General features: G+C 38.7%; 8 protein-coding genes, 2 long non-coding RNA genes and 5 other non-coding genes across 26 annotated transcripts in view; 11 read left to right on the top strand and 4 right to left on the bottom strand.

The window, feature by feature from the left end:
• Positions 1-2254: 2254 nt before the first annotated feature.
• On the bottom strand, positions 2255-5457 carry loxl5b (lysyl oxidase-like 5b). Its single transcript, XM_060892382.1, has 7 exons — positions 4365-5457; positions 4167-4275; positions 3763-3900; positions 3477-3633; positions 3287-3382; positions 3081-3196; positions 2255-2884 (listed from the first exon to the last, which is right to left on the bottom strand). The coding sequence occupies exons 1-7, from the start codon at positions 5248-5250 to the stop codon at positions 2878-2880; spliced, it is 1509 nt and encodes a 502-aa protein (XP_060748365.1). The 5' UTR covers positions 5251-5457; the 3' UTR covers positions 2255-2877.
• A 2272-nt stretch (positions 5458-7729) lies between these two features.
• Positions 7730-13505, top strand: LOC132845323 (uncharacterized). The gene is made up of 3 exons (XR_009648413.1): positions 7730-7834; positions 8164-8367; positions 13340-13505. It is a non-coding gene; the product is annotated as an uncharacterized LOC132845323 (long non-coding RNA).
• nmrk2 (nicotinamide riboside kinase 2) lies at positions 12814-15301 on the bottom strand. Of its 2 annotated transcripts, XM_060869255.1 has the most exons (8): positions 15125-15301; positions 14948-15038; positions 14165-14213; positions 13704-13878; positions 13551-13622; positions 13357-13463; positions 13175-13260; positions 12814-13083 (listed from the first exon to the last, which is right to left on the bottom strand). In XM_060869255.1, the coding sequence occupies exons 1-7, from the start codon at positions 15148-15150 to the stop codon at positions 13175-13177; spliced, it is 606 nt and encodes a 201-aa protein (XP_060725238.1). In that variant the 5' UTR covers positions 15151-15301; the 3' UTR covers positions 12814-13083. The 2 variants fall into 2 exon arrangements, with proteins under 2 accessions (XP_060725238.1, XP_060725246.1); XM_060869263.1 differs by lacking the exon at positions 14165-14213 and having other exon boundaries at positions 15125-15173.
• A 3364-nt stretch (positions 15302-18665) lies between these two features.
• On the bottom strand, positions 18666-29495 carry atcayb (ATCAY kinesin light chain interacting caytaxin b). 3 transcript variants are annotated; one of them, XM_060869228.1, is made up of 13 exons: positions 28788-29495; positions 27191-27297; positions 25774-25823; positions 25186-25419; positions 24812-24982; positions 24045-24147; positions 23727-23858; positions 23549-23635; positions 23356-23478; positions 21765-21800; positions 21234-21278; positions 21041-21080; positions 18666-20119 (listed from the first exon to the last, which is right to left on the bottom strand). In XM_060869228.1, exons 2-12 carry the CDS (start codon positions 27265-27267, stop codon positions 21047-21049), a joined length of 1092 nt encoding a protein of 363 aa, XP_060725211.1. In that variant the 5' UTR covers positions 27268-27297; positions 28788-29495; the 3' UTR covers positions 18666-20119; positions 21041-21046. The 3 variants fall into 3 exon arrangements, with proteins under 3 accessions (XP_060725211.1, XP_060725219.1, XP_060725227.1); XM_060869236.1 differs by having other exon boundaries at positions 23356-23454; XM_060869244.1 differs by lacking the exons at positions 18666-20119; positions 21041-21080; positions 21234-21278 and having other exon boundaries at positions 21558-21800; positions 23356-23454.
• Positions 29496-32276: 2781 nt separating this feature from the next.
• On the top strand, positions 32277-36461 carry cplx4c (complexin 4c). Its single transcript, XM_060892286.1, has 3 exons — positions 32277-32596; positions 35484-35571; positions 35654-36461. Exons 1-3 carry the CDS (start codon positions 32424-32426, stop codon positions 35876-35878), a joined length of 486 nt encoding a protein of 161 aa, XP_060748269.1. The 5' UTR covers positions 32277-32423; the 3' UTR covers positions 35879-36461.
• A 14458-nt stretch (positions 36462-50919) lies between these two features.
• rx2 (retinal homeobox gene 2) lies at positions 50920-54134 on the top strand. Its single transcript, XM_060892161.1, has 3 exons — positions 50920-51211; positions 53202-53458; positions 53691-54134. Exons 1-3 carry the CDS (start codon positions 50920-50922, stop codon positions 54132-54134), a joined length of 993 nt encoding a protein of 330 aa, XP_060748144.1.
• A 7488-nt stretch (positions 54135-61622) lies between these two features.
• On the top strand, positions 61623-61693 carry trnag-gcc (transfer RNA glycine (anticodon GCC)). The gene has a single exon. It is a non-coding gene; the product is annotated as a tRNA-Gly (tRNA).
• A 655-nt stretch (positions 61694-62348) lies between these two features.
• On the top strand, positions 62349-62419 carry trnag-gcc (transfer RNA glycine (anticodon GCC)). Its single transcript has one exon. It is a non-coding gene; the product is annotated as a tRNA-Gly (tRNA).
• Positions 62420-63338: 919 nt separating this feature from the next.
• trnag-gcc (transfer RNA glycine (anticodon GCC)) lies at positions 63339-63409 on the top strand. The gene has a single exon. It is a non-coding gene; the product is annotated as a tRNA-Gly (tRNA).
• Positions 63410-65732: 2323 nt separating this feature from the next.
• Positions 65733-65803, top strand: trnag-gcc (transfer RNA glycine (anticodon GCC)). The gene has a single exon. It is a non-coding gene; the product is annotated as a tRNA-Gly (tRNA).
• Positions 65804-68193: 2390 nt separating this feature from the next.
• On the top strand, positions 68194-68264 carry trnag-gcc (transfer RNA glycine (anticodon GCC)). The gene has a single exon. It is a non-coding gene; the product is annotated as a tRNA-Gly (tRNA).
• A 2371-nt stretch (positions 68265-70635) lies between these two features.
• Positions 70636-75236, top strand: calr3b (calreticulin 3b). Its single transcript, XM_060869215.1, has 9 exons — positions 70636-70839; positions 71877-71978; positions 72135-72338; positions 72427-72521; positions 72618-72827; positions 73008-73121; positions 73677-73820; positions 73962-74054; positions 74156-75236. Exons 1-9 carry the CDS (start codon positions 70737-70739, stop codon positions 74360-74362), a joined length of 1272 nt encoding a protein of 423 aa, XP_060725198.1. The 5' UTR covers positions 70636-70736; the 3' UTR covers positions 74363-75236.
• Positions 75237-77484: 2248 nt separating this feature from the next.
• eps15l1b (epidermal growth factor receptor pathway substrate 15-like 1b) lies at positions 77485-100712 on the top strand. 7 transcript variants are annotated; one of them, XM_060869172.1, is made up of 25 exons: positions 77494-77556; positions 79178-79219; positions 79391-79480; positions 79936-79983; positions 80216-80317; positions 80444-80506; positions 80850-80975; positions 81334-81393; positions 81638-81910; positions 82958-83118; positions 83606-83762; positions 84436-84501; positions 84679-84764; positions 85208-85280; positions 85636-85797; positions 86218-86415; positions 86561-86713; positions 87465-87579; positions 88373-88470; positions 89104-89167; positions 91281-91348; positions 91660-91753; positions 95222-95376; positions 96925-96941; positions 98653-98781. In XM_060869172.1, exons 1-24 carry the CDS (start codon positions 77530-77532, stop codon positions 96937-96939), a joined length of 2496 nt encoding a protein of 831 aa, XP_060725155.1. In that variant the 5' UTR covers positions 77494-77529; the 3' UTR covers positions 96940-96941; positions 98653-98781. The 7 variants fall into 7 exon arrangements, with proteins under 7 accessions (XP_060725139.1, XP_060725155.1, XP_060725162.1 ...); XM_060869156.1 differs by lacking the exon at positions 96925-96941 and having other exon boundaries at positions 77485-77556; positions 98653-100712; XM_060869179.1 differs by lacking the exon at positions 95222-95376 and having other exon boundaries at positions 98653-100712.
• Positions 100713-104364: 3652 nt separating this feature from the next.
• Positions 104365-106860, bottom strand: klf2b (Kruppel like factor 2b). The gene is made up of 3 exons (XM_060869146.1): positions 106454-106860; positions 105405-106323; positions 104365-105222 (listed from the first exon to the last, which is right to left on the bottom strand). The coding sequence occupies exons 1-3, from the start codon at positions 106523-106525 to the stop codon at positions 105047-105049; spliced, it is 1167 nt and encodes a 388-aa protein (XP_060725129.1). The 5' UTR covers positions 106526-106860; the 3' UTR covers positions 104365-105046.
• Positions 106861-140041: 33181 nt separating this feature from the next.
• Positions 140042-143485, top strand: part of LOC132845202 (uncharacterized) — a 65314-nt gene continuing 61870 nt past the window's right edge. For 2 of the 3 annotated variants that reach the window (XR_009648402.1, XR_009648401.1), the window contains exon 1: positions 140042-140138. This is a non-coding gene — a long non-coding RNA (uncharacterized LOC132845202). Of the gene's footprint in view, positions 140139-140218; positions 140249-143485 lie in introns of all 3 variants that reach the window. The other variant, XR_009648403.1, reaches the window with a different exon arrangement.

The raw sequence follows: 143485 nt of genomic DNA, 5'->3' as shown, positions 1-143485 counted from the left end.
GGATGTGGATGAAATTAGGAAGAAGGTTTTAGAAAACTGCACTCTATGGCATTGGTGTGAGATCGGTTTTAGCTAGAGACAGAATAAAGTTATTCAGGAATTTATAGCTTGTCGGGATATCAATACACTTTAGGTGATGAACAGCATCATACACAACACAACACATCTCAGGTACAAAACATCCAGAGGGATAAAAGTGCTTCATAGTAAGTGTATAGTACGTTTATCGTTGCGCTTTACAGAAGAGGACAGGCTCGGACTTCCAGCAGATTCTTCCTTCTAAGGTGGCTATGGGCAGCTGGACAAACAGCAACCTCCTTCTTCTCCCCTGCGTGACATATTTGCGAGAAGCTCACCATGGGCAGCTCCTGACGCACACAGAATAACACACTCAACAGCTCCTTGTCTTCCAGTGCAAAAGCTTACTGTGCAACATGCCTTGTGGCGAGTTCCCCATTACTACAAAAGACCCTTTGCAGGACTCTCTATTGACATCAAGGAAAGAGTGAATTTTTATGCGCAACGTGAGCCATATTTATCGTAAATAGCGGCAGGAGAGAACGGGGCCTCATCCGCCAGTCAGACCGGGCGTCCATATGAGTCAATATTAGGCAGGAATACAGAGCTGGGGAAGAATGGAAGAAGGAGAAGAAAACAGGGGGGATTTTCCAGACATCTTTAAAAACAGAAAAGGAGGGTATTCTGGACAAGCTTCAGCTTCTAGCTGGCCAGGACAAACCGTGCTCTATTTAAGTGCTGCTCTCATTAGTCTTAGATTTGGCTTTTGCCCTCCCTTCATATTACTGGGTTTCTATTAAACTGATGAGGTGCATAATGGCGTAATTATGAGCTGCTTAATGATTTCAACTAGCGCATGGTTGCATGAATGTTATTTTACAGAGCGTGAGCCATATGCACTTGAATACCGGGTCATCAGACACTAGTTATACCCTAAATTATGACGTAAATCCTGTTCAGCATGTGAGAAAGTGTGTGTGTTTATGTGTGTGTGTGTGTGTGATTCATTCTGTCATGGAGGACACAAAGCAAGGCACTTTAATACTGTCCCAGCTCAGTCTTCACGAGTCATTGTGAACAAACACACTGATCCACATACAGTCCTGTCTGCAGACAGTCAGACAGCCTGCAACTGCATTTTACATCACTAACCTTTACAACCAGCATGAACAGAAATCCAGGTTCTTCTCACCAACATAATGAAATCATTATGTTACATTCAATACAATCAAACCCAGAGTTATACTGTAATAAATAAGCAGAGAAATTGAGACATATAACAGACATAGAGTTCTGGTATGTGTGTTTAGGAGAGTTACATTTTATTTAGAAAGCTATATGGTGATATATTTATATATATATATATATATATATATATATATATATATATATATATATATATATATATATATACTACAAGACTCTTCTCTGTACTGGCACCAAGGTGGTGGAATGAACTTCCCCTAGAGGTCCGGACAGCTGAGTCACTGGATATTTTCAAGCGGCGGTTGAAGACATACTTATTCAGGAAACACTTCAACTAGCACTTCTTTCCTTATCTTTCGCATTTTAAAAAAAAAAAAAAAAAAAAAAAAAAACAGGTATTCTTTGCAAAAACAAACACGGTTGCTGATTAAAATGAAGTCTGACCAAGGACTTAATTGGTTGCGACAGTAGACCTTGTTCATTGTGATTTTTGTTACACGGTGTGTATTTCTATTGCTGGTACATGTTAATGATTCCCTTTTTTCATTTCCAATAAGTGATTGAAATATTTTTTACATAAGTACATAAGTGCGTCGCTCTGGATAAGGGCGCCTGCCAAATGCTGTAAATGTAAATGTAAATATTTATTTGGCCTTCATCGGTGAAGAGCCTCTGAAGAGTTGAACTTTTATTCAGAATGAGAGGAAAGTGTATTAGTGTATTACTATAGTGAATACAAAAAAAAAAATATTTCAATCACTTATTGGAAATGAAAAAAGGGAATCATTAACATGTACCAGCAATAGAAATACACACCGTGTAACAAAAATCACAATGAACAAGGTCTACTGTCGCAACCAATTAAGTCCTTGGTCAGACTTCATTTTAATCAGCAACCGTGTTTGTTTTTGCAAAGAATACCTGTCCAATATGCCTGTTATTTCAGCCCTGATAGTTCATACAAACAGACAAAACAGGCTTCAGTGAGGTTATAATTCAATACCAAAAGAAACATAACTCAGTTTCAGTATTAGAGTCTGTAATGTTTATTGTGTATCAGGGAAACGGCCTCAGCCATGGAATGTCTCTAGTAATAATGAAAGCATTGGGAAATTACACGCAGTCAGACTACATGGTTGTTGTTGGGTTTTTTTTTCTTTTTTGGATGCTGCCTCACATTCTTACACAGCATGAATGAAATACTTCATGTAGTTACCCTTTCTAGTGGTCTACACTGGAGTCACCGAAATTAAACACAAGTAGAAAAAAAATACTCAGGTCTTAAAATGAAATAAAATAAAATGGAAGAACACCAAACCTTTACAGATTCATGTGTAATAAATACAAAGAATTTAAAAGCAATTGTCTATACACATCAAATAACACAAAGTACATATTCATAACAACAGGATATAAATAAAAGGTAATAGAAAAATGCCATTTTTTTAAATTCTAATACTGCAATCAATAGTCTATTAAACTACAAATGAAAAAAAAAATTGAAAGCAAATAACAAACATACAGTACAACTAGTATAACATGTTATTCCAGCAATATTTCAAGTTTTTGTTGAATGCTCTAATGAAAGGAATGACTTAGATGTCCAGCTTACAAAATAAGGAGAAATATGAAGGAAAATATTTGTCCAAGATTTTAGTTCCTGTGAGGAAAAATTATGAATCAGTCGCTAATTCTTTAAAGTATGAAAATACTGTAATTATAATCCAGCAGCAGAATTAAATATTTAGGTTGAATCAAATATCACCCAAGTGAAGCAAAAAGGAATTAAAAACTAGCGAGGGATTAATAACGATCAACGTAAGAGTTATTATCCAATGAGAAAACATTAATCTCACCTGGTTATCCTGCAGTGTCGAGTCTGGACTTGATGACCGCTGTAGAAAACCTCACAGCGCACCACATTGTTAGAGAAATCAGACTCAGGAACCAGATAGTTTGGGTTAACTGTGATCTACAAACATAAAAAAATTGCAATACTGTAAATCTTTTGTGTCACTGGTTATATTTGAGTGTCAAATTCAATAAGCAGCACATTTCTCACCTTAAGGATGTAGTTACCCGGAGGAACATCCGTGATGTCGATCCACTGGCAATCAATGTTAGCAGCGTAGGTGTCGTGGCACCCAGGGCTCAAACCCTACAAGGCAAGTTATCAGTGTATTCTATGAATATATTTCCTTGTTCATGTGCGTTTGTGTTTGGTTGTGTTTATGTGCTATTTGTATGTTTACCTGCGTGTGTGCAGTGCAAGCGTAGCGACGACGGAAGCCTGGGTTACAGCCAGTGTCCTCCAGACAGAAGCTGGCTTTGTGTCCCTCTGCCACCTTACGGCCAGTGTTTATGTCCAACAGATCATAAAGACTGAACGCATCCATGCTGTGGTAATGCCTGTGGAATGTTCACAAAGGAGGACGTATTTATTACATTTAAACCTACAGGCAGTCCCCTGTCTTACAATGAATTTGGCTCCTGATGAACACTTCTTCAGGACAAATGTAATTGTATAATAGTGCTTACTGATGACAGCTGTGCCATTCCCATTGGTGTCTGGGTTTTACAGGAAGAAAGTCTGCTGTGCCGAGGTTTTGGACCTTCTGAGGGAAACGTAGCAGAACCCTGTAGTCAAGGTCCCTAACTGTTGGTCTATAAGCTGACCTTAGAAACAACATATAACACCATTAACAGGTGGATGAGGGAATGGGGACATAAAGTCTTCTGGGTGTGGTCTACAATGATTAATTATCTTTAATACGCAGTTGATTAGTTTTGTTGGTTACAAGATAAAAAGCAATATTTGATTTACGCATGTCTTGGATAATGATTTACATTACTTCAGAATTGTTTTTAGACTACTTCTAATAACACACGGGTGAATACATGCATTCATTTTAGTAGGACACAATTCATTAGGGAAGACTTACCGCGCGAGACAGTTCTCTTCAGCTGCGCACCGGAGCGCATACATCTGCATGCGCTGTATATAGGTGCCAGACTGAATGGAGTACGGATCTGGCACGAGATCTGGGAGACCTGCACACACAAAGAGGTGAACTGTTATATGTTATATTCATCATTTCTGTAGGAAAATGTTCTTAAAGTCGTTCCGACACACAGCTCACCGTTGTGGAAATATCTCGTGCCGTAACCGGTTCCAGGCGGGGGACGGCGCGTGCGCGCAGTTCCAGCCCGTCTGCCGGATGGATACACGTTATAGAAAACGGTATTCCTGTGGTTTTTCAGTGGGTTTCGTGGGTCGTCACCGACCATGTTGTCGGGTGTCGCTTCTTCCTCGCTGGTTCCGAGTGGACCAGGTGCTGTAGCGGCAACATCACCCACGCTCTCCTCCCCAGTGATTGTAGGATATGGATAGGATTGGTGCGCGTTCACGCTCTCCATACGCGTGCTCTCCAAGTTTGTGCGCACTGCGCTTTCAGGGTGCAGCTCTTGAATGTCTGTACTAAGCGGCCCGGCCACCCGGTTGGCGCTATGATCAACATCCGTGGTCGAGGTTGGTCTTCTGGGGACGCCGCTACCCGAGAATTCTGTTAAGAACGGTATATTTGTATTGTTTGTGGTCGCGGTGGCGTATCGTCTTGCGCCTGGTGCCCCTGCAGGTCCTTGACGTAACGGTGCGACCAGATGCGCGAGCCTAGCACCCGTGGCACGTCCGCTCGCCAGGATGTAGTGTCTGCCGTCCGGTCCCATGACCGTGGACGCCGATCCGCTGGAACCTGAGTGCGACGTCGTTACGCGGTAGTGAGCGAAAGCTTCTCCAGGAGGAACGGGACTGGCCGCCTGGCTTCGGCTGCTCAGGTACACCCGGGAATCCCTCCTAGAGTGTAAGGGTGAGTGGTACTCAGTTCCCGTGCTCAGTAAGCTGTAAACATGCCCGTTATTCTCCCACTGGATCCTCTGCGTCCACGGGACGACTCGGTCCCGCGCGTGCTGCCCAAACACCAAACTGACGAGCATGCAGCATAAAAGCAAAACAACCAGTTTTGCCATCTTGACCACAAAAGATAAATCTGATGCGTTTCCCTCAGGAGATTTAAACTGAAGGGTAACACCACTTCACCACCAAGTGGTTTCAGCAATGCTGCCCCGCACTGTGGAGGAAACTCCTCCAGGAACCTAGAAGAGGGAGCGCCGGCCGGTCTTTTGTCAAAAACGATGAAGTTTACACACGCATGCACAGACTTAACTGACTTAACTCTTTCTCACCCGAGTCCACGTACACCTCATGCTATCATTCCGGCCCGTAATTGTATTGACCCGAAGCAAACTTTGCGCACAGGCGCCAGTTTTACGTCACGTGTCTGTCAACATGGGGAACGTTGTCTGCGTGCTGGCATCTGCACAGGCCACGAACTGGCCTGTTATCCAACGTTGAACATAATACTCCTTCTATGAAACTTTTGGGCAATGTCCCAAACCGCATACTACAGTGTTAAATACCATGTAAAAACTGGTCCTAACTGACAAGTTACTGTGCTGCACAGGGGTGTAGGATACTATAGCCTTATTCTAGCATTTATTTCAGGATGACTGATTTTTTTTTAAAGAAGGGTCCTAAATTGTGCAATTAGGGATGATTGCAATGAAATTGACAGACATTTTTTAAAAAAAAATAGTCTGTATATATAGACAAGTGTATATAGTTAGTATACACTTAGTGACCTATAGTGAATCTGTATCCATGTATTAATTGATAGAGATTTCAAAGCACTTCTGTAAGTTGCTCTGGATAAGGGAGTCAAATGCCACAAAAGTATGCTGTGTCCTATAAAGAACCATTTTAGACTGGTGGTGAAAGTGGCACAGAAAAGGGGCAATTTAGGAACAATAAAAATTTCTTGCTACCTCTTTTACAAGACTACAAAGATTTTCCAAGGATTTGAGATTAATCCTTATTCCGAGTTTCCACTAAAATTCTGAATTCTCATGATATGGATTGTGAATGTAGAAGAATAAATGAATCTTCTGTCAATATCCAGAATGATAAACGATCAGGATATTTGGCTCTTAGTGACAGGTAGAAGGAACATAAACAGAAAACTGTGTGTTTATTACCACAGGTTCCATTATCGCATGAATGAATGGTCAAGAAGGGACACATATACACAGGCTTCATAGTTTTATAGTATACTAGGAATAAAGTGATGATATAAATTTGGAATTCGAGAAACTGACCTTTTTTTTATCTTTTAAACATCCTATGATCCATCTGTGTCACCCACATGGAAAAACTCCTCAAGTCATACATCAGACTATCTGACTATTTACATTTCCAAACACTAGTCCTGAAATTAAGTAGATTTATTAATCCCCTACTGATTCAGCTAGTTGGTTAGGTGGCATCCAATTCTGATTGATTTCGTGTAGGGAATACACTATATGTGCAGGACATGAGGACCTTCAGGACGAGGGATAAAGGACCCTGCAAGGTAAAAAACATCTAACCGGATTCTCACCAGACTCCCACAAGGTGGCGCTATATGTTCAGTTATTGAAGAATAACAATTATAACATGTAGCCCATACAATTTCATATCAATCTGAAAAAATATTGGCTTGAACATGGAAAATTGCAGATAATGTTTTAGGAATGAGAGTCTCTTTAAATCTGCAATAGCCTATTTCTAAAACAGATAGAAATAGAAAGCTGGAAATCTGTATATCTCAATCCAACACGATTTCCCTGAAAGTTTTGACTCTTTCCTATGTGATCTCAGTATTTTCACCTTTGTGTGATTCACCTCTGTGTGAATTTGTTGAAAAAAGGTCACAAGCCTTCGAACTGCACGTGTGAACTCAAGTAGACACGTGACACCACGTGAACAGTGTGTGACCATTTAAACAGGAAGAAAGGAGACAAAATCACTGTTGAATGTCTGAAGTCGCATGGAAAGCTACCACATGGCAATAAATAACGCCTGAGAAATCACAGGAGAAAATACAGACTCATCCGCACGTCAAGTAGCTTAAAAAAGCGTGCGAGTCGTGTGATTATTCTGTAATAACCCTGTAATAAATTGCTGTCATGCCTAAACGGCCAAAATATTGAACTTTCCATGATATGGGGCAAGCGAAATCCTGAACAGAGTTTCTATAAATAATTCTAAATAAATAATAATTAGATATAGAGAAGTGCGTAAATGCGCACCGGTATCATCTGTTCCTGGAACGGTCTCAAGTAGCCTGATATATGTGCCATTAAAATTCCGAAGAAAGACATTAGAGAGTAACTGGATAGATGTTTTTAAAAACAAAAGAAAACTAGGCAATAAAATATCATGTTTGTATTGCATATTCTTGTAGCTCATATTTATTCTACACTATATTATACCGAGTAATTCCACCTGTCCTGGGTGGCCTACTGCTGCAAGCCAAATAGGGCAAAAGCACACCAAGCATCTGAAGTCTATTATTAACCTGCAAACTGATCTGTTTTTTTTTTTTCCTTCCAAAATTACCATTGGAACCGCCTCTTCTGTCCAGGTTTACAGTGTATAAGAAGTACGGATCCAGAAGAACTGTTTGGCTCAAGACACTTCCCTCCAGCAGGACACTAAGATACAATGTAGACTACAGTAAGTATAAAATATTACATTGAGTATTTAATTGTGTATCTAAAAGTGGACCAAGAAAAAAATATGAGTAAAATCCAATCACAAGCAAACGTTTGGAGGCTGTCAGTTGTAGTAAATAAACAATTGCAAGTTACTGGAAATAAAATATATTCAAATATTGGAAATAAAATGTATCGAAATGTCTTGAAACTCCTGGTCAATAACATTGTGTTGTGAAATAAAACGTATGAATACAATATATATATATATGTTGAAAAAAAATCCCCTTATGCTCCCGACATCAAACTAATATGTTTCTACACTGAAATAATTTCGTTTCATGAACCTAGGTTATCCAGAGCGACACATCTTTGCCTCATGTGAGATTAAAATGAAGATGGTCTTAAGATATCCCCCCAAAAGGAATATTCTTGCTTTATTTTTCTATACGCCCGAAGCCACGTAAAGAAACAAGGAGTTACCAGCTAAATGATAGCGACCTGTGGGCTGAAAGTCACCTTTACTTTCCTTCTGAACATATGGAGTTACGGCAGGTGAGAAAATGTGCAAATGAAGCTTCGAGTTATTCTGCGAGTTCATCTTGGGATACCGAAACATTCTAAACACTCACTCAGAGGATTATTAATAATTTTGTCCATATGATCCAGTGTTGCCAACTCTTAAAGGGAAAAGCATATAACGTATGCTCAAAAAAGTCTCTTAAATACACCAAATGACATCATATGATAAGCTGTCATGATCATTTGCATAACAAAATGTGTTACATGAAAGAAGGAAGACTTTCTGAAGAGACTTGGGTCAGAATTTAAGTTTGACCAAATTGTGATAGAATAGATTTTAACACACTTATTGTACAAAGAAGTATAATAGTCATGGCACCATAAATATACTATCATTTATATCCAAAAAAATAGACACAAAGATAATGGTTATGAATGGCATAACATACTTATATAAAATATTGCTGAGAAAACAAGACCAAATCAATGCATGGGTGGGACAAATAATGGTGTTGACCGATTGGTTGTTTGGAACAATGGTGATCAGTGACTGGTCATTAGGAGCACCGGTGACAGGCTTTTGGGAACAAGGGCTCCAACAAAAGCAACTAAGTCAAGCTTTAAACAATGGTGAACCTGCTCTCTCAACTCAGCTGTCAACATCTGCTCCAAAAGTCATTTGATTTGTCTCAAAACTCACACTGTCACACTGATTTGATTCAATGTTTATCCTGGCTTTTAAAGAAATAATATATTATAGTACATACATGCATGCATATTCACATGTATTCATTTGGGATATGTTTTTATCTGAAGACATTTGCAATTGTGCAGAGATGATGAACATTAATAACCCAAAGTTGGCCTTTTAGAGGTGCTATGATTTGATTTTAAAACCATTTGAGCCATCACTTCCCCTCATGCACTTAACATATCTATCCTTACAACTGATTAACAAGTTATACACTGTAAAGCAATTCGCTCATAAGCGACTTTCAAAAATAACCAGCAGCAGAATATCATATGACAGAAGACGAATTTGATATTCTGTCTTGGCACAGCTGTCACAAGATTGAGAAATGTTAGCACACGCCTCACATATCACAGATTGTAAGATTTTTACTATGGCCAGGCTATGAGATATGGACACGTGCTGCATCAGCATTGTCGTAAATATAACATGAAGGATGCATCCTAAATAAAATGTTTAATAAATCCGAAACGAACGCTTAGTTTGCCTCTTAGGACAAGAAAATAAGCAGCAAGCTACAAGAACTCCAAATACTGCTGATCATGTGCAAATACTTTGTAATCTCTGCACAAATCACACAGAAAATGTCATTTCAAAATCAAAATATGCTTTGAACAGATCGTGGTGTCATTTTAGATTTCTAAATCATTTTGGAAAGCTTGATCTACATAAACAAAGAGACCTACACTTTGTTAATCTGTGAATGAAAAGAAAAGATACAGTGATAACACTTCATATTTAGATATGAAGGCTTACTTAACTAATATTTACAGTCTTTAAAAAGTGGTCTTCAATGACACTTTTTATAATTTTTAAGAGGAAAAACAGATTTAGTAGCATGGGTTTCAGTATAGGTTTTCGCCAGAGGAACAACTGAAGGACCCTTAAGAGTGTACAGCATTAATTAACACTACCAAACCCTAAACTTCAACATTAATGAACCATATGTAAAAGTAAATCATTAACTGGTCAAATAAGCGTAATAATGAACAATAAAATTAACAAACAACCAAAAACCTAATAAATAATTATTATAGAAATAAATCCATAAAGACCAAGATTGTGGTTATTTATAGAGTTCATCAGCGAATCGGAATGCTTTTCCACCGTTTACCCCCTGAGTCCCGCATTGTTTGACAATTAATATTTGCTTAAATATCCTTTCATTTTGTTCACTGATAATTGATATGTGCTTGTGGTCGGTTTGGTGAAGGTTAGTTTTAGTACATTTCAACAAAAGTGCATTAAAAGTGCATTACATACATTTGTAATATTTGTTAAAATTCCAATTTATTAGCATTAATGTTTAGAGTTTATCTAAGTTATGTTACAAGTTAGTTCATTGTAAAGAATTCCTGAAGAACTTCAGAAAAGAGTATAAGCCACTGGTTCTTACTGATGTTTATTTTGGACACTAAACCTTCTTAAAATGACCTCTGATACTTCTGTGTTAAGCTAACAGAATAGTTTGAAGAACATTGGGACTACATGTGACTGGCAGTCATGTGACAAATGTGTGAAATGTTCACTGAGACACATATATACACAGCTGCTGCTGTTATCCTGCTATTCCAATTATGAAGGTCTGGGATTAACCTTCAGCTTCTATCTGAAATTCCTTTCGCAGCAGGTCTTGAGGAGGTGAATCGGAGCCTGGTTGGTTACCAGACACAATAAATTAATACACTACGTATTATATTATCTGGATAAAGCACTAACAAATGTGTAGGCTTGTAATTGATCCCTTAAGCTCCCTGAACACATTAGTAGGCCCAGACTACAGTATCTAGTTCAGTGTAGTTATTGTTGAATATTATTATATTGAAAACTGAATATTATTAGACTGAATAATAATTTTGAATAACATATCAACAGCCTGTCAGGCAGCTGTTAGACTTTATCCTACTGAAGGGATTCTGGGAGAAGTGCAGCTGGGAGATCAGTGGTGATTATTTCTTTTGACAGTGAACGTTTCTGGTCTAATGTTTGGAAAGCTGCAGGTTTATTAAACCCCAGGACACTAAAAAAGAGACACTGTTTGGGTCCATAATCAAGCCCTTAAGCTCAAGCATTTCCGTTCTGTTCTTGCTTTGGACAAATGTGCCAAATATACTAATTAAATATGTTACACAGGCTTTGAGGTTAGCACAGTTGTCTCACACCTCCAGGGTTGGGTGTTTGATTCCAACTTCTTCCTGTGTGTGTGGACTTTACATGTTCCCCTTATGCTTTGAGGGTTTCCTTCCTCAGTCCAGTCCATCAAGACATGCATTATAGGCTAACTGCCATCTTTAAATTGTCTGTAGTGTGTCTGTAGGTTATTGTGCCCTGCGATGGGTGGATACCGTTTCCAGTGAGTCACCTGCCTTGTGCTCCCTGGGATAGATTCCAGGTCCCATTTGACCCTGTGTAGAATAAGCGCTATAGAAAATGCATGTATATAAATTTCTGTGAATAAATCTTGGCTCATGATTTCATAAATATTCCAGGAGCCTACTTTCCTAAGTATAAAGATCAGTTACTTTAATGACACCCAAAGGTCATGACTTACAGCCATGTAGCTATCTTCGGCGTCCCACCAGACTACCTCTATCTGCCAAATAAGAAAATAAACTATATGCCATAAATGTCTCTTGTAGATCATAGGCAAATACTTTTACATTGGAAATCACCTAATCCCCCCAGCCGAGCATGGTTGGCTCGCAGACGTAAAGTAATGTATGAATTTAGAAATGACTATGAATCACTTTGATGAGAATCTTCCTATATTTATATCATAAATAAATGTATCAAACAGGATGTATTGTCTTGTCACATCTTTAACCCTTAGTTGTCAAATATACTGTGATTCTTTTTTTTTTTTTTTTTTTAATGTAATTAATAGCTATTGTTAATGTTTGGGGTTGGGGGTGGTGTAACACTGATACTTGTATATTTCTGTGTCACATGTCCAATAAATCTATATTTGATTTAAACTATACAGGTGCCTAAGACTTTTCCGTAGTATTGCATGTTGAAAGAAAAAAAAAAAGAAATAGGAATAATGAATGAATTGACTCTGTATTGTGGATAAACCTATGACATGCCTCTTCATTGATTTTCATGGTATAATTCAGCATTAAAAGGCTTATGATGATTAAAACCTGCCCTTCTCCACCCACCCAAATCTTTTCAGACCAAAATTGGGCAGAACTTGATCTTAAGTTGAACTTCTAGGGAACCGTTTTTCCCCTCTTGGTGTCTGTGGTGCCAGAGAGAATGCCAGTCTGCTTCTCACCTTTCACCCAAGCAGATCTCGTGAGTGCAGGATGACACCTCAATCAGGGAAAGTAGGGCAATGGTGGTGGTGTATGTGTGTATCTCTGCGAGCGAGGGCAGAAATATTTCAAGAACCCGTTCCTAAATATAACCTGACTTTCTGCCACCCTTCCCCTCCCATATGCCCTGAAGTAGGCACTACAGCTTTAATTACCATGCACAAGATAAGACTCGTCCTCTTATCAGCTGACGGTGGCTTTTCACATCTGAGCAGGTGTCACTGAAAAAGCCACCGTGTGTAACATAGGGAAGGGATTTTCTTTTAAAATGAATGAGATTTGATTCATAACTCACAATTTTTAAGATGTGGTTTAAAAGTGATTCATTATACGTATGTACTCTGTGTGTATACACAATCTGTTTTGTCAGGATTCAAACATATAAAATAAAATAAAAACACAACCAAAGGGTCATTTTTTCATTGTGAAGGTTCACAATTCATTTTAAAATTCAACAGCCAGTCATGCTATACAGCAATTCATTTATATTTCAGCAGCCATAGATGCTTTTTATATAAAAGAAAAGCTACATACAACAGAGCAATACAAAATTGTAATTGATGCATCTAAAATAAGTCCATTACAATATTTACACAAGTTCATATTCCATGGTAGAACTGATTCTCTTAATTTACTATTTACAGTTCTGTACACAAGCGACTCCAGGTGGTTTTGGCTGTGCTGGAAACAGAAAAGGAAACGGTGGTTAAGAATGGAGTGGAATTAAAAAAAAGTGAATTGAATAATAAAAAAGAAGGAAGAAAGGATTTACTTATAACTTATTCAGCAGGGTGTTCTGGAGGTCCTCGTAAACCTGGTTGTAGAGCTCATCCTTCGATTTCGTGCCATCCAGATATTCTGTAGGAGGAAAAAATAATAAAAAAAGATGAAGAATGTTGAAGAACTACATGCTAATGATGTCTCTTTATATCCACAGATTGATGAATCACTTACGAATTTGCATGCAGTTGCTCTCCATCTCTTTCCTGTGTTTCAAGTACATGGGCCACACGTGACCGTCAAACAGACCGGGAGGGTCAGGAACTGTGTAGGTTCTTGTGCTATGTTTGGAAATTACCAACAATAAACAAGCAAATTCTTAATCTAAACTCTCCATTCATCTGATTACCAGTTGTTGCAATTCATACCTTCTTCTCCTCTTGCACTCCTCGTACGGAATGGTCACATAATAGCACTTGTCATAGATCTCAATCAGAGGTCTGCAAAGCAAAATTAAAAGCTATAGCATATAATAAACCAAGTTGAAACTCTGTTGAAATGCCAAAGAAATACAAACCCACTTGTAATTATAGAGCAGAAATCCCTCCACAATGAGTATATGAAGCTCTCTCTCAGGATCAGACCCTCCGGTTAAGGGCGACAGGGTCACGCCATGAGAGCGAGCAAACTTCACTGGGTTCTCCATCCAGCCTTTTACAGTGTTCACCATGGCCTCCATGTCCAGGGCTGTGATCACTGCACAGGGGCGACAGACAAACAAACAGCGTTCTCACAAACCACGATAATGGCTCTGCGAATTATAACATTTGTGTCTTCTGTATACTTTTTTCTTTTTAGAGAAGTTAATGGTTAATATTAAGATGTTATAACATTTACAAACAGTCAAATAGTATCCATTAAGAAAGAAATTTTAGGTTTTAGGTTCATGTTATAGAATAAAAGGGTAAACAAATATGGTCATGGAAAGATGAGGAATACATTACTTTCGTTTATTTTTCCTACAGCCGAAAGCCACTCTTACCATCCCACTGTCTAAAGCCGTCCTCCCCGACCTCTATTTGATCTTGGGGCTGCAATAACAGTGACCAATAAAACATTGCTGCAGATCGCGCACGCAGTGCTGATCCCACCTGGACATATGACGCCAAGCCCTCCAGCTAAACATGGATGTCTTGTTCAGTTCAGTTCAATTTGCGTCAATCAATTTGGTTAACCGAACTCTAGGCAGTTAGGCCTTGTCTGGAAGTTCAGTGGAACTGATCGAATAATTAGGTTTACTGAACTGAATCTTCAATGGATGTTGAAAACTTGTTGATTTGTTTTTCTTTGAAAATCACTAAATTAGCTTCATTGATAATGCATTGTACAAACAAATATACAATTGTTGTGCTGCTGTAGACTGCGTTGTGTATGCAATGAATACAAAAAAAAACAAAACAAAATAGTGACATAAAAGCAAGTCCAAAACAAATGAATGTCTGCTACCTCTGCGTCTACATGTGTGTGGTGCCTCTAAGGTTAATCGAGAGGTAAAATCGAGACATTCATTTCAAGTGGGTTTGAGGGTGGCTGTCCAGGAGAACACCAGCATAAGGAGTGTAAGAACCACATGGCACGGACAACAAGAACACACCCACAAAAACAGTACACAGAAATACCTACTTTTTACCTGTGTATTCCCTACAGTCATCCTATACCAGCCCTTGTGATAACCTTACTGTAATGTTCCGAATTAAAAGAAGCTACATTCTTTTCTCTTTAGATTAGACATTAACAGGTGGAACAAAACGTGGACATTACATACCTTGAAAAAGTCATCTTGGTGTATAACACAACAGTTTGGCAAGATCTTCACAAGCCTTTTGGTCAGGGTGGTTTTCCCACCATTGGTCACACTGCAAAATGTTTACAGTTAATAATCGTATAATTCTAAATAAATTCTATACTTAACTAATAATATAAGCAATCCTTAAAGACTTACCCTCCGATTCCAATGATACACTTCATTTTAAATGGGATTTCTCTTGGTCTTTACAATGTCAAGGAGACACTAGGTGCAAATAAATGAAAGAAAGGGAAAAAAAAAGAAAGAAAGTCGTGGGAATGCTTTATTTTTTTTACAACCCTTTCCTCCTCCTTTCTACCACAATCCCCTCCTCTGTACTATTTCATTGACAGACTAAGCTTTCTTGTTAAATATATATAGCAGATTCTGCTTTGCGTCACTCAACCCATAGCCACTCCCCTTGTTTCCGCATAACCAATCATGGTCTGCGGAACATCTGCGCTGAATTTGCATACCGACTCTGCACCTGTCGTCTCTCGTCACACCACGTGGATGCAGACCAAGTGAGTCACTAGTTATCTATCTATCTATCTGTCTATCTACTGTATTTGTCTATCTATCTAAAACAAATGTTTCATGTCACATTGATGTATAAGCTAGTACACTATGGGTTGTTTGGCCATTAAGTCAGATCACATTGTAACTCTATTTTTATTACAAGCAAATCTCATTTTTAACTTTTTAACTTCTTAATAACATGAGATTTAGACATGACATGACATGACATGACATGACATGATATGACCTCCTAATTCCAACACCACCAAAAGAAAGTAAAGACAAATAAAGAAAAAAGACATCTGCTTAAAATAATTTGTTTAATTAAAGGTTATAGTAGGTTTCCCAGCAATGTAAGAAAGCCACATAAATACATTGGTTCAATACATTCGTTGGTCCTTAGTAATCCCTTTATCCTTGACTTGAGGTGCATAAGCATAGCCTTCCTATATGATTTCTTTACTTTGGGAGATTGGAGACCGGAGAACTGGTAGAAATTCCCATGCAAATATGGGGAGAACATGCACACAGTAAATTTCACAGAAACAATAATCTGAGCTCACAACTTACCATTAAAATCTTAGAAATGTTACCAGGATATTAAACAAATGAATGAATGAATGACTGAATGAATGAACTTTACTTTAACAGACCATAACATTTTAGTTGACACTGTATTTAGGCATCTAAGGTTAACATGACATAGCTACGTACCTAAGATTAGCCATTTAGATCTCTATCCACAGCTAATCAAATATAATTTAGATTACTATCATTTAATGTACTTTAAACATATGTCCATGTATTAATAATACAATGCATCTGGGTGGGTTTTACCACTGTGCCAAATAATAGTGCACAAAGTGTTTAATTTTAGACACATAAATTTGCACTCAGCAGGTGAAGTCAATTTTTCGGTCATGATTCGGTTAAAATTAGTGCCGCTATAGGACAATTATCAAAAATAAGGATGGTGTGATGAGGACCAAGAAGTCATAATAGCTTTGTGGGTTAATTATAGTTATAGTCATAATTACATTTCTATTTACCAAAATTTAAAACTGTGCAAATAAACAAAGGGTTAAACACGGCAGAGCTGGAAATAATCCTTTTTTCAGCTTATAGAACCCTGGTTTCTGCTTATAGAATGCACGGCTTTGTGTTGCTCTCTATTTTCAGCATTAGTACAGTAAACAGACTGAGATGTAATAAGGTGTTTGCTACACAGGGTTTTCTTGTCCTTAAAAAGAAAAGATGTTTTGCTGTTTTGGAAATACACACCACACAGGAACAGACCACAGTAACAGACCAGACCAGAAGAGGCTTAGAAACAAGAAATATATTACTAAGCCATTCGGTTATTTGCAAGAAATGTTAAAACAGTTACTGACTCCTGTAAAACCAGACTGAAAAAAAAACAAGACAAAAAACATAAACATGACAAAGCTAATTTGTACTTTGTGGGGGGAAAAAAAGGCTTGGTCTTGGCATGGGCCTTATGGCCTATCATACTTTATATTGTACCACTGGATTACTTTACTCTGACCTCTGCTTCTCTCATGTCTCCATTACACAAAAGATCATTTAATTACGTTATCCACAATTCAAAATGATGTCTTCATAATATCAAAGAAAAAAATCTATAATAATCTTTCTAAATGAATTCTAGTATATGTACATACACACTGATTAATTTGACTGTTTCTATTATTTTTCTTATTTCTATCTATCTATCTATCTATCTATCTATCTATCTATCTATCTATCTATCTATCTATCTATCTATCATAATAAAGGTACACATCTCATTAATTAATACTATTTTGAATTTCTTTTTCCTACATCTGCTATAAATGATTAAATTACACAGTGTATGTATGCGATTATCTTTCCCATTATATATCCCATGTTATTGGAAATGTTACAGCCGAGTTATGTTGATGCAGAGATGACAGGCAAGTAGGTGGAAGTGTTATTGCCAGAGAGGGAATTTTCCCTACCAAGACATTAAACGATCCATGTGGCTCTTAGTGAAGCAGGATCAGCTCTATATTTGTCACTCAGCCTCTGTGTATGTGTGGGCTGGTAAAAAAAAAGGTGCCACTGCGTCACAGATGCCGCTGATGCAACCAGCAGGAACACTCATGGACATGGGATATATTATTCTGGACTGGTCATGCAGTCGACCTTCAACCTGACAGTCATCTTTATCGGCATGTACGCCTGGATCTTTGTGTCTTCCACTTCTAATTAGATCAAAAAACATTCCCAGATTCCAAGAAGGGCAAATGAGATGAAAATGTTCACCCTTCTGACTGATAGAAGAGTCAATAGCACACGTACACGTGTCACTTCCTTTATGATAAAACTATTTCTATTTATGACACTCAGAGGGTTCATTAGTAGGGAAGGGCAACAACTTTGGAGCTCTGCTATCACATTAAAGTGCTTTCATGTGTGCCGGTGCTTATATTTGAAGTAGTTTTGAAACGGTAAAACAAACACGTCCTTATCAGTACAACACGGGTCATGGTCCAGCTATTGTGACAGATTATTATTATTATGATTAGAAAGATTATATTTCTTTTTAAATATACAGAAAGCAGTACAGATGAAGGGGCAATAATATTGTTCCCCTGTAGAGTCGGATCAACGGAGACGTGCCACAGGGTTCCAGTGGACGATGACAATAAGACCCGCACGGGGTTTTACTCACCTGCTGTAAATTTTTTATTGATGGAATGAGTGCATAGATAAATGCTGTGATACAACACATTACATTTACCTCAATCATTTAGTTGGCATCATGTAAATAGGTAACTCCAGTGAGGACTGTTCTACTTTGGGTTTAGGTGACTTTATGAAGGACAAAACAAAGCTTTAGCCAGGAATGAACCCTGATAGCTAAGATCATGGTTTATCACACGGCTTTGTATCCTGTCACGTCCCACTCGAACAGCCACCGTTCAGCTGCTTCTGTTATCGAAATAATCTCATAAACATCTAGTGACCCAGAATCAACTCAAACTACAGCATGTGACCGACTTGTTTACACCGTCATCATGGACTCCTTCAAACCCGACAGACGTTTTCCCTGACGATTCATAGGAATAGCTTTACTCTCAAGAATTTCATAAATTATGAACGCTTTAAAAATAAACACACAAAGAAATGCTGCTTCAATTCCGTTGTTTTTACTTTATTAAATCATGTCTGCTTCGATGACCGTTCACGTCATTCACACAAAACCTTATCTATGAAACAAACACGGTGTGATACAAATGTTTTACTTACAATACACTGTACAGAGTTATGTACAATAATCCGGCTACATATTTGAACTTTTTACATCCCTCCTGATTGAGTGGAACAAAATCGAATTTCTGTAGATACATCACTGAAAAATTCAGAAACGGCCCAGAAATTTTGTTAAGAAATCCTGTAGTTACATGATAGTAGGAAATGAATATTATTGAGAAATATGTGAGCGAACATTAACGGTCAAGGACTATAGCATTTATTTTATTATTATACCCCGGACCTGTTTTTTAGGACTGCGGTAATACACAAAGCATAAAATCCAAGAGTTATTAATGAAGTGTTATCTTTTGGGAAAAAACCCCAAAAGCATACATTATTTAACAGTTTACAGAAAGCTGGATTTCATTTACAGCATCTGGCAAAAGTCTGCTGGTGTGAATGATGTCTGGAATGATGAGGAAAAAATGACTGTGTGTATGTTAGTAAATACGACTGTTAAAGCAATTAGTGCAAGATAACTGTATCAGTGCAAGACAAAAAACATGGATGTCCATGTCGAGCTTCTCCACATGATTTATACACTACAATCCTACGACTCATGAATCCTACGTACGGTCCAGGATGAGAACGACTTGATATCTTTTTAGAAAAAGCTTACATGGTGCTTTGTTTAAAAAAAAAAAAAAAAAAAGCTGCTAGAGTACTTTTAATGTGATGGAGTGTCTCTATTTACATTCAAAGTCATGCATCAGGTTAAAGAGGAAATGCTTAGTGGCCATATTAATAGGAATACCTGTATCTGGTAAAAAAAAAAAATAAAAATGCAGTCAGATAATTACACATCAGAATGAGATAAAATGTGATCTCTTTGACTTTGGTGGTGATTTTGGTGCCAGACAGGATGGACAGACAGGTGGACAGGTGTAGGGGAAAAAAAACCCACCCAAAGTAGTGCAAAGTAGTTCTGCTACAGTGCAAAACACCTTACTGTTGGGACGAGAGATGACCAGACTGGTTTTAGACGGGTCTAAGAAAAGTCAGCCACTATGTAAAAAAAGTATATCAGAATTCTCAACACATTAAACAATGAGGTTATAACAGCAGAAGACATTGGCTTTCACTCCTGTCAGCCAAGAACAGGAACGAATGAGGTTACAGTCGCCTTTCCAGTCTTCTGCTGCTGCCACGCGTTCGGCTGAGTATCAGATCATAGCACAAACACACAAGCGCACAGTCGTTCCTATTAAACTGGCCACTGATAGCATATAAAGTCTCTCAACAGCTCCTTTTCAGCCAGATGGATGATGATTTGTAGAAAACATACAGGGATGTTGATGTTCCAGGAAGAAAGCTTGCCCTTTTTGTCCTTTGCTGTAAACAGGTTAATGACAAAATTATCACAAACATCTTCACAAAATTTATCTCTGTATGCAGAAGTATATTCATGCAGATTCTGTAGATGAGAGAGGAAAAAAATATATATATATATTTGGAACATATAAACAAAACACATTGAAGTGTTCTGGTTTAGGCCGCACACGTGTCCGTCTTGTGTGTGGACGTGGTCTGACGCCGCACCGAAGCTACACTGTATTTATTAGCTGCTAGATACAGACCCTTTTGCTAAAATCACAGACTGCACCTTTAATTCAATCACTGTTTGTCAAAGAATATCACGCTCTAATCATCTTAAAAACCACAGCCTGATTTAATTGTCACTAATTGATCAGAGCTAAGCGCTCGTAATCACTGATCCATTTCTGCCCGAGCTTTTCTGATACACTGCGTCCGTTTGTCAGAGAGGTGACCTGCCTTAATAACATGCCCTTCTACATTTCAGACAAGTCACAGGGACATTAGACAAAGTTACAATAGCAGCTTCTGTCTCCTGACAAAAGCGTGATTTATATAGCAGTGTGCTGATCAGGTGTGTGTGACACGAAGGGCATTTAAAAAGAAAAGATAAATCACCAAACAGAGCGTGGAAAGAAATAGAGACAGTGCACGTGTGTGTTTATGTTTGGGTGTGTGATCGCTGAAGCATTGGCAGTAACCCGTGTGCCAGTAAAAATAGCATTGATCAGACCGGGAGGACTAGGTGCGCTGAAGAGGGCAGCAGATGTACCTTATGTAACGTGCTTCACAGTCGCACTTTAAAAAAAATTCCACCAGCGCCCAGGGTAGCTCGGACGTTCAGGGTGGAGCTGTGAGCACCCAACATGGAATATTCACTGTCAGCCATTAACCCAGCTCATTTAGAGGGGCTCTAGTGTTACAGGTCAGTTTTCTTACCTACAGTCATGGACAAGTCTCCGCAGCCATCGACCTGGGCCTGCGAAATGACACTAACATGAACATACATGCTGCAGTCATCAATGTTTACACTTCATAATAATTACGTTTTTAATATATCATATGAAAATAACAAATTACTTAGCAAAACATTCTACTTGACATTGCTAAATCTCTTTAAGGTGTTAATCACCTGTCTGAATCTGATATGTCACTCTGTCTCTGGTCTTCAGGAGGCCTATGGAGGAAGAGGAGGAAAAAAATTATATCACTCTTTCTTCAAATGTAAAGTTATTATTAATGGCGCATTATATATATATATATATATATATATATATATATATATATATATATATATATATATATATATATATATATATATATATATTTATATGCTAGTAAAATCTTTTGCCTAAATCTACTGTACATGCTTCGTTTTTCAGATTAGATTTAGATTGCTATATATTTAATAAATAATCCATGAATTATTAAGTAAATAATTAAATGTTCAGTGGGAGATTCATTTCATGAAGTTATCCGAGTTGATTCAGGTGCTGTAATGAGCTATGCTTTAAACTCTAAACCTAACCTAGGAATGTGTGTGTGTGTGTGTGTGTGTGTGTGAGGGGTCAGATGGATGTGAGGAGCTCCTAGATTCTTGTAAAGGCCAGAGGACACTCGAGCAGTACCTGACTGAATGCCAACCCACAAGCCCCAGTTTTACCTTTCCGTCTGGGCCTTGAGACGCTCCTCATCATATCTAAGCAAAAGCAGGAGACACACTTCATTACTGCGCTGACACACATCGTTCACGATATTCTTTAACTCTTTAGAACCCTGGAAACTGCAAACAACACTAAAAATGTATTCGGTTAAACCTGGGTCAGTCTTTCAATTTCACAATGTTTCAAAATATTACTTCAGGACTTTCCAAATGCTTTTAGGGGAAAAATAAACATTTAAAATGAGATTTATAGTCATTTTTTTACTGAATGATTGTAGAGTCTCTAACTACTTTGGGATAAATTATTTTTATTTTGACACTTCTATTGTGTAAATTGTAATTTTGAAGCAAAGAAAGAACCACAAAATGCCAAACCAATAATAAATAAATAAATTCATTGTTATTATTAAAGATTGCTAGGATTAGGAAATTGTTTATCAATTTTGTTTTTTAAGTTACTCACAGACAGACAGAAGTACATCTCACTTTGTAGCTTTTATTACATCTTTATCATTTGAATTCAACCAGAATCCAAACACATCGCTGTCTTTCATTCGAATCAAACCCGAATTCTCATGAGGTCTGAATAATTGTGATAAATGAAGTAAAGTAGGACAAACTATTTAACTCAATCATTGTATTTCTTATATTCATGTTATCTAGATAAGTCTGGAAGATTATGTGAAATATTACAGTTAGCTTTTTTGTGTCCAAGCGCCGAAGCACTGTCTTTTTTTTTTTTTGGCCATTTTTGAGGTGCTCAGCTTTCGAAACTCATGGAACTTGAGACAAACATCGGAAATGTTGGTCATGTTCTGGCAAAGGTTTGGATCCAGTCATGGCCTTTTACACATTTTCTTATTTAGCTTTGAAGAACATGAAGCACATTCGGTAGGCGTAGGATTCTCCATTTCACCGCATCCATTAACTGTGCATAGTTAAATAGCAAGCTTTAATAATTTAAATTACATTAACCCAAATTTCCGAGGCAGATCTTTGATGCTAAATTAATTTTGGACTCCAAAAATGCCATGGGGAGGCAATTTACATGACAACTTAGCATGTAGCCTTGTGCGGACAGGAAGTATGGCACAATTCCACTGAACATCGTCCAAGCGACTCAACCGCGTCGAGTCATGATAAATGATTAATATTGATAAATGTATAGTGATGGACGGCTATTAACTAAATGGCAACAGGAAGTGAAGCATATAAGATTTTAATACTCTTCCTAGAGGAATCAATTGATTCAAAACAAATTTGCCAATCATAATGTAAAAAAAAAAAATCCATGTTATTTATCTTTTCAACTCAATTCCATTTTATTTCTAAAGCACTTTGAACAAAGGACATTGTTTCAAAGTAGCTTTACAGGACATAAAAGACGTTATGAGCAAGGAATCTTAAAGTAAAGTCTAATCTTAAGCTTGAAATTGCTTTGCTTGTATTAAAAATTTCTATGTACAAGAATGTCTGTGCTACTTGTCCACACCAAGTTCCTGAAGCTTCAGTTTTAGATTTCTGGCAGCCTTTTTTTAAACTTCTCTAAAGATTGTCTCTTAAGCGCCACCTTCTGACGGTCAGTACTCACTGCAGCACACACTCAGGGATCTGCACATGCTCCATAGGGACGATCTGAGCCAACTCCTCCAAACTCTGCACATAGCGAACCTTATCCAGGAACTTCACACTGGCAAGAGAGTGTAGTTTGATTCTAAACAAAGACATGGCTGAAGTATGATACAAAGCCAAATGATATTATTTGATCTAGGAAGTGCTCTTACCTAATGAAAGGGCGTGAGATGGCCAGAACTGTCCGAATAAACCAGGACGGGTGTGCAATTATCAGACACTTGAGATTCTTCCTTAACCTTTAAATGAGATGTGTGCTCAGTGACATCAAAATAATCTTGACTAACTGTATTAGAGACTTGGATATGTGTTCACTTTATATCTAAATACCTTCTATCGATCATCTGGTAGCACCTCTTGAGCCAACTGATGCCAGGCATCCTCCTGCGTGGAGTTGCTCCATTCAGGTATATGATCATATAGTCCTCAGCTACAAGTAACTCCAAACTGCTGATCACGTACCTACGCAGGAAGACAGATACATGGGAATATTCAAATTCACCCCAAACTACCACCAGATCTCTTCCTAATGTGATACAAATGAACATACATTTACTTGATTGAGATGAAATTAGGCTACACACCACAAACACTCATTTTCTCATGCTAGATGTATTTTTTCCTGGATGTGTTTGAGCACAGGCTTACAGGAAGAGGTTCTCCATGATGTAATGGTAATCGGCACAGCCGCTGTCCGGGAGGTAGCAGGCCGCAAACACAATGATGGCATTCAGACCCTCGCCATAATAACCTGCAGGAAGCAGAAGATTTGGGTCTGGGTTTCATAGGCAACATGATCATATATTTGAATACAAATTTGTGCAGAAAAAAAGAATTCGCTTGTAACTCGCTGTTTATGCAGCATGCAACATTGCCAGCTCACTGACCTGGATGAAGTGCTCACTGAATGAATGAAGTTTTAAGACAAGGTAACATTAATCTTCATTTCATTCCATACAGAACTGGTCTTAGAATACCTTAAACCTTATTTCCTGTCATAATAGATGTGTCCCACCATGAACAACATTATATAATCTGACTCCTTAGAGAGATTGTAAGAGAAAAAGTAAGATTTAAAAGGTATGGCTTCATGACTACACATTAACTTTAACATTCCTATTTGCTGTGGTTGTACCCTCAAGTGTACAGCTTTTGCCCGTGTGTGTATCTTTGACCTACATACATCATGTAGTGTAACTTTTACTCACAAAATTATTGTCCTTTTACTAGTTTACCTAGTGCTTCTCCAATTCGTAACAGGAAAAACATATTAAAACATATTAACGGTGCAGGAAAGCATTTTAACCTGAGTGTAGTTAACACTGCTAATACTGAATAGCTATTTATATATTATTTATTTTCTACAACGTTTAATTCTTTCATCTTAGTTGGTTTAAGATGAAGGTTGCCCTGACCTCCATGAGTGACCACGCGCAGGTATGGTCGGATGATCTGCATGTCTATGCGGTGCTCTTTGTCTCCAATGATCACAGTCCTCCATAGTCGAGCAGTCCCATCTCCCTCCTCACCCCCCTGACCCGATCCGTCACCTGGACCAACTTTAGCTTGTGCCACAAGGGCGTCATCTGTCAGAAAGGCGAGAAGCGTTGAATAAAACTGTAGTACTGGGTGTGAGAATTCAAGTTCACCAAATGCAAAAGAAATGAAAAGAAATTAATTATAGATACTTAGTCGCTATATCACCGTGTCCATACTTTAAAATGATCATAAGTTCTCAGTTTAAATCAGGAAGCAGCTGGAAAACAATACGCCTTGACCTCGTACACACCTTCCCACTCCAACTCATTTCCGCTGGTGATGAACTCTAAAGAGTCTGTTTCATCTGGTGTGTCCATGTCTTCTACATTAAGGTCCAGATCATCCGGAGTGTCCAGGATGTCATCGGACAGGAGGGACCCTTCGCTCCGGTCCAAGGACAGATTTATGTCTGGTGCAATGAGTGTTCTGCGTTTACTCTGAGCTGCTGAGCCTCCATGACCTCCATGCAAAGAGCCAGGGGGAGCTGAGGCATGAAGACGACACACACACACACACTTATTCATTCAGAAACAGTAAAGCCAAATGTCTTAAATACAAAACAGTCAGTGGGTCACAAACATGACAGCTTTAGTTCTGCTAATACTAGCCCACTTGCTTCTGTTTTGTACTTTCATACTAAGCTATTTTACAGATTTGAACCCTATCCTGCTTGAATATACTTTAATAAGTGATTCTTATTCTTATTAGCACACTAGCAACATTACGCGCTTCCATGCTAGCATGCTATCCTTTGTGCATATTGACATACTTGCATACTAAAGCTACTTTACTAGCATAAAATCATACCAGGATATTAGCAGATTGTAAAGCTACGTACACGTGCGATTGTCAGTAAGTCCATCAAGGTCTCCATCCTCCGGCAAAGGCCTGAACAGAGACAACACGAAGGAACAGGGCAAGATTATTATAGCCTTCTTTTTCACATCCACACAATGGTCTTGATGCACTAGACGTTTCCTAAAGACTTTACTCCCTGTAGAAGGTGACGTGTTAAGGTTTGTCAGCTTGCACAATAGAAGAGCAGACAGCTTAAGGCTCTCTGGAAGTCTTAATTGTAGCTGCTGTCTCTGGTGACATGCGTCCTGACTTTCACTGTGTAATTAGCGCTCTTTTAACCACTGTAATATCACACTGTTTAATGATAAGGGACCAGAATGGATTGTGGTAGAGGCCGAATAGTCAGACAATGTGTGTCATGAACAGAGTTTCTTTTTCAGAGTGGATGCAAGTGCAGGTCGCCTTAATCAAGACACTCTGTTGTAAATCTGTAATCTGTTTCTAATCTGTAAGCATTTTTGTTGAACTTTATTTATTTATGTTACTTAATCTTTTATTTTAACTTGTAAGTTTGTATGTATTTTACTTTTGTTTATTGAGTATGCCTCTGACTGATGATGTAATCCTTTAAAGCCAATAAAAAAATACTCTTGTTCACTGCTAGTCGTTCGTTCAATGTCCTAATAATATATGTAAGTATGTTAATGTGGCTATACAATGCCTTGACATTATTTATGGATCATATTATATTTATAAACTGGGCACTTTAACACCTGTACACCTGACTGTTCATGAAATCATCCAATCAACCGGTCATGTGGAAGCAGAGCATTGCATTCAATCATGCAGATACAGCTCAAGATGGTTTCAAGCTGGTATTTCAGAAACTCCTGGGATTTTCCCATTAACTCTTTTTTTCCCAGAAGCCAAAAAATGGATTTTTCTCCTGTATTTGTTGTGTTTATGTTCAGTATTGAATGTCTTTGTCATGTCTTTGTCACTCCACAGTGGTGTTTAATATGAAGGTCATATGAAAATAGGCACTCAGGGTTTTAAGAATTTGTAGTTTCATGTAATTATGTCTGTTTTTATCTATCCTACCATGGGCTATATTTTCATAGAAAAGTTCCCAAAAACCAAAAAGGTTTTCTCTGAGATGCCCCAAGCGCTTGCGTCGTCAACCACTAAAATACTGTGTAAGGTTATCCAACAGACATCTCACAGCGAAAGTCAACAGAGTCCTGACTCATTTTATATCTTATATAAATTATGTTTTATGTCTTTCAGAGACTGTGCCAAGATTGTGTTAAGAATTCTCTGAAATAATGTGCACTATGATTTAAAATTTTTACAAAATACAGAAATATTATAAAGTAATCATTATAAGATTTTGCAGTAAAGTTAATAAGTGCTCTACGGATTGTATGATGATTTGGAGACACAATGCACTTAGTTACCGTGGGAAATCTTCATCCTGCCACTCATCCTTCACCTCTAAGTTCTCCATGCGGAGAGTGGCTTCTGTCGTCCCCATCCTCCTGTCCCGAGGCGCAGACAGGTCACACTGCAACGCACATAAAACCAAATTAAATCACTGATTCACAAGATTTTTACATGAATCACAAAAGTAATAATATACACTTTATACACATTAACACTTTTATATGCACACTGTGGTTTTCCAAATTTGCAGATATTTGACAAAAATTTGCAGATACTAATTTGACAAGTCTACATACACACTATGACAGATCAGGATCTCATTCTCACTTAAGATGAATTAGACACTGAATTTGTCCCTAAAAGTCATTTGAAGTCTCACTCTATCCCTGTAAAAGCCTCCAACAGTTTCTTCTGTAATATCTCTGCTGTTGAAATGTGCTTGCTATAATGCTGGCTACAGATGGAACTGAGATATAAGAATAATATCAATTTAAAGGAGAGAGAGAGAGAGAGAGAGAGAGAGAGAGAGAGAGAGAGAGAGAGAGAGAGAGAGAATGAGTCACGCTCGACGTCCCAAACAGGAAAAAAGCAATAATGAACAAAAGCATAAGCTGAGATCACGATCACATTCACATTCTTGGATTGGATCATAACAAGACTTAGCAACAGATGACCTTGAAACAAGCAGCAATATGAACAGTGTGTTTGCATCAATACTATGAAGGCTTTGAGTTTAGTTTTAAAATAAGAAAAAAATGTATAGAGATTTTTTAAATGATTTTATCCTGGTTAGGGTGGGGATGGATCTAGGACGTATACTGAGAACATGGATTGTGAGAAGGTGGATGTATTCCCCGTGTTTGTGTGTGTGTGTGTGTGTGTGAGTCTGTGTAGCTCTGTAATGGATAGGCATCCCAGCCAAGGATTATACCTGCCTAAAGTCCAGACTTCTCGGAATAGGCTCTGGATCCACTGTGACCATGACCAGAACAAAGTGCTTATTGAAGATGAATGAATGAAACATGATCTTATTTTATTTCATGAAAACTGTTTGTTTGTAGTTTTGCAGCAGTTTTGTTTGTAGTTCAGCACTAAATCCATTAATTATCTCTTTTGACCTCTTTTTTTTTTTTTTTTTTTTTTTTAGGTTTATTTCAGTTTATCAGTTATAAGCCCTACACTGGGAATGTTCTCATGTGTGTGAAGATGACAGAAATGTCAGTGTAACGTGCTGCTCATCACCGAGCCGACAGGATGTTACTCAACAAGAGGAAATTTGTAAGTGTGGAGTGACATCAAGTCAACAGTGTTTTCAGCTATGATAATGAACTCATGCACATCTGCAGCAGTGCAGGGGTTAAAGTCACTCCTCCTTCTGTCACACTTCTATTAATAGGATACGACTTTGGGTTATGATTCTAAGGTGGTTCTGGAGCGCCAAATAGACCCGAGCTCTCAATTGGAGGATTCATCGAGGAATAAAAAATCTCTCAAGTGTCAATTCTCTCAAATGACACACACACATGCACAAATGACACACACATGCACAAATACACACTCACAAACTCAAGCTGCCCAATTTGCAGAAAAACACTTAAAATATACACATACCTGTACGAAGGACAGTCACACCAGAAATACTCCTCTCTCTGGGTGTTCTCTGTTGTTCTGTGTGTGTGTGTGTGTGTGTGTGTGTGTGTGTGTGTGTGTGTGTATTCCCTTGCTCAGGCCTGGACTTGTTTTTTTGCCATGCTTAAATCCATAGTGCTCCACTTGTGTAAGAAAAGGAAGTCACATGCGCTGTCTCTCTTCCTTTTTCCTTCAATCTCTCTCCTGCACTGGACAGACAGTCTGGTGTGGCTAGATTTTGTGTGTGTGTGTGTGTGTGTGTGTGTGTCTGTGTGCTGTGTCTATTCCGTCTGCTTCCCAATGCACTTCTCTATTCAGCATCTACACACTGCCGTTTTCATCCAGAAGAGTTGAATCCAGATGTTCTTTGCCTCCTGTGCCTCCTGCAGCATGGCTCTCTGTCTAAGCTCTTCATCGCCATTATGGTTAACATGTCAGGTTACAGTCACACCGGCAACCACCAAGCACTGATGTGACGATTACGTAATGTCACCTGTAATGTTCTCCCTCTCTACATAACCAGAAAATAAAAACCCCTCACTTTGTATTAACACAGGGTTTAATTTCCCAGGCTAACTGAACAGAACCCTGTCTCTGTTAATGCTCCTAAAGATGGACGGCTCATTTTCACTGTTCCCTAGCAACAGCATCACTCTCTCCCTTTTACTTCTTATTAGCGTCCTCCTCCTTCTACTACCCACCCGTTCCTCTCTGCACTCATGCTCTCCAGCTCCTCCCTCACACCCTTCTCTCTCTCTCTCTCTCTCTCTCTCTCTCTCTCTCTCTCTCTCTCTCTCTCTCTCTCTCCAGCTGTCTTATCTGTGTTGCCTTTGTGCCTCTAGAACCCTGCCATTGGATGAGCCGCATTCCCTCCTGCTCAGTTACTGGCTGAGATGCTCTGCCTGGAGCGTCTGTACCCAGCTCAGTGATGTCATCACTTTTGTTCCCATGGTGCATTTATTTTGTAGTTTGCCCCTTCACTGCAGTGTGTGAGTAAGAGTCTATTAATTCCTACAGGTCAATACAGTTCAATGTGCTTTCATGAGTAGCATGAGGACATAGTGTTGTATCTGTAGGAAGAGGTGCATGTAAATACCAGAACATTCATTTTCAATTTCTTTTTGGGTAAAAAAAAAGTATGCATAAAAGTATATATATATATATATATATATATATATATGAAATAATAATAATGATGATGATGATGATTATTATTATTATTATTATGTTAGAATTAGAATGACATAACAGCTATTAACAATTTTATATTCATTTTATTCTGCTAACAATCATTATTATTCAACAATATTTTAATACTATTACCATCAATAATGATGATAATGATGATAATAAAAAATAATTAAGTATGCATAAAAATGCTGCTGCTAAAATGTAAGTAACCAACCAACCAACCAACCAAACAAGAAATAATAAATAAAAACAATGTATTATTATTGTAATAAAAGTAATATAAGCAACACTTAAAATTATCCAGCATTCTTTATAGAATTATTCACATTTTTGATGATGTTAGCCAAGTAATCTCTACCCTCATTACTTTTAATATTAGCATTTACAGTAACATGCTGGAGTTAATGAATGAATGAATGAATGAATGAGTTAATGAATTAACCCTAGAACAGACGTCGACCACTTCACCACCATCATGTCTGTTAAGAAAATAAATGGAGGTAGTAGAAAAGGATGTATTCAGCTTTTTTTTCACTTTGGGTAAAATACAGTGCTTGAGGACAGATTCTGTCAGAACTAAAAGCTCTCAGTCCATTAGCAGAAGTCAGTCAGACGGTTATCAATCTGGGCTTCTAAATATAGATTTTAAACATTAGGTGCTTTTTATAAGGGTTAAAAATTGTCTCAGGGCTTGTTGGTATTGACCCGGCTGGGGCAATACCAACTGTGGGAATCTCGACTGCTAGTATTTCTAATAGTGGGTCACTGTGTTTGCGATCTTGGTCTCTTTTCTTTCGTTTTTTTTTTTTTTTTTTTTTTTGGGGGAGCATTGAAAACATATTTTCAAGCAAAACCTCTACACCATATATCAGCATATATCTTCCCAAAAGTTTCTTCAGAGTTTCTTAATATTTACCTGGATAATTAAAGATTCTTATATAAAGAACCATTGTTACTGCTTATAGGGAAGTCATTTAGGCTCTGGGTTGTTGATCGGGGTTCAAACCCAAGCACAGCCAAGCTGCCCCTGTCAGGGCCTTGAGCAAGACCCTTAACCCTCACTGCACCAGCAGTGCTGTATCATGTCTGACCCTGTGCTCTGACCCCAACCTCCTAAGTTGGGATACGTGAAGAAATAATTTCACTGTGCTGTAATGTATATGTGACAAAATAAAAACTTCTATTCAAGTGTATTATTTATCAGTGTTGACATTTTATATTATTTCTCTGTCAACAGAAATGAAGACCTATCATTGCACTGCAAACATAAAAGGTGCATTTATCTTAAAATAATTTCCCAAGTCTGAATGAATTAATGCACAAACACAGCTAGGATGGAATCATATGAGGTCTACAGAAGTGAATAAACATTCTGCTTGTGAAGACCACTAGATGGAGATGCAGGTCAGCTGAGGAACCAGAAGAAAGAAAGAAAAAGAAAGAAGACGAAGAAGAAGAGGAAGAAGAAGAAGAAGAAGAAGAAGAAGAAGAAGAAGAAGAAGTACATAATAAAATACTTTGTCCATTCTGACAGCTAAACACAACATTAAAAACATGACACTGAGGCTCCTTTTATCTACCCTTGCTAGGTAGAGACTAGCCTTTTTATTTTGGCTTGAGAAATGCCAAAAAGCACTTTTCCCCAAAAAGCCCGGAGACCAAATATAATGAACTTAAAACAAAGAATTAAAGTGCAGTCTATGAATTTTGGATGAGCATGATGTATGAAAACACACCAAAAAACTATTTTATATTAATTTGTTAATAATGCATATAGTAATGCATATAGTCTATAGTTATATATATCCTGTACTAGAACAAATTCCTCGTACTGTATGTGAAAACATACTTGGCAATAAAGACCTTTCTGATTCTGATTCTGATATATAAAGATATAGACTATATGCATTACTTTATGATGAATTAGACAAATGCGTATAGTGCGTAATAATGCGTATAGTAATGCATATAGTCTACAGTATATCTTTATATATTTATATACACTATAGTCTATAGTATATAGTATAGTATATTATAGTATATTATATATATATATACAGTATATATAGTATAGTGTGTATATACACTATATATATTAAACTATTGAGCCTCAGATAAGACAATAGGTGAGCCCTTGTGTCAAGGTGAACGTGGCCCAGCTGTCTGTGAGCTGTTTGTAATAAGCTAAGCCCCTGAGCCGTTTTACCCCTGACACTGACACCCAGGTCCTCTCACACCTCGGGTTCCCCGCAACCACTGGGAGCCAGTGGACCACATAGAGCCACTGCATCTTATTTCACTCCATCTGTCTCTCAGACTCACTTTAAGAGACACATACACCGATTTTGAGCCACCTTATATATTTGGGCTGTAATCATAACTGATCTTTCCAGATAACGTGGCCCCCAAACTCCCAAATCCTGGACCATGTCTTTCTTAATGCAGCAGATGCTCGGGGATAAGTTAAAGAACATGATGGGAGGAGGAGGAGGAGGCGAGGAGTCGGGGCCGGCGGCAGGAGACGGAAAAGAGACTGCAGAGTCTAAGGGAATGACCCGAGAGGAGTTTGAGGAATACCAGAAACAACTGGTGGAGGAGAAGTGAGTAGATTTGCCTTTAATTAGGGTTGATTTCTTAATTGCTTTGCAGTTTGTCCCACTCATATCACATATACAAATATGTATGTAAAGATAAAGGTAAAAGTAAAAGACATTTTAAAACAAGAATACTTCATGACCACCAAAATGCATGTTTCAAATAAATGTCTCTAATTAACCCCCAAATTAATAAAACCCAAATGTATTTTTTTTCTGTTACTGTGTGATTTAAAAAAAATAACAATCTTTTCCTCAAGTCGTCCATTAAATATATGGAACGTTCCACAATTCACATGTTCAACAGGAAGTCACACCGTCTGAATGATCCTAACGATCATGGGAAGAAGAAAAGCATATTATACCCTTATATAACCCTTATGTAAATTTATGTCGTTGACCGATAATATAAAATTTTGAACGTACATCAAATGTTGAATTTTTTGCATGTCCATGTCATTAGTTTGGATGCTAGATCACCACATTTTGTGCTAGTTAAATGCTAATGAAACCTCGACTTTTACTCAATACATGGATTCTTAGATTAAATAAAAAAGTGGGGAAGTCATTTTTCTAATCTAACTGTGGAACGATGTCAATAAAGCGCAATTATGTGACGAGGAACTCTATTCTAGTTAGAACATGAAGTGTATCTTGTTTAAGTTATCAGCTATTTTATCAATGATTCAGACTCGGATGGACTTAGATGGATGGATGGATGGATGGATCTCCTGTATCTCCAGCATGTCCATGTGAGGAGCCTCCAAGTGATGAGACGTAGGGTAGAGGGACTGATCAGGGAGGTCTGGAGTGCAGAAGGCGTCAGGATCATGGCAACTGAATTGTTTTCATATGAATAAGCCAAAATTGCATCGTCTTGGCTTTAAATCAGATTCACCAAAACTTCCTAAATTTCTAATGTCAGAAAATACCAAGGAAATGTTCGGTCTGATTTAGGGCAATAAAAATTCTTCTCTTTGTTTTTACAAGAGGTCAAAAAATGGAATTTTTAGGTTTTGTCATCTCCATTTTTATCCATCTTTATTATGTCACTCCACAGTGGTGGTTAATGGATCAAATAAAAGTAGCCACTCAGGGCTTGTAGGTTTTTATTAGTATTCTTTTTTCCCTAGCATATAAGGGGAAAAATCTTCATAAATTTTCAACAAATTCAACAAAAAGCAAAAATGGTTAGTTTTTGTTTCAAACAAATGTTTCTCTCTTGAAAGTAAATGTCGATGTCAAACCCATTTCTGCTCTCTAAGACGCCCCAAGTGCTTCTTCCTCGAGTGTTTATCTAGAACCACTAAAATTCTGTGCAAGGTGATCAACATAGGAAAAATCACACGCATCACTCTAAAAGTCCGGATTCATTTAATATCAGACTCACAGCCAGAAAATCATTCATTACTTTATACTGATTGAAAATGTCCAATAAGTCGATTTCCATTCAAAGAGTTCAGTGAATTATAGCTATTTGCTTACATAATTCAAATTTGTTATATTTTCTTTAGCAAGCGGTACCGGTAGCCGTCACAATGACGTCTTGGAAAAGGGCCTACACATGTCACCATGATGTTTCTTTAAGTTGTCTGTTTATATAACACCTGAGAGCATTAAGTCAGAACTGGGTCATGGAGGTAAGAGCTCTAATCTGACCCTTTGCCAATGAAAGTGAAGATGACTTTGGCCCATTACATCTAGCACGCTAGCTGTTTCATTAGCATAAAAAAACTTAAGTCTCTTTTAATTTGAGGTGCCAGAGGTGTGGAAATTGGGCTCGTAGGTAGCGTGTGGAGTCGTTAAAATAACCAGGAAGCGAGAGAAGATGTAAAGAATTAAAGCTCTGTTCTTCTTTTAATTCTTGAGCTTCCTGTCTTTTACTCCAACCTTAAATCCGTGTAACTTTCTTACACAACAGGATTGGGTAAATGTTAGCAGGTTATTGTTTTTGACCCAAAATAATCGAGAAGCACTTGAGTTATAACCAGTTGAGTTATAACCAGTTGTTACTATAGCAACAATAACCTGAGCACCATTTTAACCTATCCTGGGTTTCGATCCTCAGAATCGAGTTTAATGATGCTTTTGCACCATGTCTTCTGCTGATGCAAGTTGTTTTGTGCTGAAACATTATAACTTCAGTAGCAGAAAACAGAAAATGAGAAAATGACTTGGTTTAAATTGCTGTGGCTATCAGAGAAGGTATTTATCAATAGTCTACTCGAATTATCTTTTCCTTGTCACTCACTGGGGCCGTTCTGTAATCTGTGCATCCTTTCTAGCTATAATACCTAATATAATGATATATTTGGACTTAATGTACCAATAAAAGCTATTAAAACAGACCCACACATGCCTTGACCACCTTAACAAAAAGGAAAGGTACAATTTTGTACCTTTAGGTAAAAACTCTTTCACTTGAAACTAAAATAAAAAGCAAAAGATGTCATTTATTTATTTGTCAAATGCAACATTAATAGAAATAAAGTGGGAGGCATGTTGACTAAGGTTGTGTCCTGCCTCCGTCCTGTGTGCCTGCATGTTCTCCCCTTGCTTTAGGGTTTCCTTCAGGTTCTCCAGTTTCCTCCCCAGTCCAAAGACATGAAACATAGGACTTTTGTTTTCTGTAGTGTGTGATTGTGCCCTGTGATGGGTTGACACCTTGTCCATGGTGTCTCTCACATTGGTGTCTCTCACCATGGTGTCTCGGGTCTTCTCCAAGCTCCCTGCAATCCTGTGTAGGATAAAGGTTACATGAAATGGACGGACGGATGGGTTCTAACACTTTATCTTTCTACAACTGGTTAAAGATGAATCATTTTTGTCTTCAGCTTTTACTAAAACTTCTTGAATGCATATAAAAGCTTTATCTGTGTGTCGTCTCTGACAGGATGGAGCGGGATAAGGAATTTGCGACAAGGAAAGCAGAAAGAGCCAATCTGAGAGTGCTGCTAAGAGACAAATACAGGCTTCCACAGGTACACAAACACACACATTCTACGCTTCTTTTACTTATACGACATCATGCCATCCATCATAACGTCGGCCGTTATTCGACAGAGCGCACAAGACGATGCCACGGTTCAGATAGCGGGCGACGACTTGGACGTGCCTGAAGAATTAGCTAAAATGGTGGAGGAGGATGAAGAGCAAGAGGAAATCAATGATTCCTTTATGGGCAGACTGCAAAACATGGAAATGGACTTTGATACGATCAAAGCCAAAGCTCAGAGCACGATTACAGAAGTCAAGCAAGCAGCAGAAGAAAAGTGTGTCCTGATGTGATATCGCATTTTCTGTGAGCTTTTTAACTGGCAAGTCAGACAAATCAAGTAGCAATTTAAAAACACTCATATTTTATTGATTTCATGATCAATTCCAGGAATTTCTAATGACTGTATGAATCTGTGGAAGAAAAAGAAAAACCACCGGTTTTTCATATGACTCTGTATCATCACTCGTTACCTTAAATGGCATTGTTTGGGACGTCATGAACTAGTTTAATAAATTTATACAAAATTTGAAAAAATATAAATAGTCGTTTTAGATTCCACGATCATTTTCATGTCATTTTCTTCATTTTCACAGCACTGATAGTGTGTAGATTTTGTTCGGTTGCTTCAGTTACTCTCTATTTTCTAGAGGCTTTTACAGAATATAACATTAAATATATCTATGCAGTATATCACACTACTATAAAACTATTTCTCAAATCAACTTGAAAGAAAGAAACTGATGTATTTGACTGAGAAATCAAGTTAGAACGCTAACAGGAGTCCCAAGACATCATCCTATCGTACCTTCACTAAGAGTTTTGCAAAGATTCTCTCTATACTTTTTTCTCAGTTCTATCTTTTTTGTAATTAACATTATTAAAACATGAGATACTCATTACAAGGACGTTTATAATATAAAATTATACGTGATCTTTTTGATGGTGTATCATTTCATGTTTTTGTAACGCTTTATATTGTATTGCTTTCTGCTTTATAGCATGTTTGCTCATCCTCTGTGAATCTAGGTGAAATAAAATAAATAAAATAAAACTTTTCCACTTGCTTAAATAATATGCTTAAATTGTACAGAATACGTTGTCTGATTTTACTTACCACATTTACTTTAACTTTTATTCCTCTCATAACAATCATTTTTTTCTTCATTAAAGACTTTCTAACTACGTACCTAAGTAACTAAAGGTACTTTCTAACTACGTTTCTGACTACGTTTGGGGAACGTCTTAAGGGACAAGTCGCTCTCTCACTTTGTCTTCTCTGTATACGGTTTAAGGTTTTGGGTGTAGTAAATAGATAGAGTTGCTTCTAGTTCTCATTTATAATTTAATTTAAAGTAAAAGTTTTTGTTTATTTGTTTGCTTGTTAAGGGGGTCACGGTGGCTTAGTGGTTAGCACGTTCGCCTCACACCTCCAGGGTTGGGGGTTCGATTCCTGCCTCCACCTTGTGTGTGTGGAGTTTGCATGTTCTCCCCGTGCCTCGGGGGTTTCCTCTGGGTACTCCAGTTTCCTCCCCCGGTCCAAAGACATGCATGGTAGGTTGATTGGCATCTCTGGAAAATTGTCCGTAGTGTATGAGAGTGTGTGTGTGCCCTGCGATGGGTTGGCACTCCGTCCAGGGTGTATCCTGCCTTGATGCCCGATGACGCCTGAGATAGGCACAGGTTCCCCCTGACCTGTGCACTGTAAACCCTAAGAAGTTCACAGAACTCAAAAATTATTTTGTAACAGATTACACAAAAATATTTTAGTGATGTTTTTAAATGTTTTAAGTTTAGATAAAACAAAAATTACATGTTCAGTTGCCTTAAATTATCTCAATGTTATCTTATAAATATTAATATTCCTCAACTTATAATTAGGAAGTAATACACTCAAAATCTTAAATATTCTTCAGCTCAATGTGGGACATGCACTCAAAATTAATTCTAAACTGAAATACTGATGTCGGCCCACTACACAGTTATAATCATCTAGTAATGTTAGAAAACACTAAAGTGACAATTTAACAATTTTTTTTATTAAACACAATATGCTTTTTAAAAGGCACGAATCAAAACGGATCAGTCAAAACAAAGTGCTTGAGACAAATTAAAACAAAAGGAAATTACTTTAAAACACATTTTGTTTTTATAAAGTACATTAAGTGTTATTTTTCCATATTCTGATAGTGGTCATTGCTACAGAGGGTAGATTCAGTATTTTGGGTCTCCATCTCACATTATTCAGTAAAAATTAGGATTAAAACTCACAAAGGATTCATGATAAAATTCAATAAGATTCTAAGTATAATCTATCCTCAACAGCAATGACAACTATTAGAATGTGGAACCATTTAACAAGGTTAAAATTAAACATTCAAATAAAGTGCTGGTTTCTTCTGTGCCGTACTTCAACTGGCAACATCAAGGTAGGGCATTGAGGTAGGCATAAGGCAACAGAACATTAAACATCTTTAGTGCATGAATTTAACATTCGTTTCACACAAGTTATTCAGTACAAACTTGGGCTGGGCAATACGTCAATGTTTTTAAAATTTAACAATCAATGTATTAAATCTGAGGTAGAAGAGGCAAATAGTGTCACATCTTAAATCTGAGGGAGAAGAGGCAAACAGTGTCACATCTTAACTCTGAGGTAGAAGAGGCAAACAGTGTCACATCTTAAATCTGAGGTAGAAGAGGCAAACAGTGTCACATCTTAAATATGAGGGAGAAGAGGCAAACAGTGTCACATCTTAAATCTGAGGTAGAAGAGGCAAACAGTGTCACATCTTAAATCTGAGGTAGAAGAGGCAAATAGTGTCACATCTTAAATCTGAGGTAGAAGAGGCAAACAGTGTCACATCTTAAATCTGAGGTAGAACAGGCATACAGTGTCACATCTTAAATCTGAGGTAGAACAGGCAAACAGTGTCACATCTTAAATCTGAGGTAGAACAGGCAAACAGTGTCACATCTTAAGTCTGAGGTAGAAGAGGAAAACAGTGTCACATCTTAAATCTGAGGTAGAACAGGCAAACAGTGTCACATCTTAAATCTGAGGTAGAAGAGGCAAACAGTGTCACATCTTAAGTCTGAGGTAGAAGAGGAAAACAGTGTCACATCTTAAATCTGAGGTAGAAGAGGCAAACAGTGTCACATCTTAAATCTGAGGTAGAAGAGGCAAACAGTGTCACATCTTAAGTCTGAGGTAGAAGAGGAAAACAGTGTCACATCTTAAATCTGAGGTAGAACAGGCAAACAGTGTCACATCTTAAATCTGAGGTAGAAGAGGCATACAGTGTCACATCTTAAATCTGAGGTAGAACAGGCAAACAGTGTCACATCTTAAATCTGAGGTAGAACAGGCAAACAGTGTCACATCTTATGTCTGAGGTAGAAGAGGCAAACAGTGTCACATCTTAAATCTGAGGTAGAATAGGCAAACAGTGTCACATCTTAAATCTGAGGTAGAAGAGGCAAACAGTGTCACATCTTAAATCTGAGGTAGAAGAGGCAAACAGTGTCATATCTTAAATCTGAGGTAGAAGAGGCAAACAGTGTCACATCTTATATCTGAGGGAGAAGAGGCAAACAGTGTCACATCTTAAGTCTGAGGTAGAAGAGGCAAACAGTGTCACATCTTAAGTCTGAGGTAGAAGAGGAAAACAGTGTCACATCTTAAATCTGAGGTAGAACAGGCAAACAGTGTCACATCTTAAATCTGAGGTAGAAGAGGCATACAGTGTCACATCTTAAATCTGAGGTAGAACAGGCAAACAGTGTCACATCTTAAATCTGAGGTAGAAGAGGCAAACAGTGTCACATCTTATGTCTGAGGTAGAAGAGGCAAACAGTGTCACATCTTAAATCTGAGGTAGAATAGGCAAACAGTGTCACATCTTAAATCTGAGGTAGAAGAGGCAAACAGTGTCACATCTTAAATCTGAGGTAGAACAGGCAAACAGTGTCACATCTTAAATCTGAGGTAGAAGAGGCAAACAGTGTCACATCTTATATCTGAGGGAGAAGAGGCAAACAGTGTCACATCTTAAGTCTGAGGTAGAAGAGGCAAACAGTGTCACATCTTAAATCTGAGGTAGAAGAGGCAAACAGTGTCACATCTTAAATCTGAGGTAGAAGAGGCAAACAGTGTCACATCTTAAATCTGAGGTAGAAGAGGCAAACAGTGTCACATCTTAAATCTGAGGTAGAAGAGGCAAACAGTGTCACATCTTAAATCTGAGATAGAACAGGCAAACAGTGTCACATCTTAAATCTGAGGTAGAAGAGGCAAACAGTATCACATCTTAAATCTGAGGTATAACAGGCAAACAGTGTCACATCTTAAATCTGAGGGAGAAGAGGCAAACAGTGTCACATCTTAAATCTGAGGTAGAACAGGCAAACAGTGTCACATCTTATGTCTGAGGTAGAAGAGGCAAACAGTGTCACATCTTAAATCTGAGGTAGAAGAGGCAAACAGTGTCACATCTTAAATCTGAGGGAGAAGAGGCAAACAGTGTCACATCTTAAATCTGAGGTAGAACAGGCAAACAGTGTCACATCTTAAGTCTGAGGTAGAAGAGGCAAACAGTGTCACATCTTAAATCTGAGGTAGAAAAGGCAAACAGTGTCACATCTTAAATCTGAGGTAGAAGAGGCATACAGTGTCACATCTTAAATCTGAGGTAGAAGAGGCAAACAGTGTCACATCTTAAATCTGAGGTAGAAGAGGCAAACAGTGTCACATCTTAAGTGTGAAGTAGAAGAGGCAAACAGTGTCACATCTTAAATCTGAGGTAGAAGAGGCAAACAGTGTCACATCTTAAATCTGAGGGAGAAGAGGCAAACAGTGTCACATCTTAAATCTGAGGTAGAACAGGCAAACAGTGTCACATCTTAAATATGAGGGAGAAGAGGCAATCAGTGTCACATCTTAAATCTGAGGTAGAAGAGGCAAACAGTGTCACATCTTAAGTCTGAGGTAGAAAAGGCAAACAGTGTCACATCTTAAATCTGAGGTAGAAAAGGCAAACAGTGTCACATCTTAAATCTGAGGTAGAAGAGGCATACAGTGTCACATCTTAAATCTGAGGTAGAACAGGCAAACAGTGTCACATCTTAAATCTGAGGTAGAACAGGCAAACAGTGTCACATCTTATGTCTGAGGTAGAAGAGGCAAACAGTGTCACATCTTAAATCTGAGGTAGAATAGGCAAACAGTGTCACATCTTAAATCTGAGGTAGAAGAGGCAAACAGTGTCACATCTTAAATCTGAGGTAGAAAAGGCAAACAGTGTCACATCTTAAATCTGAGGTAGAAGAGGCATACAGTGTCACATCTTAAGTCTGAGGTAGAAGAGGCAAACAGTGTCACATCTTAAATCTGAGGTAGAACAGGCAAACAGTGTCACATCTTAAGTCTGAGGTAGAAAAGGCAAACAGTGTCACATCTTAAATCTGAGGTAGAAAAGGCAAACAGTGTCACATCTTAAATCTGAGGTAGAACAGGCAAACAGTGTCACATCTTAAATCTGAGGTAGAAGAGGCAAACAGTGTCACATCTTAAATCTGAGGTAGAAGAGGCAAACAGTGTCACATCTTAAATCTGAGGTAGAACAGGCAAACAGTGTCACATCTTAAGTCTGAGGTAGAAGAGGCAAACAGTGTCACATCTTAAATCTGAGGTAGAAAAGGCAAACAGTGTCACATCTTAAATCTGAGGTAGAAGAGGCATACAGTGTCACATCTTAAATCTGAGGTAGAAGAGGCAAACAGTGTCACATCTTAAATCTGAGGTAGAAGAGGCAAACAGTGTCACATCTTAAGTCTGAGGTAGAAGAGGCAAACAGTGTCACATCTTAAATCTGAGGTAGAAGAGGCAAACAGTGTCACATCTTAAATCTGAGGTAGAAGAGGCAAACAGTGTCACATCTTAAATCTGAGGTAGAAGAGGCAAACAGTGTCACATCTTAAATCTGAGGTAGAAGAGGCAAACAGTGTCACATCTTAAATATGAGGGAGAAGAGGCAAACAGTGTCACATCTTAAGTCTGAGGTAGAAGAGGCAAACAGTGTCACATCTTAAATCTGAGGTAGAATAGGCAAACAGTGTCACATCTTAAATCTGAGGTAGAAGAGGCAAACAGTGTCACATCTTAAATCTGAGGTAGAAGAGGCAAAAAGTGTCACATCTTAAGTGTGAGGTAGAAGAGGCAAACAGTGTCACATCTTAAATCTGAGGTAGAAGAGGCAAACAGTGTCACATCTTAAATCTGAGGTAGAAGAGGCAAACAGTGTCACATCTTATGTCTGAGGTAGAAGAGGCAAACAGTGTCACATCTTAAATCTGAGGTAGAATAGGCAAACAGTGTCACATCTTAAATCTGAGGTAGAAGAGGCAAACAGTGTCACATCTTAAATCTGAGGTAGAAGAGGCAAACAGTGTCACATCTTAAATCTGAGGTAGAAGAGGCAAACAGTGTCACATCTTATATCTGAGGGAGAAGAGGCAAACAGTGTCACATCTTAAGTCTGAGGTAGAAGAGGCAAACAGTGTCACATCTTAAATCTGAGGTAGAAGAGGCAAACAGTGTCACATCTTAAATCTGAGGTAGAAGAGGCAAACAGTGTCACATCTTAAATCTGAGGTAGAAGAGGCAAACAGTGTCACATCTTAAATCTGAGGTAGAAGAGGCAAACAGTGTCACATCTTAAATCTGAGATAGAACAGGCAAACAGTGTCACATCTTAAATCTGAGGTAGAAGAGGCAAACAGTATCACATCTTAAATCTGAGGTATAACAGGCAAACAGTGTCACATCTTAAATCTGAGGGAGAAGAGGCAAACAGTGTCACATCTTAAATCTGAGGTAGAACAGGCAAACAGTGTCACATCTTATGTCTGAGGTAGAAGAGGCAAACAGTGTCACATCTTAAATCTGAGGTAGAAGAGGCAAACAGTGTCACATCTTAAATCTGAGGGAGAAGAGGCAAACAGTGTCACATCTTAAATCTGAGGTAGAACAGGCAAACAGTGTCACATCTTAAGTCTGAGGTAGAAGAGGCAAACAGTGTCACATCTTAAATCTGAGGTAGAAAAGGCAAACAGTGTCACATCTTAAATCTGAGGTAGAAGAGGCATACAGTGTCACATCTTAAATCTGAGGTAGAAGAGGCAAACAGTGTCACATCTTAAATCTGAGGTAGAAGAGGCAAACAGTGTCACATCTTAAGTGTGAAGTAGAAGAGGCAAACAGTGTCACATCTTAAATCTGAGGTAGAAGAGGCAAACAGTGTCACATCTTAAATCTGAGGGAGAAGAGGCAAACAGTGTCACATCTTAAATCTGAGGTAGAACAGGCAAACAGTGTCACATCTTAAATATGAGGGAGAAGAGGCAAACAGTGTCACATCTTAAATCTGAGGTAGAAGAGGCAAACAGTGTCACATCTTAAGTCTGAGGTAGAAAAGGCAAACAGTGTCACATCTTAAATCTGAGGTAGAAAAGGCAAACAGTGTCACATCTTAAATCTGAGGTAGAAGAGGCATACAGTGTCACATCTTAAATCTGAGGTAGAACAGGCAAACAGTGTCACATCTTAAATCTGAGGTAGAACAGGCAAACAGTGTCACATCTTATGTCTGAGGTAGAAGAGGCAAACAGTGTCACATCTTAAATCTGAGGTAGAAGAGGCAAACAGTGTCACATCTTAAATCTGAGGTAGAAGAGGCAAACAGTGTCACATCTTAAATCTGAGGTAGAAAAGGCAAACAGTGTCACATCTTAAATCTGAGGTAGAAGAGGCATACAGTGTCACATCTTAAGTCTGAGGTAGAAGAGGCAAACAGTGTCACATCTTAAATCTGAGGTAGAACAGGCAAACAGTGTCACATCTTAAGTCTGAGGTAGAAAAGGCAAACAGTGTCACATCTTAAATCTGAGGTAGAAAAGGCAAACAGTGTCACATCTTAAATCTGAGGTAGAAGAGGCATACAGTGTCACATCTTAAATCTGAGGTAGAACAGGCAAACAGTGTCACATCTTAAATCTGAGGTAGAACAGGCAAACAGTGTCACATCTTATGTCTGAGGTAGAAGAGGCAAACAGTGTCACATCTTAAATCTGAGGTAGAATAGGCAAACAGTGTCACATCTTAAATCTGAGGTAGAAGAGGCAAACAGTGTCACATCTTAAATCTGAGGTAGAAGAGGCAAACAGTGTCACATCTTATATCTGAGGGAGAAGAGGCAAACAGTGTCACATCTTAAGTCTGAGGTAGAAGAGGCAAACAGTGTCACATCTTAAATCTGAGGTAGAAGAGGCAAACAGTGTCACATCTTAAATCTGAGGTAGAAGAGGCAAACAGTGTCACATCTTAAATCTGAGGTAGAAGAGGCAAACAGTGTCACATCTTAAATCTGAGGTAGAACAGGCAAACAGTGTCACATCTTAAGTCTGAGGTAGAAGAGGCAAACAGTGTCACATCTTAAATCTGAGGTAGAAAAGGCAAACAGTGTCACATCTTAAATCTGAGGTAGAAGAGGCATACAGTGTCACATCTTAAATCTGAGGTAGAAGAGGCAAACAGTGTCACATCTTAAATCTGAGGTAGAAGAGGCAAAAAGTGTCACATCTTAAGTGTGAGGTAGAAGAGGCAAACAGTGTCACATCTTAAATCTGAGGTAGAAGAGGCAAACAGTGTCACATCTTAAATCTGAGGTAGAAGAGGCAAACAGTGTCACATCTTAAATCTGAGGGAGAAGAGGCAAACAGTGTCACATCTTAAATCTGAGGTAGAAGAGGCAAACAGTGTCACATCTTAAATCTGAGGTAGAATAGGCAAACAGTGTCACATCTTAAATCTGAGGTAGAAGAGGCAAACAGTGTCACATCTTAAATCTGAGGTAGAAGAGGCAAACAGTGTCACATCTTAAATCTGAGGTAGAATAGGCAAACAGTGTCACATCTTAAATCTGAGGTAGAAGAGGCAAACAGTGTCACATCTTAAATCTGTCACATCAGCCAGATTTGTGGGACCACTCACAAGTATTTCATCCAATACAGATGCTCTCAGGGCTGAAGAGGACCGCATCAGTAGCGTCATCCGTGACGACTGTCAGGAGAGCCACCGGAGTGTCAGTGAGGTCTGGACCATCTGCTGACTATAAAACACAAATAACACAAATATGAGTTCAGCCCCTCAAGGATACAAATCATGCTAATGATGTCTAGACATTACTGTCACTTAGCACTTAGACTGCAACTAACCTACATGTTTAAACTATTTTAGCATACTTTTTGTTTAGTTGAATGCTTTATACTTACCTTTTCATTTATGTCATTTCTACATGTCAGTTTGCAGAATAACAACTCAAGTAAACTTCATAAACAGGTCCTGGGGGTATTTCAGAAAGGAGGTTCAACAAATTCTGAGCCTAACCCTGAACTCTGAGTTGACTTACCCTGTGAAGTGAAACTGAGTTTTCAGTTCCAGAACAGCTGATCTGAGTTAGATAAGTCAACTCTGAGTATGTTAACTCTGAGTTGAGCTCCTGCCTGACGACTAGTAAAAAGCAATCATCAATGGAGCATCAATACTTGATTCACCATGGCAACGGGAGAAAACAGGCAGCAGACATTTTCTGGCTGCGGCCGTAATAAAAATCACTGACACAGACAAATCACTGAGTTTTAAATGCAGTTGTCTTTTCATTTTGAATTTAACATCACTTTCTTCCCATGGTAGTTCGGATAAGCGGTAGAAAATGAATGAGTGAATGAATGTTTGCTTGTTTAAAGTTTCTTTTTCCTTTACAGTTTTCAAGCCATTATTTCTTAAAAAAAAAAAAAAAAAAAAAAAAAATCTCTATAAACACTCTGTATAATTCTTCAATGCTTTAGGAATTATTATCTTAAATAAGATTTATTTATTTATTTGATAAATGACCCAGAATCTCATGCTAATGCATATCTTTACACTTCTTAACCTCTCTCTCTCTCTCTCTCTCTCTCTCTCTCTCTCTCTCCATCTCTCTCTCCCCATCCCCCCAGTCCTCCTCTGGTAAGCTGACACAGCTCCTTTATGTGTTAGCTGCTTTGTCACTAATAGGATCAGAAGGGCTTAAATTGTCTTCTGATAAAACTAAGAGGCTTGATAACTGTGCTGCACCCTCTTAACCAATTTGTACTCAATTAGTATAATGAGGAAACAGGCATAGAAGGACAGTCTTAATATATTAATGTGATAAAATGATATTATCCTCTCCTGTGTTGATATCTGAGCAGCAGCTGTAGAAAAATCACTTTGACAGCCAGGACTGGGCATGATACAGAAAACGTAACAGAGTTAATGGCTACTTTAACGACGGTTTAGTGATGTGTTGCACCGTTAAATACTTGAACGATTGGATGATCGTGGGTGACACTGTTGGCCCTTAAACCAAGGCCCTTAACCATCTCTGCCCCAGGGACGGTTTATGGAGCAAAATGTGATCTTATTTCGATCTCAGAAATTGCCGATCTCCTCGGATTTTCACACACAGCAGTCTGTAGCGTTTTAGCCAGAATGGGGTGAAAAACAAAAAACATTGTGAGCAGCATTTCTCAAGTCATGTCAAGTCAAGAAGTTCTTATTGTCATTTCATTCATATATAGCTGGTGCAGGACACAATGAAATGAAACAACGTTCCTCCAGGACCACTGTGCTACATAAAGACATTAAGCTACATAAGACAACAAGGAGTTCAGAGGAGAATGACCAGACTGGATTAACCTAACGTGAGGGCTACGGTAATTTAAATAACCACTCGTTACATCCGTGTTGAGCAGAAAAGCATCTCAGAAGTCAAAGCAAACTGGACAGATGAGTATTAGGGAAAGACCAGTTGACATTACTGCAACAGTTTGGTGAAATCAAAACATTTTCTAATGTTTACTCCAAAGCATGAATTTAGGCTGAAAGAATAAAAAGGATGAATGACGTTAGACTGCTGGTGGATTGGGGTCAAATTGCTTCTGGTGAATCAGTATCGATTTATTATTCTAGTCAGTGATTAGTAAAGATTATTAGCTTTAGATACACAGAGAAATAATTGCTGGATAAAACTTGGCAATGAAATGAGATCACATGTCCTCGGTCCTCAGTGGCCTACTAATCACCAGCTCCTCCTTTTTCCTGCATCATCACGACACATTTTTTGCAAAGTCTCTCATTCGTTTATCAAGGTTTAAATCACATAAGTACTTCTGTGACTTTGTTGGATTTCTAGAAAATTGCATTATAGATCCGATTTTGAGACGTGCACGTTAACAAATCTAATAGGAATCGAGTGTCATGACAGTTCGTTGAATAATTATACCATAGTGTTGTGTGAGTGTCTCTAACTAGGGCATGGTGCATTGAGGCCAGAGATGGGGCATTTTCCCCTCAGCCAGATGGTCTGTGAGCTTTGTGCGCTCAAGCTCCTCTATGGGAGCAATATCCGAGTCCGCCGCCACTGACAAATCTTTTCAGGTCTCTTCCCATCTGCAAGCTTGTAGCTGGCTCGTGGTTATACGTGTTTCAGGAAGCCTGATTACTCCATATGTGTGTGCACACACCCACCCACACACACACACACACACACACAGACACTTTTCACTTTCCTTTAACTTCAGTGTTATAATAATAGACACCTAACCTGACTTATTTTACACAAGCACAAAACTAACAACCTGACTAATAGTCTGAGGAAACGTCTTACACGTATTACTTCACAACAAGTTAATATTAGTTTGGATTATTGGATTATTATTATTATTATGAGAACTAACACTAGGTGCTTATTTCCTTTCGTACATTTTAACACTAGTATTAAAATCTATTGGTAAATTGTTATTTGTTCATACAGTGAAAAAGCTGTGATATCACGTCACATGATTATTTACCTACCATGTATCTTTCACTCTCCTGACCCTAAAGGTTTATTTATGTACCTTATTAGTAACACATTCAAATAAAAGAACAGCAAGAGTTAATTATTTTCATTATTTTTATTATTGCTTAATCTGAACGACAGTTTAGGTTTTATCAGATGTTTATTATGAGCAAAAATACTCAAAATAAGCAACACAGTATTCTTTTGGTATTATTTTATCTTATTATTTAATTGTTTAATCATAGAGTTGAGGACAAGCTAGAAAAAAAAAGCATTATAAATTATTTGAAACAAATTTGAATCAACTTCAAATTGAATTGATGCCCAAAACAGAATTTTACACATCTGCACTTAATATTTTTTTATATATTTCATAATTTTTTACTTATATTTTCTGAACCTTGTTCCCTTCTTACTTATCTGTATATGTAAATTCTATTTTTATTAAAAATTATATTCTTATTCTGTGCCATTCTAATTATTTTTTTATTTTTATTTTTATTTTATAATTATTATTTATTTATTTATTTATTTATTTATTTATTTATTTATTTATTTTAATTTTTTTTTTTTTTACAGACAGTGGGTTAAAATCATTTCATACCCTTTATGGTTATGTATGTGTTTAGTAACAGCTTCTTAAACTTATCCTTAGATGTCATTAAGGTCAGGAGGGAAACTTTGGATTGTTAGGACAACTTCGATCCCTCAGACTCAAGTCTTAGTGGGCTATCTAACAGATTCATGGATGAAAGACATAATAGCACGACATCCAAAGTTTATAATAATACACACAAATAATAATAATACACACACTCTTTAAAAAGTAACACAACTCTGTCTACTTACTGCAAAATGGCATATAAAGTTTCAAGAAAAGTGGAAATTATTCTATAGAAGTCAACTGACTTGCTATTAGAAATGCATTGTATCTCACTCTTAAAACATTTACAGCAGGTTTTGTTCTGATTTTCTTGCAGAGCAGCAACTGTTGTGTGAAATTATGAAGATTAAAATTAAATGAGAAGTTAGAAATTGTTCCTTGCTTTTTGTGAACTTTACATTTAAAACACATCAATTTTTATTAATTGCTCTTTCAGATTCAAGAAATCTAATCTAATCTAATCTAATCAATATTAGATTAGATTTATATTATTAATATAAAGAAGTTTCATTCCCTAAATATTCAATTCTATTCAATTTAGTTGTATAGCAACATTATCTCAATGCAGCTTTACAGAACATAAGAAATATGTTCTGTACAAAAGTTGATTATTATACAAAAGTTCAAGATTAATATTAGACTTAAATTTAAATGCGTTTGTATTCATCCCTAATGAGCAATTCTGAGGTGACTGTGGTGAGGAAAAAATCTCTTAGATGGAAGAAGAAACATTGAACCAGACTCAAAAGAGAACCTCAAAAGAGAACCTCATCCTCATTCGAATGACACCGGAGGGTGTGATTATGAATAATGTCCTTTCTACAGTCATATACAGTCCGACAATCTTCATGAAGTGGAATCCAACTGGAACTGGTCCAACTAGTGCTTTTAACAATGGACATTGTCTCGAAGCAGCTTTCCAGAAAAACAGATAATAGATGCATATGATCAAGTTTAAAATTTAATTCATATTTATCTCTAACATCTATTCATATTGAACAAGCCTAAGGTGACGGTAACAAGGAAAAAACTCCCTGAGACGGTGTAAGGAAGAAACCTCAAGAAGAACCAGGCTAAAATGTGAGAGGAGTCATGAGAGGAGTCATGTTTTGAGGAAGTTCAGTATAAATTCCCTGTTCTGCAGTTTTTGGTTTTGTCTTTTAAAAAAAAAAAACACAAAGCAATCTTTAATTACCGCCAAGTGAATCTAGGTTTATGTTGCTCACTTTCTATGGAGTGATGTTATGGAACACTGAACAGCAAAAAAAAAAAAGAAGAGAAAAGAAAAACCCTTAACATCTTAATACATGTGTGTTTTCTTTGTTATAAGAGGGATTAGGGGACATTTTCAGTAGGACGCTATTATCATTTAAACAAAAGATTTTTGAAAGAAAGTTTTGTCAGAGCTTCATTAGCGCCGGCCTCCCTCTGTGTCCAGAGCGCTGCTGCCGTTTAGAGCAATTACTCCAGCAGTGAACAACTGTCAATCATTCTTAAAGTGGAAGGATTCCAATTAATAAACCTCTTAAGTCTTTTCCTTTTGCCACTCTTCTTTCTCGTGTGCCGGAGCCAGAGCGCTTACTGCCGAGACGCCTAGGCCATAAAGATCAGGACCTTTTGGCACTCGGTGGACGGGACTTTTTTTTACACTTTGGAGTATTTTCGGGTTGCTATTGTGTCTGCAGAGAGAGAACGCTCGTTAACAGTCTGTAAGAGCTGAATAAGGTGGAAGGCGAGCAAAAGAGTTCTGCATGCTCTCTTCACTGTCATTCGTAAAGCGACAGCTCAGAGGAAGATACAGAGATGTGGAAGGACTAAGAAGGAAAAGGTACGTGTGATGAACTTTTCAAAGAATGTCAAATTTTCTTAAATCAAACTAGTGACTGATTTTTTAGAAAAGACCCCCCTTCTGAGTGTCAATTTAAAATTTTACTTCACAAATTGGCCTGTTTTTTAAATTTTTAATAAACATTTTAGAAAAACTCTCAAAAATTCCAAAATTGTTTGAAAGCTCTCAAAAAGAAAGTTCTGCAATATTATTTTCAAATTCTGGGGAACTTCTATATCAGAAGTATGCAAGAAATTCTACAGTATTTTTTTTTCAGTCTTTCTGCAGCAAAGAGAGATTTAAAAATTTTGTCATGTCTCTGTTTGATATCATGTACGTACAATGATGTAAAAAGATCCAGTTATATTATAGCTATGGAAAATACTTAAAACTGTGCACAACGCTATGCCCCGTGGAACTCATATTAGCATGTGGGAAAAAAGTAACTGAAATGAATCAGACAACAAATGAATCGGATTCATTTAACTCAGCAGCAAATACAGCAGTAGTTAAAACTTAAGAGATAGAAAAGATTGGTTAAGTTTCGTTATATAGCAGCTTGTTGGTTGAATCAGAAGTCAGAGGAAGAGCTGAGATTGCTCAAATTTTTTTTCCTGCAAAAATGATCGCTTGATGAACGTTTGATTGAATTTCTCCTGTCTAAGAGGAGATGCTAACGGCTTCAAATGCTGGAAACTCATTTGCACCATTTACACTTTATTTTACCCGTCTTTCTCTCTCACTTCATAATTCACCCTAATTAACAATATAACTTCACTGATCTTTTTCTCTTCCAACAGGAAACGACAGACCCACAAAAGACCCTCTCAGAAGATGCTACATTGTTCTCTCTAGTCTGCTAAATACGCCTTATTTTTCATCATTTAACAATTTTCCTTGGACGTACACTCCTGTCCTCGAATGCATTTGTCCCTGGATTCTATAAACATGGCGGACGACGGCTACCTCTCGTCAGACAACTACCACGACCTGGGCAAAGGAGGCGGAGCAGCGATGGGCGGGCGCTTGCACAGCATTGACGTCATTCTTGGCTTCAGTAAGGAACAGGACCCTCTGCTCACCCCTATGGGACCTGCTGGGGCACGTAAAGGTGATAGAGATGTCCTGGCAGAACAGGGGAAACCGGTGACCTCTGACCCTTACGCTCACCTGCCCAGCATTTCTGACAATTCCCATCAAGCTGCCTATCATGGTGAGGAAATAGTGCTTAAATATATCACTTATCAAACATGATTTATACAATAAATCCACAGCATGCTACAGGGCAATAAATGGTTAACGTCCATAGTGGAGCCTCATGTCGATTTACGTACTGGTTATGAAATAGATCATAGTTTCACTGGAGATTTCACGACAAACATCGCTATTAAATGCAACTAACCCTCTTAATTATGGTGCAGATAAAAATCTTTTTGTTGTCACATTTTCCTCTATCAGTAACCTGCACTGATCACAGTATAATGAGTGGTTTATAAGTTTCTCCTCAACAGTAAAGAGAAAGAAACGTACAACAAATTATTACAATTTATTCGTTATAAAATACAGCGGTCATAAATACAAAATAGATCAACGATCCAAATAAAGAAAATAAGAACAAACAACTGGTAAATCTCTAATTTCCTACAATCTATTATAAATTTTATTTAGTTTGTATATTTTATTAATTAGATCTGTGGCTACTTTTTGATAATGGACCCAATTTGGTCATGTATAAATATAATTCTATAAAACAGGGGTAAATATGGTTTATTATTATTTAATATTTCTGCATAGATTTTGTTTTTAGTTTTATAAAGCATATAATTCATAACTTCAATACAATACACACTACATCTAGAGCAAAAGATATGCAGAAATCTACTACCATAGAAACCTATTTTAATCTTATGTAATTTTACTCAAGACTTGAGCTAATACAACATACCTACAAATGTATAATAATTGTCAATTTATGTTAGGGATAGTGATGAGGTCGAAGTTCTATTTTTTATTTTTTTTTTAAATAACTTCATATTACATGAAATTCCAACACATTACTTTCATATAAATTTCCTATGAGATCAGCTTGGCTTATGGGAATCAATTAAACGTTACATAGAGAACATAAATGAATTGACGGGCCCTTAATCAGAAAAAGAACCTTATCAAGAGTCACGCCTGCTACCAGCAGAACCGCACAGTTTCAGACACTAAAGCAACGATCTGATGATAATCTCGCCTAACTTCATTAGATCCATTTACACTCAGCTCCTCCTTCAACGTGTGGTTGGCATTGCTTTATTTTTGTTTCTTGGAAATAAAAATCTCTACTTTTGCCAAGCAGGTCCTTGTCATGTAGACAAACAGGTTGAGTGGTTTTAAAGCAGTTGGATTAACAGCCAAGGCCACAAGAGCTGTCACAGGTTTAGCAGGTGACATCTGTTTGCCTTTTCAGGGATTACTGAGGAGAAATACACAGACAGACAGACAGACAGAAGTGAAGGAACTCAAATTCATGTCTTGTTTGAACGAGAGTTTAAAGAGAGGTTAAATCAAAATGATATGATGGTATATGAAGATTTAAGACTTTATGAACTTTAAGAGTTAAGTCATGAGAGGGTGTGTGTTTAAGGGGTAATGTTCCTAGCCAAGATGCCTTCTGCATTTATATTGATTTCTATGGTTGCAAGGTGATCACAGGCATATACACAGGATTTTGTAACGGCTCAGCCAATCAGATTTTAGAACATCAAATGTCCCCGTTCTTTATGGGTTCTTTATGTTCTTGCCTTCTGATTGGGATACACTCTCTGGTATAAGGTTCTACATAGAATTCCTCCCAGCAAAATTGACCAAAGAATGATATATAGAGAGTGTGGTGTTCATTTTAATAGTAATGCAATACATTTTTTATACTTTCTAACCATTGTGAAGACAATGTACTACTCTTTAAGTTTGTCTCTGCTAGTTTTGAAAACGTCTTTAAGATTTAAAAAAACTCTAACAAGAAACAGCTTTAATTTTATAAGATTACAAATAAGACTTTCATTAGAACCATTAGCCATCCAAATAACAATTGAGGAACCCATTTTTCAAAGGATTGGTTTAGTTGTTAGTTTATCTTAGTTTTTCAACACCTAAGTAAATGATGAAGGATAAAGAGCAATCATTGTTATTTTTGAGCAATGTTTTTGTCTAAACAGATACAGGACTCTTTTCAAACGATAAATGTGAAGCCGAGGTTGGGGAGCTTCACCATCGTGATGTAGAGAGTGACAGCAGGTCTCCTGAACCTCTAGAGGAGGACCAACCCAAGAAGAAACACCGTCGTAACCGGACTACCTTCACCACTTACCAACTGCACGAGCTGGAACGAGCTTTTGAGAAATCACACTACCCTGATGTGTACAGTCGAGAAGAGCTGGCCATGAAGGTCAATCTCCCAGAAGTACGAGTGCAGGTACGATTGGAGTAATGTATGGTCATTTAGAACTAATAACCCAAAGAGATAATTTGTTAATTAGAAACATTAGACAGTGCAAATAGCAAAGTCTTATTACAGGATTTTTTTATTGCCATTTTAAGAGGCCCATTTGAGACTGACCCCATTTGAGCTTTAGATTGTTTCTCTATTACAAACTGCCCTTTAGCTATACCTCCACTAAAGTAGACCTTCATGGATTTTTTCCTAGGTCTGGTTTCAGAATCGACGTGCAAAATGGCGGCGTCAGGAGAAGATGGACACAGGTAGCATGAAGCTCCATGACTCACCTATGCTGTCCTTCAACCGGCCTCCCATGCCCTCAAATGTGGGACCAATGACCAACTCCTTGCCCTTAGACTCCTGGTTATCTTCACCTCTCTCCAGTGCCACTCCCATGCACAGCATCCCGGGATTCATGGGTCAATCCCAAACCCTCCAGCCGACATACCCGAGCCACCCAGGCTACCTTAACTCAACACCAGGCATAGTGCAAGGAATGCAACCAATGCCTCCTCCACCATACCAGTGTCCACCAGCCTTCAATGACAAGTATCCTCTGGAGGACATGGACCGCAGCTCCAGCATTGCAGCTCTGAGAATGAAGGCCAAGGAACATATTCAGTCCATGGACAAAACTTGGCAACCAATGTGATCCAAGGATCAGATTTTGTGTACAGTGTACAGTTTTATCAGTAGAATCAGTTAGAACTGTGTGTAAGCAGCAAATATGTTAATCATGGTATGTAACATGGAAAGTTTTTGAGGTTTAAACCACACAGCCATTGACAAAAAAAAGGCAGATCACTTTTGTTGTCTGTTGCTCCTGAAGAAGGATTTTGACTTGGTTTATATAGCTATTCAAAGAGGTAGCTAAACGTTATGCATTCTAAACCTATTGACTTTATATGAATGTAGAAATTCTACAATGAACCCAGGAATCTGAAACAGAAAGCTTAAACCTGTTAAATGTGTTTCTTCTTTGGCCATTTCCAGTATAGTTTGTAATCACGTATCAGGTGTGAGATCAAGACCAAGTGAAGACCGTGTCCAAATTTAAGTGAAGTCAAGTCAAAATCAAGGCCAAAAATAATCATTTCTTGTTGGAAGCCAAGACATTAATTGATTTACTTGGCTTCATTTGTATATTGCATCAATAATTAGACTGTAAGGCTAAAAGAAATTATTAAGCAAGGCCAAAATCATATTTAGCAAGGACAATAACTCAACACTGAGTACAAATGCTGACATATAGAAAGAAAAGGTCTTGAGACCAGACTTTAATCCAAACCTGGACTCAAGTCCTACAGCTCTACTGTCAAAACTTTGTGCTTTAACACAGGCTAATGCTTGTCCTTATTGCACCCAGGCTAATGCTTGCCCCTAATTTTGGCAGGTGTGCATTTTGGCTAGCATCGGGTACATGTGTAGCTTTGGCTGTCCAAACCTCTTCCAGGAATTATTCCAGGAATCATTATTCCTGTGCAGATCAGAAACAACACAGCATTGTCAGGATGTCTTGGAAGAAACTTAACATATTCAGAAAATAAGAGAAAAACATGAATGGTATAAGTTCTTTAGTATGTCATGCACTTGGATGGTTGCCTGTTTATCTGCAACTCTGATCTTAGGATAGACGTAAACACCAACTGCTAATGGACACACTAAAGCGTAAACTTTGAGAGGATTCACTAGCAAATGGAGTGTTTTTAATCATTCATGGGCATCTTCAGGATTGCCTGAAACTTGTTTTTTTCTGTACAACCACTGATTAAATGGCAAGAAATGACCTGTCTTCCCCCAGAGCTTGCTGAAGGATATGAGTTCATTAGCTGATTGTGTAGCTGTCATAGCAATTACGTGTATGGATGCAGATGGAGAGTCGCTTAGTCTGGTACCATGCCATGATTATTTGTTGCTCAGCGTTATTGATCTCTGCTCTTGTTTTAGACTCTAAAATAAAAAGACAAGATCTGCACTAATAGGCATCACTTCAGTTATGGGATCTTAAACCTTCACAAGGAGAGAAAACATTTTACTGAAGCTATAATCAAAATTTCAAATTGTTTTGCTTAAATATCAAGCATTTTTCATATCATGTAACTGGAACTATTTGCTTTGGCCAAATTGTTCAGGAGAGTGAGCAGCGTATTGATGCAATGCCATAAACTGAGTATATGGAACAGTAACAAAAGTACGAAACAATATTTAAGTATGAATCGTAAAGATTAACATTCTTTATATTTTGCATTGTTTTATAAAATGAATGTAATTCCAAATATATCATACTTTACCTGTCTTTTGTATCACCTGAGGAAATATTAGCAGAACTGCAAAACTTGTGGTTTCATGAGAACGATAAAGAAGCAAGGAATTGACAAAGCCAAAGATCATGTTTTTTGTTAGCTATGAAAATATTAATGTAAGCATTTAGAGATTAGCTGTTTGGACCTGTATGGATTATATGATTGTGCAGTTTTGTTAACTGTCACACTATATTTTTTGTCATGTTTTATCTTTAGATGTGAATATTTTGCACTAACAATGTCAATAAAGATAGTTCAATCAAACAACATAACTTGGATCTTCACTGCTTAATAATTTCGCAACTTAGAATAAAAGTCTTTCTTTAAGTTGCTTCTTGTCACAGAGGTCCATGACTTCGAGATCCAGCGAAAAGACGTGTTTTGTTTTATTTCACTTTGGTTATAAATGAGCAGATTTCAGTTTTGTAGTTTTACTTTACTTACTGTTTGAGTTTCAATGTGAAACTATTAAACATTTTCGAACAAAGCCTTTTAACAGGACACATATTGCCTTATTCGGTGCTTCTGCTCCTGTAAATCTGATCATACAGCCACAGCTTGATGAGCCTCATCAACATATCTGTGCAAAAAAAAAGTTGTTTTTTTTAATTGAATTAAAAAAATGGCCATTAGTTCATAAAAATGATTGTTGTGAATTACAATTAGCTTGTATTGGGATTTAATAAATAAAAAAAGAATTACATCAAACTAAAATATTTTGAAATACAATATTAATTATAAATGAATCATTTTTAAATTGATAATTACATTTACTTATAGAATTATCGGTAAGAATTATTAATATATCTTAAATTATAAATAAAAAAATATTTATAACATTTAGAACATTTATTTTATTAATATGTATATGTATTTTCTTTTTTTAATTACAATTAATTAATTAGAAACTCTAATATAATCATAGCTCTATGTCCAATCCGTGCACACACACACACGTACGTATGTATGCATGTATGTATGTATGTATGTATGTATGTATATATGTATGTATGTATTTACTGTATGTATGTATGTATAATGTGTCATTTTAATTGCTTTTAATTGATTAAAAGCCCAGTGTTTAAAGCTAGCTATGCGTAACTGCTACCTGTTCATCATCATTAGTCTGGGGGTGAGTGTGTAGTGACCTGTCCTCGACTCAGACCCAGCTAACCCCCTACCCACTTCTCACTGATGCTGGTGGGTTGATGGCTCAGATCCAGGCCGTTAGGGAGATGAGCCTCCGCTTCATCAGCCCTCTCCAGGGGACACAGAATGGGAGGGGCAGAGACATGTGAAAGAAACAATATTCATGGGCTGATAAACGAATATGGGCTTAGGAGTGCAACAGGTTTCTCTACGGTGGGAAAACATCAGCTTTTCAAGACCCTGTATAAAGTTACATTATTTCACACATATTACATAACAATTTTCATGTTTTGGGGATATGGGTGTAAAATAGTGAGCAAACTTTTTGAAACAGTTTACCATAACTTTCAAACATCTGACCCTCCGCATGGACTGGTATAATGAAAAACAGGATTCAGACAAAGTGTGCATCACCATTTATTAATTAATTTGTTGACAAATTATATAAAAATCTTTATACCAAAGTGCTATTAAGATCACAATTCTGATTGGTTTACAGGTCAAAGAAAGTTGATTCATTTTCTGTGACAGCAATTCTGACATGAATTCCAGCTGTGATTCAAATCCCGTGTTTATATTAATGTTCTTGCTCTAATACTGTAATGAGTCTGTCTGTGTTTCTGTCCTGTTTCTGTCTGCTGTCTTTCCCGGTTGTTAATTGTTTGCTCCGCCCACTCTTTGGTTTCCATGGACATTAATTGTACTCCTTCTCTCCTTCAGGTGTGTTGTCTTTGATTGGTTCCTGTCTGTTATTTATACTCTGTTTGTTCACTTCCCTGGTGTTGGTCGTTCTGTTACGCTGCAGGACAAAGGCGAGTGAGGATCCAATTGCAGATTTTTGAGTTTTAATCATTCAAAACACAAATGCAGCTGAACAGACAGGCAGACAGAACAAGGCAACAAACAGGGCTAACAGGAAACAGGAACAGGCACACCAACATCCAACATGCAATAACGACCAACACCAGGGAAGTGAACAAACAGAGTATAAATAACAGACAGGAACCAATCACAGCGCAGAAACAATCAGAGACAAAGACAACACACCTGAAGGAGAGAAGGAGTACAATTAATGTCCATGGAAACCAAAGAGTGGGCGGAGCAAACAATTAACAACCGGGAAAGACAGCAGACAGAAACAGGACAGAAACACAGACAGACTCATTACAAATACATCAGACAATAATAGATTTTTTCGTATAATAGTAATAATCGGATAATCTAGCTACAGGGGTTGCAAGCCAGTGACTTCTGTGCTGGTCTCAAGCAGGGATAAATAGAAAGGGTTGTGTCAGGAAGGGCATCTGGTGTTAAATGTGCAAAAATTAAACATGCGAATCGTAAGTGGAAATTCCATACTGGATCAGTCAAGGCCCGGGTTATCAACAACTGCCAGCAGCACTTTTGACGGCAGGATTGTTGGTCGAGGAAGGAGATGAGGGAGACGGGTTCGTAGACAGAGAAACAAGAGGAAAGGCAAGAGTATAGGTCTGAGAATAGGGACTCTTATTGTTGGTACAATGACAGGGAAAGGTAAAGAGCTGGCAGACATGATGGAGAAAAGGAAGGTAGATATACTGTGTGTGGAGAACACCAGGTGGAAGGGGAGCAAAGTACATAGTACTGAAGGGGGATACAAACTGTTTTATTTTGGTATGGATTGGAAGAGAAATGGGGTAGGAGTGATCCTGAAGGATGGGTTTGTGAGGAATGTTTTAGGGGTGAAAAGAGTGTCAGACAGGGTAATCAGATGGAAGTTGGAATTTGAAGGGATAACGTTGAATGTCATCAGTGGTTATGCTCCACAAGTAGGCTAAGCGCTAAAAGAGAAGAAGAAATTCTGGAGTGAGTTAGATGTTGTGATAGTGATGCCTATTGTGGAAGCAGACTTCAACAGGCATGCTGATAAGGGTTTGGTGTTAGGAGCCTAGAAGGACAGATGGTGGTGGACTTTGCTAAGCGGATGGAAATGTAGTTAACACTTATTTTCAGAAGCGAGGGGAACATTGAGTTACATATAAGAGTGGATGTAGAAGTACACAGGTAGACTACATTCTATGTAGACTAGGCAATCTGAGAGAGATCAGTGACTGCAAGGTGGTGGTAGGGGAGAGTGTAGCCAGACAGCATAGAATGGCGATGTGTAAGATGTCCCTGGTCAGAAAGAAGAGGAGACCAAAGATAGAAAAGAAGACCAAGTGGTGAAAGTTGAAAAAGGAAGAATTGGATGGTCAGGAAGAGCTTCCAGATGACTGGGGAAACTACAGCGGAACTGATCAGGGAGACAGGTAGGAGGGTGCTACAGTAGGTGTGTCATCTGGAAGGAGAAAAGAAGATAAGGAAACACAGTGGTGGAACAAGGAAGTACAGGACAGAATTCAGAGAAAGAGGCTAACTAAAACAAAGTGGGACATAGAAATTACCAAAGTAAATAGAAAAGATTATAAGGAATCACAGAGTAGAGTGAACAAAGTGGGATGTGACAAAGGACAAACAGAAAGCATACGATGAGTTGTATGCCAGGTTAGACACAAGGGAAGGCGAGAAGAACTTGTACGGTTAGTGAGACAGAGAGATAGAGATGGGAAGGATGTATAACAGATAAGGAAGTCTTTGAGGTAAATCATGAATGGAAAGGCTGTTGGTCCAGATGACATCCCTGTGGAGGTGTGTTTTGGGGACAAGGTCATAGAGACTAGATTGAGATGGTTTGAACATTTACAGAGGAGGGAGATGGTTATATTGGTAGAAGGATGTTGAAAATGGAGCTGCCAAGTAAGAGGTCAAGAGGAAGGCCAAAGAGGAGATATATGGAAACATTAGATATAAGGAGATATTAGGTGGAAACAGATGATTCGCTGTGGTGACCCCTAACGAGAAAAGCTGAAAGTAGAAGCAGTAATAATAGTATATTGTTACTATAGTAACAGCTCATTCACATGGTCGTAACTTAAAGCTTTGTAACAATCAGTAGGTTTTCTGCGATAGGATATGTTTTGCTTTTTCGAATTTTTAATAACTTGACAAGTTGCTTTATTTTGTATTCATAACATAAAAGGCTAACTGTTATTTAAATGATGAAATGTAACCATAACGAAATGAAAATATAAATGGAATAAAATGATCAATACTTTAAACGATCAACAACAACACCAACAGTTTCTTCAAGCCTGGTCTGGTGGACAGTAGCTTAAGCTCAGTCTCGTCACAGCGAACTATCTGAACCTTAACACTGAGGAGACACAAACATAATATTAATTCCATTTTTAAACACCTCTAACAACAAGCAATAAACAGCTCACTGATCCAGCAGAGTCCAGGATACAACAGAATTTCCAGCACATTTGTACTTTAAATGAAAAATATTTTATAAATTAACAATGTAGCTGCATTTTATTTTCTTGCTCAGAAACGCCTCATCCAATACTCAAACCTACAACATTTGAAGTGCTGAAAAGGGTGATGCTTTGTCTTCTTTTGTTTTTATTCATAGGGTGGTTTGATTACAATGAATAGCTTGTGTGTCTTGTTCTGATGTTTGTGCTCAGCTTGTGATTAACTCGCTGATTAGGAGGGCATGTTTTATGGCAGCAATAATCCAGGCACTAAGCGGAATTAATTAGGTTTGATTTCTTCTGTATGTGACCTCAGGGACCAGGATTCTGAGATGACAAATTTATTCCTTTCTTTTTATTTACACTGCTTTTTAATATATTGTTTTAGAGATATATTTTAGAATAACAGATGTTGTAATTGTGGAAATTTGATCCAAAGGTTCAGATGAACCCCAAGACAATAAGAAACACGGAAGAGGCTTAAAAGGAAGAGGCCTCTACTCTAAAACTAGCATAAATAACCCAGACTGAAGATATGGATGAGGTCCTAAAGTCATAGAGGAGTATTCTCTGGTGTGATTATACTAAAGATGTTTGGCAAAATGATCAGCAACTATGTTCCATGGAAACAGGGTGAGGCATTTAATCCAAATAACACAATGGCAGCTGTGAAGCATGGTGGTGGCAGCATCATTTTGTGAAGGTGTTTTGCTGGAAAAGCAACTGAAAAATTGCATAAAATAGATGGCAAATAGAGGAAGTAGGATTACTTGGAAATATTGAACTAAAGCCAAAAGACATCAGCTGAAAATTTGAAATTTGGTCACAGCTGTGTCTACCAGCAGGATGTCCTAAGCTTATGTCCAAAGTTATAACAAAATGATATAGACACAACGGAGTATTAATTAATTATTCATTTGTCTAGCTAAGTAATAAGGACACTGGTGGAGACGTCCCAATGGTTCATAAGTGCTAATTAGAATCGATGAGTTTTGGCTGGACTTCCTACTGCACCATTAAATGTAAGAGCGCCACAACGTGCCTAGTGGCCAAAAATATATTACATCCGTAGTGGTTTAGCGCTACCATAGAGATTGAACGGAAAAGGTTTAGGGACTTTAGATACTAGTTCGATTCTTGGCGAATGTAGTGGTAAATAAGCCAGATTTTTCTAATAATCCATGTAAAGTAGCTCGTTTGTTATGTCACCTTATCTCAGCAAGTTTATCACATACCTTTCTTAATAAAAGATTTTTGCGGAGAGCCACAAATACAAAAAAAGGATCCAAATTTCAATTTGATGAAACAGCGCCACTAAGTGCATTAATGCAAAAAATAATGCAGTTTCTGTGCGCATTGGTGGTTCAGTGGTAGAATTCTCGCCTGCCACGCGGGAGGCCCGGGTTCGATTCCCGGCCAATGCAATCTATAACTTTTGACGCAACACTAATATTTTATACACGCTTACTATCTATATTTCTAAACCACTATAGTTCTGCCAAAAATCCGGTTTCCTTCCCCAGTCCAAAGACCATCTCTGGAAAATTGTCCGTAGTGTGTGATTGCGTGAGTGAATGAGAGTGTGTGTGTGCCCTGTGATGGGTTGGCACTCCGTCCAGGGTGTATTGTATTTTTATTATGTGCCTGAAAACTAGAATCGGTGGGTTTTGTGTGAAATGCATAAGGTAAGCTTCAGCCTCAATGGAAGAGCGCCACAAAGCATTAGTGGTCGAAAATACATTGTATAATGTGTTATTGGCCAACAAATGGGTGGTGCATTGGTAAAGTTCTTGCCTGCCAGAGTTAAGGTTCGATTCCTGCTCAGTGCATGTTTAATATTTTATTGACGGCTTATAGTCTCTTTTTATGCGAAGACCCTACAACGCAAGACCACATATACATATTGCTGAAGAACACAATGCTGTTTAATTATCCATGATGCAGGAAGTGATATAACTTTAATCAGGATTTCAATACACTAAAAATTACAGAAGGATCACAAATGCAAAAAAAATTCTAATTTCAAAATGATGAAACAGCGCCACTAAGTGTCGAAACAAATCACTACAGTTTTCGTGCGCATTGGTGGTTCAGTGGTAGAATTCTCGCCTGCCACGCGGGAGGCCCGGGTTCGATTCCCGGCCAATGCAAACTATACCTTTTGATGCAACCCTAATATTTTACACATGCTTACTATATATATTTTAAACCACTATAGTTGACCCCTAATGATAAAAGCTGAATGTAGAAGCAGTAATAATAGTATATTGTTTCTATAGTAATTCACAAGGCTCATTCACATGGATCAAAAACAACACCAACCCTTTTTTCAAGCCTGGTGGACAGTAGCTTAAGCTCAGTCTCGTCACAGCGAGCTATCTGAACCTTATCACTGAAGCGACACCCGAAGAGACAAGAGGGTGTCGGTCAGAGCTTGTGAAGTAGAGCTAGACAACAGTACATAATGGCAGGGTGTAAACGAGCCATTGTTGCATTTGTGAACACAAACATAATATTAATTCATATTTAAACACCTATAACAACAAGCAATAAACAGCTCACTGATCCAGCAGAGTCCAGGATACATCAGAATTTTCATAAATAACCCAGACTGAAGATTTACAACCAGGATGAGGTCCTAAACTCATAGGAGTATTCTCTGGTGTGATTATGATCTTTTTGCCAAACATCTTTAGTATAATCACACCAGAGAATACTCCTATGAGTTTAGGACCTCATCCTGATCAGCACTATGTTCAGAGGAAACAGGGTGAGGCATTCAATCCAAAAAACACAATCCAAATGGTGGTGGCAGCATCATTTTGTGAAGGTGTTTTGCTGGAAAAGGGACTGGAAATTTTATAAAATAGGTATAGAGATTTTTCTATACCACTCATAATCCATGTAAAGTAGCTTGTTTGTTATGTCACTTTACCTCAGCAAGTTTATCACATACTTTTCTTGATCAAAGATTTCTGCGGAGAGCCAAAAATACAAAAAAGATTCAAATTTCAAAAGTGATGAAACAGCGCCACTAAGTGTCTAAACAAAACATTACAGTTTTCGTGCGCATTGGTGGTTCAGTGGTAGAATTCTCGCCTGCCACGCGGGAGGCCCGGGTTCGATTCCCGGCCAATGCAAAACTATACCTTTTGATGCAACCCTAATATTTTATACATGCTTACTATATATATTTTAAACCACTATAGTTGTGCCAAAAATATTTTACATCAATAGTGCTTTAGTGCTACCATAAAGAATGAATGGAAAACGGTTAGGAAGTTTAGATAAAAAAGAGAGTATCCCAGAGAGATACTGGTTTTATTCGCGGTGAATGTAGCGCAGAATCTTTTGTAATTCATAGCTTTTCGTTAGTACTTTCCATTTTGCTGATTATCGCACAAGTTGGTATGATGATGTGATTGTCCTTTAGTACAAATTTCACTTTGACTACGGTTTAATTTAATTCAATCTGAGAGAGATCAGTGACTGCAAGGTGGTGGTAGGGAAGAGTGTAGCCAGACAGCATCGAATGGCGATGTGTAAGATGTCCCTGGTGGTCAGAAAGAAGAGGAGACCAAAGATAGAAAAGAAGACCAAGTGGTGAAAGTTGAAAAAGGAAGAATGTTGTAGGAATTCAGACAGAACCTGAGACAGGCATTGGATGGTCAGGAAGAGCTTCCAGATGACTGGGAAACTACAGCAGAAGTTGAAGTATTTGCAGTCAACTGTCCAGTGTGAAAGGAAGTGTGAAAAATAGTTGAAGAGGTGAGTGCAAGCGGGCTGGAGTGGGAGGAGAAAAGTGTCAGGAGTGTTGTGAGACAGAAGAGTGTCAGCAAAAATCAAAGGAAAGTTGTACAAGACAGTAGTGACACACCTTTGACACTTTCATTGTAACTTTGAACAAATGTTTTAAACTCATGGTATCTTAAGTATGTAACTTAGTGAGCCAGCATTAATGTATTCAATGTTAGAGATTTAAGCACTTATGTACGTCGCTCTGGATAAGGGCGTCTGCCAAATGCTGTAAATGTAAATGTAAATGTAGTGAGAGCAGCTCTGCTGTATGTGTTAGAGACTGTAGCAGTGAGGAAAAGGACATGAGACAGAGATGGAGGTAGCAGAGATGAGGATGTTGAGGTTCTCTTTAGGAGTGACAAGGATAGACAGGATTAGGAATGAGCACATCAGAGGGACAGCCCAGGTTGGCTGTTTTGGGGACAAGGTCATAGAGACTAGATTGAGATGGTTTGAACATTTACAGAGGAGGGAGACGGTTATATTGGTAGAAGGATGCTGAAAATGGAGCTGCCAGGTAAGAGGTCAAGAGGAAGGCCAAAGAGGAGATATATGGAAACATTAGATATAAGGAGATATTAGGTGGAAACAGATGATTCGCTGTGGCGTCCCCTGATGAGAAAAGCTGAATGTAGAAGCAGTAATAATAGTATATTGTTTCTATAGTAACAGCTCATTCACATGGGTATTGTAACAATCAGTAGGTTTTCTGCGACAGGATATGTTTTGAATGCTTTTTCGAATTTTCGAAAGAGGCTGGTAAAGGAATATCTGTTTATTGCTGCTGTAATATAAGTGGAACTAACCTGGTTTACAGATGTTCCACAGCATTTAATGCAACTCTAATATCATGAAAACGAATGACATGCTGTTATTTAAATGATGAAATGTAACCATAAAGAAATGAAAATATGAATGGAATAAAATGATCAACACTTTAACAACAACACCAACCCTTTTTTCAAGCCTGGTGGACAGTAGCTTAAGCTCAGTCTCGTCACAGCGAGCTATCTGAACCTTATCACTGAAGCGACACCCGAAGAGACAAGAGGGTGTCGGTCAGAGCTTGTGAAGTAGAGCTAGACAACAGTACATAATGGCAGGGTGTAAACGAGCCATTGTTGCATTTGTGAACACAAACATAATATTAATTCATATTTAAACACCTCTAACAACAAGCAATAAACAGCTCACTGATCCAGCAGAGTCCCGGATACAACAGAATTTTCATAAATAACCAACACTGAAGATTTACAACCAGGATGAGGTCCTAAACTCTTAGAGGAGTATTCTCTGGTGTGATTATACTAAAGATGTTTGGCAAAAAGATCAGCACTATGTTCAGAGGAAACAGGGTGAGGCATTTAATCCAAATAACACAATGTCAGCTGTGAAGCATGGTGGTGGCAGCATCATTTTGTGAAGGTGTTTTGCTGGAAAAGGGACTGGAAAATGTATAAAAATAGGTATAGAGATTTTTCTATACCACTCATAATCCATGTAAAGTAGCTTGTTTGTTATGTCACTTTACCTCAGCAAGTTTATCACATACTTTTCTTGATCAAAGATTTCTGCGGAGAGCCACAAATACAAAAAAGATTCACATTTCAAAAGTGATGAAACAGCGCCACTAAGTGTCTAAACAAAACATTATAGTTTTCGTGCGCATTGGTGGTTCAGTGGTAGAATTCTCGCCTGCCACGCGGGAGGCCCGGGTTCGATTCCCGGCCAATGCAAAACTATACCTTTTGATGCAACCCTAATATTTTATACATGCTTACTATATATATTTTAAACCACTATAGTTGTGCCAAAAATATTTTACATCAATAGTGCTTTAGTGCTACCATAAAGAATGAATGGAAAACGGTTAGGAAGTTTAGCTAAAAAAAAATCCCAGAGAGATACTGGTTTGATTCGCGGTGAATGTAGCGCAGAATCTTTTGTAATTCATAGCTTTTCGTTAGTACTTTCCATTTTGCTGATTATCGCACAAGTTGGTATGATGATGTGATTGTCCTTTAGTACAAATTTCACTTTGACTACGGTTTAATTTAATTCAATCTGAGAGAGATCAGTGACTGCAAGGTGGTGGTAGGGAAGAGTGTAGCCAGACAGCATCGAATGGCGATGTGTAAGATGTCCCTGGTGGTCAGAAAGAAGAGGAGACCAAAGATAGAAAAGAAGACCAAGTGGTGAAAGTTGAAAAAGGAAGAATGTTGTAGGAATTCAGACAGAACCTGAGTCAGGCATTGGATGGTCAGGAAGAGCTTCCAGATGACTGGGAAACTACAGCAGATGTTGAAGTATTTGCAGTCAACTGTCCAGTGTGAAAGGAAGTGTGAAAAATAGTTGAAGAGGTGAGTGCAAGCGGGCTGGAGTGGGAGGAGAAAAGTGTCAGGAGTGTTGTGAGACAGAAGAGTGTCAGCAAAAATCAAAGGAAAGTTGTACAAGACAGTAGTGACACACCTTTGACACTTTCATTGTAACTTTGAACAAATGTTTTAAACTCATGGTATCTTAAGTATGTAACTTAGTGAGCCAGCATTAATGTATTCAATGTTAGAGATTTAAGCACTTATGTACGTCGCTCTGGATAAGGGCGTCTGCCAAATGCTGTAAATGTAAATGTAAATGTAGTGAGAGCAGCTCTGCTGTATGTGTTAGAGACTGTAGCAGTGAGGAAAAGGACATGAGACAGAGATGGAGGTAGCAGAGATGAGGATGTTGAGGTTCTCTTTAGGAGTGACAAGGATAGACAGGATTAGGAATGAGCACATCAGAGGGACAGCCCAGGTTGGCTGTTTTGGGGACAAGGTCATAGAGACTAGATTGAGATGGTTTGAACATTTACAGAGGAGGGAGACGGTTATATTGGTAGAAGGATGCTGAAAATGGAGCTGCCAGGTAAGAGGTCAAGAGGAAGGCCAAAGAGGAGATATATGGAAACATTAGATATAAGGAGATATTAGTTGGAAACAGATGATTCGCTGTGGCGACCCCTGATGAGAAAAGCTGAATGTAGAAGCAGTAATAATAGTATATTGTTTCTATAGTAACAGCTCATTCACATGGGTATTGTAACAATCAGTAGGTTTTCTGCAACAGGATATGTTTTACTTTTTCAAATTTTTGGTAACTTGACAAGTTGCTTTATTTTGTATTCATAACATGAAAGAGGCTGGTAAAGGAATATCTGTTTATCGCTGCTGTAATATAAGTGGAACTAACCTGGTTTACAGATGTTCCACAGCATTTAATGCAACTCTAATATCATGAAAACGAATGACATGCTGTTATTTAAATGATGAAATGTAACCATAAAGAAATGAAAATATGAATGGAATAAAATGATCAACACTTTAACAACAACACCAACCCTTTTTTCAAGCCTGGTGGACAGTAGCTTAAGCTCAGTCTCGTCACAGCGAGCTATCTGAACCTTATCACTGAGGCGACACCCGAAGAGACAAGAGGGTGTCGGTCAGAGCTTGTGAAGTAGAGCTAGACAACAGTACATAATGGCAGGGTGTAAACGAGCCATTGTTGCATTTGTGAACACAAACATAATATTAATTCATATTTAAACACCTCTAACAACAAGCAATAAACAGCTCACTGATCCAGCAGAGTCCAGGATACATCAGAATTTTCATAAATAACCCAGACTGAAGATTTACAACCAGGATGAGGTCCTAAACTCATAGGAGTATTCTCTGGTGTGATTATGATCTTTTTGCCAAACATCTTTAGTATAATCACACCAGAGAATACTCCTATGAGTTTAGGACCTCATCCTGATCAGCACTATGTTCAGAGGAAACAGGGTGAGGCATTCAATCCAAAAAACACAATCCAAATGGTGGTGGCAGCATCATTTTGTGAAGGTGTTTTGCTGGAAAAGGGACTGGAAATTTTATAAAATAGGTATAGAGATTTTTCTATACCACTCATAATCCATGTAAAGTAGCTTGTTTGTTATGTCACTTTACCTCAGCAAGTTTATCACATACTTTTCTTGATCAAAGATTTCTGCGCAGAGCCACAAATACAAAAAAGATTCAAATTTCAAAAGTGATGAAACAGCGCCACTAAGTGTCTAAACAAAAGAATGTAATTTTCGTGCGCATTGGTGGTTCAGTGGTAGAATTCTCGCCTGCCACGCGGGAGGCCCGGGTTCGATTCCCGGCCAATGCAAACTGTACCTTTTGATGCAACCCTAATATTTTACACATGCTTATTATATATATATTTTAAACCACTATAGTTGACCGCTAATGATAAAAGCTGAATGTAGAAGCAGTAATAATAGTATATTGTTTCTATAGTAATTCACATGGCTCATTCACATGGGTATTGTAACCACTATAGTTGTGCCAAAAATATTTTCCATCAATAGTGCTTTAGTGCTACCATAAAGAATGAATGGAAAACGGTTAGGAAGTTTAGCTAAAAAAAATCCCAGAGAGATACTGGTTTGATTCATGGTGAATGTAGCGCAGAATCTTTTGTAATTCATAGCTTTTCGTTAGTACTTTCCATTTCGCTGATTATCGCACAAGTTGGTATGATGATGTGATTGTCCTTTAGTACAAATTTCACTTTGACTACGGTTTAATTTAATTTAATTTATTAAATTTGACTTTGACTTTATATTGGTAGAAGGATGTTGAAAATGGAGCTGCCAGGTAAGAGGTCAAGAGGAAGGCCAAAGAGGAGATATATGGAAACATTAGATATAAGGAGATATTAGGTGGAAACAGATGATTCGCTGTGGCGTCCCCTGATGAGAAAAGCTGAATGTAGGAGCAGTAATAATAGTATATTGTTTCTATAGTAACAGCTCATTCACATGTGTATTGTAACAATCAGTAGGTTTTCTGCAACAGGATATGTTTTGCTTTTTCGAATTTTTGGTAACTTGACAAGTTGCTTTATTTTGTATTCATAACATGAAAGAGGCTGGTAAAGGAATATCTGTTTATCATGCATTTGTGAACACAAACATAATATTAATTCATATTTAAACACCTCTAACAACAAGCAATAAACAGCTCACTGATCCAGCAGAGTCCCGGATACAACAGAATTTTCATAAATAACCCAGACAAGATTTACAACCAGGATGAGGTCCTAAACTCTTAGAGGAGTATTCTCTGGTGTGATTATACTAAAGATGTTTGGCAAAATGATCAGCACTATGTGCAGAGGAAACAGGGTGAGGCATTTAATCCAAATAACACAATGCCAGCTGTGAAGCATGGTGGTGGCAGCATCATTTTGTGAAGGTGTTTTGCTGGAAAAGGGACTGGAAAATTTATAACATAGGTATAGAAATAAAGTAGATTTTTCTGTACCACTCATAATCCATGTAAAGTAGCTTGTTTGTTATGTCACTTTACCTCAGCAAGTTTATCACATACTTTTCTTGATCAAAGATTTCTGCGCAGAGCCACAAATACAAAAAAGATTCAAATTTCAAAAGTGATGAAACAGCGCCACTAAGTGTCTAAACAAAACAGTGCAGTTTCCGTGCGCATTGGTGGTTAATTCTCGCCTGAAACGCGGGAGGCACGGGTTCGATTCCCGGCCAATGCTAATTGTATCTTTTGATACAACCCTAATATTTTAAAGATGCTTAGATGCATTTGTGTGAAATGCAAACGTCAAGCTTCAGTCGCAATGGAAAGAGCGCCACAAAGCGTTAGTGGTCGAAAATATATTGTATCGGTTGTGGTTTTAGCTAAACTCCACCAGACGTTTTTCATTGATCTAAAATAATTATTTCCTGCTATAATTGAACACAGAATGTACAAATATCGAAAATTATGAAACAGCGTCAACAAATGGGTGGTGCATTGGTAATGTTCTTGCCTGCCAGAGGTCATGTCCAGGCATTCCTGCTCAATGCATGTCTAATACTTTATTGACGATTCATAGACTCTCTTTTATGCGAAGACCTTACAACCAAAGACCACATATACATATTGCCGAAGAACACAATACTGTTTAATTATCCATGATGCAGGAAGTGATATAACTCTAATCAGGATTTCAATACACTAAAAATTACAGAAGGATCACAAAGCAATTTAAAGTAAAATTCTTCCACCAGCAAATACTTGACTTAGCATACTAAATAAAATATATAAAAGTGTGGGTACTTATTTAAAGTAGGTACACACAGAAACGTTTAGTACACAAAAAATACCAGACATACACAGAATTCACCACAATGCGGGTGGGTATTGTACAAAGTGTGCAATGTGCAAAGTAGTATGCAAAGATGGTCGTGATTTCGTGCAGATGAACTGACGTTCTTATCCAAAACAGCTGACTACAACAATATCGAGTTTCAATTAATATTCACAAAAAAAAAAAATGGCTCGTTTATTGAATTCACTTCCTTTATAATTTCATGGCACGTGTGTAAGAAGCAACCCTATAGAGGCGCTACGCCCTTCGGAGGCGTGCCCTACGCGCTTCGTGGGCTATTGTGATTGGTTCGCTGGTCGGCTCAGCAGCCAATGAAAGACAGACATCTGTTCATCCACGCTCCTCCGAAATCAGCGATAAACCTCACAAGACCTGGCTGAGGCGGTCAAAGTGCTGGACGGGGAAGAGCTGGGAAGGAAGACCGGTACCGCTCGACGATAAATTTAACCACAAATGAAAATGCAGAACTTTAAGTTGTTAACGATATTTTCAACAGTACTGTTGGCGTTTTCAGTCGACGCAGTTGTTTACTTTAAAGAGCAATTCCTCGACGGTGGTAAGTTAAATTAGTGCTAGCAGGATGCTAACAAACAAGGAACTTAGCTTAATTAGCAAATAGCATGAAAAGAAGTGTAATATATATAATGAAAAAAAAAAATAGACTTGTATATTAACTGTAAATTTGTTTCTTTTTAGCAGTTTGGTCATTTTAAATTTCTTTCTGTGTGATATATTTAATCTTACATGGTTTACAAGCTCACTCCTGATACTATGGATAACAAATAGGGTCATAATGCATTATTATTATTATTATTATTATTATTATTATTGTTGTTGTTGTTGTTGTTTTATAGTCGTGTGTTGGTTCCCTTCCAAACCTTTCACACCTTTTAGATCTTAATGAGCTGAAAGTAACAAGCGAAAGATTAGGATTAGAATCGAAAGTAAAACGTTTTAGTTTGATGCATTGTGTGGTTTTTGCCAAGCAGGAAACGTCTTAGATGTTAATTGTTTTTTTGTTGTTTTTTTTTTTTACCACCAAACACATGATGATCTCAGAATGTTACATTTCCTGAAAATGAGACAGGAATGTCGTGTGATTTTGATGCAACCCCGAATCCATTCATCTGTCTCTTCCTCATACAGACTTGTATATTCATTTGTTTCTTTTTTTTTTTATACCTTTTATCGACCTGCTTACATTTTTAATACTTTATTATATTATAGTAATATGTAGTGAGATTAATCAAAAGATGGTGCATGTTGATTGGTCACAAGGGCTTGTTTGAAAGTTGTGGGCATGTGGTTTATTACACAATTAACTATCTCAATAGTAGTCAAAAGGCTGTTTGTAGAGCACAGCTTCTTATTTTTTTCCCCTTTCCAAACACTGAACCAATGGGTGGGTCTGCAATTTGAATTTTGTGTTAAGCCACAGGTAACCGTGACACTATGTAAATGAAACATTCCTGAAGCCAGATACGTTTTTAACTTGTTAAGCTCTTTCCATCGCACCCGGACAAATACGAAGGGTTTAAAGTCTCTTTATAGCCCTCGCCTGCTATTGACCGATTTTCCATCCTGATGTTGCAGACGCGTGGAAGAGTCGGTGGGTGAACTCTGAGCACAAATCTGACTACGGAGAGTTTAAACTTACTGCTGGTAACTTCTACGGCGATGCAGACAAAGACAAAGGTAAAGTCAACTCTGCTGTGAAATGAAACATTTGTGATTATGGACACTGAAATACAGTAGACTAAAGCCTGTAACTCTGTGGACTTGAAATGAAGACTCTGGTCTTATTCATGCATGTTTTCTTTTTTTGTGTGTGTGTGTTTTTGTTTTTTTAAGGTTTGCAAACCAGCCAGGATGCCAGATTCTACGCTACCTCTGCACGCTTTGAGCCTTTCAGCAATGAGGGAAAAAGCCTGGTGATCCAGTTCACCGTCAAGCACGAACAGAAAATTGATTGCGGCGGCGGTTATGTCAAAGTCTTCCCCGCTGACCTCAACCAGGCTGACATGCACGGAGACTCGCAGTACTACATCATGTTCGGTGGGTCTCGATTTTAATTCCTCCTTTTTTTAAATTGCCTGTTATTGATTAATTAGAAAATCAATTATGCTTTTAATGATCTCAACAGGTCCAGATATCTGTGGTTACAGCACAAAAAAGGTCCACGTCATCTTTAACTACAAAGGCAAGAACCACCTCATCAAGAAAGATATCAAGTGTAAAGTAAGTGATTGTTCTATTTAATTATTTTGTGTATTGCTGTCAGTTTGTTAGTCCATTATTGGTGTTGTAAACACTGTCATAATTTCTTTGTGCCAGGACGACGAGATGACCCACCTCTACACACTGATCCTGAACCCGGATCAGACCTACGAGGTGAAGATCGACAACGAGAAGGTGGAGTCCGGCTCCCTGGAGGAGGACTGGGACATCTTGCCTCCTAAGAAGATCAAGGACCCAGAAGCCAAGAAGCCAGAGGACTGGGATGATCGTGCCAAGATTGATGATGAGGCAGACACCAAGCCAGAGGTCTGTATCATGTGGCACTGCATTCAATTCTTTTAGCTAACCACGCTTTCATGGCCGATCATGTTGATTAACCAGTGACAAGATCTTTAAACTGTAGGTGAAGCAGGATCTCCCCCAACTGTAGCACGTTTAAGACTCTAGGTGTAGCTGCTGTTAATGCACCATGTGTAATTTCCTTAGGACTGGGACAAACCTGAGAACATTCCAGATCCTGATGCTAAGAAGCCCGAAGACTGGGATGAGGATATGGATGGCGAGTGGGAGCCTCCTATGATCCCCAACCCAGAATACAAGGTACAGACCCCTCTTGCATTGCGTGAACTTTTTTATTAATTTCTCTCGTTTCATTTCACTTTACTATTCCTCCAATTATTCGAGGTTCACACTTGCATGCAAGAATGTGGCTGCTGAATATTTGTCCTTGCTGGAGCACCAAAAGCACCAGTAGGTGGAGTTGGATCTGGTTCAATTTCTCCTAGAAGTTTAGCCCTAATCATTAACCCACATCACACTGTACATTACCACAATAAACGCACACTGCCTCCTAGTCGTCTTGTTTCTGGTGGGAGAATCCGGTCTGACTCGACCCCATGGGCCATTTGTTCTGCACCAAGTGGTACTTTTTGGAACATTTTCAGTCCACACAGTCATATGACATCTATGACTAAGTCTGGTACATAACATGTCAGTTAAACGGCACATGTTCCCACTGATAAGCACAATATTCATTTGTGATTTTACTGGTTATCTTTAGAAGCTATGTATATTTACTACCATCTGGACACTACAGAATTTTTGCATTGACTGCAAACTCTCTTTCTGAGCTTGTAATTTATTTCATCTCTGCAGGGAGAGTGGAAACCGAAGCAGATCGATAACCCCAACTACAAAGGCGTCTGGGTGCACCCTGAGATCGACAACCCCGAGTACAGCCCTGACTCTGTGATCTACAAGTTTGACAATGTCGGAGTTATCGGGCTGGATCTGTGGCAGGTGTGTTTTCCTACTTGAGATGATTTTCACTATTCAGTACATCTTAGCTGTGAAATGGCCCCATGTTTGGAAAAAAAAAAAAGCTAGCTGGCTGTGTAACAGTACACTAACATAAATACTCTAAATCTTTATTGATATCAGGTCAAGGCTGGCACCATCTTCGACAACTTCCTGATCACAGATGACGTGAAAGAAGCTGAGAAGTTCGGAAAAGAAACCTGGGGCGTCACTAAGGTAATTTCGTTCAGGTTCTTGTGAATATTTTTCTGTCCTAGGAAAGTCTAGCAAGTGTAATATTTTTTTATTTTTATTTATTTATTTATTTTTTGTGGCAGGGTCCAGAGAAGAAAATGAAAGATGAGCAAGATGAAAAGAAACGCAAAGAAGAAGAGGAAAAGAACAAGGATCAGGAAACAGTGGCAGAAGACGAGGAAGGAGACGAGGACGGAGACGAAGAAGGAGACTACGAGGAGGAACCTGAGATGACAGATGAGCCTGAAGCAGAGGGAGAAGAGGATTTTCAGCATAAAGACGAGTTATAAATCTGGAACTGCTTCCTCAGCACACTTCTTGTGGCACCAGGGAAACAGCTGCAGGGCATCAGGTCACAATGATGCCAATTGAAATGGGACTTTTTTTTACATGGAACAGAAAGCAGAGTAGTTTATTGAATAGAAAGCAAAGTTAAGATTATTGTTTTGTTTTTGGGTGTGTTTTTATTTTATCTAATTTTTTTTTTTGGGAAGATGAGGTTAGGAAGCAGGTGTAGGATTTGGGGGTTGAGCTCTTTCATAAATCTTTTCCTATTTGCCTCGTGGAAAAAAAAAATAGATTGACTACTTTGCCCAAGAGATCAGTTTCATTCTGTGGATTTTTATTTTTTTTTTAAACTTGAAGTTAACACGGTTGTAAATACATTGAAGTTATTGGTTCATAACAGAGGAAGATTTCTACCTGGTGAGAATGTTTTGAGAGAGAGAGTGAAGGGTTGAAGATGATTATATTATACTTAAAATCCACAGAATTCAAATAGAAACTCTTTTCTACTCTAGTCCTCCTGTGACTAATTTTTTTTTCCTCTTCGGCACTGATTTTTTATTTTTTTTTTGTTCCACAATTTTTTCTGTCTCCAACCATGACTCTGAATGTGATTCCACTCTTTCCAGCTCTATTTATTTAACAGAAAGGTCTTCTGAGTTATCTGACCCACAACACACCATTTTACATTCTGTGAAAGTAATGACCAACCTGCCCAGGACAAAATGGTCTTATGACTAAGATCATCATTATAATGTGAAGCAGAGGTTTCCAACATTGAAAAAATAAGACTTTCATGTCAGTACTCCTGGGTCACTGTTCAGTCATCAGTCGTGTGTCTGTGATGCCAATACTTTTAATAAAAGAATTTATTAATGACGACAGTTTTGAGCTTCATTTATTTACTCGTATGAATTGTTGGAAGATGAGGGGTCAAAGTTTGTATTTTATTTATCTAAAAAGGGTTTTGGCTTATTACTTAGTTGTTTGTTTTGAAAATGGCAAATCTACAGAAATAAGAGTGATCCTGATCTGTTATTGTATTAAATGTAGACGGGGGGAAAAAAAGACATGGGTCTCTACGAGGAGCTATAAATGGTTAAAGAAAGTGAAACAGAAATGATGTACAGGTGCTGGTCATATAATTAGAATATCATGAAAAAGTTGATTTCACTAATTCCATTCAAAAAGTGAAACTTGTATATTATATTCATTCATTACACACAGACTGATATATTTCAAATGTTTATTTCTTTTAATTTTGATTATAACTGACAACTAAGGAAATTTCAGTATTCAGTATCTCAGCAAATTAGAATATTACTTAAGACCAATACAAATAAAGGATTTTTAGAAATCTGGGCCAAGCGAAAAGTATGAACATGAAAAGTATGAGCATGTACAGCACTCACTACTTAGCTGGGGCTCCTTTTGCCTGAATTACTGCAGCAATGCGGCATGGCATGGAGGTGATCAGTCTGTGGCACTGCTCAGGTGTTATGAGAGCCCAGGTTGCTCTGATAGTGGCCTTCAGCTCTTCTGCATTGGCATATCGCATCTTCCTCTTCACAAGGCCATATAGATTTTCTATGGGGTTAAGGTCAGGCGAGTTTGCTGGCCAATTAAGTACAGGGATCCCATGGTCCTTAAACCAGGTACTGGTAGCTTTGGCACTGTGTGCAGGTGCCAAGTCCTGTTGGAAAATTAAATCTGCATCTCCATAAAGTTGGTCAGCAGCAGGAAGCATGAATTGCTCTAAAACATCCTGGTTTAAGGACCATGGGATCCCTTTCTAAAAATCCTTTCTTTGTATTGGTCTTAAGTAATATTCTAATTTTCTGAGATACTGAATTTGGGATTTTCCTTAGTTGTCAGTAATCATCAAAATTAAAAGAAATAAACATTTGAAATATATCAGTCTGTGTGTAATGAATGAATATAATATACAAATTTCACTTTTTGAATGGAATTAGTGAAATAAATCAACTTTTTAATGATATTCTAATTATATGACCAACACCTGTAGAAGAAGAAGTCATACAAACTGACATACAAACTGAAAAAATGGAGACGTCTCATTGGGAGGATAATTTTCCAAAACATGTGAAGGTTTTCCTTTGGTACAGGGTGAAGGTGAGAGCTAGACTGAGGTATAACATTGCAGTACAGTAATGATGTCAATAGAAGATACAATACAGACTAAAGAAATTGAGCTGACTATGTATTAATTATTATTATATATATTTATATTATTTATATTATATATATTTATGTATATATATATATATATATATATAATATTTTTACACACATATATATATATATACACACACACACACACACACACACACACACACACACACACACACACACACATATAGATGTATACCTGTGTAAAACCATAACATATGCTTACTTCCAGCCCTCGACACAAGATGGAGACATTTAAAATGAAATGAACAACATAAACAGTATATACTGTATAATTCTTTATAAATACTTTTATATGCACAAATTATAACTATGAATAAATTCCAGCTGAAAGGATAAAATGACTCATTAAAGTTCCTTAAAGTTACACAAAAGCCCATCATAAGTCATAAAGGGTCAATTGTTAACAGTGTAAAAATCTAAAGGACATCAGTTCAAAAGTTTATCTACTTTTAATACGAAATAAACATTTTCCTTTCTTTTTTCCCCTTCTTTTTCTCTCATAAATAGTGCAAAAAGTTTTGCTTTCAAGTTTATTTCTAGAGATTCCTCCCTTGATCTATGTATCTAAATACTTATTAGCATTCCCAATAAACAAACAAACAAACAAACAAATGCATTAATTTTGTTGCATTGTTTTTTCAACACCATATACATGTTTTTATAATAATAATAATATAAATGATTTAAATGAATGGTGTTTGTAGGTTAACAGAGTTGATGTTAAACTGGAAAGTCAAGAAATGATGCAAATATTTGAACAAAAATATGGCAAACATTTAAGCTTTTCCATTTCTCCTGGGTTTCACTAGAAGACTTGCACAAACATTATTATTGTTGTTGGAAGGGATTAAAAAAATCTCTGATACCAAAAAGTTTCCCCATATGTAAATTTTTTCGTGCGCGTTCACGAGGCAGAGTTACAGAGCCGTGCACGCGCGAGCGTCCAGAAGCCGGAAACATGGCGGCGCTCATGTCACTGACTCAGGTAACTCTGCCTTTAAAGTTTAATTTGATTTGTTTTTACCATTACGCTTCAGCTTTTAAACACTTAATGACTTTTAACTAACCATAAACTAACCGTACTCACCCCCAAAGGGGCTTCTTTGCGGTCGTGGAAAGTGAAATTGACTTCAGGTTTGTGAGTAAAAATGATAATAGGAAGCTAATTGTAGCTAAAGCGACTGTTGTTGTTGAGGTGGAGACACAAAAAAACCTCCGACACTGAGACGTTTACAAACCCAAAGCGAAGTGCAGCACTTTCCATGTATTATATCAAGTATATGTATGATAATGTTGCTTAGAAACTCGTGTTTGTTTGTTTGGAAACTTGTAATATATCCGTCTTCGTTTGTAGCTGTGAAAAAACAACCGTGTCTCATAGACAGGTGTCTTGTGTCTCTTTATATAAATATGTATATATATATATATAACCTTATAAACCTTCATATACAATTGACACACATTCAATCTCTTAAGAAGAAGCAGATTTAGTTGTATTCTGTTCACCACGAGCTTACTGTTAAAGCCAGAGGTTACAGAGACAAAACAGTCTGAGATTCTGTTCACAATAAAAACTGTTCTGTGAAGTCAGAGTATAAAGTTACTATGAGATTCTGAGTCTTCTATGATGGGAATTTATAATGTTTATAATTACAGCATTGGGGGGGGCACAGTGGCTTAGTGTTTAGCACGTTCGCCTCACACCTCCAGGGTTGGGGGTTCGATTCCCACCTCCGCCTTGTGTGTGTGGAGTTTGCATGTTCTCCCCGTGCCTCAGGGGTTTCCTCCGGGTACTCCGGTTTCCTCCCCCGGTCCAAAGACATGCATGGTAGGTTGATTGGCATCTCTGGAAAATTGTCCGTAGTGTGTGATTGATTGGCATCTCTGGAAAATTGTCCGTAGTGTGTGATTTTGTGTGTGTGTGCGTGCCCTGCGATGGGTTGGCACTCCGTCCAGTGTGTATCCTGCCTTGATGCCCGATGAAGCCTGAGGCTCCCCGTGACCCGAGGTAGTTCGGATAAGCGGTAGAAAATGAATGGATGAATTATTACAGCAGTGGTTGTATAGAATTTATATATATATACAGAATATGAGATTATCTACTCAACCAAGAGGTTTTAGGGAAATGCACATCTTTACACTATCCACGTAGAACCGTTTACACCAGGAGGAGATGACGCAAGTGCACAAAGCTTGGCGCAGAAGAACAAATCGGGCGGAAAGGAGACGCAGCGACAATAACGCAGTACTACAGGAGAAATTAAATGATTTGCTTGGGCCATTGGGAAGATTTGATCTATGTCCTAGACTTTTTTCCTAGACTATGTCCTAGGTTTTTGGGTTATTCGTGATTCGACTCCCACTGAAGCGTAAAGGGTTAAGATCCTTGCTTGAATGTGGTGGTGCTGCGCTTTAGTAATGTAGAACCTATATGACAGATTTAGTCTCGTTTGTTTTTATTAATATGCTAAAGTTTTCTTGTCTTTTTATTTTTATATTTTGATTTTTCTATTATTTTAACCACTACACAGAGATTCTTCTTCACCATAATATACAACGTTATTCTAAACAGTATTGCTTATTATTCAATTTCTGTATTTTTTTAGATATCAAATGGAAACCCAGCATATGAAACCTTCTACAGACAGGTAAAGTGGTATCACTCGCACACCACTATGAGCCGTTTTTATATATATATATATATATATGTATATATATATATTTTTTTTTTTGTGGCTTGGGGAAATGTGCAATGTGAAGGGTTTTCTCAGACTGAGACCTGTTTTTTATTTGGTTGTTGTTTGTATATGTTTGCGCAGGTGGACCCAGGAAACATGGGCAAAGTTGGTGCAGCTGAAGCCGCTCAGTTTTTGAAGCGGTCAGGACTTTCAGACAGTACTCTGGGGAAGGTATGATACTCTAGCTCTGCATTGTCAAAACTAACGACCGGTTCATGTTATGGAGATGTATGTACTGTTAAATATGTATACTACAGTGCTGTCAAAATGCTGTCACAGATTTAAATTAACGTGCATGTTCTAACACAACGTGTACTAAAATAAGGAGTCTTCAGTGTCAGTGGTTCTCAGAGGTAACTTCAAGGACAGAGAAATTTTCTTAGTAACAAGCTGCAGTTTTGGGCAATTTAACTTTGAGGGAAAAAAACAAAAAGACAGACTTGTGAGGAAACGATTGTTTATAGCTGACATAATGATTCATTTAACAGCACTGTAACAGCACTGTAACAGCACTGTAACAGCACTGTAACAGCACTGCATGTTGTGTTTTCCTGTTTTCTTTTCTGCTTAATTTTGTTTTTTGATATCATAGTCTGATTAATCTTTCTCGTAAATTGTTATTTCAGATCTGGGATTTGTCAGACCCAGAGGGAAAGGGCTACTTGGACAAGCGGGTAAATGATTCTGTTGTTTCATGTGAGATTAGACATGCGGTGGGCGGTTGTTTGCATTTTCATGTATAAAAGAATCTATTATTTTTCATTGTTATTATGCTACACTACATTAACTGTTTAACCAACCCATATTCCACAACGATTTATATTTAATTTAACTCTGCTTAATCTATGTTGCAGCTGCTACACTGGTGTTTCTAATATTAGAATTTTTCTTTTTCCTGTTCTTTAGGGCTTCTTTATTGCACTAAGGCTCGTGGCTTCAGCACAGTGTGGTGGTGATGTCGGTCTGGCCTGCCTGAGCCAGACTGTGTCAGTTCCTGCTCCTAAATTCGTAAGCATTCCTTAAACCTTTATGGCAAATTGGAGAATAATGTAACTGAAGATGTTTCATAATACACGAATAACTGAAAGTAAATCTGAAGTAAACTAAAGGAAATGTTCTTTTCTGTTTGTGTAGAGAGACACAGGCAGCCCTTCTCTCATACCAACATCTTTCGGTGACTCCACATGGGCAATGAAGGTGAGAAGTTCAACGTTAGAGATCGGTTAAAACGTAAAATCTAGGTTTCATTGGTGGAAGTGTTGAGTGCAAAAGTTTGTGCCCCCATACGTCTTACTGGAACATTGCAAACTGTTCTGAGGATAAAAAAAACTATTCAATGTTTTTCCTTTTATTTACTACGCCAGTCTAAAAACACACACTGTTTGGCCTGAACACCGGAACACCTAACACAAACTAAATTGTTATTAATTACATTGTCTTCTTCATGTTGTCTTAAATTTGTGCCACTCTGCTTGATTAGAAATGTGCTTACACTCTTTCTCTCTCTCTCTCTCTCTGTCTCGCTCGCACTCAACTCTAGTTTGATGAAAAAGCTAAGTATGACAGCATATTTGAGAGTCTCTTGCCCATCAATGGGCTTCTGTCAGGAGATAAAGTCAAACCTGTCCTCATCAATTCCAACCTGCCACTCGATGTGCTCGGGAAGGTATGTTATTTAAAGAGAATTATACAATGAGGCTTGCAGTTTTCTGAAAACGATTTATTTTCCAATAATGTCACACCCCAAAGTGTTTTATTCCTCTTGTACCGCAGAAATAATGCCACCACCGATTACTATTTGTAATTTATCAATGTCATGACCGAGAAAAGTAATCAGCAGCTACTGACCAATCACATTCGAGAATACACCGGCGTTGTGGTTTAAACACAGTTTATTAGTGTTTACAGCTACATTATAGGTGTTGTGTATTAACATGAAATAATAGCATGTCTTTTAGAGGTTAATGTTTATTCGGAGGGTTCAGTAAAATGCTTTCTTTGCATGTTTTGTGTTCTTTTGTCAGATCTGGGATCTCAGTGACATTGATAAAGATGGACATTTGGATAAAGAAGAGTTTGCAGTGGTGAGTTAAAAATATGAGGTATAAGTACGTTATTACATCATGATCTGTGTGATAGATATGTAGGAAAATGTCATTACAAAGAACAAACAGAAAAAAACCTGGTGCATTTATAAACTGTTTATAAATCAGTTGCAAGGTTTATGATACAAACATAGTACAGTATCTAAAAACTTCTTTCAAACTGATATTTATTGGTATATTTTGTATTTGAGGAGATTTATTGAGTGTTTACTTCTCTGCTCAGGCTATGCATTTGGTCTACCGAGCCCGAGAGAAAGAACCTGTTCCTTCCATCTTACCGACTTCCATGATCCCTCCATCCAAGAGGAAGAAGAGTGCAGCTGCTCTGGTCGGCTCTGTGCCCGTTCTGCCCTCCAGTCCTTTCCGTCTTAAGGAAAACCTTCGACCCACGGTGCCTCTCTCCAAGAGCCCTCTGACCATCACTTCCAACCTCTCACCTTCAAACTCCTTTAGGAGCCACAGCCCAAGTCCTAGTCTCAGTCCTGCACCACAGCTGGTACACACACACACACACACACACACGTTGATAATAATAACAAAATCTTTCGAATAAACTGTTATATTAGGAGCTCTTGCGAGTTGCTCCAAACACAAAACAATCCTACAAATGATGTGGACTGCCAGCTTTCAGCCAGTCAGGACAATGGGACATCCCATTGGAACAGCACCCAGGCATTATTGCTGTAGGGAGGGACGATATTTGTTTGAATTTTAGGTTTCAGAAGGTCTAACTCTAGCCAACTTTGACCAGAATTGCTGAGTATACCTTTAAATGTGAAAGGAATGATGTTCCACGTGGAGTGAAAATGATTCCCAGCTCGTAAAATAAACAAGGAGCCGTAATAGTGTTAATAAATGGTAGTTTGATGGTTATACAAACGTTACCACCCAGAGAAGACAAACATTCCCACCCAGTCAGGACACTGTATCAAATGTCAGCCCAAACCTGCATGAACATTAACAGTCTCTTTGGATAAAGATTTAAGATATGCTTTATGGCAAGCCAAATGTCGCCTTCAGTATACTGCGTGTCTTTGGAAAAAGAACGAAGTAAACCTAATCATGTAAAAAAAAAAAAATAACCTCCAGGACCTTCACTTGGTCAGATTCTCTTTTTAACTGGAACGTTTGTGTCAAAGGTTTATGTTTCAAACCTGTAGGTGCTGTTTTTAGCATTGAATCTGTGCTAGTGAAACTGGTTTGTCAACATTCTGAGCATGATCTGATACCCTCTTCCTTTTGTGTTCATGTCATCATGCCATGCCTTGTGTGTATTACACCTTTAGTCTTATCCTTTTCTGGACTTTTCTCTTGTACCTGTCTGCAGTGATATGTTGAGGAATGACATTTTTATCGGTTTATTTATCATTCTTTAAATTGTTATAATTATATGATAAATGTGTGCGTTTTTAGACTGAATTTGGAAAATCGTTTCTTTGTGTGTGTGTGTGTGTGTGTGTGTGTGTGTGTGTGTGTGTGTGTGTGTGTTTATGTGTATATGTGTGTATGTGTGTATATGTGTGTGTGTGTGTGTGTGTTGTAGCCTGTTTCAGCAAACTGGGTGGTGCCTCAGGACGACCGAGAGCAGTATGAGGAAATCTTCGAGCTAGCTGACTCTGATTTCGACGGTATGGTTGGAGGAGGCGAAGTTAAGGACATCTTTATAAACTCAGGGCTGCCCCAGAGTGTCCTGGCCCATATCTGGTAAAGATGCTGACACACAGCGGATTTCAGTTTCTGTATGGGTTGTGTATGGAGTAGAGCATTATGGGGCATACTGTTATCGGAAAATAATCAGCAGTGGAGTGGTACATGTTACTGTTACCACCCTGTTGGTGCTCTTATTAACAGCACATCCTGAAATGTTTTATTCCTTTTATTTCAAAGCATTTTAAAACCTTCCCATACCAGCGTCTCCTTTTTAAAACCAAGTGCAAACTCCTCTGTCCTGAAGACGTCCTGATACGACTTTATGTTGTGAATTCAATAGCACTGCTGCATAAGAAACATTAAATAGCAACACTGTCCGGCGTTGCACATGATGTACTGCCAAAGCACGATGGTGAATAAATGATCGTTCGTTTTTATAGAATGAAGCTTTCGAAGTCTGTTTCAATCCAAAAGATTCAGACCTGTGCTGCATTAAATTAACGTTCTCCCTGTCTTTCTCTCGTTTACTTCGTTTCTGTAGGTCACTAGCAGACACCAAAAGTGTGGGCAAATTGACCAAAGAGCAGTTCTGTCTGGCCATGCATCTTATTCAGCAGAAAGTTAAAGGTGTTGAGCCTCCTCAGACCCTGAGCCCTGATATGATTCCTCCTTCAGAGAGGAGCTCTGCTGCTTCTACCGTGAGTGCACAGCATTAACTAAAGGTGTCCAGTATTATCTGCAGAAGGCTAGTATAGCTGTCAGTGGTCATGCTTGAAATGAAGACCTGCAGCTACACCAGCGCTTTCAGGATAATACTGAGGCATCAATGTCTTTGATGCCCTCTAGTGGCTGGTTACAGAACAACGTTTTACTGAGGCAGTCAAAATGCGTGTGTCTGAGCGTGTGTCTGAGCGTGTGTCTGAGCGTGTGTCTGTGCGTGTGTGTCTGTGCGTGTGTGTCTGTGCGTGTGTGTCTGTGCGTGTGTGTCTGTGCGTGTGTGTCTGTGCGTGTGTGAAAGAGAACAGAAGTGTTTGGATCTAACACGTTACCACTGATCTGGTATGTGTGATGATTGTGTATGTGTTGATTTAGTCCAATATGTCTATTAACAGTGGTACACACAATACATAGATAGAAATAAAATCTTTTATCAAGGACATGTACAGATCGGTGGTGTGTATTTAATACACACACATCAGGCCAAGTTTAGAATCAGATCTTCCTTTTCTTGGTCAGAGATTTGAGAAGTTTCATGAATTAGTTTTTGTTGCTTAATCTGTAAATTAATCTGTAATATCATATTTCTTTTTTGACCCTCTTCCTTTTATTCTTTCTGCTCTCTCTTTGTTCTTCCATTTTTTTGATCCTTAGGCAAACTCATCAGAAATCTCCTCAGGAGTCAGTTTTGAATTGACCGGACTGTCGAATATGTCCAGAGTAAGTGATTAACTTTTTTTTTTTTTTAAATAAATTCTCTACTGACATCTAGTGTTTACTTACATGCACTGCAACAGATTATCATCATCTTTTGTACACCTCTCTCTGTAATGGGTTGTTATTAAGCATAAACGTGGGCAGCCACTGTGCTTTGCTTAGTTGCTTTATCTTTTTTAGGAGGTTATTAGTTCAGTGGTGCCAGTGGAGTTGACAGGAAACAAAGAACTTGACGACATTAGCCAGGAAATCGCACATCTTCAGAGGTGAGACTTTTTAATAAGTGGCATAATAATAATCAGGATCTTCTGGATACACCGAACAAATATTCTAATATATAAATAAGATTTATGGATGTATGATTCTAATGCGATGATGTGAGCTTAATCTAAGTCCATACCCACTTAAGGTGGGTGTAGACGAGTCATTCGGATCTGCTGAGAAGTTTCTTTTTAGTCTGCTCAGCAGTAGGTCTGATACTTGCTATGTTGGCGAAAGTGGTCGTCACTACAAATTCTTCTTCACATAAAAGAGTTAGTCAGTTTCTTTCAGCTTTACAGAGGTTATTTTTGGTGTTTTATGATAAAGAAAAAGAAACGACTGCGAAACATAACGGCTCGTGGCTTTCAATACGTTTGTGTCTATTCAGTTTGTTCTGCAAGTATGTAGAATATTGCTCTTAACTGTCTGTTTATTTATACTTGAGTAGTGAGAAGCGCAGCATTGAACAAGAGATCAGGCAGAAGGAGGAGGCCCTTCGTCTGAAGAACAGCGACCTTCATGTAAGGCTCAGACTGACAGAAATCATCTATTACTTAACAGCACATAACTTTATCTGCTTCACTATGAGAGCATTTGTCATTGAACTTTCAACGAGACCAGATTCCAAACAGAATTTAAGGCACTTGGACATTTTCCGTCAAACGTGTGCTGGTCTCTATGAGTGCTTGTCCACTTATGCTGTCTTACTCTCAAGTACATATAGTACTTTCAGTACAAAACAAGATTGTGTACCAAAACCACACACCTGGAACTTGTTGTGAAAAGTTTCTGTGTTTTCTTAGAAGGAAAAAAGCCTCCTGTTTTATTACAGACAGAGTAAAAAAAAGTGTGTGCGTGTGTGTGTTTTTTTTACAGGGCATGCAAGTGGATTTGGAGCAAGAGAACAGCAGTATGAAAGACCTGGAGCGACAGACATTTGGTGCTCAGAACAGACTACAGGAGATGGAGCAGCAGAGGAGCAAACTGGAGAGCAAAGTGAACGAGGCCAAGATCAAGGTCCAGGAGGAGAGCAGCAAGGTGAGAGAGGGAGAGAGAGCGAAAGGGAGAGAGAGCGAAAGGGAGAGAGAGCGAAAGGGAGAGAGAGCGAAAGGGAGAGAGAGCGAAAGGGAGAGAGAGCGAAAGGGAGAGAGAGCGAAAGGGAGAGAGAGCGAAAGGGAGAGAGAGCGAAAGCGAGAGAGAGCGAAAGCGAGAGAGAGCGAAAGTGACAAAAGATAGATGGCAGTAGAGAGGCAGAAAAAGAGAGAAAGACCAATGTGAATAAGTGATAGAGACAGACATATAGTAATTGTTATAGTAATTGAGAGTCAGAAATAAAGATTTGTTGAGAGCAAAATAGAGATTATAGATTGAGGAAAAAGTGAGGAAGAGCCTGAGGGTTAAGGATAAAAATGCACCATCATTGATCAGGTTTGTGTGTGCGTGTGTGTGTGCGCACAGATCTCCTCTTTGCAGACACAGATCATATCTCAGGAGACAACTCAGCATACACAGGAGAAGGAGGTGAACAGGACCAAGACGGACTTGTACTGCCTGGAACAGGAGGAGAAGCAGCTGGAGGAGAGCCTGAGTGCAGGAAAAGCCAAGCTAGAGAGCATCTTGAAACTGCTCAGAACCTCTCAAAATGAGATGGATGAGGTTAGAGGCAACACACACACACACACACACACACACACACACAGAGGACAGACACTGTTAAAAACTTCTGTGTAACGTCAGCAGTTTCTTTGATTTCGTGTGAAGGTCCAGTTTAATCTATTTGTTTATCTTCATCTTCACATAGGTACGGGAAGAAATCTCGCAGATCCAAGAGAACCAGAAGGAGCTGAATAAGACAATCGAACACTATGACAAAGTTCTCAATGGCAGCGTAATCAGTTTGGCTGAAATCGACCAGCTCCTTGCTGAAGAAGGCTCAGGACTCAGCAGCACAGTGGTTAGACTTTTTAAAAGCTTTTTTACAGACTTGATAAATTTTGTGATTTGTGTCAGATTTTCAACACTTTCAATCCCCAAAGTCCCCTCTACATCTACTGCTGCTGAAGACATACAGGAACCTTCTTTCAGTATGCACGTAATCTAAAACATGCACTAGCTAAATATTATGCTTAATATATGAACTTATGCTCGCTGACTATTTTGTAAAGAACAACTAAAATATTAGTTGTTAAAATATTATATATATAAAATATTACTGACTCGGCATTATGAGTTATTGGCAATACAGAACTGCTAAAACTCCCGTGCAATGCGGCTGCACCTGAGAGACTCTTACACCCATCACATTTCATGTCATTCGTAAACAGCACAGACGTCTAAAAAAAAACCACATTATTTGTCACAAAGTTTCCATAAATATACCGCGTGCCAACCGTATGCCTTTTATTTGCACATGAGTTATGTTCCCGAAAATAGAGCTAGAGAAGTGTTTCTCATCCTGCCATAACTCACTCTTTGTATGTGCTCCATGCCACTCACTGTCAAAACGACTTCCATGGAAGCCCGTTTCCTCTGACGTCACCTTCATGAGCTGTCCCCTCTCCCGAGCAGGAAATGAGTAGATGAGGGCTTCGTTTGTGACGCCGTTAAACTCTCCTCCTTCTGGTTACTGGTTACGTTGATAATATTTTCCCCCCAAGGCTGAGCAAGGCAGCAAACAGCGTCTCTGAACGGTGCGTCTGTTTCAGGACTCTTCCTCCTTCAAGTCGAGGCTGGCCATGTTTAATAACAACGGCGCTCAGAACTACAGCGTGGATCCCTTTCAGACCGAGGACCCCTTCAAAAGCGACCCCTTCAGTAAAGGTGCTGTGATGTACAGTGGTAACTGAAACTATAGTTCATAGTGTGAGTAGAGTGTTAAAGTCAGATAGAACCCCAAAGCTGCAGGTTTGTGCTGTTTTAAAGTTTCAGATGAATAACAGAATGTGTGCACTGTGGTTTGTGTGTTAAAAGGTATTATATCGCAGCAGCTCTGACCAGCGTGCTGTTAGTGTGAGGCAAATCACAGGTCTACATTAACACGGCAGTTCTTATACGTTAACACTGATTCGAGTAACCTCTATGTCACAGGGATTGTACCACAGACATCCCCTTCAATTTAAGCCTAATACTAAACTGATTATTTTATGTGAGGAGACACATATACAGTATAACAGAAAATAAACCATTTCAGAATGTGCTGTTTTTTTCATCCAGGTGCAAGATCGCACCCTTTTAGTGTTTCATTCCTTACATCTGGTGAAGACGACCCCTGATAAGGGGGGAAAAAATAAATAATAAGATTAATAAATAGTAGGTAAATAAATAAATAAAAAATTATATAAAAAATAAATAATAATAATAATAAATAGGGGGGAAATAATAATAATAATAAGAGTGTAAATAAAAAAAAAATAATATAATAATGATAATAATAAATAGGGGGGAATTAATAATAAATAAATAATAGAATGATTTGCCTGACCTAACACACTTAGATGGCAGTTGAAGCAACATTGAAGAGCTACATAAGACGACAGGGATGAAAAGATGACATTGAAGACATTGTCTGTATTGAAGACATTATTTTATACCTAAAGATGTTTTTCTACTCTAGCTGACCCATTCGGAGGAGATCCCTTTAAACAGAGCGACCCGTTCAGAGACCCTTTCAGCAGCTCGGATCGCTTCAGCAGTCCCACCAGCACCGTAAACGTGAGTGTCCTCTCAAGCTCATGTTTGGGGATGTGTTTACGGGCCGGAGCGGTTTGTAATGGGTCACAGCTATGACATGTCGGTTCACTGTTTAGTAAAATTAAAACAATGAGATAAAAACATCTTCACTAACATGTACGCCATTAAAATTGCTGTAGTTGTTTAATAGCTAATGCTGATTTATTGTAAAAGTCAGTAAATGAAGCAGAAATGTACATTTATTATTATTATTAAAGCCATTAAGAGCTGTTCTTGTGTTGGTTTATCCTCAAGCATTACTCAGTGAACGATCGTCGACTGTCCCAACAACTGCCTTCATATTCGACTAAATTATTCCCTAAATTAAATGTAGTAAATAGAGAATAAGTGTAAAGACTTATTAAAGTCTGACACTCCCATGATCGAATAAGCTAAAAATAAAAATAGATTAACAGAAACACAACATGGACTTCAATGTTCACAGTGAAGGATTTATTTTGCATTTGAGGTTACTTAGAGAAAGAGGAACTCCTCAGGGGAAGCACCATCACCTCACTGTACTCTCTAAACCATGAAAAAATACTCTCTCTATATCTTTGTCTTTCTTTGCTCTTTCTTTATTTTCTCTCTCTCCGTTTCTTTCATATGCTCCAGGCCACTCCTTTTGGAAGGCAACGGAACCTCGCATCTGTCGGTTCTCCTAAGTTTAAAGACTCAGGTACTGTATTTTTACTGCTCGTTCAGAGCTTCTCTCTTGCTTAATCAGGCCACACATCTCCCCGAACGAGTCACACAGACGTAACACCGAATTTTTCCACTGCACATTACCACATTAGCAAAGACAAGACCTGGCACAAGCCCACAGATCCTGGGTTCTTGTTAGTTTTCCACTAACTTCAGAGATGGTTGGAACGGTAACAGTGATGACAGTAAAGCCGACTATGTCATCGTCATAGCGCACAAAGATGCCTTTGTACAACGTGATCCATTGCTGTGCTAAAAATGAAACGCTCGATTAATTGTTTTTAAATTGTGTTAACTAGAAAGCAGCAAAAAAAAAATCTTAAAATCTGTGTACCATTTTAGAGACCAAAAAAATTACACAACGGCACACTGTTGCACAAGAAATAGCTAATGGTTTTTTAATGCTGTTTAGCAGGGTTTTTTTGTTTATTTATCTGTTTCTGGTGAGGAAACCTAAATGTTCCAGCTTCAAGTTCATTGTCAGGCATCTGCACCATCTCAGGAAAGGTCTGCAGAACTGTCCATAAGGGGAAGCTTCAGGGCTTTCTGGGTATTGAAGATGCTAGATAAAAGCCTTAGTGTTTCATAATGTAGCCCATACACGCACACCACAATCTTCCTCTTAGGTTTACCCACACACTTGAGCTACTTGACCAACTTATAACCACACCATATTAGTTCGGATGTAATGACACTAATATACATTATGCAAAGGCAGAAACATGACGAGGTGTGCTGTTATCGCAAATTTATTGGAACTTTGCGGCAAATATAAAACGTCATACCATCACCAGCTTCTCCTTTTCTCTCTCTCTTATCTCTTTCTCTAACGTAATAAGAAACGCAGCTTGTCTTTCAAAAGAGAAGCTCAGAAAGAAGTTTGGAAACTCCTTCAAACTAGAGACTCCTTCCATAAATATGAAATAATATCTCCTTAGTGAAAAAAACCCCAAAAACTTTGCTATGGAAACGATTATGTACAAGAACAAGGGCATTAATATAAACCCGTCAGTTGAATCACAGCCAGATTAAATAATCGGCACCTTCTAGCCAATCAGATTAGGGAATTCTCCATTACTGGAATTTTACAGCATGCGATTCAGGTGTAGCTAATATAGTAACGGCGCACTTTCCACAAGAAGGAGTCATCAAGTTCACACAAAGTGAGTTTCAGAATTTCTTTTAATTCGTAGCACTTCAGATTTTCCTGTGGTGTAAAAGCTATTTATAGAGCTTCAGACCTGCATAAAAAAAAAACCTCCAGCTGTTCTTAAAATAGTGCTGCCTAAACAAACTTTGCTTTGTGGCCAAACAGAGCGCGCCACTAACATGTTACTGCAGGAAATCTCTCGAGGAACACTGACACTTTTCAGCAGCCCCGATTGCTTACGCTCTCTTTCGCACGCCATAGATGTCGTCGAACAGCTACGCACTATTTCTATTTTCTCACCGAGGAAATGGGATTAATTTATGAAAAACACAGCCCTGTACAACTTTTGTATGAATACTGGCTTGTGTGTGCTGCATTATTACTGGTCCTGGGTAGAATGCATGGAATAAACACACAGGGGTTTCCACTTCTAATATCGCTTAGCTGAAGGCCAATTCTGTGGTCACCAACACAAGCAGCACATTGTGGAGAGGAGAGTTTTTTTTTTCTTTCTGTTTTCTGTTTCCTTACTCTCTGTTTACTGGTTTGTTCATGAAGTTATAAACTGCGTTCTGTAGCAGTAGATGATAAGGGCTGTTTGCCACAGTCCATCGAACACCGCCTCCACTTAACTCTGTAATCAGTTAATTAAAGACATACGTCATAAGCATCGCACAGGGGAACTGAAAGCAGGCTTTTCAGGAGAAGTCATGGAAAACGAAACAGTGCGGCCACAGTAAAGCCACGTGCCTAAAATAAACACGAGGCTCCCGGAGTGTTCGTGACGCCGCTGCTGACCTGATGGAGTGTGTGTTTCCGTAGTGGAGAGAAAATAGCAAAAACATACCTCTGTGTGAGAATGAATAAAATGCATCACGTCTGTCTTTCTAATGCTCTCTTTTTTTCCCCCTACTCTACCTTTTCCCTTCTAACATAGATCCCTTTGCTCCAACGGACACCTTTGGCGGGAACGATGGCTTTGCCGACTTTGGAAATATGTCAAAGGTAGGAAGGAGGTCAGCGGTGAAACGGCCTATTCAGTAATCAGACCACAGGAAAGCACAAGAACATTTTGCACCACCAGTAGTTTACGTGGCGCTTGTTATCTATCATCTGTTCATAATCGCTTATTTATGCCTTTACCTAGAATCACGAGATGATTAAGAAGATAATTCAGGGAATTTTTAACTAAGCGTAACCTTAAGGCTTAGCTCTCTGGCATGTTCTATAGCATCCTCACACAGTGCATATTGTTTTGTTTGCTGATGAAGTTGAGACCCGTTTATCGGTTTAAATCATCTGTGTTATTGTTAAAGGGATCCAGTGGGCACGCTATAGGCCGAAAACCCACCTACCCCCTACCTCCACCCAAAAAACCTGTACCAGCCAGACCAGCACCACCTCCATATGGTGAGTGTTATTTATGTGTGTGTGTGTGATGTATCCAGTTAACCCACATTTATTTGATCCCCTTTATTTGAAACACACTATGTGGTGTGTTTATTGTATACACACCCATTCAAAGATGTCTAGCTGTGTTCATATGCATCAAAGCTGTTAGTCATGTGACATAATTAGTTTGTGTCGAACGTCTTAACTTCCCCGTGTGCCACGAGACGTCGCGTTTATTCCATGTCTTTCGATGTCCGTAAAAATGTCTCATCAAGATACCGTCCGTCGTATAAGACTCGCAAATACGTGCTTCGTTTATGATTCAACCAGCAGTTTTAGTTTTTAATTTGCTGCAGCTAGCTGTTTAATAGCACCTGGAGGCATTGCTGAAGTATTATGTCCTTTTAGTCTCGTGGAGCAGTTGCTCTTTTTAACCAAGGTTTCAGTTGTAGCTGCAATCATTCTGCTCTGATTTCTCTGCTCTCTGTATTTCATCTTGCAACTCAAGCCACGCTCCCGTGTATATCCGTGTAAACGTGTTATCAAATAAACTATGGATCTAAAATCATAATCTCCAAACATTTATTAAACATTTATTTGGTTCTCACTCAGGTTCATTGACCTACATCTGCCACTAGAATTAGCGCAGTAGTCAGCAGAGCATAGCATCTCGATCGGCTGTGGTATTTTCCCCCCACACTTCTGCTTTTCAAGACGAGTGTAGATGTATATAGCATCCATGCAATAGGCTGAAGGAAGGTGTAGTGTGTGGTTGCCTGTACTCTACCTGTACTCTGTAGGTAGCCGTTAACACTAGACAACAGGACACACAGGCCATGATATAGACCAGGGTCTTTAGTTAATAGCCCACTTTTTAAATTTTAATTTTCTTTCAGCTCACTAATAATCATTTGAGTGTAGCAGAACATCGGTATGAGGAAAAGCAAAGGCATTTTCATTCTGAGTCAGCATGGTCTTTGATGCCACACCCGGGGTTTGAACTGGCATCCTCTTGGTTGTTGGTGCAGAATCCAATGAACCACAAAAACCATGTTTGCTACACCGTTGCTTGTTTTGTTTTTTTTTTTTTCTTTTTTTTTTTTCCTTTTTTTTTCTTTGCCAGTTTGATCTTATGACCTTCAGCTTTGTTTGTTATGGCCATAAAAAACCCCCAAGGATGTCAAACTAGGTAGAGGGGTTAGATTTCCTGGAGGGGCTGCAGATATAAAGTCATGTTTGTCTTCTTGTAATACACACAATTGTTTTGGTGAAATCAGGTGTTGGATAAAAGAAATAGAAATAAACTTTGCAGAGTTCAGAACGCGATTAGAAACGTCATCCTCGTCAAAACCTTCAGTGAAGTGAAACCAAGTAAAATACACTAATATTAGAGGGGCCCAAGCTTTTTGGCCTGTACTGTAAATTAAAAGCTCCCAATTCTATACTGCTTACTATGCATACACAGGTGAACTCAATACCATATGTGTTGGATTTATTTCACTGTCCATCGCTTGGACACTACACGTGTTCACTTTCATTTCTGGCACTCGGTAATGTACGCAGAAGAACAATTGATTTGACCTTTCACTCGTGTGTTGTTTACACACCCTGCCGTGCTGTTTATGTGCGTACGGTACCAGGTCGAGTTGTTTTTCTGTTGTCATTGTAGACATGGGCGGGGTGCTGCAGCGTTGCTCATATCACTTAGCAGAGGAAATGTAGAGATCAAGCATGAGAGAGAGATAGTGTATGTGAGAGTTTGTGTAAGAATTTGACCGCCGTACACACTTCACACCCTTCAGAGAAGCATAAAGTGAGAGGTTCCCACAACTGGCTAAAAGGGTCTATGCCAGCATGTTCACTCTGCTTTTGGTTTGCTATGCAAATTTGAGTAAAAACATCTACTTCTCTGTTTTGTGGTTTGCCTCGCCTCCTCGTGATACTACTACTACTATTATTGCACTACTAGTAGCAACACCTATACTACTACTACTAATAATAATAATAACAATATTGCTGCTTTTACTACTAATAAATCTAATACTAATTATCATTATTCTTCTTAACAGCATTTATTTTTTCAGCTGCAACCTTTCCTACTACTATTAGTAAACCTAGTACAACTACTGTTTCTATTAGGACTGTTGATGTTACATCTATTATAACTACTGCTAGTACTAACACTATACTGTTATGTCTGTTATTCTCTGTGTCATTATTATATGTAACTGATGTTGCTTCTGATAGTAATTCTACTTCATCTGTTAATGTTGTTAAGTAATATGAATAAATAATATTATTATTTTGTTTGTGCTATTTGAAGTACTAGTACTTCTACTCTACTTCTATTACTACTAATATTGTTATTAGAACTATTAGTAGTACTCCTGCTATTCTTCTTGTTTGTGCTATTTCTAGAGAGAAAAAAAAGATGCATCCCCTGTATTTTACAGATAGGAAAATAAAGGAAACTATAGACCTGTATTACAATTTGTTTGTAAATTAATGAATTTCAAGACTTGGACAAATAAAATTATATACAATTTAAATAGCACAAAAAGATTGAGGAGGATCGAATGCAGCTCTACTGGTACAAAAGTAACTGGAGGCAGTTTGAAACTCCGAGTCCAGGCCATGCAAGTCATTACATAAGTCATATTACACATAGCTTTTTTTCCACTAGTGATATATTTGTGATCAATTCTGTTCTTTAACCTGCCTTAAGGGTGTGTAAGCTTTCGCTCTCAACCAAATAATATAAAGGGAAAAGTGATTTAATGTCTATCTATAAAGGGTGTTAAGAAATTAAGCGAAGAAAGATTAAAGCTTTAGAGGTTGTGAAGTGACCTGAGGTTCACATGGGTGGCTAAATTCACCCCTGCCAGTTTCTGCTTACTTCTCTCTCTTGCTGCGTTCTGCTTCCTCTGCAACTTTCAGTAAATACCTCCCTTTGCTTACACGTTGTGCCTCACTCATGAGAAAAACAGAGGAAGCCTAAAACGAGTCTCTCACTTGCTCTGAGCAGCTGCTGTGTGACCTTTTGCACTCGCAGTGTGGCACATGGGTGATTGTTGATAGGGATGCATTTATTTTTCTCAAACCACATCAGCAGCTTTTTTCTTTTTTCCCTCTGCAATGTTTTTGATGCATGAGCATCTACAGACTGCAGGCAATCTCCAGAAGATCATGTATGTGTACTACACAGCCTATGGCTCAACTATCTTGTGTTGTATTTGTGTTTGTCAACAGTTGTTGTAACGGCTTACGGGCGTTGTAATTGGTTTTGAAAGGTGGCTTGAATTTGCAGAAATGAAACTGTTGCTCTGGTTTTGGTACACCGCAAGTCAACCCCTTTAAAAGTCCCCAGCCTGATCTCATTGCTGCTCGTTGCTCAGGGGTCACGTAGACGTACAGAAGGTATGAACAGTGATTTTGTGTTTTTTCCCGATTTATTTTCTAACTGATGTCCTCTCTGAACCGTTTTAGGCACAGGTTCAGCAGGAACTCATAGAGGAGTTGCCGCTCATAGACAAACGCACGGTGTTTCCCGCTTTCCGAAGCCTCGCGAGGATTCTCTCTCCTCGTCGCAGTCCAGTAGAAACGCCTTAACAGACTCTCTTGCTCTTGCAGACCTTAGAGCCGTAAGTCGAGTCTACAGCAGTTAACCGTCGATGGTGTGTCCAGCTTAGCCAGCGCTGAGTGTCCCAGCAGGCATGCCTGCACGTCCTCTATATGTGTCCGTTGTACTGCTTTCTGTTATGTTGTGCTGTGTTCTTTTATATTGTTCATCCTAAGCTGCAGCCATGTTGTCATTTTGTCTTGCGTCACAGCCCTAGTCCCAGCATGCCGCCCCCTCCCCCCCGCCCCCATCAGCCGTTCATTCATGTTTAGCTGGATATCCAGCAGTTTCCGAGACCTGTACACCCTGCTGCTCCTAAGCGTTCTGTATTATTTGGTATTATCCTCACCCACGCACCCAACTGTCTGTCATGTCTGCTTGCCTTCTGCGCGATGTCATTCACATGAATCCGTTTATTTTTCAGTTGTCAGTAGGCTGTGAACATAAGACTAGCAGGTGAACTTTGAATGAAACATTACAATTTAAAATCTCATCTATTGATTATTCAAATTAACATTCAAACTCTTTTGTTTATACTTCTTAGTTTAGTCTGTTTTCAATTTAGCTAACCATTTCCTACGTGACCCACAATTCTGTCCGACCTCCTGCTGACGTCGTAGCCGTTAGGATTGATCTCTACTGAAATAATACAGATCATTTATCCACTCCATAACTCGGATCATCTCGTAGACAGACTCCGATACAGATCCCAATGCAGCTATGCGAAGAAGCCGGGACGAATCACATCAAAACGTCTACGTCGGAGTCCTCATTAAAAGGAGAAAAATAAGCTCAATGTTAATAATGTTCTTTTGTTTATAGGAGCTAGCAGCAAAACCTGGAACAGGAACAAACCAACAAATTAGTCACTGCACACTTCATAAAGATTTCAATATAAACATGTTTTTTTTTTACAGGGTTTTCCTTTTTAAGCCCAGTTTGGAATAAAGAAATAAGATCATAAGCTTGCTTTAACGCATCTTAAACATAATAATATAAAGATCATAGATGTACCTGGCACACAGACTTTATGCCCTCTAGATTGTGAGAGCTTGACTTTTTAACCTCAGAATGAAAACAGGAAATGCAGTAGCTACCGCTCATCCTGACCCAAGTGTCAAACCCCAAGTCTTTGTGTTTAACAGTGCAGCTTGTGTTTGATTACGGTTTCTGATTTGAAATCTACACTGGTTATTTAAATCCCTAGTTATTTTATCTCTGTTTTTGCATGGTAAACCTGCTGTAGGGTTATTATTATTATTGACAATAATGATCTGATTGTATTCTGTAATAGACCGTACTTCCACCGCGAAGCTAAGTCTAAAACACGCCGACATTATTTGGTCAAACACTGTACTAGTAACTTTAATGCTTAGCTACAGCTTTTGCATGCCGTTATTGTACTGTGTGAAGCCCTTGCATGTGCATTGCTAATGCAAGTGGTGTTCTTTTTGCTGTTTCTGGTGTCCTTCTGTTTAACATGAGCTTGTGTGTGGTGGTGTTTTGTTTGTTTTTTCCCTAAATTTAGTCCTGATTGCTTTAGATCTGTTGTAATGTGTCTCTCTCCCAGGCCCTGAACATTTGAAGGTAAGTCAGCACAAGGGTTTGGTGACCACAACCCGGCTTTCTGTATGTTTGAGTGTTAACCACAGTGAGCACCTACTCCACCCGACGATCACACAAAATCCGCTTCACGTCAAATGTAAAAACAGATTGATTTCATGTTCACACAGGGAAAAATGCCGTGTGAGCTTTAATCGCATTCGCAGCATGCAGACTGCATTTTGAATAAATTATATATATCTAGCTATCTCTCTCTCTCTATATATATATAAATATATATAAATGTGTGTGTGTGTTGTAATGCATTTAAATACTGTACAAGTGTAAACTCTTAATAACTGTGTTGAGTGGATTGGGAAACTAAAGCATATGTGAAATGAACGACACACAGACTGTGACGAGGTTAATGCTGTGAGTTCGGGTTTAGGTGGCTCACATTTCTCACTGGTCACTTCAATAGTTATTCATTTGTGCAGTGAGAAATTGTAATCACACTTTTTTATTTATTCATTTAAATCGAGTTATACATGTCATTTAAACGATTCATTTATAATTCGGTGTGATTTATAAGGCTGTCAAGTGAAACTAAAGGAAATTAAATCAATGGTTCTCAAATCTGTGGTACAGAACTGAGCTCCAGAGATCTCATCACCCGACTGCTTCCACTGCTTTTGAGTAAAAACCTCTAGCCGGTCAAGGCGCAGAAAGGATGGCGCGAACCTTCTGACTATAATGAAGCGCGATCGCCTGAGTATTAACACAATCGCTGTTTATCTATTATTAAAGTAACACATTCATTCTGAGATACAACAGTGAGATGAGTTACATTCAAACTCAAGACAGCCCAAAATTGTGGGTGAGGTTATGAGATTGAAGCGAGTGTTTGTTTTGCACGGGGTTTGTGTTTGGGTTGATCGCACAGCTGAGCATGTTTGATCATCTAAAAGCATCGCGTCTCCATTATTTAAATAAAACACCTCCATCAGACACATCCTAAGAAATAGAACCTGACAGGTCGTGCTGGTGTCGGAAAGTCATCAGCGCTGGCGTGGTGTGATACGTTAACACTGTTACCACACCGGCGTTGATCATTTTCAAATAACAGCATGTACTGAAGTGTTTTTTGTTTTCTCTTAAATCACAGCAGTTTGCCAATGTTAAATTTGGTAGCAAACAACATTGTTTTTTAAACCAGTTACATTTAAGGTTATCGTTTACGTTAAGGCAAATATTAACAGTCGTTTCCTTACCAGTCTCCTTTTTCCTCTTTTGGTGTTAATAAGACGCAATTGCACCTTTTCACAATCCAGAGAATCTGCAAAGCACAAAATCCTCTGTCCTGAAGACTGTTACAGGCTCTTACAGAGCGCCAACACTGGAGACTCCTTCCATAAATATTCGTCATCTCATTACCAAATATCGATGATTTTTTCTGTTCGATAAGAGCACATTTTTAATCCATTTCTATTTAGCCTTAGATTGCACGTACAAACCAGATTAAAGAATTCAACAGTGCTGTGGTATAAATATAAAAAATCCAAAAGTAATTCTTTGTTTTGAACTGATCGATTCTATTTTTGGAATCAAAATATATGAACATATGAAAATATGTAAAAATAAATCCATCAATGAATCCATCCATTAGCATGTTTGCATGCATATCAGATTGTTTTGTGTACTGTGTTTCTCTGTTGTGTCCGATTCGAGCCTCTCTCTGTCTCACGCTCTCCTTTAGTTCGGAAATGAAGTCGAACAGCTGGAGTGGGCCAAGCGAGAGAGTAAGAGGGAGGAGGATCGCCTGAGGAGGCTCCGCCTCCAGGAGCAGCAAGATCTGGAGCTGGCACTCGCTCTCAGCCGGGTCGACATGTCCAGAACGTAAGGCCAGTCCACAGTGCCTTGTCCAGAGCCCTACACTGAACCGTAACCATCCTAAATACCACTTCCTCCGAGGGTAAAAAACAACAGAACATAAGGTCCATTGAAATTCTCACTGTCGAGCGTTCCCCTGAGCTTTGAGGCTCACATAACTCAGTTGTTTTCTCTGCTGCTAAAATTGCACTCTGTCCTACGCTGCCTTACACACAGGCAAACCAAGTCTCTCATGGGTGTTTCCCAAGTTCTAATTAAAACGCATGTGATATGCCTTTAGACCAAACTATACTGAACAACTGATCAAAGGTTGTATGAACCAAACATAGACTCCTACTTTATAATATATAAATCTGTTCTTGTTGTTTTTTTTTGTATTCACTCGGAGCACTAAATTTTTACCAAATACAACAACAGTAGAAGAGAAAGTTTCACAATGAGGGGGTTTGATACAGACGACTCTTCTTCTGCTGCTCTGTTCGCTTTGGCGCTGAAACGATTTCTTTATCTAACTGTAATCAACACGAGAGCCGTTTATCAACACAGTACCGTCACTAGTAGGTGCTTGTTTTGTTCTTATTTTTATTTTATTAAAAATCTAATTTATTAGTAAAACAGCACATCATTTAGACCAAATACTGTCCAAAGAATGTTACAGACTGCCTCCTTATTCATATGAACCATATCAGACTAGTATTTCTAGACTAGTAAAATGGCTAATACTCCTCACTCGAAGCTTTCTGAAAGGTCACAGGCTGTTTATCCAAAGTTTTTGTTGTTGTTGTTGTTTTTATTACTGGCGTATTCGATGATATTTCCGACTAGCCGATCCCATCTAGCTGACAGCTTATTGGAAATGTATTGGTTTAATTTCCATGTCACATGCTAGGCTTCATGCTAGCTTAGCAACCGTAGATCTCCGCTACTTCTTTCAGGGCTTAATTTTCCTTTTTAATGTCTCTAAATGCATTTAACGATATATACAATGAATGTTTCTCTACCAGTCTGGTGCATCAAGCACTAATTGCAAGTAGGAATTAAAGTTGTAAGGGCTGGAGCCGTATAACGCACCACGGGATGCTTGAAGAATTATTCGAGCCGTCGTGTGGATTAGTCAGTTTATCTCGTCGTTCCAGTTTGAGAATTGAGGAAATCTCATTTCAGATGTCGGTGAAATCACGTACACGCGGGTGTACGGGATACGAACGCTCGCTTGTCATGCATTCGTTTGCACTCGACACTCGCATACGTGTGCGAATGTCTGAAGACTGAAGACATCACCAAGACATCGTGCACTGCACATCTGTGTTTCTTCAAACACACAACTTAAGTGTGATTCTGGTGGATCTTCATTCATCACTATAAACAAATTATTTTTATTACACGTATGCAAACTTCAGAGTTAGTTATCAGTTATCAGCATACACTTTAAATCTGACTCCCAGCCTGAGGGTTTTGTGTAGTTTTAAGAGTGTGATTGAATGTTTATAAGTAACCCACACAGAGTGTGCAATTTTTCTGTTTGTTTTTGTGCTGGTGGTGAAATGCTGTGTATGATGACGACATTTGAACTGATGCAGGAAAAATTGCGGTGCACCTGAAGTCCTGATGAAGGTTTTTTTTTTCTTTTTCTTATGGCCTTATATTGTATATGGTGTTATTTCTTTATGTTCTAATATATTTATTGTGTTTGTCAAACACTATGTTTATAATATTTCCAGTTTCTATACATCAGTTATAATATGTGAGATAAATATTTATATTTTGTTCAGCAGAACGGTGTGTGTGTGTGTGTGTGTGTGTGTGTGTGTGTGTGTGTGTGTGTGTGTTCTGCTCATATGGATTGAAGGTCCAAAAATGATGGAATTGTTGGAAATTGTATTTTATTTGCTTAACTTTGCTATTAAACTCAAACAACATGTGAAATGAGTGAGATTTGTTTCTAACGCAGTCAAATTTCTTACAGATTGCAGATTCCTTCCGGATTACAGCGTGTTGGTTTAGGTGTCCCACACCCTTGAAATGCTTCTTTCTCTTGCTCAAAATATGTCAGAGATGAAAATATTTTTTTTAAATTAGCATGAGAGACTGTTATTCACATTGTGACTACTAAAGTAAAACGCTCTGTGTTCATGTGAAGCCCTCAGCATTAATCACACCACTGCCTCAGGTTTCTAAGTGAGATCCCTTTCTCACACACACACACACACACACAAAAGACAGACGTTACCGGGATGCAGCTCGAAACGTGAGTTTCTTCATGTCTCAGACTAGTTTTTAGTATTTTCCGTCAGTCGTTTGCTGAGCCACACTGTGCGTGTGTGTGATTAATCATATTGTTACAGGTGGATTTTCAGTTTCATCAGATCCCCCACAGATTTGTTCCTGACTCATGTAGGTCACAGTATAACTGTAGCATCACGAATAAGTGAAACGTGAAACAATACTGTGTCTAGATATAGCTTCATTAAAGACACCAGGTCAAATCACAGTGTAGACTTAAATGATGCATCTGCTTGCCAAATAACCTAATTAACCTATGTAGAATTTATGTAGTCTTTGTGTAGACTTTATGAAGACCTTATGTAGTCTTTGTATAGACTTTATGTAGGCCATATGTAGTCTTTATGTAGTCTTAATCCTCACTTAAAATCTTGTCTTATCATGTTTAACAAAAAAGGCACTACCATTGCCTTACATTCTGCTGATGTACTGTGATTCATGTTTGTGCATGTAAACATGTTTGAGAGTCTATATTTCACCTCGCCTGGTGTTTACATACAGGGTGAATGTCTTCATCAAGCATTAAGTACTCTGCATATTTCATGCAAACACAACGTCTGGAAAAGTTGTGCAAACCCTCGCAGTCTCTGTGTGTCACGAGCGTGCCAGTGCTGCAGGTGGCGCTAATAAATATTCATGACAATTTCCATGAAAACATATTGGAGTGAATCAGCATGGACATGCCTCATTAGTAACATATTTCTCTGCGGTTATGTCATACTGTTCATGCGAGAAAGCCGAACGTCATCTCCATATGAAACTGGGTTTCTACATCCTTACATCTTCGGTACCTTCCCTCACAGTAACTGACATATCCTGAAAGCCAGCTAGTGGCTGGGAACTGTGGAGTTGTGGAGGGAAAATTTGGGTGGGTGTCAGTTAGAGGTGAAAGAGGTTTATATTGTTTTGGCCTCTGAAGTGACATGGTGCTTATTTCTAATAATGCTAATTAATATATTGTAGTAACAAATATCTTCCAGACAGGAATTATTATTTTGTGGCCTCAAAAGGATAAAGTCATGGATGCACATTGTGAAAATGAGCCCAGGGCTTTATTAGACTTTGAGCATCGTGCTACTTTCTGGCCTCTAGTTAGTTATTTGGTTGGAATGTTGGGGGGAAAAAAAGTCTTCTGTTTGAGAATTGGATTGAGGTGACGCAGGTTAGTCGTAAACGCCTTAGCACCAGATGCATCATTTATGCATCTTTCCAGAACTGAAGTGTACATTTGTTAAAAAAGTTCAATAATTTAATAGGCATGAAATAAGTCTAAGGAAATGTTTGTGGCCAAAATGAATCCCCATGTCATTTTAGCAGGAATAAAAAGTCAGGTAAATAAATGTTACTCTGGCAGTTTAATCTGTTTGCTTGATATGTCCACAGTATAGAAGGCACGCAGAGACGTGCAACAAGTGTGTCTGATATTTATGCTCTGTTCCTGTTCGTATTTTATGTGTTTAATGCAATCTCCTTATTAAGAAACTTCCTTTGTCCGATTACAGAGTCAAACTCTCACACTGCGTTTCGTTTCCATTTTTTCCAAGGTTGTGTATTGAAACACCACTCGAAACCACCATAAATGCTTCCGAATACTTTTAAAAGCCAAATATCGATTAAATGGGTTAAGTTTGAATGCATGCATGCAAAAAAACGTCAGCAGCTGGATGAATTTGTGGGTTTTGGTATGTCAATTACAGCCATTTGAAATAACAGGACATTCCTCAGTGTGCTTTTCTATTTACTAAAAGCTTGATGAGGGGCTTGTATCGAAGCATCGGGAGCGAATGGCGAAGAGAGTAAAAAGTAAGAGGCCGGGGAAAGCTCAGGTGACGCTGAAATATGGGGCAGGAATTCGTTTCTCCTTTGTGTTATTCTTTGTTACTCAATGACGCCTCTTTCTTCTAAGCATCCACATGTGTGGTTAATTTTAAGAGACGTCTCTTCATGCGTGCTCAGCCACATTCTTGTCTTGTTTTTAGATTTCTCTGCACTGTGTCCAGTGTCAAGTGGGTTAATAAGAGGCTGCCTTCAGGGATTCCTTGAACAAAAAAAAGTGTTGTTTTCTTTTCTGAATGCATTCATGATGATGGCTGTGTCAGGGGCCAACCTGCTGTACTTACGGCAGTTTTGACGATTTTTTGAAACAAGGATTATTTAGCTTCAGGACTTAAGGGGTGTGTGTGTGTGTGTCTGCGTGTCTGTGTGTCTCTGTGTGTGTGTGTCTGTCGCTGTGTGTCTGTGTGTGTGTGTGTGTGTCTGTGTGTGTGTGTGTTTAGTTCACACCCTTAAACTTACCCAACATTACATTAATCCTGAAACTCACATTAGCAGCATTTTTTTGGTCTTTACACATGTGTAGATTTAGAAAACCTTAAAAATGAGAAGCTCATATTGCTGTTCATGCATGTTTTGGTAGTAGATGTTACTATCCTCAGAACAAAAAAGTGAAATGAGACTTCTACTTTTACACCTCACCAGTTTGCTATAAATAGCCTAGCTTGCATTTCTTCTTTTTTTTTCCCCTGTATGAGAAATTTTGCTCACCAGAACTGAACATTTCTCATAAGCAGAATACCGGAAATTTCAGCAACTGAAAAATGAAACTTATGGTATTCAATCTGGTTGTTTACATGCTTTGCTTTTTTTTTTTTTTTTTTTTTTTTTTCTTTTGGTTTCTTTTTTTTTTTTTTTTTTTTTTTTTTTTTTTTTTGAGGATTACTGCCGTTTTTGCCACACTCTAATATTTTGGTCATTACACATGCCCTCAAGACCATTTTTAATTGAATTTCAAATAACGTCAGCAGTTACGCGTTTGGACGTTTGACCTCGATGGGACGCCATCAAAACCTTATGTAAAAGTGCCATCTTAAGCCTTATCCCTGCACTTCAGGATCCTCAGCACTGAGCCCAGCGCCCTCCGTCCAGACATATCTAAATTCTCTCTCTGTAATTATGTAAATGTAATGTTTGTATTTATAGGCTAAAGCCACAGGCTGCGGGCCTCGTCTCACAGCAGCTGGAAAGCATCTTGGCCTAAACTATAATACCCAATTCCATAAGCCTGAGTGGGGGTTCAGGAATAGCAGCTTCGTACCCTTGCCTTAACCAAATGGCGTGTTATGGGTACATGGTTACCAGTAATGAGCTTGTGTGCTGCAGAGTTTCTGGGGACTCCAAAGAAACATCAAAGCAGCCCATAATAAGAGGCTGAACTTAAATATGCGAGTTGTCTTTTTCTAAGACGAAGGACAAGAAGAAGGAAAAGAAATCATAAAGATGCACATGACAATAGAAATATATTCAAATTTAGTTTAATATGTACAATAAATACAATACTTACAATATAAAACTTCTGTACACATTCTAAAAAAAAAAAAAATAATAATAAACAAATAATGCAGAGCGTCGAGCTCTGGTGTATGTGCTAGTGAACAATGGGGCTTCAACAAGTTATTGTACCTTCATGATACAATATCTAGTAAATATCTTACTTCCATGAAAGCCAAATGGCTGAGAATGTATCAAACACTAGTGAACGCACAGTTCTTCTGGTCATTAGAACAATTTGGAGGCAGTTTCAAGAGGAAAACATTGTCATCACGCATGATTTCAGGATGTCACGTTTTGCACAACCCTGGCAGCACAGCACACGTGCTAAATTCTTCACTATCAAGGCACCGTGTTAAACTTACTCTTTGTTTCCAGTTTTCAACATGGCTATATAGAGAGATACAGAGACATTTAATATATTATAGGACCAGCCCTGCAGGTTGCTGTTTGTCCCCAAAACACTTTTGCAGCTCTGAACTGCCTGCTCTAGAAATCCCACGTAGTACCAGCTACATTGTTATAAAAGTATAAAGAACAATAGAAATCTTTATCAACCGGAAAAAAAGTCTTTTGGTCTTGTACAAAGGACTTAAATAAGGCAGTAATAAGGCTTTGGCTTTGTTTGCCAATTGTCTTCTGTGAGTCTCTCACATGTGCCTCTTCATGTGCAGCGCCAGATGGTCGGAGCGGGAGAAGGCGCGCTCGCACAGGTGGCACTGGAAGGGTCGGTGCCCGGTGTGCTTGCGGAAGTGACGCGTGAGCTCGTCGGAGCGGGCAAACTTCCAGCCGCAGCCTTCCCAGTTGCAGTGGTAGGGCTTCTCACCTGACAGGTCAGAGGGAGGAAATCGAAATTTCAGAATTGCTTCGTGATACTTTAAAAGAACAACAAAATTCTCTTTTTTAAAATAACTTCTATTTCTAAATCTAGTGTGTTAGCTTTGCGTCTTTGCGTCTTTACTGAGTATGATTTTATTTATTGAATCACAACTTAAAAAACAACCTTACCGGTGTGAGTTCGGTGATGCGCTTTGAGGTGCGAGCTCTTGGTGTACGTCTTGCCACATCCGGCGAACGTGCAGGTGTGCGTGGCTGCGCGCTTCCTTGGCCAAGTGCGTCGCCCGCGCTTCGGCTTGGACTCGAGTAGGTCGAGCGGCGAGGACGGCGGTGTGAGGAGCGCGCGTGGCGCACCGGGTTGCACCATACCGAGGCCGTCATCGAACATGCCCGCGTATGCACGCGCTCCCGGGTAGGCCAGTGGCACCTGCTGATGCTGGTGTTGCTGCTGATGCTGCTGCGGTACGGGCCCGTGGCTCGGGTAGTAGCCGTTCTGCGGGAAAGTGGTGCGGCAGATCTGCGTGTGACAACGCGCCTGGTCGTCCGGGCTGAGCGGCGGTGTCATGTTCCCTGCTGTTTGCGGAGAGACGGCGAGCCTCGGCTGATCAAATGACATCGCGCACGACACGTTGCCCTCCTGCTTGATCCGGTGGCAGCTCTGTGGCACCATGCCCAACACGGGGCCGTAGCCGTCCGTGCAAGGCTCAACTTTGATGCCCTCGATGAAATCCTGTCTCGGGAAAGGCGCTGAGTTCACCACAAACCGCCCCTGAATCCCGATGCTGTTGCTGCTGGTGGTGGAGGTGCTGGTTGTGCTCATGCCGTATGTGGAGTCCACGTCGGAGTGCAACAGTTCCGCCACAAGGCTGTGGGAGTAAGGCGGCGGTGGTGGCGGCACGTACGCGCTCCCTGGCTGGTACATGTTGCAGTGCTCCACAGCTGAATTATAGTCCAAAGGACCGGTTGTGTTGGCCAGAATAAACTCCAGATCCAAGAAATCGCTCAGATCCTCGTCGTCCTTTCTGGCATGACACGCATCCACACTCGGTACAGCGCACGCCAGAGGCTTGTCCACTTCTACAGTCCACCTCTGCAAAGAAAAATATATTTAGGGTTAAGTTCATGTTTCACTCACTAACGATCGGTCCGTTTAACGTTCAGAACTAAAATACCGAGTTTGGCATAAAACGCAAAATACAGAAAACACAACTAGAACTTACACTTTCCCAAAGTTTCTCCTTCTGTCCTGCGAATGTGGAAATGGATGGCAACATTGTGCCATGTAAAGCCATTTTCCAAAGCGTCAAACTTCTACTTTAAAAACTCTTATTTCTTGTCTGAGAGTTAAATAAAACGCTCTTCTCGTGGAGAAATTAAACGCACGTCTGATCCAGAGTTTTGTTTCCAGTAAAGCTGCGCTGCTGCAGTGTCCAAAGCGCACAGTAAGTGTGTGGCAGGTGAAACCTCCTCCCTTATAAACCCTGCTTCTGGACCAATTGTGCGTGCGGAGGAAGCGGCGTTCAGGATGGAGGTAGAGCGCCCAAAAATAGCCGGTATATAAGAGCAGGTCGAGCGGCACTGTGTCTCTCCCCACTTACTCTGAGTAAAACACACACGCTCTCTCCTTCTGCCTGCGCTCATACTCGCATTTAGCTACTCGCAAAGGCGTGACGTCAGAGGAGGGGAGGATTGATTTGCATCGCGCATGCGCAGCAGGCATGTCGCTCACAGTTGCCAGATTTAAACGCCTTTAATCATACTGGGCGGTAGAATAAAACAGCCCTGGATCAATTTGATTTGATTTGTGATATTTTAGTGGATCGTGACTTTCTGGACTGTTTATCTGGCAGCTCGAATAAGCCAGAAAAGTGATCTGCACCATCAAATCAACTCAAAATAGTTTGCTTAAAGAAGCAGCAGTCTGGGGTGTAATTTAAAGACACAAAGCGACACGTTCTGATAAAAAAAGAAACAACTAAACACAATATATTATTTTGTTTGTTTGTTTTGTCTTTTTTTTTTAACTTAGTCGATATCTGGGTACAAAAGACTTCACTGAATCTGAACCACTTCAAAGTTAACAACGTTGTTTCTTTCACTGTTGTGTGTGTGTGTGTGTGTGTGTGTGTGTGTGTGTGTGTGTGTGTGTTAAAACAACGGGGTGTTTTCTTGTTAGTTTTATTTTAGTTACCAGTACAGTGACTGTAACTCATATAATAATAATAATAATAATAATAATAATAATAATAATAATAATAATAATAATAATAATGTGACCATGTAGCACCTCTCTGTATTTTTCACATGCACATTTTTAAAAAAAAATTAATAAGCAAGGGCACGTCATGACAGTGTAATAACATTGTGATTAGACTTTAAAATAAAATAAATAATCAGTGAGTAACAAACAGTGCAGCAGCCGAAACTGGTCCTCGCACGTGCGCAGCCCCTGTCTGATTTCCATGACGACAACGGCGCGCTCGAGCTTTTTTTTGTGTGTGTGTGTGTGTGTGTGTGTGTGTGTGTGTGTGTGTGTGTGTGTCCGCGCAGCAGGTTTGTCTAAACGCGGGCGCCGCTCGTGTCTCTCTCTCGGCCGCGCGCTCGATGCTCACGTCGCGCGCCATTCACGTGTAAATGAAACAGCGCATTCAGGTGCGACGACGCGCCGATCGGCGCTGCGATTCATCCGCATTGTTTACGGAGCCATTAAGTTTCGCTAATGACTAGTTCTTGAGCTGGGGGAGATGGTGGAGTTGGCGGGGACGTCAGTAAAATAGCCCTCACTGAAGACTTTTATCATGTCACGTGCTTTTGTTTTAACAGGGGTGACATGAAAACCACAGGTTAATGGATAGATCTACAGGGACGCATTTGCATTAATAAACTAGTGTCATTTTAAACACCTAATTTTCAATACATCATTAGGTGATAGAAACCAAACCCTGGAGTGATGGCACATTTTCACACCTGCTGTTCTGGGGAGGGGGTGTGGGGGGTGGTTTCTGGGAAGGTCCATGTGATGTACCTTTAATTAGACTTTTTTTTTCCAAATAGCTAAACTAGAAAAAAAGGTATTAAGTGGTCCTTGAATATCAGCACACTGCTCCAGACACCGGGAAAAGTGCAGCGTGGAGCTTTATCTCTAAGTGTTTACACTGTGTATTAATGGTTTTTAGAAACACACAGAATTATTCTAGTAGCCAGGAAGTTATCTAGCCCTTGTGCTTTTGATTTCTATAATACACACACTCTGATGCACACACACTCTATGATGCGCACACACTCTATAATGCACACACTCTATGATGCACATACTCTATAATACACACTCTATAATGTACACACACTCTATAATGCACACAGACTATAATGCACACACTCTATAATGCACACACTCTATAATATACACACTCTATGATGCACACACACACACACTCTTTAATGCACACACTCTATAATGTACACACTATAATGCACACACTCTACTGTATAATGCACACACTCTATGATGCACACACACTCTATGATGCACACACACTCTATGATGCACACACACTCTATGATGCACGCACTCTATGATGCTTGTCTCTCAGATGCTATTCTTTCTTTTGTACCTTTGGTATGTATTATTCACATGGGAACATGGATAAAATGCACACACTAAAGGAACAAAAGGTGTCATTTGAAAAAGGCGTTTCATCTCAGTGACTAGAAAAGATGCAGCTTAACTAATTAGTGCACTTTATTCTTTCATTTTTATCTTTCATTTGGAAAAAATGCTCTACTGTAATGTCCCAGGACAAAATGATTTAAAGTGCTTAACTGAACTATAATTAATTCTGAAATGTACACTATATACACCTTTCCAAGAAAGTTACAGTTACACCCTTTATTTCTAAGGATGCACAATGCATGGAATGAGAAGTGGGTGTGTATGATTTCTGTCCTTTAATCACTTGTTGGAACCTGGCTTGGTAATCGAACTTGCTCTACAAACCTGCAGGCGAATGTATGACTGAATAAATGAATGTGAAAGTGTGTGAGACAGAATTCTTGTTGTGTTTCATATAATCGAAGCGATCCTTATAGTCCGGCAAAGTCAAATGAACCAATGACGCAATCCCAACTAGTGTAAAGAAAGCTTTTGAATTGAATACTTTATTTTTCCATTGCACGAAATGACAGCAATTATAAACACCCGTCACATGCAACGTCCAATACTTTCACGCCGTTTGACGTGTTGTTATAATCATTTAAAATATAATGATTGGATTTAAGCTCAGTATGGCCAACCCACATACACTCCCAGGATTTTAACAGGCATCATTTCTAAGTGATGTGTCAACCTACCACGTGTGTGTGTGTGTGTTTCTATGGGAGCTCAGTGTAAAACATGCACATTGTAATTTCCATGCCCCAGCTTGTGTTTGTGTGTTCAAACTCAGATGGACAGAGTGTCCTGTTTGCAAAACCCGCCTCTGTTTTCACGGCAGCCGTCGAAAAACATTAGCTCACTGCGGCTAGTCTCACTTTTACTGATGCAGTTTCACTTGGAGAAATACTTACTTTGTCCTCTCTCTCTCTCTCTCTCTCTCTCTCTCTCTCTCTCTCTCTCTCTCTCTCTCTCTCTCTCTCTCTCTCTCTCTCTCTCTCTCTCTCTCTCTCTCTCTCTTGCTTACAACTAAAGCCAGACTGAAGGGTTTCCCGTTTTTTTAGAGTCTGTGATGATTCAGTTGTGAATTAATACACAGCGGTTACTCACATGTTGGAGCAGCTTTGGGGTTGTGTCTTTCGAGTTGAACCTGGACCAAAGCCTGATGAGCAAATGCTTCCCAGACCCAGTGTTTTTTTTTGTTTTATGTTTTTTGCACAATAGTCTTGATGGTGTAACAAAATGTAATTATTGCTAAAAAAGCTTGGAAGTCACAATGTTTAGTAACTGAGAAGAGACAAATCAGTGAAAAATAATCAATAATGCAGCGGTGTAATGCGGCCTGATGTGGATTAGGATCACAGCGTGTCCCTGCATGCTTTGTACCTCTTATACCACAGCACTTGGTCAATAATTACATTTCTGGCATTTAGCAGACCCCCTTATCCAGAATGACTTACATTTTCTTTCAGTTTATACAGCTGAGGGTTAAGTGCCTTGTTTAGGGGCTCAGCAGTGGCAGCTTGGTGGATCTGGGATTCAAACTCATGACCTACTGAGCAGTAGTCCAACACCTTAACCAAAAAGCCTCCATATCCCTAATTACACTTATTTCTATTCATTATAGAGCATTTATTTTATAGAACTGTACATTATAGCAGACGTAAACAGTTCTTTGAACAGAATATATTTTTTTCTTTCTTTTGTCATTAATATAACAAAACAAGAGGCGAAAACTCATTGATGATATTTTTATTAGATGGAGTGACCATCATACAAATGCCGAGGAAATGTTAATGCACGAAAGATAACGCATGAACGCATGAATGCATTCATATAAACCTGTCATCTGAGATTGGTCAACACTTTCCGACCAATCAGAATCGGGAATTAAATTGCGAATTAAATTTCCCATTTTTTTAATTCTGCACTTCACTTTCGATTTTTTTAAGATCTTTTAGCAAGTCCTACAACCGCCATCATTCTTCCACTTGGAATGTCGGAAACAGAAGGCATTTCCCTGGTGGGCTCATTTTAATAGTAAGCTTCTATCATCACTGCTCTTTTCATGTCACTGTGCAGATGTGTTATGTCTGTGTGTATGTGTGTGTCATGCCCCGGGTCACTAAGGTTCATGTGCTCCATGCCTAATCTAATTACTCAAATGTTCTGTACCAGCCTTACAGGATAATACACAAAAACTGGCACGAGTGTTTTTTAAGAGAACTCAAACATGCTCAAACTCGTGGCTTCCATCAAAGAGTCTCATTACATGTCTTTTTGTCTTCTTGCTTTTGTCTCACAGCAAATAAAAGCTCTAGTGATTTAAAAAATAAATAAATAAATAAATAATTCAGGAGATGTCAAACAAACCAAAAATAATTAAAGTTCCCTTCTCCACAAGAGGTTTCTTAAGCTGTACTTGTGAATGTACTTGTGGAGCATCCTATTTGTGTCTTTTTCCAGTTTCAGGTCCAGTTTCAGTTCACTACTTTTTCACCATATTAGTTTGTTCTGGTTTTATTTTATACCTGCTGGATACGGACTTTCGGCCGGGTCGAGAGAATGGAAGAGCGGTGAGGGAGTGAGCAACGTGCTTGTGGGAAGTGTGTGAGGGAGAGAGAGAGAGAGTTTGACGGCGAGTGGGCTTCTGCCCGGGCCTTTTATACCGGGTTATTTTTAAACGCACACCCCTTGCTTATTGCAGCGTTTCCTCTCTGGGCCACTCAGGAAGCCAGTTTGGTCCCATTTCCTGCACACACACGGCCAGATTTGCGCAGAGTTACAGAATGATAGCATTGAGACTCATGGGCTCTGCAAAGAAAAATAGAGAAAGTGGGGGTGGGATAGTTCAGAAATGAAAAACAGAGATTGGCTGGCACGTGCAGCCATCTTAGCTGGAATTCAAAGGCCTGGCTTGCGTCCAGTTCTAATTTCAGTACACCTCAAATATTTGTGGAAAAATTCTGGAACAAGAACAGCGTTCACTTTGGGGCTTTTTTTTTTCTTTTGCTTTTTTTCCACGATGTGCACCTGAAGGCTGAGGGGCCGCACTGTTCTTGCTCTGTTTTGCGTCACGACTGCTACGATCTACACGCACACAACTGAAACAAACAAACAAACAAACAACAAAAAAAAGAAATCCAACAAAGCAAGGGCACCTTATAGTCGAGCCAGGGAGTGTTTCTCTAGCTGTCTTACATAAGACTGGGATTAGGTCCCATTACATCTTGTTGCCGTTTGCTAAACATACAGCTCAGTGATTTATACACACTTGGGTCTGCGTCTTTGGACCGACTCGACAAGCCTGTACAAATAAAATACAAGGGATAAACGGTTTTTAGATAGACTTCAGCTGAAAACCTGCCATGGTTCATAGTAAATTGTCTGTTGTATGTGTGCTGTGCTTTGTTCATGATGCCAGGACTTTCAGGCCCATGGGGTTTTAACGATGTGCCGCATCACTAAATTCCCAAACGACTCACGGCCTCACAAGGTGTGTTATGAATCAAAAGGGCACACAACACCTACAGCATCTTCACAAGGTCGTAGCGGGTTTTTGTCTTCCAGATTACACTCCAGAGGAAAATGAGGCTTTGTTCCAGTTACAAAACAATGGTCAGAAGCTGCTGAATAATTTTCTTAATTTCTTAATAACTGCAGCTCTGAGAGTAATTCCAGCTCTGGGTTTTAAATAAAGACACTCCTTCAAATACATTATGGTTTCTATAGTAACGACATGAAGACAGTAAGAGTTCTGACATAGAAAAAAAATCTTCTCCAAAAAATCATCTTTGATTATTTATTGTTTTAGAGCATGTGTAAGGAATGAGTGTTTAATCCTTTACATATTATTGCATCAGAGCGATTCACACTAGGGTCATTGTATAAATCTGAGCTTGTGCTGTGGTTTGGGTCAGACACTGGCTCACTGGGTGTCAGTGTACAGCACTCAGGACATAGGACATGCTTTTTATTTATTAGCTGTTAACACTTAACCCTGGCCGTGTTTTCCGGACCGGGCACAAACACATAACTGCCTCTTTAAAGGTTTCATTCAGGTTTGAGGAGCTCCAAAAAGGTGGCTTTTGTTTAATTGAAGGAAATAATCAGGTTGTGGAATGGGATATAGAGCAGATTTAAGGGATTCAGCGAAGGGAGCAGGATGTAGTTGTAGCCTGTAAAGTGCACTGAGGAAAGCAGGAGTCAACTCACATTCACATTACACTATCAACACATATCGATACACTATCACATGATTCGTTTTTCACCAATCTTTACACATGATTCATTTTTCACATCGATCTTTACACATGATTCATTTTTTACATCGATCTTTACACATGATTCATTTTTTACATCGATCTTTACACATGATTCATTTTTCACATCGATCTTTACACATGATTCATTTTTCACATCGATCTTTACACATGATTCATTTTTCACATCGATCTTTACACATGATTCATTTTTCACATCAATCTTTACACATGATTCATTTTTCACATCAATCTTTACACATGATTCATTTTTCACATCAATCTTTACACATGATTCATTTTTCACATCGATCTTTACACATGATTCATTTTTCATTTTTCTTTACACACATTTCTAAGATTTTCACATTCATCATTATTTTTTCACGACTCATTTTTCAGATTGAATTTTTCACATGATTCAATCATTTCCCTCAATCATTTCCCGTCATTTAACAATATTTTCAAATAAATCATTTTTTATACGATTCTTAAATCTGATTATATCAAATTACATTTCACAATTCATCTGACATGCAATTTATACACAAGATTCATTTATTCTCAGCATGAGTTCATGCGAATTAAAAATCTATACATTCCGAATGATTTTTTAACATGACCCGCCCCAATGTTCACGCTTGTTTTTCACATGATTTGTTTAAATGACTCACATTCATGTTTCACTTGTTGGAAATTCACCAGGTTTCATTTTTCCATGGTGATTTTCTTACACGAATAACACTTTTTGACACGCGATCACATATTGCTCACACATTTCGGGGCATAACGTGTCAGAATGCACTTTCCACATGACTGACATAAACACGTAATCATATATCTATCACTCTGACACCAATTTGTCCAAACGAATCAAATCTCATTAATCATGTGACTGCTTCGGTGTGAACGCGGCACAGACGTAAGGCCTCTGTTTCATTTCAGCTGAAGCCTGCCACAGAAACGCACGCAAGTGTGCTTGAATCTGCCGCCTCTAAATTCGGCCAGCTGAATAAACAACACACACACACACACACACCTCATCATCGAGGCATACCTGTACAGCAGGCACAATTGCTACTATTTAGTATCCGACCGCCTACTTGAGCTGGCACCCTTCTTTCTGCCACATACCCCTGCATTTTTTGTGCTTTAAAGGAAATGGCTTGAATTTTTTTTTCCCTCTCTGCTTCTCAGGAAGAACGAACAGATTGCTTTAAGTCGGATTCTTGAAGGTAGAAGATTAATGGGAAGCAGATGTAAAGACACAAAGGTGAATGGTGCTGCTCAAGAATGCATTAGTGGAAAAGTTTAATCAATGTTTTTTTTTTAATTTGCTCTGACTTTAATGGCAGCTTCCTCACCTCACCTCACTTGAAAGTCACTGGTTGTTGTAATGAAACTGAAATGACAACACGGCTCTTTTCTGGTCAATGCGTTTCCACTAAAACACGACTAATTCCTCAGAGAAATATTTATCTTGTGATCTACTATGTAATATGTTAGTAATTATTGAGCTGATTGTCATTCAATCAGTTGTTCAAATGCTTTCTTTCCAGCCGTACAGCATCCAGACAATAGCAGAACGTTTGTGGCCTTTCGTGGTCCTTATGCACCGAATCGACAAGCTCACATTCTGTAAATCTCTCACAGAGATGATCCACTGCTGCTGGTGAAGGTCAGAAACTGAGCTTTGTTCTACCTGACAGCTTTTGGACCACATCTAGGTTTTAAATATTTTTTTTTACCTGAATGTAAGGTTAAAGTAGGTTCAGTAAGAGAAGCGTCAGGAAAGGGCTCAGTATATGCTACACACTTTCTCTGTGATCAGCAGAGGAAACAGGACACCGGTGGGTCAGTCTGTCTGCTGCCCTCGGCTCTGACACACACACGTGTTAACAAAACGGCCGTTCAGGTCACTTCCCGTACACGCTGCCAATGACGTCATCACAGGCAGATGACCAATTACTGCAGGGAAGAGACGGCAAGACTGCAATGGGAATACGAAGCATGACATATAACTGTATTGTTACGGTGTCATGACATTGTCATAAGTATTTATATAAAGCTTATAAGGAGAAATAAGAAATAACTTTGTTAAGAGAAAGAAATGATATTTTGTAATGTCTGTCATTGTGGTATCATGACATGCTCGTAAAGAGGACGTTGTGTCGTTACATACGTATATAAACATGTCATGACAATCACGTGTCTACATAAACTCTTATATGAAGGAATAAGAAGTATGTGGTAGCTTAGTGGTTTAGGTGATGGTATACCAATTGAAATCCACCAGGCTGCCACTGCTGGGCCCCCGAGCAAGGCCCTTAACTGCTCAGTTGTATAAAATCAAGTGTAAGTCGCTCCGGATAAGGTTGTCGGCCAAATGCAATAAATGTAAATCCACTTTGCATAGGAGCAAGAAACGCTATCCATAATGTCTGTCATTATGATATCATGACATAAGCCCTATTCGAACGGGATTAGTTTTACGTGGGGACGTGGGGGTAAAGTAATTATTACCAGAGCTTCTTGGTGATTTTAGTCCCGTCTGAATGTGCCATCTCGGTAATCAATACGGACTATAGCCCTATTCGGACGGGATTAGTTTTACGTGGGGACGTGGAGTAATGCAATTTTACCACAGGACGTCTGTAATATTAATTGGCCAATTCACACGGGACAAGACATCTCAGTAAACTAGCAGAAGTGGGAGGGGTAACTCGCTTTACGCACCACAGTAACCTCCTTGTCGTCATGTGCGTATGACGTTGCTTCCTGTTATCACGTGCGCAAACAGACAACATGGCACCTCCATGCTTGCAAAACGCGCCAAAAACTAATTTTAAACAGGAAATGACGGAATTTTACCGTACATATTTACAGCGGGTCTATTCGGACAGGATTAGTATTACCTGAGGTAATTTTTCTGGACCTTTTTACAGAAGGTAAAAGTCGCCGTAATCTTTACTGACATTGTCCGTAATGATTAAAGAGATGGCACATTCGGACGGGACTAAAATCACAGAGAAGCTTTGGTAATAATTACTTTACCCCCACATAAAACTAATCCCGTCCGAATAGGGCTAATGTCAGTAAAGATTACGGCGACTTTTACCTTCTGTAAAAAGGTCCGGAAAAATGACCTCAGGTAATACTAATCCCGTCCGAATAGACCCGCTGTAAATATGTACGGTAAAATTCCATCAATTCCTGTTTGTAGTTTTTGGCACGTTTTGCAAGCATGGAGGTGCCATGTTGTCTGTTTGCGCACGTGATAACAGGAAGCAACATCATATGCACATGACGACAAGGAGGTTACTGTGGTGCGTAAAGCGAGTTACCCCTCCCACTTCCGCTAGTTTTACTGAGATGTCTTGTCCTGTGCGAATTGGCCAATTAATATTACAGACGTCCTGAGGTAAAATTGCATTACTCCATGTCCCCACGTAAAACTAATCCCGTCCGAATAGGGCTATAGTCATAAGTGTACATAAAATATTTATATATTTATTTCATATTTATATAAACACTCATAATTTTGATGTACTGACGTTATAAGTAGTCGTAAAACTCTAATAACAAAACACCCTTTAATGAAGCAACTCTGATAATATACATAACTGTGTCATTATGATGTCATGACTCTTCAAATCAATGAATACAATTTTGTATGCAGAAATAAGAAACACACATGACTTAAGAGCCACAGAAGATTGTGTCAATATTATATCATGACAATGTCACCATTAATCCTAAACATTGAAAACTTCAGTCATTATAATGTCATGACAAAGTCATCAGTAGATATAAGACATTATGAGCAGAAATCAATGCAGACTGATCAAATACCCAACTCAGTAAGTCTGTGAGGTAACTGCAGTTGGAATAAGCCTTTATAAAGCTTTATAAAAGTTTATGTCAGCTGTCTGGAAAGGCTAGTGTAGGATTTTTACCAAATTGTATTGTTACCAAATACAGTCATATTTACTCGTTTGAGTACACTTAAAGTTACAGAGGATGTCAAAATAACGTACAAATCTTCCATTTAGGATTTTTCAGTCATTGTGGAAACTGAATGACTACCCAGCCCAAATCAGTTAACCCACTCCACACGCTAATCTGTAAAAGTGGAACCGTGAGGTGAGAGCTCAGCTGTAACAGTTCTTGAATAATGAGTAAATTAGTGAATGTGTTAAAGGGAGTATCCCCAACAATGACTAATTATGGATTGTGGGCTTGGCTGAAACAGTGGGCCGCAGATCAGTTGAAAGAGTAGTTAGCTTAGTCAAGAGTAGTAGCGACAGCGAGCGCAGACACGCGTGGCGGTCATATCAAAACCGTGCATGTTCATTGGTCAGGTCGAGCACGTAACACGGCCGTGATGTAGGCCACCTTCCTCGAATCTGATGTTTGCCGCTTTTGCTGCTGAGTGCGGTGCAGGTAGAGAGGAAGTGGTTGCGTTGGCTGTGGCTACACACACCCGCTCTGAATGAAAGACTGAGTTTCACAGGCAGACAGAAAATAACAACGCCCCGTAATGGTGTTAAAACCGTTCACTCTTAACACTACGTTTTAAATCAGTGTTCGAGCTGTCGGTTAATCAGGTTTCTGAAGAGGAGAAAATCCCCTTTGACTGTTATACAAATCGAAGCATTTCTCTGTTTCTAATTTGCAGTGTTACGTTAATGTTCAGTCATGTGTGTCCAAACATCTCAATTCCAAAATCAAGCTCTGGGTTTAACACAAAACTTACTTCATACAGATGACTTCTCTTAGTATGTAGTACATTTGGAATGGAGCTGTGGAATAATGGAGGTTAGAAAAATGCACATAATACCACTATTCATTTAGTGTTTGATAATGTCTATATCCATCTATCCATACATCCATTCCTCCATCCATTCCTCCATCCACCCATCTACTGAACCACTTATTCCTACAGGGTGTGGGAGTTTATCTATCCCAGGGGAATCAGGGCACAAGAAGGGAACCTGGACGGGGTACCAGTCCAACACGAGGTCCAATCTCACACACACACACACACACACACACACACACACACACACACACACACACACACACACACACACACACCACAGACAGAGATGCCGATCAGGATACCACATATATTGTTATACTGGGGGAAAACCCAGAGAAAACCCTTGACACATAGGGAGAACATGCAAACCCCATGTATATATTGGGCACCTCTTGGGTTGGGGGTTTGTGTCTCTCAACCCCAGAGGTGCCACAGGTACATTGGGCACACACACACACACACACACAGACATATATACACAGACATACACAACTTATTCCTCTAATAGTACAGCAGAAGTGTAAGTATATAAGTGTACTATTATTTGCAGAAGCTTATTTTTATATTTAGTAAAAAATGACATGTTTTCTCACTTTCATATCTACCATAAACATTCGATCCCTTATTCGATCCCTCTCTCTCTCTTTCTGTCTCTCTTTCTAGCTCTCTCTCTCACCTAATAACAGAAAATCTTGTCTGTTGAGGCCCAAATGAGGCCCAAATTCTTCTGTCCTGAAGACTTTCCCATGGTGAAAAACGTACCATTCAGCACAAGGATTTTACAACACACACTAATTCACACGAGCGCTTCTTTAAAACCTTCTCCCCAATCAGATCTGGGATTTTGAGAACAATGCTCTGAAATAAAATGATCAAATTATTTATAGAATTTACTTTATACTATTTACTCTATATACCCTACAGTCTTTTTCTGTGTGTCTCTATTCCAGAGATACGATATGCTACATTTCATACTATTCCTCTTCTCTAGGCTCTAAATTATTTTGTTGTTGTCTCTTATAGTTAGAAACCATGAATCACTGGGTTGTGTTCGGCCGTTTGTCGGTGCTTTGTGCCGAGGCGGTTACTTTCTGCATCGTACAAAAAAAAGGCAAAGAAAAGCAAATAAAAGCACAAAGGCAAGGCGGGTTGGTCTTGGAAAAAAATTCCAATTTGAGAATAGATCACAGCTCTGTAGGTGCAGCCATAACCTATTTTGAGTCAAAAGAAGAAAAAAGAAAAAAAAGAAAATTCAGCTTCAAAGCATGATAAGGCATAATCATCTGAAATGCTTTGGATATTTTAGGAATAATTATACACATCTTTGTACACACGTCGCAGTGTTTACAGAGCTGATACACACGTGTGTGTGTGTATGTGTAATAAAGTGAACATCCCTCCCAGTGACTGTAAACAGCTCTAAGGGCCTCAGGAAAGTTAGACAAACGATCAGTGAGACATGAATTCAAAGAGATCAAGAGATCAGTCAAGAGATCAGTCACCTGGAGCAGATTTGAATGTAAGGGATTAGTGACAGGATGATGTGATGCTGCTACTGTCACCAACTCCGGGTGATTCTTTACCCAAACACAGAACACCCTCATGCTTTATTCCATTTATACCACAGAAATCTGCCAGTAATTACATATATCCAGTCCCTGAAGTTTTTCCAAGCCTATTTTTGCTTGTTTTTTTGTTTTTTGTTTTTTTGCAGAAATGTGAGTAGACGTACGTAATGACTTTGTATGAGAGCTGTGCTCATGTTTGACACGAAGGTTGACCCAAAACCTACAGAAAATCTGTGGTAATTTAGAAATATTGCAAGCTCCTCTGAATAACATGGAGTTTGCTTTATTTATTTATTTATTTGTTTGTTTGTTTGTTTGTTTGTTTATTTTATACATTGAAACAAATTACAAACAATGAACTGAACATGTTCCTTGACAAACCCCAGTGAATCGAATAAATAACCAAAAATAAGATAAGCAGAAAGAAAATACATGGGGAATAGATCATTTAATAAATAAATCAATAAACAATATTTAAAAAAAAACAAAAAAAAAACAGGGAATAAGTAAAAGTTCCATTTATATTCCATTTTATAACGAGATTGAACTTTTTCAATCCATTGGGCCATTTCTTGGGATTTTGCTTGATTTTGTGTTCATTTCTGAGAAAGCTTCGACACTGGTGACTCCTTCCATAAATGTTAAGAGAACATGTCTGTACAGAAAACGTCACGATATCAACAAGTCAACAAGTCCGAGCTGCTGTTATAGAAATCAGAGAAGAATCAGCACCTTCTAACCAATCAGAGCAGAGAATTCATCTTTGTCCTGGTATCCACATAGTTAAACTAGCTTTATATATATATATAATTATTATTATTATTATTCATCACTCAGGATTTCAACAGCTAAATACAAGTGGAGGGAAATCATCTGGAAAAAATTCACAGCCATATGATTACGATACAAAGCTGGGAAACAGTCCATGCAGGATCAGTTGCCAGAATCCATTTAGACGTGCGAGTTTCTGGCTCACGTGTTGATGGCTGGTTTTATCTCCGAGCTGTCTGTTACAGTTGTGTGAGGATTTTGGGTACGGTTGATTTAACCTGATTAAGTGACTTGGCTCGGCTCGGCTGTGTGTGAGAGCGGGCTCGAGTTTCCTCCACCTGGAGTAGGGAGTGAACCTCTGACATAAGCCCAGGCTCTGGCCAACCGCATGGTTCTCGTTCGTCACCCCTCTTTCTCCGTCCTTCCCATGAGGTGATGTAGTCATTACAGGTTTCTCTCCCTCTCTCTCTCCCACTCTTTCCTTTCTCTCTACGCAGGGCCTGGCTGTGTTTAGAAAACATTCGTATGCCGGTCACTCGGCAACGGCATGCGTTGCGCAAGTCCATACGAGGCGATTGAAGTGAGTGCAGTCAATTTGCCATCTGTCTGATAAAGAAGTGTTTTTCTGGATGGGACACTACGTGCGCTTTCGTGTGAAAGGTCGAACCAGCTTGTGTGTAGAAAAAGCGAAGGATTTCTCATGAAGATAGTCACCATCTCTTATGATCCATGACCTCTGACCTTCTGACACCCTTCAGTCTAAACCAAGCCTCCTCTCAAGGAGCTGTCAGCCCGGTACTTACAAACCTCCTGCACATGTTTGACCTCGGCCTGGGGCAAAAGTGTGTCTTAAGGCCCCATGTGTACTGCATTAAGCACGTGTGATGTTATTGTTTAAGTGGAGAGAGAGAGAGAGAGAGAGAGAGAGAGAGAGAGAGAGAGAGAGAGAGAGAGAGAGAGAGAGTACATGTTTGGACACATCATCCCGATTCAGGTAGAGGATTTGTTTCTCTTGCTGTGCCATAAGGGGATAATTGCTCTTAAGCCCTGGTGCTATTAAGGGTAGGAATGTGTCCCTTTATAACATCAGTGCAGCTGTGCAGGTTCACTACAGATAGAGGAGATATGATAAGACAGATGTTCTGTAGATCTTTAACTAAAGGTCAGGTAAAGGTAATTGTTTACTAGCCATAACTTTGACCTAGGCTCAATTCAGACACTCTCTCTCTCTCTCTCTCTCTCTCTCTCTCTCTCTCTCTCTCTCTCTCTTTCTCTCTGTGTGATATTAAACATCATTGCCCGGATGTTTAAAATACTTTTTGCTTTAGGTTTATCTGATTCCACACCTTCAAGTCTACATCATAAGAACATTAGGATTTGGTTAGGATTATTTTTTTTCATATCTTCATTTCTATGAATTAATTCCTGTAATTCACAAAACTCTACTCTGTTCTTCTTGAATAGTTCAAATGCATGAAGGTGTCCATTGCAAGGCAAATTCTTGTACAATTTCCTCTTGTTTAGGATGTCACCCATTTGTCTGAGTCACCTTGTTATTCTCTGGGTGACAAGCAGCCTGTAACACATGTAGCAATGTTTTAAGAATGAATCAGCAGTGAAATTTTGCCACACCTGCTACACCATTCTCTGTAAAGTCCATTTAGACTTAGAATATCGAATATATGATGTAGAATATCTCACTTCTTATTATTCTTCTTCTGTTTGTAAAGTAAGGTAAGGAAAAGTCCCTTAAAATCACACACTCATACGGTCCGTTTTCAGAATGACTGCTGAGGTGATCTGCTGCACCAGGCAGCCTGGTGTGAGCTTTGCAGCCTTTATGAGCAAATCAAACTTTCTCGACTTGAACTCTGAGCTTGCTTTTTGCCAACATGATGCCATTATGCGCACTGTGCTTTCGCTGCTCATTACATATGACCTGGAATTCACTTTGTCTCCTTCCCTAAATGATGATAATAATGACATCGAGTTGTCTGTAGATTTATTCTGAAAATCGCTCATTTTCACTTTTAACTGAGAAACCTTCAGTGTAGCCTCAAAGGCAGGGTTCGGATGCGCATATTTTTGAACATGTCCAGAATTGTCTTAATGTCACAGTCTGCTGAGTGACCAATCAGAGACCTGCTTTCTCTGCATTCCTCTAAATCCTGACCCCTGTTGAGTTGCTCCGTGTTCATAAACAAAGTGCCTGTGGCCAGTCAGTTGTGCTTTCGCCGCTTACCTCAGCTCACTCAATCAGGCGTGAGGGAACGAGGTAAAAACAAGTGTCATCCTTCAAAGGTTTGCACACTCGTCGCATTGAATCGGTTAAATGACTCACAGATCCAGACAATTCTGAGAAAACAAATGTTTGCAGAAAGGAGAGGCGGTTACGAGGGGACACTTGAGCCACATTTGCATTCGGAAGACTACTGTCTTTTTTTATTATTAATAATTTAATATAACGTATGTGAGAATTTTTATTCATTTATTTGCCAATTACTATATTGCTTTGTGCAGGGTGTGCAAACTTTTGCCCGCAGCTGTGTTAACCTTCTGTCTTTATTTCTGCTGTTGTTTTTATATATCAATTCCATAACAGTAAATGCAATAAAAAAATTAAAACATTAAAATAAAAAAAAATTAAAAACAAACCAGTAAATTATTTATTAATTAGATAGAAATTATTACATATTATAAAAAATGTATTAACTTTTTGATATTTTATTATTTATTTTGTTTATTCTATAATATTTTATGCAGTGCATTATTGATTGATTGATTGATTTGATTTAAATCTAAATCTCTCCATCTGTCTATTCATTTATTTACATTTACGTTTATTCACGCACTTTTTCTCTGCAAGCCATCAGCCTCTGAGTCATCCTGTGTGCGTCTTTTCTGACATTTCACCATGGTTATGAATTGGGCTGATAGGAGAGGCTGATAGAAAGAATGTGTCAAATATTGCACAGGATTTGTGAGCAGTTTGTTGATGTGCATTGAATGATAAACGGTTTCTACTGCTGTTGCTGTGGAGCGCGTATAAAGTTCAACACTGACTAATAGTGTGTTTCAGCTCTTATGTAGATTACTGTTTTCTTGTGTGTGTGTGTGTGTGCATTTGTGGGTGTGGGTGTGTGTGTGTGTTTAGCAGAAGCTGGCACATTTATTGCTGGTGGTGAGGTTGTATGGTGTTGAGGTTGTACGGTGTTTAGGGTTGTACGGGTGACAATGTGGTGACATTTGTTCTGCACCTATGCAAATCTGGCATCACAGTCTCTGGCATCTTTGCATTTGGTTTGTCTTTCCTTACGTGTCAGCGTTGCTAAATTAATTGCTTGGTTAATGTTTGCACTTGAGTAAAAAAAGATCAATGATGACACAATACACCCATGTGCACGTTTACACAATGGCACACTTGTATTTAGCAACATTAAACACTGCTTAAAGACTGATTTGTAATTAGCTTAGCTTGTTCCCTCATCAACAGTTGCTATTGACTTTAATGATTTATCAAGCTAGCTAAAGTTACCATTAACTTTATTATATAATTAACACCAAACTAGTAAACTTGTGAACTATATTCTATAAAGTCATATTCGATGCTGTGGATGCACAAAGCATTCAAAATGATGACTATATTCCTGTAAGCTTCAGTTAAAAAACATGTTATCTTAAAAAGATCAGATTCTTATGTAGGTCATTTTATTTAGTTTATTACAGAGAAGCCTGAAGAAGAAAATGTGCCAGTGCAACCTGAAACAAAGATCAGTCTGTTTCCTTTATGTTATATGTAACTAGATAAGAGCCTGAGCTAGCATTAGGCTAGCTATTATGCTATTAAGGTAAACTAATCAGGTTTGCTAGCCAGCCTGCTAACTTTATGGTCAGAAATCTATTGTATAATCCAGTAGAAAAATCACTAAACGCTAACTTACTATATTGTGCAATTACAGTGTAGGTTTGCTAGCAAGCTAGTTGGCATTAGCATAACTGTGTAGTTTATTTGTTGTCATCTTAAAACAGTAGTGACAGTAACACAGTGGCTGAGAGGGGTTTCCCTTTTCATTCGTTATGATTAATGACTCAGTGCCCACGTGTAAGTACAGTAAAGCATTGCAGCGGAGCCGCTCGCAGCTGAGGACTGTTTCGTGAAACGTGTTGGACTGTGATGATTTAGATGATGAAGAAAATAATCCAGCTTGAGCTGTTTCAATATAAGCATCTGTAAAACATCAGCACTGAGGCAGTCCTGCTGGACATTCCCCTAAGATCCTACACACACACACTCACAAGAATGTACACACACACATAAAGCAAGCACACACTCACAAGCATGTACACACAAACACACACACACAAAAGCATGTGCAGACTCACAAGCATGTGCACACAAACACACACACAGAAAAGCATGTGCAGACTCACAAGCATGTACACACACAAACACACACACACAAAAGCATGTGCAGACTCACAAGCATGTACACACACACAAACACACACACAAAAGCATGTGCAGACTCACAAGCATGTACATGCACACACACACACATATACACACATAAAAACATGTTTAAAATCACACACACATGCACAGACACACACACAGCTGTTAGGGTCTTCCATCTTTATTGTTGCTATAGTTTTCTTTTCTCCTCCACAAACAGAGCTGTGACATTCCCATCACATCACTACTCTTCTGCATGTGCTTGTGTTTACAGCTGGACTGTTTTCCTTTCCATTTTACTCTTTATTTATTCATTTGGTGTCATCGTTATCTGCAGTGTTCTGGCTTCTCGTTTTTAGTGGCCTCGTACTGCTTTGAGTGTGGAAGTCAACACGGGCTTGTTCGTCCTCAAGTGTGCGGTTATTTCATAAAGAATTTTTGAAATTAATGTTGCGTAGTTATGAGAGTGAAAAATCTGAAAACTGACGAGTCCAAGGAGTTTACAGGGTTTCACCTGAACCATAAGAGATGACTGACTGGGAGCCACACAGCTACCACCATGGTAAAAAAAAACTCAATACAGTGGTGATCAGATATCACACACACATTATCAACACACAGACTAACATCCACACACACACGGACACACACTACCATCAACACACACTAGCATCAACACGCAGACTAACAAACACACACACAGACACACACTAACATCAACACACACACACTAGCATCAACACACAGACTAACAAACACACACACAGACACACACTAACATCAACACACACACTAGCATCAACACACAGACTAACAAACACACACACGGACACAAACTAACATCAACACACACTAGCATCAATACACAGACTAACAAACACACACACGGACACACACTAACATCAACACACACAGTAGCATCAACACACAGACTAACAAACACACACATGGACACAAACTAACATCAACAAACAGACTAGCATCAATACACAGACTAACAATCACACACACAGACACTCAATAACACACACTAACATCAACACGCAGACTAACAAACACACACAAACACACAGACACACACTAACATCAACACACAGACTAACAAACACACAAAACACACAGACACACACTAGCATCAACACAAAGACTAACAAACACACACACATAGACACTCAATAACACACACTAACATCAACATGCAGACTAACAAACACACAAACACACACTAACATCAACACACAGACTAACACACACACTGACACACTACTGAAATGTAAGCATGTTGCATGTGTAAATCACCTTATACACAAAGTCAGACAACATATACGCAACAATTTCATTCTCACTTCTGATTGGTCAGAATTCATTTTCAATTAATTCCATTCAATGTCCATCCATTTTCTCTCCCAACATCTTGGACAGAAGCTCCGGACATAATTCCAGTCACGGGTTTAATATTTGTTCTAATCTTATATGTTAGCGTAAAATTACATAGTAACTGTGATTTGTTTACCAGGACTTTATACCAGACTCAGTGTATAAACTAAGACGAACATCACTGACGTCTTGAAGCTTTCTGTAATGAGTACAGTGCCAGTGCTGTGGAACACCGACAGGTTCCTTTGCTTGCGGTTTGAGGTTTTTCCGTAACATAACAACGCTTTGTGTTTGTTTAATAAACCTCAAGACACAAAAACATGTTCTTGAATAATAAAAAAAAAAGTTGGATTATCAAATCGCTTCGTCAGAAGTGGATTAAAAGACTTTCTGAGCGTCGCATCACATGCAGCGCAGATCATTTTTATGACACCACACAAGTGTTATATTTCTCACTCAGTAAATCCTGAATTTGTTAAATAAAAGTCAGTGCATTGTACTGTACATAGCACAACTGTACACCACTGTTCCTTTAGTGTAGATTTACATTGTAGATTTACTCCACAGATCTCAGAGCCTTATTCCAGACCAAGGCTGTGGATCCCATGTGTCAGAGAGAGAACTGAGGCTGATTTGCTCAGTTGATGATTGCTGAATCTGCGCTGTCATTTTTTACATTCTCTCTAAATAATCTTATGTGACTCATAACTGCCTGCGATTTTATAAGACGATACATCACTTCACTTCATCCCATTTGACTAATGCTTACCAGCTGCTAAAAGCTGAAAAATAATAAAAGTAATCACCAGGTTTCCTGTGTGTGTGTGTGTGTGTTTCAGCGCTGACAGTAGTGGATTACAGCAAGCGTGTTTTGTGGTTTAACGTTGGCTGTTTCACACTCATATCATACTTTCATAAGTGCACAGCAGAGGAAGCAGCAGCGAAAGTGTGTGTGTGTGCAGAGCAGCTGCAGGGGCTACACACACGCACCCGCACAAACACACACACTTGCTACCTTTGGCTTACACATACCTGCTGCTTTCACTCTGTGTGTGTGTGTGTGTGTGTGTGTGTACATTTTTCTGAAATGGTGTGAAAGATGAGTTGACACTTTCAGAAGGTTTTGTGTCATATTCATGAATAAAAAAAACCCTAAAACCTTGAATGTCATGCATCATCACATTGACATCTTATCTTAGATCTGGATATAATAACGTTTAAAAACAAATTCAGAAAGCTGCGTGAATTTGCAAAGAGAGTCTGAATTTTATTTGACCAGTATTTCAGTAACTTCTATCACGCAATCACTTTCACATGTGGCTAAAAAAGGTGTCTGAGAAACCAAGCTTCTCTTTTTCTCTTTCTCATGCGTTTCTCAGAAGTAAGATCCGGCTCATCTCGGTTAGTGTGTAGGTGGGATGGAGGAAGGGACAGATCTGTGTATCTGTGTGTATAAAGATATTGGAGGACACTACGGAAAAGGTCGCAAATCTCAGACGTCTACGTGCCCATGGCCTTATAAACACGGCGGTACAAAAAACACGAGGTGGCCCTGCTTTCTCAGCCCGGACCCCATCATCAGGGCAGCCATTTTTAGAGCGCGCCGGAAACTTCTAGTTTGGGTGTGCCACCTCACCAGAAGCCCACTAATGACGGGTTGGTGGGGTAATGCTCTAATGCAGCAAATGCGAACGTTTAGAGAAGCAGTGCTATCTTTGAGATGGAAAAGGGAACAGAATCCTTCCTTCTCCCAAGTGCACGTTACACTCACTCTTTATTTCTCCCTCCGTCTGCGACCACCAGGATAGAGAGTGGGTCTAAAGTGGGCTTCTTCTGCCTGAAATACCCTGCCACCCACTCGCAGATAAATAAAATAACATCCTGCATGAGTGTATGTGAAATTATGTCCTCTGTCATAACTTTATACAGCTATTCATAATATTATGAGAAGTTTTTCCGACATGTTTGAGGTCACGGCGTGAAGGCCGCAGGGATAATGAACAAACGGATGGATGGATGGATGGATGAATAAGATCTTCATTTATAGAGGCAGGTAGCTGCTTGTCTCACTTTTGTCTTTTTTTTTTAAAACTTAAATCATTTCCAAGCCTCATCCCAACAGTATTGTCAAGCCCTTTTTTTCCACACTTGAGTGCAAAAGTTTGTACACCCTTAGGACAAAATGAAGAAGCTAAATACGTTTAACCGTGTAATGGAGTTCACATGTGTGGCTTTTTTCATAACAAGCTAAAATAAGCCAACAGTGTGTGTTTCTATAGATATTAATAGCGAACAATGTGTTTTCAATAAAAATAGTATCTGATTGTGGAAATCTTTGAATTCAGAGCTGCTTTAATGTGTCATCTGAGCAGCGTGTAGATTCTCACAGATGTCATTTGTCTTGATCTGTCTGTTCCAAGACTTTGTGGTCAATCGTTTAAACTGTGTCATAAACTGCCTTCTTTAAATCACGTCTTGAGACTGAAAGGGGTTTTTTTCTGTTCGTTTTAAATTGCTCCAGGATACACCCACATTTCTTTCTTGAATTTATTTTTATTGTTGTATCAAATAGATAAATTGAATGGGGGAAAAAATGGGGGTTAAAACTTTTGCACTCATTTTGAGCCTGTATTAGGATTAGACTTTGTTTTTATTATATCACAGTTAAGGTTGTGTCAAAGTGGATATTGGAGCTGATTCAAGCTAACAACACCTACGTGCAAAAGTCGTCCCCCCACCCCCCACCCCCCCACCATCCTCCAGTTAAAAACATTTACGTGAAAACAGCACTTGGGACTCAGGACTGGGATCCTACAGGGTGCAAAAAAATCCGAAGCTGAGACCAATTATAGACTGAAGTGATGTAGCTGAGGTTGAGAGAGTGTTTGAGGCAGAATTTAAACACCATGCTGACTCTTTGAGTTTTTTTTTTTCCTCAGTGTTTCAAGGAAAGTGGCGGTAGAGATTAAATTTATTATTTAAAAGAAAAATCCTTCCCTTTTAGTCTCACTTACTTCGGGTTCAAATCGAAATACAGACACAGCTATTTGAATCCATAAACAGATCCATATAATGCATTACACTAAGTGATCTCTAACACACCTGCTTCTCATTATAAATAAACCCCTGTTACTCTGTCAGACCTCTTCATCTTTTTCCCCCTGAAGTTTCGGTGACCAAATTGCTGTTTAGGTCATCACTGCTTTTAGCCCGGATGAGTCACGCGGTCTGAGTCTAAAGCGAAGGAGCCGGGCTGCTGTGTGATTCCTACGCTCCGGTCTTTTCTTGGAATGTGCGAAGGCTTCAGGATTGTTCTCTTTCCTGTCCCTCGGCTGTGCCTTTGTCTCCGGAGCGGTGTCTGCTAATTATGGAATTCCGCCAGCACGCTGGATTTGCCTGGACTCCCCTGCTCCTGTAGTGCCATGGGCTCAGGGTATTTTTGGTCCTGTGCTGTAATGTTGGCATGCTATTGAATCATACCAGTGAAACATGGATCACGTAGCGTCTCACAGCATGCAACGGAATTCCATCATGATCTGTAGTCTCTATAACTTTAGAACGATAGTAAGGGATTATTAAAGACGTCTCAAGGGGTCTTAACTTCACCTGTTGTCAGAGGGAAACCCTGGGAGAACCTCAGTAGGGACAAAGCGTTCATGGATTCCTAGTAGTACCTAGATAACACGATTCTTGATAATGAATTGATTTTATGAGGATTAAAGAAGGGCATTATTGCATTCTGTTGAATAATTTCCACCAAGGAAACTACAAAACTTTTAGTTAGGCCTTAGGTGAACTTCTATTTCTACATCCATTAAAAAAAAAAAATTCTTTCCTTCTGGAACTTTCTATCCATGTGACACCCTGCACATTTGTAGTTACAGTTCATGATACAAAGTTGCTCCATCAGTTTTTATTGCCTTCTCTTTTGTTTTTTGTTTTTCAATCTTAAATACAATGAGATAAAAATCACAGCTTGACATTTAACAGAGAAACCTCCAGAAATTCCTGAAATCGTTATCATCTCTAAATGAATTCTAGAACTCCAGCGACATCACGTCACGTTAGGAATGAGGTGTGTCGGAGCGGCAAATGACCCTGTCACTGAATTCCGCTGTAGAGTGAGGAGTGTATTTCCTCACTATGATGCGACATCACCGAGTTTGTTCACTTCACACTTATTTCTGCAGTGAGCTAACATTTCAATAGCTCATTTATCATGCTCACTGTGACTCAGGAGAACAGCGAAGGTTCATCGCCTCCGGTTCCTCTGAATGTGCGAGTGTTTGCTAAGTGGAAAGACAGCGTGTAAGCGCGAGCGCAGCCTGAGTGGAAAGAGTTGTGAAGTGCGATCTCCTCACCCTCGATCCCTTTTATACTCAACCTCAAAATAGCTGCTCTGTCATTGGCTGAGGGATGAAAAAAAAAACACGCTTTCACTGAATCACACGTAGCCAATTAGACAGCAACACTTCCTGTCCGACAAAAAGATGTTTCCTGGTGATAGTAAGCAAGAGAGAGCATGAGAGAGTGAGAGAACTCTAAAGGCTTTACTATGTTTCCCTAACCTTTGCCACCTAGAGTGGAAAGCCTTACACAGGTCTCAGACTGTTGTGACTGAAGCGCTATGTGGAACCCAGTCAGGAAGCAGAGTGTAAACATGAACCTATAGCTGCTTTAGGATCACTTAAATTTTTTTTTCTTTTTTTTTTCTTCACATTGTACATCGGTCTCTTTTATGAACTCAGACAAAGCTTTTTCAAATAACCACAGAGCTGTTTTCCACAGAGCTGAAACGTCGCACAATGAAATGCACGCAGCTTTAAAAACGATAATAGTCAATACAACTTTACTTTCCCTTCAGGCTTTGAGAAGATGTTTAAACGTTCACAAACAAATCCTTCAGCATGGCACAGAGGAACGATACACAAACACCGTTCACCATGTTTGTGTATTGTGTTTTGCTAATTACCCTGAGGAAAGTTTTGTTAGCATTAGCATAAATACAGCGGTCGTACTGTGCTTGCTATTGTCTTTGATGAAAAGGAACAACAGTGTGGTGTTTGTAGGAGTCTTGTGGGTTTGGAAAGTTGGTTATTTATTTTTTTTTTTTTTAATTTTTCAAGAAAACCGTGAGGCAAAATTTCTGTGTGAACTTATTTAGCACCGCCTTCATTTTGGTTTTTGATTGAAGGTACCACAGTGGTCCCTTTTGTTTTGTTCTGAGGTTCATGGGTCAAGGTTGCTCCTTGGTTGCTAACTGCTACTGTTAGCAATTTTGTCTACTTCACATCTTTCCCATTCAAAAGAATCAACTTTTTCCTCTAGTGTAGCTTCTGTTAAGTTTGGTGTAATTACAGGTAAACGTGTTTTTTCCAACAGCGTCCTTCGAAACTACAGAAAATTTTTTCACACGAGGTTTTTCTCCAGAAAGTTCATTCATTCATTCATCTTCTACCGCTTATCCGAAGTACCTCGGGTCACGGGGAGCCTGTGCCTATCTCAGGCGTCATTGGGCATCAAGGCAGGATACACCCTGGACGGAGTGCCAACCCATCGCAGGGCACACACACACTCTCATACACTACGGACAATTTTCCAGAGATGCCAATCAACCTACCATGCATGTCTTTGGACCGGGGGAGGAAACCGGAGTACCCGGAGGAAACCCCCGAGGCACGGGGAGAACATGCAAACTCCACACACACAAGGCGGAGGCGGGAATCGAACCCCGACCCTGGAGGTGTGAGGCGAACGTGCTAACCACTAAGCCACCGTGCCCCCCCTCTCCAGAAAGTTAAGATTTCTTAATTTCCCAAAGTGGGTCTTTATCCATTCATGTTCTATAAGCACTCTATAAGAGTCTATCCCAGGAATACTGGCTGGGATGCGATGTGGGAATAAACCCAGCTGTCTGATAGAGTGCAGCATGCTTACACTTTGACACAATCGTTCACAGCTACAGCCAATTTACACTCATAAATTCATCTAATGACATGTTTTGCGGAGGTGTGAGGAAACTTGAGAACCTAGTTGAAGGCCAGAGTAATCCGAGTTTAGGACAGAACCGATGACATTGGAGCTGAGATTTGGAGAGATGCTACACATGGCACCACTTCCTAGTAAGATTTCTATTAGGAAGCACATTTGTGTTTAATTAGTTACAGTACCTGTAAAAACTATTTCTTTCTTTTTGGAACTGAGCGAATGTGTTAAGTGTCAATTTTCTGAAGGGGAAAACTGTTCAAAAACTGTTAAAAAGATACCAAAACTTTTGACTTCTCAATAAACACCAGCCAGACACCTGCTCTATTCAGCTACAAGCTATTACATATATATTTAATGCACTGCTAGAGCTGGTATTTCTGTGTCTTGTAAAAATCTTGGCTCTGTTACAGCCACTGATGCGACAGCGTTACGTAGTGAAATTGTTCCATTTGCTAGTAAAGCAATGACCTAAGACTTAACCATTAGAGCGAGGCAGCCACTTACACACTCTCAGCCATGTGACGATAATGAAAATGTGTTTCATCTAATTACAGGACGTGATGAAGCACAGGTCTGTGTGTGGGTGAAGACACGTGAGGGCCGCGCATCGTTAGCCAACGTACGCTTCGATGGAGGTAGAAAAATAATTTCCGAAGAGCTGAAAGACGGCTTCTATGTTCGCTGCCTCGTATCTTGTGGCACTCGCAGTCCAGGAATGTTTGCCGTCTAGAAGGGAAAAGAGCAGTCAGCTGAAATTGGAGTACAGGAAACGTACAAACACACACACACGTAGACATGTAGAAATGCACACACTAGAATAGAAGCCTCACAAATTCATCAAATAAACACAAAGAGAAAAATGGCACCATTTTGTGCCCTGCCATTTCCTGTGTTTTTACACAGGGCCAAACAAACACAGAGTGCTTGAACATGCTAATGATTCCCTTCTTACACACACATCAATTAGCATTTTTCTTTCTTTCTTTCTTTCTTTCTTTCTTTCTTTCTTTCTTTCTTTCTTTCTTTCTTTCTTTCTTGCAGCAGTGTGTGTGTGTGTGTGTATGTGTGTGTATACACCTATATGAAGGGTCCCCTAGCATGTAATCATCATCAGGAGGCTGTGGAATCAGGAGTAGTTTAGGATTGTGAGCCTCTTTCTCACAATAAGGTGTAGTGTAGGCACCACACAGAGCCCTCACTGTATGCTTCTACGCTACACACATTCCTCTCTCAGCGTTTAACCCAGCGGCGGCTTTAACACCTTCACTGCAGGATGGAGATGTTATTCCAGCTTTTCTTCTCCTTGATGCGAGCCGTGGTTGCGTGTTTAGGAGTCAAATACGCTGATGTGCTTCACTTGGACTGAACCAAAGCCGGTTTGTTTCTCTAAAGCTCTGCATTGTCGCCTGGTGTTTACAGAAGTTTACAGAAGCGCTAGAAATGTTATACTGCCGCAAGAACATGCCTTGTTTTTCTGCCATCTTATGCTGAACTCTTGAACTTTGCATTTCCTTATGGGAGTGAAACCAGTTAGGAGAGTTAAAACAGTTAGGTCTTCATTTCCTAAAGGGGATCTCTTTGGGGTTCAAGGAAACCATTGTGATTCTCTTGGTGACCAAACTAAAGAACATTTTTAATGATAGAAAATTAATCCATTTTGTTTTTCCCCCCATTTTTCTCTCCAGTTTGGTCACTCAGCCCTTTCCCCTCCACCAGTCTGCTGTCCAACTGAACAGTAACAGAACGGCATGTCATTAAGAGCCAAGCGCTATCCTCCCTCTTCCTCATACAGGAATACAGTGTACAGTACCATCCTTCCCTTTCAGACATCATGGCTTGTTCTTTAATAATAATAATAATAATAATAATAATAATAATTATTATTATTATTATTATTATTATTATTTTTTGAAAAAAATAAGATAAAAACAATAATAAATTAATAAAACAAAGTAAAATATACTATTATTATTATTATTATTATTATTATTATTATTATAAAAAGTAGAAAATAAAAAATACAAATATAATAATTAATTAATAATAATAATAATTATTATTATTATTTAGTAGTAGTAGTAGTAATAATAATAATAATAATAATAATAACATTAATAATAATAATAATAACAACAACAATAATGGAATGTATGATTCAGAAGCACGTGCCACAGGTCAGGACCAAGTTACAATTACAAAGAACAGCAGTGTTTATTTAGGGGGAAACGGATGTGTGTCTGTGTGGTGTGTGTGTGTAAGACACCAGCATGCTAATGATCTACAGTAATAGTTATAGTTCGAGGACTTCCAGAGAAAAAATCTCCCTGAGCAAAATTTTCATATTTTGTGCAATCCACGCTCGTTAGCTCTGAGTCATGTGGCGTAGACTCCCTTACACACAACCTCGAGATGCTTCTGTCCGCACTCCCTTTTCCTGTCAAAGCTCTCCTCTCTGTAACACTGTGGCCTGGGTGTGTTTACACGAAATAACACGAGATGATAATGAACCACAGCATTCCAATCAACACTGACTAACAACATCACAGCCTTTATATATGACATGATATACATGAGAATAAAGACTGGCTTTTATCTGTATTTACTTCTTTATTTAAATGATAAATTTTGTGGGTTTTTTCAGAATGTGTGATCAGATCTCAACTAAATAACTAAATAATAGTCTGATGATTTCCTTTGCAGTCTTTGCAGGATTAAAAATAGAGTCAGTGTCTAAACAAGCAGTTCTGTGTATTCAGGAACGAGTCACAGCAGCAGGTAGTGAAGCCTAGGCAGTGAACAGTAACTGTGTTCACTGCATACACTTCACACTCTGTACATAAACTATACTGAGAATTGCTCTTGCACAATAGCTTTTGCTTGAGAAACATGATTAATGTACCATGAATTTATTTGTACTTTCACATCCTTCTCTCTTTTGCATTCTTTTATTCCTGGTCAGTTATGAAGAGTTGAATAAGGAAGCATTTTGATCTGGGTCAGACTCCGCTGGGTGTGTTTACTTTGGACTCAAGGAAGTCCACTTTTTGTCCTTTTATGTGCACACACACACACACACACACACACACAACCTCACTCAGACACACACACAGACATGGACACACACACACACATGGACACACACACACGCGAACACTGACACACACACACCCACACCCACACATGCACACACAGACACACACACATGCACACAGACACACACAAACACACACACACACACAAACGCACACACACAAACACACACATACGTGCACGCACACACACTCACTCACAAACACACACCCACTCACACACGTACAAACATATACACGTGCACACACATAGTCACACAAACACACTCACTCACACACTCAAACACACATACACACCCACACTGTGACCTCAGACTAAACCTACTGCTTCACAGACACGTTTTTATTAATTTGACCTAGGGTTAGGTCAAATCTACCTTTTAACTCAAATCCACCTTCTCCATCATGATAATGTTTCTAAACACACACACACAAACACACGCACACACACACACACACGCACACACACACCACTGTGGTTATGCCTTTGTCTTTGCTGTGTGAGTAGGGGGAGGTATTACAGTTTATGGTATATAGTGTATTTTTCCATGCTTTATCCTCTTCTCTATCATCCCCTGCAATTATGGTAAGTGGAGGATATAATTAAGAAGTGAATCTGAGCCACGGACACATGTGCAACAGCTGGATGTTTAAATTTCATCTCTAAATTTGCCTTTTTACGGGTCCAGCGAGTGGAGTTTGTTTAGTCGGATATAAAATCAGAGTGGTCGCGGGTCGTGCTTTTATAATGTCACCCAAATGTGCAGTATGTGTGTGTGTGTGTGTGTTGGAAAGGGATGATAAGCATATGTTTATACGCATGCAATAAGATCTCATGACTTGAAATCCACAGGAATTGAAGCGAGTAACGTTTTAAAGTAAAAGTTCTGTGCAGTTTGAACAAGCATTGAGCAAATATTCAGAGTCAGAAATAAAGTCACATAAAGTCACGGCTCATTCGTCTGCCGTAAAATAACAAACGCTGCTGTTACTAAATATAACATTTAGGTTTTTAAAGTTATTTTGTAACAGTGCTGGAATTCCAAAGCTTTATAGAGTAGAATCTGACTGATGTTGGGAGTTTAATCCAAACCAAAAAAAAAAAAGTTCCAGTTCATCTTGTACATATTGAACCAATGAACCTAAGACTTCAGCCGTTTTATTTTGTTCCTAAAAAAGCCTGTGTGCCGTTTATTTTACAGTTTCAGGGTGATTGGATGTGTATTTTGTGCCGTTTCCTCAGAGGAAAAAGCAGAACGATGACGGTTTGTGTGTGTGTGTGTGTGTGTGTATGTGTGTGTGTAAGAACAGCAGATAAGAAAATCCCTCCCACAGACAGGATCCACTCCACAGCGCTGACCTCTCAAGCATTTCTTCTCATTCCTCAAAAAATGCTGGTGGACTCCAGAAATCATCAGCATACACCTGCATTAAATCACATCCTCTTCACCTGCTCTCAGCACCACCAGGCTCTTCCCAGCATAACTGGAATGTTCCAGAAAAAAAAAAAAGATCCAAAAAACCAGTGGCACTGAGTCGGTTCTCATGTCAGCGAGTCAGTTTCTCGACCTGGACTTCATGTTACGGTGTGTTGTAAAATCAGGAGCTGTGTGCTTCACTTCTCAGCTTCACACATGTAGTTGATTGTGTAAAACGTTTTGACTTTTTCAGCAGAATCGTGCAGGATTGCACAGACACACAACAGCCACTAATATATCCCGTTGAGCTTCTTGCTCCTAATCTGCATCTAGTTATTTAATAGACAAAAAAGAAAGAAAAAAGAAAGAAGAATGTGGGTTTATGTCAGTGAAAGGCAATTAATAACAGCCATATTGCTAATAGAGAGAGCTAAACAGTAATGTTTTAACCAAGCCAGAAATTCAAGAATGGATCTGTTTGAAATCTAGTGTTCTATATGGATGTGTGAGTCATACATGCTTTAGATGGGAACCGTTTACAGAAAGAAAGAAAAAAGGAACAGGTTGAGTCACTAGTGTAACAAGGACATACTTTACAATAGACTTGATGTACATGTTTTACAATAGAAGCGATGTTAACAAGGCAAGGTGTGTGTGTGAGAGAGTGTGTGTGTGTGTATGTGTGTATTCAGTTTATATGTCCTAAATTTCAAGGACAATAGTTAGCCTTCGGGCCTTTTCCCAAATGGAGCAGTGTGAAACACTAAACTACACCAAGGACAATAACAACATTACATGATATGATCCAAAACACAGCTAACCCTCACCAGTGCGCCTCCGTATTTATGCTCTGTATACCAAACACTCCGCAGCAGCTCGTACCTGACCGAAGCTAACGCCGTCTCCAGCTCAACAACAGCTAGTGGAAGAAACCATAACGATGCACTCAGGGCTAAAGTAAAAGGAAGTGACCTCAGCACCTGAGATTAATCTTGATTGAATCGGTTTCTTATGAGAATTAAGTTCCTCTTAATGAGCAATTTACGTTGTGAGCTACAATAGTTGTGATTCATTTACTAGTATTATTGTCACTGACACTGGAGACTCCTTCCCTAAATATAAATAAACATCTCCTTAGAAAAAAATGTTTGTTTTTTTTCACATACATCCTATTGATCCTTAAGATTAGATCATGTGGAGCATCCATCACTAGCACTTAGGTATCACAGCGCTTTAATATGAACCTGTGATATCAATTACAGCAGTCATTCTTCTCAGATCTGTTAAACACATCAGCACCTGTTGACCAATCGGTTTTGAGAATTCGGCAGCGATGTGTTGGAATATGAACTCGAACCAGCAACAAAGAACATATTTCAAACATATAGCAACCTGTGGCAGTGTCATAGGAGTGAGCAGAGTGACAGGACAAAGTTATTCTGGTGAGAGAATAGTCATGGTTACCATAGACAATCAGTAACCATAGTAACACGGTTAAATATATAACAAAAACCTTATTTATTTTTGATTTATGAGTCATCATGAAATAGCATTTTAAACTGTAAACTATAAACCATAGAAATCATGAGGTTACTGTGTTGCTACTCTTTAACTGAGAGGGTGTGTGTGTGTGTGTGTGTGTGTGTGTGTGTGTGTGTGTGAGGAGCTGTTATCACTAGGATGACTGCTTTCCATCTGTTACAGCACTCCAGCACACACTCATTGATAGAGACAATATGAGTTGATAATAACATAATAAAAACAAAGGACTGGCTGATAAATGACAATGTTTTTATTGATGCACTTCTTTTATTGCCTTTTGCAGTCTTAGTGGAGACACACACACACACACACACACACATACATATGTATACACACATGTATACACACACACATATGTACGCACACACACATATGTGACACACACATACATATACACACACGTACACACACACATATGTATACACATATATGTATACACACACACACACATATGTATACACACACACATTGATGAATCTTATTGAATCTTGTTCTTATTGAAGCAAAGCTCATTTTTCTGTTTTTATGAACACAAGATCACAAGAACCCGGTGTCTTTCATATCTCATGGGACTGCACCCACCACTGCTGCGTGAACACACATTCGATCATGAATGTTTTCTCAACCTGGTCAAGAAAGCGTTCATTGATTTGAACTAATGTATACAAAGCCCTCAGAGACACATACTAGTTTCTAAATTTGCTTCTTTATCAGAAAGTGCACAAATATATTTATCCTGGCAAGCACAAGGCCTACACCTGAAAGATCTATTTGATTATAATGAACATATTTGCATAGTTTCCCGACTATTATTTTCAAAAGGCTGATAAACACTACACGCTCCAAAGCTATCTGAAGCTACATGACGTCTAAAACCCAAAGAAACGAAATTGATAGGATAAGTGTGTAAAGTGCCAAAGATTTAGAAGATAGACGTTTACCTCCACCTTATCCTACAGAGGGATTGATACTACGGTCTAATCTCACACGGTGTGTGTACACAGAAGACAGTTTTTACTACACAAATGATCTGATTTTTTCTCAGAGCCTCATTTTCGCTGAATGAGTGTGAATTTTGTGGGTCACGGACTTGCAGTATAATCAAGGACTCATTAGCTAGGGTTCGATAAGATAAAGCGTGAGCCTGATACACAGAGCTGAGCTTATCAGCCAAGCCCATGGTGATCGAGGTGCAGGGAATCACTCAGGAGAGAGATATTTACACACACCTGCACAAGACACACGTAACACAATTCAGCTGCATGTTATTTGTTATATTCTAAGAGGCCATGAGTCATTTCAGGGAGCAGCTATCAAGAAAAAAAATGCAAATCCAGGAGTGCCAATGGTTATGTGGAATGTTCTAGATGTTTGCGAACTCAAGAAATCTCGAAAGAATCGAGAGGGAGTTAAAATGTTAATTTTATTAGTCACATACACAATCATACACGGTAGGACATGCAGTTAAATGCTTTTTAATGTCTGTTTGATACAAAATTAAAATAAATATAATCAAACTTAATGGAGTCAAAAAATTTTTTTTTAAATTAAGGTGGACAAAAAAAATCGATAATACATATAAACAATACAGTTACTGATGAAATGCTGGGATATGAATTGTAGGATAAAGTGTATATGTGTAATTATGTGCAGTTTTGTGTATAAAAAATGTAAAGTGTCCTGTGTAAAGAGTCGGTCGAAGTGGTGACATCAGACAGTGAGCTTATATATCATACAGTATACAGGTGTGCACATAAAAGCACATAAATAAGGTACAATCAAGTGCATAAAACCTCGTGTTAATCAGTAAACAGTTTCTTATAAACATAGGTTTATTTTTTTTTTACTGTCATTTCACTTGAGCCTTCATTATTTCTATCTTTGGAACCCAGAAGCAGAAGCTTTCTTTCTGGTCACAGCTGGCTGGAATGTTTTAGAAAGTCTGAACAAAGAGGGCAGAAAGGTGAGACTCTGTATATGACTTAAGGTGTTGTGACCCGCAGGTCAAACGTCAAGATGCTTTAACCCTTCTGACCCTTTTAGACAAGGTAGAACCTTTAATACAAGCACAAGGTGAGGTGTTAATCAATTCTGTGTCAATTTATTTCACTATTTGTTTTTGGGTGCGAATGTGGTTTTGTGGTACCTGAGAGCAGCAGTTCAGCTCAGACTTAGTTGTCAACTCTAGTTGTGCTCGAAAGACACTTTAAGAACTTTTTCCAACATTAGGCCATGTTGTTGGCATTGTCTCATTATTACAATACTAAGCTAGTTAGCTAGTTCACACAAAAAATAAATTAACACTTGAATTATTCGAACGTATGAACCTATGGCTTGTTGTTTTTTTTTTTTTTTTTTTTTATAATAAGCTACCTAGCTAAGTGTTGTCATTTACAGAGAATGATGTTAGCTGTACTTTATTGCTTAGCTGAATTTATTTGCCATTGACATCAAATTGTGTAATTTATAATATTTACATAAAGTGTTGCTTGAGTATATAACTAGCTCCCTACTGTATGTTATGGACTGTATATTAAATGCACAAGAAAATAGAAACCCTGAAAATGAACTGAAGTGTTAATATAGCATGAGTGCACAGAGTGTTCAGTTCATGGCATGCCATAATTAATCTCTGTGTTCAGTATATCAAAACACGAAAACATCTCTTACATGCACACACAACCTTCTTCAGCTCTTTGTTTAACGGTACTCACAGTGTAGGAAGGTGTGTCTGACACACTGATGTGCGGAATGCAAAAGATGTTGTATGTGTGTATGTTTGTGTTTTGTCTGAGTGTCGATTTTTGTTCGACCAGCAGCCACTTTGTTGACTGTTGACTTTATTGTCATCATTGTCACGTCTACATTCAGCTGTTTACTCAAACAAGTTGCTGCTTGTCTTATACAAAGAACTTTGTTAAAGAATTTCCTTTAAAATGCATAGCTGAGGTCTGTATGTACAGTACAGTACACACGTATACACACAGCTCTGCTAGCCATGCCTTGACAGATTGTTTGTGTGGCTTTGGGTGTGTATTGTACAGAATACACAGATCAGATGGTATAGGAATTATTAAAGGTGCGATCAGGTACCTAATTAAATGTGCAGTAAGCTGAGATTTCCACCTCAGACTTTTGTGATCGTTGGCAAACTTCTCCTCATGTTCGGATACCTGCCTATAAAGTATCATCTTAGAGAAGAGACGTCGTGTCTTAGTGGCTCTATGTAAACAAAAGAGAAAAACAAATGTGGGCCACTGACATCCAGCCAATCAGGACAAGCAGGTCTCTCTACCTGCGTGTCAATCTTAATGGCTGTTGATTGACAGTCAGGGAAAGCAGCCTGAGAATAAACACACTCAAGTGATTAGCTGAATTTGTTTGTATTTGAAGTTTGAAAACAGCTAGCTGCGGCTAACATGGACCAAACTCACTGACTTATGCCTTTACACAGTTTTAACACCACTGAGGATCGCTGACTCTTTTTTCACCAATAGAAACCATTTCTTCTCTCAATATGTAGTGGAATTTTTTTAATCTATAATTTAATTATCCTTGTATCAGACTCCTTGCACTATATGATTTGCTTTATAATGAGACTTGGTTTCGGACCAGAGGATGACGTTTCTCTAAAAAGTTCAGAAGTCTTACCTGAGACGTACCTTAACCTTCCTATAATCACTAGAGGAAACTTTAAAAGCTTGAATACAAGACATTAAACAACGTCACTACTTCTTACCTGCGGTATTTAAAGAGGACGATGAAAGAAAGGAATTCAGGCTTCGGTTTTTATTGTAGAGAAACGAGGGAGTGTTTAACATGTTATTTGTTGTACATTTGAAGCCATCCTTTGTAATTATTTACTATTTTACCAGTGGAATGAGTTCAACCGAGCAGTGGATATGAAAGAAGATATGAAAGAGTCTATAGTTTCATTACCTAGTGAATGTTTACAGCAGGCTGGACTGAACGATGTTAGTGGAAAACACAGGGTTCTGAGTCTGAGTGGCCTTAAAGATCTCAATAAAGATAGCAGTGTTGTGGAGGTGTTGTTGATAGTGTGTATAGTACATAGGTCTTTCTATAGCATAGCCAATAGGATAATGTGTTAATGAATAAACTCGGTTTGAGTTTACCGACAGTTCACTGTATAGAAATCTTTTGTGTGTGTGTGTGTGTGTGTGTGTGTGTGTATGATTCATATTTGTTTTAAACAGATAAGGTGATAAATGGATACAAATACAGATAAGATCATGAGGTGTTCAGATTTGGTTGCTGTTGTTGTTATTTTATTTTGCTCAATCCTGTTCAGATTTTTACTTTTAATATTTATGAGGCTTGAATCAGGCTACTAGATGGTTTATCTTTTAGTAAATGAAACTAGCTGAAATAAAAATAAATAAATAAAAATATAAACGAACTGTGCAAGCGAACGATTTCAGGAAGCAGCTATTTAAAAAAATGACAAATCCAGGAATGCCTATGGTGATGTGGAATGTTCTAGATGTAATCAAACTAAGCTGAGTCCAACTCGAGAAACCTTGAAATCTGACTCAAGAAAAATTCATTTAAAAAAATTAAATAAAATAACTGTAAAATAATAATAAAATAAAATTGGGAGTAAAAGACAGCACATATTTAGTCAGTTCTTTTTATCAGGAATTTCCAAGAATTTTTTTTTATAGGATGCCGTGGTAGGGTTCATTTTTAATAAAAAAAAAAAAGTTTAGGTCACGCCCACTTCGAATACACATACAGATAAATGTTTTTGAACACTAACAGATCTAGATCCAGATGGCATTGTGTTAGACCCCTGAGAGTGCAGCATGTTATTATTATTATTATTATTATTATTATTATTATTTATTTATTTATTTATTTATTGGTTTGAACTTTTATTGTTCTAGTTATATTTATAATACACTGTTCACATGTGCAATATGTTAAATGCAATATCTCAATATATCTATCAATATCTATGTGTATGCTTTTTTAAATTTCTTACCATTTTATGCACCATACGGACCGATACTTCATGTCATTGTACCCTGTACAATGAAAATAAAGAATCTGTCTATCTATGTGCTATAAGTGAAAATAAAATGTAAGATTAGTCTCGATGGTTCAGATAGTGTCACATATAAAAGTCTATGTTTTTAAACACGTGCATGCATGCAAGCCTGGCATGCGTGGGAGTGTGATTTCACACCTGTGTTTGGTCAGTCAGGCTTGTCACACAGAGCCCTTTAGCAGTGAATGGATGCTGATTGAAAACTATAAGAGTGAAGTGTTTGTTTTCTCTATCGTCAT

The sequence above is a fragment of the Tachysurus vachellii genome, chromosome 1 (genome assembly GCF_030014155.1).
Source record: "Tachysurus vachellii isolate PV-2020 chromosome 1, HZAU_Pvac_v1, whole genome shotgun sequence".
Lineage (NCBI taxonomy): Eukaryota > Metazoa > Chordata > Actinopteri > Siluriformes > Bagridae > Tachysurus > Tachysurus vachellii.
This window is presented reverse-complemented; position numbering and strand designations above follow the sequence as displayed.

What these genes read in the sequence shown, in the direction of transcription:
- loxl5b (XM_060892382.1), bottom strand. Translation starts at nt 5,250, where the DNA reads ATGGCAAAACTGGTTGTTTTGCTTTTATGCTGCATGCTCGTCAGTTTG. An exon ending in CTTGCACTGCACACACGCAG is followed by an intron (nt 3,383 to 3,476) that starts GTAAACATACAA and finishes CTTGCCTTGTAG; the next exon opens with GGTTTGAGCCCTGGGTGCCA. An exon ending in CGGGTAACTACATCCTTAAG is followed by an intron (nt 3,197 to 3,286) that starts GTGAGAAATGTG and finishes TTATGTTTGTAG; the next exon opens with ATCACAGTTAACCCAAACTA.
- nmrk2 (XM_060869255.1), bottom strand. Translation starts at nt 15,150, where the DNA reads ATGAAGTGTATCATTGGAATCGGAGG. An exon ending in ACCAAGATGACTTTTTCAAG is followed by an intron (nt 14,214 to 14,947) that starts GTATGTAATGTC and finishes CTGTTATTGCAG; the next exon opens with CCCCAAGATCAAATAGAGGT. An exon ending in TTTCTGCTCTATAATTACAA is followed by an intron (nt 13,623 to 13,703) that starts GTGGGTTTGTAT and finishes TTTGCTTTGCAG; the next exon opens with ACCTCTGATTGAGATCTATG.
- atcayb (XM_060869228.1), bottom strand. Translation starts at nt 27,267, where the DNA reads ATGGGGACGACAGAAGCCACTCTCCGCATGGAGAACTTAGAGGTGAAG. An exon ending in GCGCGTGGTCACTCATGGAG is followed by an intron (nt 24,148 to 24,811) that starts GTCAGGGCAACC and finishes TGCTTCCTGCAG; the next exon opens with GTTATTATGGCGAGGGTCTG. An exon ending in ATCTCACGCCCTTTCATTAG is followed by an intron (nt 23,479 to 23,548) that starts GTAAGAGCACTT and finishes GTCTTTGTTTAG; the next exon opens with AATCAAACTACACTCTCTTG.
- cplx4c (XM_060892286.1), top strand. Translation starts at nt 32,424, where the DNA reads ATGTCTTTCTTAATGCAGCAGATGCTCGGGGATAAGTTAAAGAACATG. An exon ending in AAACAACTGGTGGAGGAGAA is followed by an intron (nt 32,597 to 35,483) that starts GTGAGTAGATTT and finishes CGTCTCTGACAG; the next exon opens with GATGGAGCGGGATAAGGAAT. An exon ending in ACAAATACAGGCTTCCACAG is followed by an intron (nt 35,572 to 35,653) that starts GTACACAAACAC and finishes GTTATTCGACAG; the next exon opens with AGCGCACAAGACGATGCCAC.
- rx2 (XM_060892161.1), top strand. Translation starts at nt 50,920, where the DNA reads ATGCATTTGTCCCTGGATTCTATAAACATGGCGGACGACGGCTACCTC. An exon ending in CCATCAAGCTGCCTATCATG is followed by an intron (nt 51,212 to 53,201) that starts GTGAGGAAATAG and finishes TTGTCTAAACAG; the next exon opens with ATACAGGACTCTTTTCAAAC. An exon ending in TCCCAGAAGTACGAGTGCAG is followed by an intron (nt 53,459 to 53,690) that starts GTACGATTGGAG and finishes ATTTTTTCCTAG; the next exon opens with GTCTGGTTTCAGAATCGACG.
- calr3b (XM_060869215.1), top strand. Translation starts at nt 70,737, where the DNA reads ATGAAAATGCAGAACTTTAAGTTGTTAACGATATTTTCAACAGTACTG. An exon ending in AGAAAGATATCAAGTGTAAA is followed by an intron (nt 72,522 to 72,617) that starts GTAAGTGATTGT and finishes TCTTTGTGCCAG; the next exon opens with GACGACGAGATGACCCACCT. An exon ending in AAACCTGGGGCGTCACTAAG is followed by an intron (nt 74,055 to 74,155) that starts GTAATTTCGTTC and finishes TTTTTGTGGCAG; the next exon opens with GGTCCAGAGAAGAAAATGAA.
- eps15l1b (XM_060869156.1), top strand. Translation starts at nt 77,530, where the DNA reads ATGGCGGCGCTCATGTCACTGACTCAG. An exon ending in GACTGTCGAATATGTCCAGA is followed by an intron (nt 84,502 to 84,678) that starts GTAAGTGATTAA and finishes TATCTTTTTTAG; the next exon opens with GAGGTTATTAGTTCAGTGGT. An exon ending in CTCAAAATGAGATGGATGAG is followed by an intron (nt 86,416 to 86,560) that starts GTTAGAGGCAAC and finishes ATCTTCACATAG; the next exon opens with GTACGGGAAGAAATCTCGCA.
- klf2b (XM_060869146.1), bottom strand. Translation starts at nt 106,525, where the DNA reads ATGGCTTTACATGGCACAATGTTGCCATCCATTTCCACATTCGCAGGA. An exon ending in AGGAGAAACTTTGGGAAAGT is followed by an intron (nt 106,324 to 106,453) that starts GTAAGTTCTAGT and finishes TTTTCTTTGCAG; the next exon opens with AGGTGGACTGTAGAAGTGGA. An exon ending in GCATCACCGAACTCACACCG is followed by an intron (nt 105,223 to 105,404) that starts GTAAGGTTGTTT and finishes CTGACCTGTCAG; the next exon opens with GTGAGAAGCCCTACCACTGC.